We start from the raw sequence: 144,179 nt of genomic DNA, 5'->3' as shown, positions 1-144,179 counted from the left end.
TTTAGAGTAGGCAGGTGCCATGAATACTCCCCAGAGTTAGAAAAACACACAGAACCAGGAGCGGTTAAAAATACTACCATCTTCTGCTCCGAGGGATGGCAAGATGGAGGAAAATGGGGACAGTGATGGTGTTTTGGGGTGTGTGGACATGAGCGAGCCAAAGCTAGGGCAGAAGATTGAATGTACCGATAGGTTAGGAGGTAGTTTGTGGAGAATATGTGCTGTGCACATTATCATCAGGGTTCCACCTCAGGTTATCAGTGTCTCAGTGACAGACGCGAGAATGCAACACAGGCTCCCTGAAACCCATGCCATTTGGGGGAATATGGATGCTAAACCTCTCTTCTGACATTTCCTGGCTAGAGTTTAACTGAAGCAAAGCTATCTTTAGTGCCCAGTGGGAGAAAGTGAATTAAAGTCTCCCCATGCTGTTATTCATCAGTTTCTCTACAATTATCATCGTAAGACCAAGTTATCAAAGAGATTCCAAGACTTTCCTCAGTGGAGTGCCAACATGGGGTGAGGAAAGAGACTCAACGCTTAAGACAAAAGTTGAAGAGGTTAAAGCTTTGGGAGACAGAGACAACTCAGCCCGAGAACTCTGAGGACCTTGCCTTGAAGAAGGACACTGTGTGTGTGTGTGTGTGTGTGTGTGTGTGTGTGTGTGTGTGTTGGGGGGTGTTCAGTCAACAAAAGGAATCCTAAATAGCTTTGCTTTTGCTGTGTATGTGGAATGAAATAGCTTTTCCCCCGTTTTTCTTCTTTTTTGGAAAAATTGATTCTAAAGATGACAAAGAAAATTATAAGCTTCCTAAGGAAGAAGGATTGGAAATTAGTCTCAAAACAACTTTGTAATTATGTCTGTGTATTTTAGGTGTTTTGCCTTAAACTAAAGGTAGCCATCATTATGCTATGATGTCAGCTTAGTTCTATTATCAACACAAATGTGCACACTATATTACAGAAGGTGGGTTCAGTTATGACTTATTTATTAGACTTAAGAAACATGACATAAAGGAATATTCCCGGAGATGATTGAGGTGAAGCACCTGAATTAGTCACCACTTGCAATTCCTCTTCTAGTATGTGATTACGTAGACCAGGGAAAGAGAATTCCTTACAAAGTTCTCATCTAGGACTATTCCTTATACTTCTCATTTTGCAGACATCTGAGAGGAAAACAGAGCAAAAAGAAAGCTCATTGCTCACCTAGTGTAGGAGTATGAACTAAACTCTCTAGTCTACATCATTTGTATGTTACACCCTCTGGGACTATAAATTACTTAAACAAAAAAGTAGGAATGAAAGATGGAGAATTAACCCCCTTTGTTTACTCCCTGTAACAAGCCATCAGATAATTAAAATCACAACAATCTTTGTCCCACTGGCAGCTCCATTTATCCGAGTGTGTAAATCATCCTGTCACCTCTTCACCTTACCTTGCCAGAGCAATAAGAATTTAATTACATCCAAATGTCTCGGATGCATTTGCTTGCTTCGTTCTGCCTTACACTCAGAGCAAAGATAAGGCCTGACAGTTCTTTTTTTCTTTCTTTCTTTTTCCTTTTCTTTCTTTCTTTCTTTCTTTCTTTCTTTCTTTCTTTCTTTCTTTCTTTCTTTCTTTCTTCTTTCTTTCTTTCTTTCTTTCTTTCTTCTCTTTCTTCTCTTTCTTTCTTTCCTTCTTTCTCTTTCTTTCTTTCTTTTTTGAGGGTGGGGGAGAGAGAGAGAGAGAGAGAGAAAACAAATGGGGGGGGGGAAGGGAGAGGGAGAGAGAGAATCCCAAGCAGGCTTCATACCCAGTGCACAGAGCCCGATAAGGTGTCCATCTCGTGACCATGAGATCATGACCTGAGCCGAAATCAAGAGTCAGACGCTTAAGTGACTGAACTACCACCCAGGTGCCCCAGTTCTTTTTTATTTCTTAAACCCAAAGTTGAGCATCCCATAAATGCAAAACACTTCCAAAATATATAGCAAGAAAATGAATGTATGTTACACTTAGATTAAACATGAGATCCTAGGACAATTTTAGAAACATTTTGGAAGTTGAGGAAGTAGAAAGAAGAATGTTTATTTATTCATAGGACTTATGCAGCTTACCTACCAGAAATTTCAAATAATTCTTCTCAAAACAAGAACATGTGCCCAATACATTCCATCACGAGTTATAAATGTGAGTTCGGGAAGGTAGAAAGTCACACAGGGTGAGACTCTTCCTGGCATTCATGAAGAAGAAGGTGTTAAGACAGTCAAATCAGATGAGAGTTCTATAGGGCGTTGACCTTTGTAAATTCTAGTTCTGATGGCAATGGCTGCCTCTCCTTATAATTTGATTGTGTCTGATCGCCACAGTCCTGGGGGTACACAGGCTTCTCTCTGGTCTGACCGAAGTACTTCCCTGAAGACAAGAAGCTGGAGCAGCTCCCAGAACGGGAAGCCCAGCCTGATAGAACTCTTGCATTCCAAGTATGGCCAGATATGTGTTATCCCCCAGAAGACTTTCCCCTACCTGTGGCTAGGTATAATCTTGTGACTAAATTCTAACGAGAGATGTCAGCAAAAAGGTTGTAAGCTTCTGAGTACCTTTCCTGAAAGATAACTACTGTGCACCCTCGAGTTCATTACACTTTTGTAATTACTCTTTGTCCCTTCTTCTATTTGGGACTGGAAGGTAAACCTTGTGGATGACCCCCACTCTAGTAGTGATGTCCAAGAGGAAGACTAGAGGAATTTGAAGTCTTGAGGACTTTGTGAGCCTACTATTACCCTATACCCTCGCCCTATACCTCTTATACCTCCTAATTTCATTTAGGTGAGAGAGAAATACATTTCTATCTCATTTAAGCCACTGCTACCTTGAGTTTTCTGTAACTTGTGGCTAAAGGTAAAAGGTAGGTAAAAGGTGAGATTTAGTTGTTTGTTTTTGCCAGTTTTGAATACATCAGTGGCAATCCCAAGAGACTGACACCTGATAGGCACATGAGAGAGTACAGTTTTGTTGTAGGCCTATTCTTGGGATTCTAGGAGACTCTCCTGATCCATGCTAGTGGGGAGCTTGGAGTCATTCACAAGTTTTCCTTGGGACCAGACTACTCCTGGTAAATGTTAAGAATTTATAACGAAGAGTGGCATGTCAGCAACTCTTGAAATATGTGTGTGTTAAGACTAATTAGGAAGAGATGGGTAAACATTAGAATAGGTTACGCTCTTCGGGGCGGTTATTTCCGAGAAGAGAAGTGAACTGAGAATTAACCACTACTCCAAACGGTAGCTCCTCAAATGGTATCAGCAAACACATGCGAGAGTTCAAGATTCTTTTGTGAGAATTAAACAATTATTATCCAAAATTTAAAAAGAGGGGAAATGCGAAGGGTACCGAACTTATTTAGATAAACTCAACCGCAATTTTTGCAATTATGGCGAAACCACAGTCCATTGCAATTATTGTGCAGCTTCTTGTGCCTAGAACTTCTTTTGTGCTCACGATAGTATGGTGTTTCAGTAGGCCTGGTTCTGTCTTAGTTCTTCTTTTGAGATATTTACTTGCCATTGGAACTCTCAGCCACATTTGACATCTCATCCTTGATTAGGACTCTATCTTATACGTTGCTTCATCTAGCATAGGGGTTGGCAAGCTGTGGTTCATAGGCCCAATTTTAGTTCAGGGGCTAAGAATGTTTTTTATGTTTGTAAATGGTTCAAAAAATTTAAAAAAAGATAACATTTTATGACAAGAAAAGTATATGAAACTTACATGTTGGTGTCTATGAATAAAGTTTTATTTGAATGCAGCCATATTTGTTTATTTACGTGTTGTCTATGGCTGTTTTCACACTATAATGGTGGAGTTAAAAGTTGCACCACAACCTGCGTGGCCTGCAAAGCCTAAAATATTTAGTATCTGGCCCTTTACAGAGAAAGTTGGCTGAGTTCAGATCTAGCATAATGTGACACTTAGTTTTAGAATTCAGAAGTAGAATCATAGAATTCAAGAGTTGAAAGGGTATTCAGAAAGCCTCTTGTCAACAACTCTGACACATCCCTCGCCAAAGTCAACAGTCAGCTATTCCATTCTTAGAAATAGTTACTTAAAAGGCAATTCTCGTGGTCATTAATTTTTCCTAGCTTTACTCTCTGAGCATAGCCAGGGGTTGGCATGTAATAGGTGCTTTGAAATACTCAATTATTCAACAGTTACTTAGCACTTTCTATGTGACAGCATTATTCTCAATACTTTACAAGTAATTCATAGAACACTATAGGGTAGGTGCTGTAATTATCTTTACAGTGGAGGACACTGAGGCACAGGAAGGTTAATTCAGTTTTCCAAGGACACATAGCTTCCCAAGAGCTTAAGTTGGGACTGGAACTTAGTCTGGCTCTGGATTTTGGGTTCTCTGCTGCCATTTACTGAAGCATGAATGGGTAAACATTTGATGGTTGCATTCTATGTGTCAGCCCTTCACTAGGTAGAGGTGGCTACCGAATTCCTAAAATATATGTATATAGTTCCTCCAAAAGCTGAAGCCATATAACGCTGCAATATGAGAAACAAGGGAGTATATATTCTTGCTGTATTTTCTGTTTTTGCTATGTAGTTTTTTTCGCTTCTAGATACACTGAGGATAGTTACAGGATCTGGAAACCATCTACTATAAAGCAATGTTGAAAAATCTAGGGATATTTAACCTGGAGAAGAGAACTCTGGTTGGAAAATGACTGGGGCAGTTCTAAGCTTTCCATGACATTCATGAAATCTAGAGGAAGAAAGAGCATTATCTCCAATGCCTTAAGAAGAGCAAAGAGATTTAGTTCCTGGGAACCTCCAGCAACCCCCCCTGTGTAAACCAGGGTCCTCCAAGAGCTGATATCAAGGTAGTAGCATATGTGTTGAGCTTTTTGTTTTTTAAGTCTATTTATTTTGAAGGAAAGTGTGAGTGGGGGAAGGGCAGAGAGAGAGGAGATCTGAGAATCCCAAGCAGGCTTCATGCTGTCAGCTCAGAGCCCAATGCGAACCACAAGATTGTGACCTGAGCCTAAGTCAAATCCTTAGAAAGCTGAGCCACCCAGGCGCCCCGGTATGTGTCGGGCTTTCTTAAGGGAAAATGTACTGTGAAAGGAAATAGTCAGGGAGTTGGGCAGACAGAAAGAGCAGTGAGCCCCTGATGGAAGTCTCATGTGGGGTGAAAGAAAGAGGGAGAATGTGTTTTATACTGCTGTGCAGTCTAAGCAGAAGCTTCGAAGAATCCTTTAGCTGAAATCAGCTGACAAAAGAGTTCAGAGTCTCCCAGAAACCAGTCTGTCTTAGTACCTTTAGGACCTGAAAACTTGGGGATGAAGTTCAAAGTGCAATACCTGGGCCCCTGGTCAGTTACGAACCTGTGATGGGAAGTGTGTGAGGTGCATTCTCACGGCCACTACATCTCTCCTCACGTCGTGTTGGTCAATTATTAAATCAGTCTTTGTGATGGGATTAAATGCCCTGATTGGCTGAGGGCCTGAAATTCATGAACCAATCACTCCGACCATGGCGATGGGATTTCCCAAAGGCCCATTAAGTCCACTGTCAAGGTGAGCTTCCCCTCCACCTATGGCTTATGGGGAGGAGGGGCTAATACCTACATAAAAGTCTGTGTATCCTTAGGAAGGGGAAAGGGGAATAACGTCTATGATTTTGCAGTTCGTCCCCTGGGAGACGTGATGCCAAAACCTGTGCTTTGCTTGTCTGCACCACAGCATCTCTTACAATCTAGGGTGACCACAGTTTTTAAAAGTCGTGGTGTTTGGGGTAGGAGGGTGGGGATCAAAGTCAATGCCACTGAAAAATCCTTCTGTTATCTATGAAATATGTGTCGCCATGACTAGTTTCAGATCATTTCATAAATTGTTGATGAGCTGGCATCTTGTAGTAGAAATATAACAATCATGGAGAGCCAGTATTTCTGGAGCAATAAATATATCAGAGGGTTAAGAAACTTTCTAGAGAGCACAGCAAATAATTCAGTGACTGATTGATAGCAAACGTGTAACGTTTCCTCCTCCTCCTTCTCAAATTCTTACTATGACTGTCTCTACTCCAGCTGTTGAAGGCTCTCAAGGCTGGCATGATGCCATTTGAGACAGCAAGTTGCCCTTAACATTCAGTCATTGCAGGTAGCCAAATACAAATAGGCGCTACGGAATTGTAGCATTTGGCTGACTTTGTAAAGAGAACTGTTTTACGCCTCCATTGTGGTTGCTTGGCTATGCGCTGATAGGCACCAAGATCATGTGGAGCTGGCGTTTTAGGGAACTAGTGGAGAGATAGACAAGGATCAGAATAAGGAGGGCCATGGAGAGAATTTCAGCGGTCAGCTCAGTGACAAATCATTTGATTGCTGTAATCCCTACCGTGGGCAGGCCCTGCTTTAAAGAACGCAAATTAACAACACAGATAAAAGGGTGATTATCCACTTGAAAAGGCGTCATGAATTTACAGAGGGATTCACTATAAAAGTCCCTTCAATATCAATAAAATGCATTTGAAGTGCAATCCATTACATATCATACTTAATGTTTTTTTCAATAGGATAAGCACTGGATTAAGGGCTATTCACATACATACGTTTTGAAGAAATTTATTCAGGTAGCTTCAGCAAAATCAAATTTCAAGGCACTATATATACTACACTGTGCTAATAACTTGGTCTAGCGGGGAGACCAAGACCCAAGTTCAGTAGGTCTTGGGGGGAGAGGCTCAGACTCTGGATTCCTAGCACGTTTTTAGACTACGCTTTGAGCAGCAAGGGCTTCTAGAAAATCAGGCTGGGAAATTAGGCAGAGACGGAGAGATGTGAGGCCTGAAGACTCCCCCCAGCCCAATACCCTTGATGGGTGAACCTGCGGAGGCTGCTGGTTGGGCCCAGCCAGCTGGGCAGGTCTCCCGGAGCATCACGGCCACCAGCGCTAACAGCTCCTTCGGTTGCTGCTGGACACTGGCTGTTGTAGTCCCTGCAGCTGGAATGAATTCCTAGTTGCAGAAATTGCTTCAGTGTCCAAGACCTGAGTGGGAGCCCCCGGTGGGCCAAGCCTGGGTAGGACACATCTGCGCTCTCTTCCTTGGAGGGAGAAAAGCCGCTATCTGCTTTTTCTGCTTCTGCAGCGGAAGGCAGGCCCTACTTCCCGCCATGACTCACAGCAAAATATTCCCCAAACTTAGAGAAGAGGTTCAGATGCTGGGCAGCCAAAAAGAAAAAAAAAAAAAAAAAAAAAAAAGATGAATATCCCCTGTGAACGACAGGAGTTTATGTGCAAAAAAGAAGTTAGTTCTGCAGCTCAGCTCTAGGCCAGTCATGGCACAGAGCTGAAATTCCCAGGAGCCAGGTGGGATAGCCTTGGGCCCACTGCTCCTCTCCCCAGCCTCAGATGGAAGCTGCAGGATCTCCCGGGTTACCTGCCACGATCCTTGGCCCTTTTGTTACTTGGGGTACAAAACGTTCCGCGGTCCGACTCTCCTTTGCTCTATTTCACTTCTCATTTAACTGCAAATTTGTCTCGTGTCAGGAGTTTTTTTTCTGGATTGGATGTGTGACGGTTGATGAACTCCCAAGCTATCTAGTTTATCTTCCTGATGGGATTTACAGGGTAATTTCTCCAATATTAAAAAAAATAAAGTTAAATCTTATGCTGTGGCTAAGAAGAATGAGAAATGTCAAAGTGTATGCCTGTTTGTTCCCCTTTTAGGCTCACTAGCCCCATCCATGCTGTATGCTGGTTTTCATTAAAATGTGACATTTATCTTCCCAAAGTGAATTTGTCTTGCTCTGATAGGAATAGCAAAATGTCACAATTTACTGCAACAAAAGTAAATACAGGAAAAGACAAATGATCATTTTCAATGAAAACCATAATTTTAAAATAATGGGTTTCTTAAATATACAATACTCTAATAGAGGCAACACTATTGTCATGAGAATTCAAATAAAATAAATTCTGATGTCTGGTGATGGGACTATATTGGACAAAGACGCTTGTTGCCAAAACACCGCAATGGAGACTTATTGCCACATATACTCTCCCATTAAGAGTCATGTAGGGGGGCGCCTGGGTGGCTCAGTCGGTTGAGCGTCCAACTTCAACTCAGGTCATGATCTCGCGGCTTGTGGGTTCGAGCCCCGCGTTGGGCTCTGTGCTGACAGCTCAGAGCCTGGAGCCCGCTTCTGATTCTGTCTCCCTCTCTCTCTACTCCTCCCCTGTTCATTCTCTCTCTTTCTCAAAAATGAATAGACATTAAAGAAAATTTAACAAAAAAAAAAGAAAAAGAAAAAAGTCATGTAGGTCAAGAATCACAGACATTTCTTGCCTTGGAAGTGAAGCTGGTACCTTTTGACTTTGCTGGCTGAGACAGCGAAAAGGATGCCCAGGACAATCAGCCACTTGGTTGAATTCCCCCACTTAAAAAAAAAAAAAAAAATTATTTATTTGAAAGAGAGAGAGGGTGCTTGGGGGAGAGGCAGAGGGAGAGACAGGGAGAGAGAGAATCCCAAGCAGGCCCCATGCTCAGTGCTGGAACCCGACATGGGGCTCGATCTCACAAACTGTGAGATCGTGACCTAAGCCGAAATCAAGAGTCAGACACTTAACCACCTGAGCCTAGGCACCCCTCAATTCCCCCAGTTTTGAATCAGATGTGAATACAGCCATCAGTGAAAGCGACCAGCTGCTGGAGGGGCATGACTCCTCGATGCTGGACGGACTGTCACGGACCACGGGTTCCACACCACAGGGGAGAGAGAAGAGATCTTCACTCTTTTCTTCCCCGGAGAAAAGGAAAACACTGAGCCCACCTAATTTAAAAACTGACCACGGATAATGTAAACATTTGCTTCATAGCTGCAGCAAAACAGAAACGTGTTGGTCTTGAGCTTCGAGGACCCGATTCGTTTCTATTCTGACACTCTTTCCCCATCTGAAGAATAAGAGGGTTGGAGTAAAAGCTCACAAAGATTTTTTCCTCCTTTAAGACCGCATGGTTCTCAAGCTGAGACTCATTTACCTCTACAGCATGCTCTGTTGGAACGAGAGGGGCAAGATTGGGAAGGGACTTCATCCACAGATGGGGGAGAGATAAATAAACTTTCAATAGATAGAAATAGCTGGAGAAAGAGGGACATAAGGAGAGGTCTTCAGGGGGTGGACATTAAGAGGACTTGCGGTCAAAATAAACCGTTGTTGCTTTTTCCGCTCCCTGAGGCTGTGGAATGAGAGACACTTTGACACAACCATTAGCTGACTGTCCCCAGCAGCTTCAACATACGTGTCTGACTGAGATCGTCACATTAATTCAGCTGCAGGTGAAACGATTTTCTGATTACCGGTGGGGACAAGGGAAATCAAGTCCCACATTACAGTTTCTCTTCCATTGATCTTTAAGGCGCTCCTTTTGAGTGAAGGACCAGCAATTCCTATACTTAGAGTTTGAAACAGGATTCAGAACCAGAGTAGGTAGACATAAGAATCAGGAACCAAAAGGTAGCCCCAGCCACTCCTGTTAAGCATCTAAGGGAAGGTGCCTGGCTTTTGTTTTTCAACATTTTTTTTTTCCAGTATGTTTAATAGGTTGAGAAAAAGAAAAGAAGAGCCTGGCCTTTTTTTTTTTTTTTTTTTTTTAATGATTTTATTTATTTTTGAGACAGAGAGAGACAGAGCATGAGCAGGGAAGGGGCAGAGAGAGAGGGAGACACAGAATCGGAAGCAGAGCCTGGCTTTTAACTAAAAAAGTAACAGTTAATTCTCCGCTAGTTGAGACTTACACGGATTAGAATAGATTTATGTACTGGTTTTGGTTCTTCTTTTGGTTTGAGTCGGGAAGGGGAGCAATACCTCCATATAATGCTTTGTAAAGCCCCACGGTGTGCCAGAGGCTTTCACACACATGACTTAGCATTTGCAAAAACTGTGAGATTGGTCCAGGATCCCTCATTTAGAACGTGAAGGTGGCCGCTCTGAGGTGTACATGAGCCTCGAGTTTACACAGGGGTCAGGCTCCGGGCTCCTCACTTCAAGCCAGGTGTGTGCAGAGCTGTTACTCAGCTTCCGAGCTCATCCGGAAGGAGCTTGGCTGTAAAAGGGGAATTACAGTTGGCTCAACCATAGGTCAAGACACCAGCAAAGGTCTGGAGCCATACTTGCCCAGCCTGGAGCCATCAATGTGTATTGGCACTGTGTGCCCTGTGTGGGGCAATGATGCGCATCATAGCTTTACTGGTTGAATAACCGAATGAATGATGGTGCGTGCAGAGTCTTGTCCAAAACAATGAATCTTCCTAAACCCAAGAAACTGAAATGTTAACACAAGGAAAACCTTGGATTGAGACTAACGTGTTCCAGGAGTGTTCTGCAAGACGAGCAAACGTTTCTAATAAATTTTACCTTGATAAACGAGCGATGTCTTGAGATATGAGTAGTATGTGACGTTGAATGTCACATGATCACAACCTGAGCCAATGGTTCTTGAAATTCGCTTTGAGGGGCGCCTGGGTGGCTCAGTCGGCTGAGCGTCCGACTTCGGCTCAGGTCATGATCGCGCAGTTCACGGGTTCGAGCCCCGCATCAGGCTCTGTGCTGATGGCTCAGAGCCTGGAGCCTGCTTTGGATTCTGTGTCTCCCTCTCTCCCTGCCCCTTCCCCACTCATGCTCTGTCTCTCTCTGTCTCTCAAAAATGAATAAATGTTAAAAAAAATAAAAATAAAAAAAAAAAAGAAATTCGCTTTGATATGCACAAGTGCTGCATGTTTCCAGAACAAATTATGCTCGCAAACCGAGGTTTTTCTATATTTTGAATTGGGCTTTTTGTCTTACCTTCTAGAAATGAATTTTGACCTAACCAGTCAGATTAGGTAAACTGCTGAACCTTTTCCTGGTCCTATAACTTAGGTAAACTGCTAAAGTATTTTTTTAATGTTTATTTATTTTTGAAAGTGGGAGAGGAGCAGAGAGAGAGGGAGACAGGGGATCTGAAATGGGCTCTGTGCTGACAGCAGAGAGCCTGACGTGGGGCTCGAACTACAAACCTCACACCCATGAACCATGAGATCATGACCTGAGCCAAACCGAAGTTGAACGCTTAACCGACTGAGCCACTCAGACACCCCACCAGGAGTTTACTTTTGAGGATTGTAGTACAATGGTGAACGACCAGGTGCACTCCACAACTTGAGCCCACTGACTTGTGAAAAAGAGACTTTCTACAGGGGTGAAACTGCATATTCTTGCATAATTTGTCAGAACTGCCAAAACAAACCCAGACCAGCAGTTTTCTGTTAGCAAGTGAATTTTGAACTGTTTGCTAAGTAGCAAAGTCAGTTAAAAACAGTTCTTCGTATTCTAATAAAGATTGTATTTCATGTAGGTAACTTTACCTGTTATCAAGAAATAGGAGACTCACTTAAAAAAAATAAATAAATCACAGGCATCCAGCGACGCATTCAGAACTGAACAGAACTAACACTGTCATAATTTGCTTTCTCAGCTACGAGAGATTTCAGACAAGAGTCCGTCTTAAGATAAAGCAGGGTTTACAAATAGGTTTAAAAAAATAAAGAAATTGTGGGGGAGAAAGAGTTCAGTAAATTTATAATTGTGCAACGTTGGGAATAAACATCAATCGCGAGGGGACAAGTGGCTACTAAGTCATCATGAACTATGATGATGGAGATTCATGTCTCTCCCTCCACCCTTCACCTGTTTCCACACCATCCCGCTTATGCACCATACTCTCATCTGGAAGGGAAAGGAGGACATAATGGGAATCACAAATGTAGAGCTATCTTTATGGGCATGGGAAAATGTCCAAACATATTGCTGACTGGAAAAGCCAGGTTCTAGGACATTATGTAGAATTACATCTTCCTGTACATATTCATAGAGGGATATCGCTAAGGATATTCAGCAAAATGTAAATGGTGTCTATCTTCAGAGAATGGAGTTTCAAGTGATCTCTACTATCACATTTGTAAATTTCTGCACTGTCTGAATTCTTATAATGGGCATATATCATATTCACACTCAAGAAAGAAAGCAGGGAAATGTGTTTTTCAAAAGAGTGATAGTCGTAAGTAGCACTCATCAGCAATTGGTTTTAAAAACTTACCATTTTTTCCTAACAGAGTATAAAACAACAAAATTTTAAGGGCCCCACAACTTGGTGGTCATGTGTTTAATCAGCTTCCTACCATTTGAGTGGCATGTATAAATACATGCTCTGAACAGATTCCACCAAGATGGATGAAAAGCGAGATCTAAAGTCGTGATCTGGGCCAAACATCTGACGCTTTAGTCTGAAATAATACCAAATGTCTGTTTTCTATCATTTGCTAGAAGTATGTAAATAATGCAGTTTTCATTTGTCATGCAGACATCGTTAGAATTATTGAAATGCAGGCTTGAGAGCAGGGGGAGGAGGCAGGGGCATTTGGTTTTACACCTGCTTTCTAGGGGACATTTGTATGCAAGAGAAATCACAACATCAGTAACATCTCAAGCACAAAGGACATCTAGATATACGGGACACACCAGATGTCTATTTTAGACATAGCGACAAATTTCAAACGGCACTCCACTGTTAGATTAACATACCATGGTCAGGTACTAGTTTGGGCTAAGATTTATTAAGTGGCTATCGTTCACTGTCTGTATTCAGAAATTTGGCGGGTCAGAATTTAGCGTTAGGGAGCTCAGCAGACAACTGAGATAAGAGAGAACTAGGTCTGAGATTGAGCAGGAATGACTCTCCTCCCTGCAGACTTGTGATTCTCTGCAGTGAATGGGTGTCGGCATTAGAACGCCAGACCCCATCACGCGCACAGAATCTTCGCATTCGGTAAACGGTTACAACTGCGGTCACCAAGTGCCGAAAGTCTGTCTGCGGCGTGCGTGTTCCCAGCCTCCTTTAAAAGTAGTGCAGCTGTTGCCCTAATGGATGAGAATCGAGGACAATATCGAGGAACGGAAATTGGTCAGTTTGATTAGTTCTAGCGGATGTCATCTTTGAAATGGACTAATTTGATAATACTGGAGCTTTTCCAAGGGAAGAAAGAAAATGAGGTTAATGTGATGTAAATAGATTATTATTTTCATCTCTGGTGACATAAACGATTCTAGAGGCAAAATGAGGGAAATAAGGTAAGAAATGAGGGAAGCAGCCCCTTCTGTCTGTGGATAATTGCACGGTGGGCTGACAGCTCTGGGCCAGGGGATTGAGAGCGACCCTCAAACAGGCTGGCTTCCCCCAGATAATGGGAGCAGTAGCTCACATTCATGGAACGGTTAATGTGTTCCAGACCTCTTGCTAGCCGCTTCACATAGATTAGATGGTTTAATCTTCGCCACCACCCTGCAGAGTAAGTAAGGACTGTTATCACTGTCATTTTACAGATGTGAAAATTGAAGCTTAGGAAAAGTTAGGTAACTTCTCAAGGTCACACAGTAAGGAGTGGAGCTACGTTTGGACTGAGGGAGGCTGATGCCCCCTCAGTTCACCATTGGCTTGTTTCCCAGTGTGTGTGAGCGAAACAACCCGCCAATGCCCTTGTCCTCAATCCCAAATCCACTTTCTCCCTGGGAAATTGGGAATTAAAAAAAAAAAAATTTATGGTTTTAGGGGCACCTGGGTGGCTCAGTCTGTTAAGCGTCTGACTCTTGATTTCGGCTCAGGTCATGATCTTACTTACGGGTTCGTGAGTTCACGAACTGTTGCTGTCAGCGCAGAGCCTGTTTGGGATTTTTTCTCCCTCTCTCTGCCACCCCCATCAAAATAAATAAATAAACTTAAAATAAATGTCTATGCTTTAGAAATGCGTTCCATTAAGTCCCATCAAGACCATTTTCATGCTATTATCTTTGAAATGCCCTCTTTCCACTTGCCTTCCCTCCCCCCACCCCGCCCCGCCCCACCTCCAACCTACCAGTATTTCTTAAAATCTACAGAAGAGTTAAATACATACATAATTAGAAAGCAAGAGGGAAAGGATGGGCCTGGGAGTGCTTAGAACTAACATTTGGGTGTTGAACTGTCTGGCACTGTTCTTCCTTACTCTGTCTAGTGACGTCAATATGTCCAGCAGACGTTAAATATTCCCGGAGATTTGAATCACTGTTAGTGCTCACCTTCTCCGTGGTTCAAGTTCTTTTTAAAAATGAGACCAAAGTTTACTCAAGGTGGTAAACTAGTGGTAATGCATTTTCAGCACTCAGGTCAGGCTTTGATGTCTCCACTAACCTAGAGGAAGGTTGTTGGGAGTGTGTGTATGGAATTTTCTTGCTCCCATCTCCCCCTTGGAGGGGAAATCAGGTGTTTTGTCCATAGACATTCTCCTCTCAACTCTTTCCATTTTTAAATGAAGGGTTTAATTATTTGCTTTCATCCTTTGAAATTTGAATTCATTTTGAAATACAATGTTAACCACTTTTATTACTATTGTTTATGTATCTGAACCAGGACGGTACATTATTCATTAAGGGTAAGCAACAATAATAAACCATCAGAAATACTAGAATTCATTTGTAGAGAAAATTTCAGGTGTACTCAGGATGTCTTCAAAGTGGTCACAATCCTTTTAATAAATTGATAATCAAAATCCATGCTAGATCATTGAGAGTTTAGATACGCCATCATTCTACAAAAATTTGGCTGCTGAACGTGGAACAGTTGTTTTCAAAGATAATAGAGATTTAATGACATAGCGTTGAGCAATGGAACTCTTAAAACTTGCATGCATGATTATTGGATTAGACCTCGAATGCGCTGAAAAACTTATAGTGTGAATGGATAAACCATTGTGATTTACATTAGTAAAACAGAAAAAGTAACTGAAACATCTTTGCACAATCCAAGAGATCTTCCTTCATCTTATTCAGCTTCCATAATGAAACTTGTATTACCACTTCAGTTTTTGTACCTTATCCAGATTCTTACTCAAAATATTAGCCAAATCATGTATTATCAGTGCTTCTCACTATTTAACGAGGTTCAAAATCTAACCATTTTATTAAGCACAGATGGCTTCAAAGGCCGAGAATCGCCAATATGTCTGCATAAAAGACTCTTGGGCAATAATGAGCAAGGGGAGATTTTCATCAGGAAGATGGAAAAATTGAACTAGTGAGCTGGATCTATATGTCTGTTGCTAAGTTTAAAGGTCGCCTGCTTCTCCATGCTGATATTAGAAGTCACTCAATTAAGGGACAGGTTTTTGTGAGCATAAAATATTCTGGGCAAGGTGATATATGAGGCATAGTGTAATGTACACATACTCTAATTTTAAGAATTCAGGGGATTAGAAATATGTATCTAAAATATTATTAAAACTATATGGTAAGTGTGAAATGTCAGTGTGCACAATCAGTGCTGAAGAATTTAGAGAGGGAGGGTTTGCTTCTGGTTACAGTAACGGGGGAGGGGAGGCTTCATGGAGGAAGTAAGATCAATTTGCACTTGAAAGGAAGCTGTGGTGGGCAACATTGGCTGCCTAACCAGGCATCCACTCACCCTTCTTTTCTTGTTTTTCAGAAACCCTCCCCCCGCATAGGACATATGTATCAGGGTAAACAAACTCCATCTTTAGCTCCAAGGGAGAATTTTGATTAGTCCCATGCTAAACCATTATGGTAATCCCACCCACTCTCCCCTGCCCTCCCCCATGATTTATTCAGGGAATTAGGTTTAAGCCAACAAGTGGATGGCATTTCCGTAGCAATTACTATTGGTCTAGGGGTAGGCACAGGAGCTTAGTGGGTCCAATCCGTCTAAAAGGAAAGACTTTTGTTTCATAATTGGGAATAAGATTTTTATTCTCTCCTCTGCCCAGGAAAAGGATGTTGGTTGCCCTAGTTGCTTCTGGCAGTCATTTTGAAATCATGAGAGACCCTGGCATGAAGATAAAGCTGGCACATGGAGAACGGCTAAGGCTGGAGAGAGAATAAGGGAGATCCAGAGTGGGAGCCCCATTTGTACTATGTCCACAGCTTGATCTGCCTCTAGATCTCTTATTATGTGACAGAATACGTTTCTTCAATGTTTAAGCCAGTTAGAGGCAGGTTTTCTGTAACTTCCAGCCAAAAATCATCTAAACTGCTACCAATTGTCGAGTTGGTTCCTTTCCTAGGATATATTTCCCTTTTTTCATGACAAAGGAAGTAAGTACTAGTTTTGGGGGGGGGGGGAATGGGAGGTGGGGCAGGATCTCTCATCCACCATTTGCCTTGTGGTTTAAATGGGAGTGATGATCCCTTAGTCCCAAGTAGGACTGGAGGCAGTGATTGATTCAGACATGGGCACAGAAGATACGAGGAAAAGTTGCTGAGCCTTCTGAAAAGAAGCTTCTCTTTCCCATGGAAACTACCAGGTATATCTTTGTCTACTCCCCTGCATGACAGGGTGGGTAGAGGGGGCCTGTGTTAGTTCCCCAGGGCTGCCATAATAAATGACTACAAACTGGGTGCCTTAAAACAACAGAAATGTATTCTCTCAAAATTCTATAGGCTAGAAATCCAAAATCAAGGTGCTGACAGGCAATGCTCCTTCTGAAGTCTTTAGGACAGAATCTTTCCTTGCATGTTCCTAGTTTCCAGTGGTTGGTGGTGGACCCTGGCATTCCCTGGCTTGTGGCCCCATCACACGAATCTCTGCCATCGTCTTCACAGAGAGCCTCTCCCACTTCTCTCTGTGTCCAAACTTCTTTCTTCTTCCTTTTTTTAAGTTTATTTATTGAGAGAGAGAGAGAGAAGGGCAGAGAGAGAGGGAGAGAGAGAGAGAATCCCAAGCAGACTCTGCACCGTCAGCGAGAGCCTCATGAGGGGCTCGAACTCATGAACCGTGAGATGATGACCTAAGCCAAAATCAACAGTAGGATGCTCAGCCGACTGAGCCACCCAGGCGCCCCATAATTTCTTTCTTCTTATAAAGACACCAGTCATTGGATTAGGGCCCATTCTAAACCCAGTATGACCTCATTTTAACTTGATCACATCTGCAAAAATCACATTTCCAAATAAGGCCACGTTCACAGGTTCCGGGTGGATGTACATGAATTTGGGGAAAACGCCGTTCAACCCCGTACAGGGCCTCGAACTGCTGCAGCCAGCTTTGCCATCGTGGAGGAAGCCAGCTTGAAAATGAAACCAGCACGCGGAGCCATACGGAGGCAAGATGATTTCAAAGTAAATAACTTTGGCCTCTGGATAAAACTCTGCCTAAAGTTGTTTTAAAAGTTCTTTTTATGTAAGCCTCTTTGTGTTGGATTTTCTTTTGCTAGTTACAAAAAGACTTCTGATAGAAATTGATAGGACTTTGTTGAGACGGGGGAGAGAGTCATGCAGGATAACAGGGGATGGCAGGAGAAAAAAATTGAGGTTAAAATAAAGGGAGTGTTGGAGTAAAGGTCTGGCTAAAGAGTATTTCGTAGAGGAGGACAGGGGCTTGAAGCTGTATAGACCGGTTGGCGTAACTTTTTGGAGGTCTGTAAATGTCAAGCTAAATAACTTGACCTTTTTTTCTGTAGGCAGACGATATATAAGATGATTTTTGGACATGAAGGTTCAATTAATTAACATGATATTTTAGGTTAATTAACAGTGAAGTGCAGATTATATTGGAAGGGGACAGAACTCAGATCAGAATATACTGCCTTGATGTTCATCAGTTTAATCAAGGGTACGGTGATGGCTGTGAATTTCTGGACTGGGATTATTCCATGCCTACTCTGGACCCATTCCAATCCATTTACCGTATCTGGCCTTCTTCCTGTTCCTAGAACAGACCACACTCATTCTGCTTTAGGGCCTTTGCATTGGCTCTTCCCTCTGCCCCAAATGCTTTTCCTACTTGATTTTTGCATAGCTGGCTCCTTCTTATCATTCAATACTGAGTTCTACTGTTGTATCTTCAGAGAGGATTTCCCTGATGGGTCAATCTAGAATAGCCTTTTGTTGGGGCGCCTGGGTGGTTCCGTGGTTTAAGCGTCCGACTTCGGCTTAGGTCATGATCTCACAGTTGATGGGCTCAAGGCCTGCATTGGGCTCTGTGCTGGCAGCTCAGAGCCTGGAGCCTGCTTGGGATTCTGTGTCTCCCTCTCTCTCTCTCTGCCTCTCCCCCACTCATGCTCTGTCTCTGTCTCTCAAAAATAAGCAATAAAAAATATTTTAGAATACCCATTTGTCCTTCTCTATCAGAATGCCCTATTTTGATTCTCAGGAAACAACACCATATGCTGTAGCTTTTTGTTTATTTATTTATTCATTTTTGGAAACCCCTCCACCTCCCCAACTTCAAAGGAAGCTTCATAAGAGTAAGAAGCTTGCTGGTCTTTTCGCTGCAGTATCTCGAGTGCCCAGGAGGGGCTCAATACACACATGTGGTATAAATGATTAATAAATAAATGTGGCTATGATGTTTTAAAATTACTGAAATCTTGAATGATTAATTTAAACAACTTTGAGATTACCAAAATTAAATCATTTAGCTAATCAGGAGAGAAAATATTTCAAAAATAAGTTTTGCTCGAAAACCAGGCAGGAGTGGAAGAACTGAAATACATGAGTATTTTTCTCAATGTTCCAAAAAGGCAAGGTTAATTTTCAAAACAACACTCTTGTCTCGTGAAGCTGTCTCCACCAGAAATGCCTTGGGCATAAAGAAAAGCTCTGGGGAGCTTCGAGGGAATATGTTTAAGCTTTTCTGTTTCCATTTTCCCTCATGGCACTTGCATTTTGAGACCAGCATTCTATAACTACCTCTAGGTTTCTAGAGCGATTTCTGTTTCTCAGATGATTCAGACTGAGAATCATTCTCTGTTTTAACCAGAACTGAGCCCTCTGATTTGTTCTCTCGTAACTGGAAACCTCTATGTTATTTGCTTCCACCAGAGTGCCTTTGACCTCGGCATGAAGCTCTCTCACTATTAATAATTGTCATTTTTTTTCTTGAAATATGCCACAGTGCATTTATAGTCCATTATGAGAAATCTTTGTCGCATAGAATGAAGACCAAACAAGCTTCAGAAAAGTAATGAAGGAGCACATTCTATGGTGCAGAGAACTTTCTAAGCCAGCCCTTCTCCGTTACTCTCCCGGGGTGCTATTAGTTATAATATACCCTTGTGACTTTTTCTCAGATTACAATGAATGAGTTTGTGTACATTACCAATCTGCTTCTTTTGACTGAATTGGCTGGTAAATTATTTGAAGTTGCCTATTGAGGCCATGTGAAAAATAGATCAGTGTTCACTTGAAAGAATTGGCCAGTCTGGGTAAATTAGTGACTAAATTCAAACTACAAATATAGTAACAGCTCAAAAGGCATGCACATCTTAATTTACGGTCAATCAGGGTTGGGAATGAAATTCTAAGGGCCTGATAAATACTTCTGATGTACTAAAATTTCTGTAGTGAATGCTATTTGGAATTACTGGGGCATTTGCTGGAATTTGGAAATCTTTGTCACCCAGAAATGTTTTTTTTTCTCCCTTTCCTCTTCCCCCTCCTCCTCCCCCACCCCTCCTCCTCCTCCTTCTCCTCCTTCCTTTCCTCTCTGCCCTTTCCTCCTTCTTGTTAATAGTTTTATTACTTAGGGTATTTAATCAGGAATGTCTTTTGAATAGGTATCCTTTTAAGGAAGGCCTCTTTTTAAAGTAAGAACCTCAAGGAAATTAATGGAGTAAAAGAATAGTAAAGAAATTTTTATAACCGTTTGCATAGTTTAAAATGTTTGGCCAGCACCATACATTTTCAAATTAGGCAATGTTTTTTTTTTCCTGGAAAATATATAGTTCTCTCATAAATAATTTGTAAAAGTTGTAATGAACCACTTTTTAATTAACTGAGAAGCATACTGGAAAACATAATACACCACAAACTAAATACGCATAAATTTATTATAAGGTATGCCTGAATTTAAAATTATCTCAGCAAAATTTGCGCATTTAATTGAGTGGTCACATTGGGAAACCATTCATTTATTTCAGTGATGATGCCTTTCCTAAAACATTTTTGGACTGTCTCTTTGGAATTAATTTAAGGACTCACAGCACATTCTTTTGAATACCGTTAGCAGTGGCAGACCTTCTTCTATTAAAGGCTGATGCAGACTTTGGAAATAGTCAAAAGTCTTTTCTTTTTAAGTCAGTTTCATAATGATCAACTTGTGTTAGACTCTTTGGGATTATGAAACAAGGCAGTACCAGAAGATGGGATTCTAAAGCAATTTGATTGATTTTCTTGTATGGTTCAGTGCATCTGAAGTCACATTTTGCAGTGCAATATACATTTCTGTTTCTAATTTGGTTTATGTCTAATTTACTTCTACTTTGCAGCGGGAAGTGTTTCAGATTCTTCATAATCGTTTGACTTAATTGCTCTCTTGGGGCTTAGGAACTCCCTCCACCACTGCAGGACAGAGAGGAGGTCATCTGTAGGCATTCTGGGGTTCATTTGAAAGGCATCTCACTTCCCATCCCTGCAGAGCCCAGATTTATGTAGCTGCAAGTAAGTGAAGAATACAAAATGAGATAGACATTAGCTGTTAACTCCATGTCCCTGAGATAAATATCTGTCCTTTAAATATGCATCACTGAGTGCTCAACAATGTACACAGACAAACTTATAGGGGACTGAGACAGTTCATTGGTGAAACAAAGAAACAGTGAGACATTTATGGATTGCAGACACAATCCAAAAGAGAGAGAAGACCATACTTGAATGAGAATAGGGACACCTGGTTTCATCGGCTCCCTTGATTCATTTATTCAACAAACATATTGAACATCTCCTAGGTGTCAGGCACTGTTCCGGCAGCTGTGACTCTGGTGGCAAATTGACTAGAACATACATTTCCCTTTCCTCACAGAGCTGACGTTCCAGAGACAAGAACAGATCTGTGTGTGTGTGTGTGTGTAATAAGTCTAAGTAGTTATAAAAGCTATGAGGAATAGTTCAGTGAAGTAAGAGACAGAAGTTGATGAAGGCATTATTTTAAGAGCGGTATTAGAAGTGAAGCCTGTATGACATTAGGGACAGTATCTGGAGGACAAGCATTCCAGGCAGAAGCAATAACACAAAAAGACTCCGAGGTGGGGGGCATGCTTGGGGTGCTTGGGGACAAATAAGGAGACCAGTGTGGATAGAGTGGAAGGAGCAGGCAGGGGTTAGTCTCTGGTGGGAGACAAGGTCAAAGATCCTAGTGGACTCAGATCCTGTGGGGTTTGTGGGTCTTTTATTGACTTGATATTTCTCAGAGTTTGAAGGGGGAGCCATTGCAGGGATTTCAGCCAGCACACAATCTGATTTCACTTTGTAAAACCCTATTCTGTTAACTTTTTGCATATTTAAAGAAATTCCCTGCATAATAATGATACTTGCTGACATTTATTATTTGCCACATGCCAGACATTTCAAGATGGTGCTTAAAAATAAAATCTAAGCTGGGGCACCTGGGTAGCTCAGTCGGTTCGGCGTCCAACTTCAGCTCAGGTCACGATCTCAAGGTTCATGAGTTTGAGCCCTGCATCGGGCTCGCTGCTGTGAGCACAGGGCCCACTTCAGATCCTCTGTCTCCTTCTCTCTCTGCTTCCCCCTCCCCCCCCCTCCACTGCTCACATTCTCTCTCTCAAAAATAATAAAATAAAACATTTAAAAAATAAAATACATTAAAAAATCTCTGAACTCTCTGTGTCCTCTTATGGGTTGAATTGTGTACCCCCCCCCCCCCGCCGCCGCAAGAGATCTGTTGAAGTCCTAACCCCCCCCCCCCACCCCCCACCTCAGACTGTGATCTCATTTGGAAATAGAGTCTCTGCAGAGGTAACCGAGTGAAAATGAGATCATTAGGTACATCCTAATCCAGTAAGACTGGTGTCCTCGAAACAAGGGGAGTTAGGTCAAGAGACACAGGGACCATGCCATGTCGGGGTAGAGGACAAACCAGGAAAGCCCAAGACAGACAGCAAACCACCAGAAGCTAGGAGAGGGCATCAAACAGATTATCCTTCGCAGCCCTCAGGAGGAACTGACCCTGCTGATACCTTCATTTTGGACTCCTAGCCCCGCCCCGCCCCGAGACCTGTGAGACAATCTGTTCTCTTAAGCCACGCACTCGGTGGTACTTTGTTACAGCAAAGCTCTAGGAAATTGATGCAATATCTTTTCCCTTGGTCTGTTATAGCCGGTCCCACTGATCTTTGCTTTTCCTGCTTACAGCCTCATGTTTGCCATCCTTCGCTTAGAGTGAACGCCCCAGGAATTATACATGGCTGGCTCCTTCCTGCTCTTCAGGTCCCGGTCGAACAGCCCCTCCTTATGAAGCCCTCCCTGATCTGATCTAAGTTCGCTTTCACTCTTCTCCCTACCTCTGTCTTGAAGGACTCATAACACATACCTTTGAAACCATTTTTTTCCCATAATCCTTTCTACTCTCTGAAAAAAGTCTTGTTCGTCCCTTTCTTTGTTTGTTTATTGCCTGTCTCTCTTGTCTGTTTTTGCTCTGTGCCCCGCCCGAAAAGTAAGGTCAAGGGGCGCCTGGCTGGTTCAGTCAGTAGAGCATGCATCTCATGATCTCAGGGTCATGGGTTTGAGCCCCATGCTGGGCATAAAGATTACTTAAAAAAGCAAAAGAAAATGAAAAAGAAAGAAAGAAAGGTCAAGGGTAGGAAGCCTGCCTTATTCAACACTGTCACCCCAGTGCCTTTAAAATATCCTGGTACATAGTAGGCACTCCATAAGTGTTAACTGAGTAATCCAGAGACTAGTTACTCTTTGAGATTTAAGTTAAATCAGTTGAGGCCTGTATCTCACAACTTGCAGAAATTCCCAGGTTCTCCTTAGATTTCCATGAAATCTCATTGGATCTCTCAGATTCTATGAATCTGAGAATTCATTCTAAGGGACACTTGTGGCTTCAAATTTCCATCTGATTCTGTCTAACCCACACTAATATGTTGCTGGCGATTTCTCTCTGCTCTGGGTGGGGTGAAGGATAAACTGCCCCCTCCCCAAGTCATTAACTCTTCATACAAAGGCCACCGCTTCGTGACATTGCTCAGCAATAGCATCCCACCTCATGACCCTTGGTCACAGGCAAAGTGCCACCTGGGAATAGAAATCTTACTGAAAAGTGAGTATGTTTTCAGAGTCAGGATTGAAGTTACCCGCAATGGAAGATGCTGAATAAACTATTGGCTGTTTCGGTAGCAAATCCTTGCTTGTTATTTATAGATATATAGGCAAGGCTCAATAATACTTCCGTCTCGGTCGTATGTATTGAAGAGATGGGTGTGAAATTTGTATGCAGTTAATCCTTCTTGCATTAAAAATGCTTATAAATATCTGCCTTATGGGATTAGTATAGATTTTACCTGTCAGTATGATATCCTATACTCGAAACAATTATTTTACCATTTGTGTCCTATGAAACATAAAAAATGCTTGGGAAATGATTTGATAAAAAAAAAAGAGAGGTGGGATTTGAGAGCTAGAGAATTAGTTAGCAAATTCGGATTTGTCCAGAAGACAATTGGATTTAAACCCAAAAAACTACAGTTTTTTTATGTCAGTGGGTATGACGGTAGATAATCCCTAGATTAGCTACAAACTTAAAATGGACCATTACTTAAAATCAGGATTTACAAAAATGACTGATGAACGTTTTTCCCGTCCCCACCACGGAGAAAGTGCCAATGATCAGTAAAGAGAAGGAAAGAGGAAGATTGGAGCCCAAGCCCCACCACCACTGGGGAGGTTACACTGTTCATTCAGTAAGTGGGAAAGCCAGTAAAAAGTCCTCTATAAATCGGAAGGATTTAGCTGTTTCTGCTATTGTTACTGGTGTTGTGTTACCTTCAGTGGTTCTCTATTTCTGAGAGCAGATTAAAAAGAATCAGGCTTAAACTCTAGTGGGTATGAGTTAGGAGAAAACTGAGCAGGGATTTTCTCTCTCTCTCTCTCTCTCTCTCTCTCTCTCTCTCTCTCTCTCTAAATACCAGGGGTAGGGACACCTGGGTGGCTCAGTCAGTTAAGCATCTGACTCAGGTCATTCGGGTCATGACCTCATGGTTCCTGAGATCAAGCCCTGTGTTGGGCTCTGCACTGACTGCGTGAGCCTGCTTGAGATTCTCTGTCTCCCTCTCCCTCTGCCCTTCCCCTGCTTGTTCTCTCTCTCTCGGCAAATAATGAAACATTAAAAAAAAAATCAAATCAAACCTCCGGATTGTTTAAACAACACATGAACTAATGGAAGCCTCGGAAACATATTCCAAGTCTGTGTTTTTCTGAGATGGCTTAACTGCAGGCCTGACTGAAGGACGGAGGCCAACTCTTCAGGGTGTGATGACCTTGATATGCTGAAAATCATCCAACTTACTCAGAATCAAGATACACGCCTCGAATGCTGAAATATTAAAAGAAAACGAAGTATCGTTTTGCCTGTTTTATAGAAGACTACATCTTTTGAAAGACTCTTCCAAAATGTGAATCACCACACTGACCACGACTTCCAGGAGGCCCTCTGAGGCTGTCACCTGCACTCTGCACCGGGTGAGATGAGAAAGACCTTTGATGCTGGAAAGCTCTTCTTGTACGGAGAAGTACAAGTATTGGGCACGGATACCCACACGCTACTGTAAGACCATACTGTGTGTCATCCCTGAGGGCTGTGCCTTTTCTCCCAAAGTTCTTCCTGTTCCATTAAGTCAACAAATATTTCCTTAGCAACGACCATATGCAAGACTGAGTTAGCATCTGCAGAAGCCACATAGGCATAGGTTATGGAACCCTTTCTATAAGAGCTCAGAACTAGTCCAGGGTTTCCCACCCTCACTCTGTTGACATTTCTTTGTTGTAGAGGATTGCTCTGTACATTGTAGGCCATTCAGCAGTCTCTCTGGCCTCTACCCACTACACACCAGCAGTACCTTTCCCCATCCCCCGACTGTGACAATCAAAAATATTTCCTGACACTGCCTCTTGGCTGAGATCACCTGGGGGGGCAAAATCATCTCTGAGAATCACTGGTCTAGTCTACGGCCATACCACCCTGAACGTGCCCGATCTCGTCTGATCTCGGAAGCTAAGCAGGGTCGGGCCTGGTTAGTACTTGGATGGGAGAATCACTGGTCTAGCAAAATAAACATGTATATAAATAACACAGAGATAGCAAATGATGACTGACAAGAAAGAAGTACAGCTAAATGCTATTGGATATTCACAGGAAGTAAAGATTACGTTGAAGGCTTCCCAGAAAAGGGAGCATTTATAAGAAAACCTTGAAGAATTCCCAGAATTTGGAAATACAGTGGAGAGGAAGGCATCCCAGGAGGAGGCAAAAGCAGACGCCAAGGAATGCAGGCAGAGATGGAATCGTTAGCTTTGTAGGAAATCACATCAAGTCAGGATATCAGGGCAGATCCTGGATGGCCACTCACCTCTTGTTAAGGAGCCTTTGTTCTGGAGTGATGGACACACACCCCTGTGCCTCAGTTCTGCTTGGCACGGTCCACTGTGGATACACTGTGGGTCAGGTTGATCGGAGGTCGGAGTGGGATTCTGAGATCTGGATGGGTAGGGCTGGCAGGGGCAGCGGGCTGTCGAGAGGCCAGGAGAGAGGGTAAGTAGCAGCACTGGGAGAATATGGACCTTAGAAAAATGTGGAAGGTACACTCAACAAGGCTTAGGAGAAAAAGAGTGAGAGGAATCCAATCTGACCTAGATGTTTGGAGCGTGGTGGTATTATTAATAGAAATGGAAAGTGTTGGAGCAAAGCAGAGTTAAGATCAGAGGAAGATAAATTAACTTGGGCCATGCTCCACTGGAGTTGCCAGAGGGCTACTCCAGTGGCTAGATTCGATAGAGAGGCGGAAAATCCATTTCTGGAGTTTGGGAGGGACATCAGCGCAGGGGGAGGATTTTGGAATCATTGCGCTCTTGTGGCTTTTTCTTCCTCTCTTTCCTGCTACTTCTCACTTTCCTTTTTTTAGCTCCTCTTTCTCCCTCTGAATCTGTTGTCGACACTTGTTACTTCCCTCTCTCTAGATTCGTTCTCTGAATGATGAACATAGTAACAGCAACAACAACAACAGCTATCATTGAACAAGTGCCTATTCGAGTTCAGACAAGGAGGGATTGCCTCTTGCTGGTCTTTTCCCATCCCCCTACCGACATGTCCCTTCAGCTGATCCCAAGCCCACCAGACTCCCTTATCTTTTAGGAAATCCTTTATGGTACTGCTTCTCACTTGATCCCTACCTCACCGTTGCAAGACCAAAATCATTCCCACTTTCAGCGAAGAAGATAGTGGCCCAAAGATATGAAATTAGTCATTATGGCTCCCAGCTGGTAAGTGACATAGTGTTCACATACTGGTCCTACCCTGAGATTATTCTGTTCTGCTACATTCGGAGTGAACGAATTACCGCCTGCAGGCCACACCCAGCCCCCACCTGTTTTTCGAGAACCTGTCAGCTCACAACGGTTTTTACATTTTTAAGTGGTTGGGAAAAGAATCAAAGAATAGTATCTTATGACATGGGAAAATTATACGAAATTCAAAGTTCGCTGTCCATTGATACCATTTTCCTGTGACTGAGTCATGCTCATTTCTTTATGAAGCGTACACGGCTGCCTTGGCCCTACCTACGGGGCATGTGACCAGATGCACCAGTGACCACATGACCTGCAAGGACAAGAAATATTTACTGTGCGGTCTTTACAGAAAAAGTTTGCCATTTCTTGTGCAGCATGCTGTTTCTGGACACGTCATCTAATCTACGGATTCAACCCTCACCTCTGTGCACAGACTCCCGTGCTGGGATGAAAAAGAAAGAAGGGGCAGTGGCACCTCCATGTTATAATAATCCTATGGTGAAATCCCAACAACCCAGGTTGGAGACACATTACTTCCGTCAAAAAAAAGTGATAGCGTATGAGATGGGAGAGTAAATGAAATCCGCCATAGTAATTGTTCAGCACAGTTCATCAGTGTGTCTGTGTTTTTCCTGAGGTAGTGCAAACATCAGAAGTGTTTTCAAGATGCAAAATAAAAATCTACAAAATCTGTGATTACTGGGGAGAGGAAAACCAATCTCATTTCAAGAAAGGACCTGCATAGTCCTTGTGGCATGGCAGGTCTGGAGTAGGAACTCAGTAAATATTTGGTGAAGAATGAGTAAAAGAATGAACGGATGAATGTGTGCATGCAGAAAGGAGGGGCTACACCAATGCAAAAGTCAGCATAAGGGAGGAGAATGTTTAGGAGGTGACACTCTACATCTGGGACCTTCATTTCCTAAGGGTTGAGGGAAGCCAGTGGGCTGGAGAGAATATGGCAGGACATATTGGTGGGGAGGAGGCAGAACCAGCAGAAGGCAGTAATGAGCTCCAGTATTCCAGGCACAACATTAATATTTCAGTTTCTGACATTGGCCTCCCAGATGCAGAGTTTGCCTCTGAATGAAGCTTTAATTTTCTACTCTCGTTTTCCTCATCTTCCTTCACTGAAGACAATTTGTTCACATTTTTTTTTTTTTTTTTGCAAATGAAATGACAGAATGGGATGCATATTCTAAAGGCACACTTGAAAAACTGCCTCCTCTCTAGTTTTAGGTTTATTCTTAAGCTGTTTTAGAGCCTGTCCCTTCATATTTGCTGCAGAAATGCTGCGGAAATATTAACTGATGTGTTGCGTCCCATTATTGCCCGTAGCTAATTTGCTGCCCACTTTAATAACTGAATTTTTCTAACACATATATTGAAAGATCATATTCCCCATAAACAAAATTTTAATCTTTTGCAGAATTCACTTAAAAAAAATACGATCAATTCTTTTGGTTGGCATTGCCACGTACTTAAAGATAGGTTACCTGGGCAGCTTGTGTGAGGCAGAAAAGACTGGAATCTTTGGCACCCAGAAATCTTGACAAGGTTTTTCTCAAACATGTTTTCTTTCCCTTTCTAATCTATTTCATTTCTTTTTTCAAAAAGAAGTAATTCTTTTTCTTTTTCTGTTTTTTTAAATATTTGTTTTTGAGAGAGGGAGAGCACACGCGAGAGGGGGAGGGACAGAGAGAGAGGGAGACAGAGGATCTGACACAGGCTTTGGCTGACAGCGGAAAGCCCAACGTGGAGCTCAGTCTCACCAACCCTGAGATCATGACCTGAGCTGAAGTCTAATACTTAACTGACCGGGCCACCCAGCGGTCCCTATTTTCTTTCTTTTCCTACACCTTTTCTCTGTTTCCTCTGTCTTCATTTCCTTAACAAGGGTGACGTTATTCATATTTGCATACCACGATGCTCACATAGTAGCTGTTCAGTAAATGCTTGACCTCGTGATAAGTGCTTTCACTCTTCCATTTTGTGGACTTTCATTCTTCTGCTTCCACATACTTCTCCCTTTCTGCTAACAGGGAATAATGTCTGTCTGTCTATCAAGTCACAACTCTAGACCCTTCTAGAATTTTGCATAAGAACTTTGCCCCAGGATCCCTTCTGGTTTGTGTCATCTTTTTGGTCACACCAACCTTCTCCCTGGGACTACCCCATTTTCCTAGCTTCTGTCCCTAAACCAACATTCCCCAATACGTGTTCTGTGGAGCACAGAAGTGAGCTGGTGATGTGTCCAATATAAAAAAAAAAAAAAGAATCCATAGTCAAACTGGTTTGAGAAATACCTGATAAAACAATTAAACGAGTTCTTTGGAATGAGGTTTTCCAAAGCCTTTAGTATGCCAACAAATGATGAGAATTTCAAGGGCAGGTAGAGAATGCGGTACTTTTCAGATGTTTGACCAAAGAATTTCTCTCCCTCTTCTCTTGAGCCAGAATCATTTAAGGGGCATATTTTGCAAAATGCTCCCCACCCAGTTTGGAAAATATCCAGGAGAGGGTACTCTTCACTTAGAATTTAGGCATCTTCTGGATGGGTTCATCCCTTGCGGAGAGAAGGGACACAGGATAATATAGAAATTTGAGAAGAAAATTAATATTTATTGAAGATCTTCTCTGTTGCAGACACCACACTAGGGATAATGCTTGATAATATTAGTGATAAGAAAAATTATAACAACAAAAATATACATTGACATGTTTTATCTTGTTTAATACACATCACTCCATTAATACCGTGAGGTAGATACTATTCACTTCATTTTATAGATGGTGAAACAGTGATTCAGTTGGTTGACTTGGCCATGGCCAACTAGTTAGTAAGCAGCAGACCCAAAATTCCAGCTTATGTCTTGTTTCAAACCAAAGCCAGAACATTTTGCCTCACACTGGCTACTTGAGCAACCATGGCAACCATCAGCTGTTCTATCTCATATATAATAGTGAAAATAGGCACAGATGCATAAAAGAAAAAGCCTTAGGCAAAGAGTGGACAAGGAATTAGAGAACCAGACAGGACGCTGGGTATGGTTATTCAGGTTGTGCGCAGTACCATTTGAGAGAGGTCATGTGAATGGCATTCCCTAAAACAGTGTAGTATTCAAGGTCAACAGATATGTATGCCAGCTCTGGAACAGGTAGAGACTGGAAAAGGTAGCCAGATACCATCGCACTTTGAGTTTTCAGATGTAAATGTAACTTTTGAGCAAGAACTTAGGACAGAATGGTTACTAGTTTTAGGAAAACAATATATCATACACGAAAATCACACACTAGAAACAGATAATAGAAACTTGCATATAGTGCATCATTGACCAGAGAGAACGGATACTTCCAGATAAACCAATAATCTGGGGAGTCATTTTGTCACTTTCATAATAATCATGTTCCTAATACCTATGGATTCCTTCCACTTCCCTTTTCCCTTCCTTCCTTCCTTCCTCTCTCCCTCCCTCTCTTTCTTTCCTTTTCTTTCTTTCTTTCTTTCTTTCTTTCTTTCTTTCTTTCTTTCTTAGCATCTGTCTCTTCTCAGTATTTCCACTTGAGATGCTGTGCTCTCCACTGGTGGCTCAGACAGTCCTGACTAGGGCAGGAAGGGATATCAGTAGCCCCACACATGCCATCTGGTAGAGTCTAAAAGTGATACTTTGGTCTTCCACCCAGCATTCAATGTGTCAGGTATTAGCCTCTTTACATTCATTGCAGCCTCTGCCTTCTCCTCCCACATCAGCCCAGCCATACAAGAGGCTCCCCACACCAGCACACAAATTCCTTGCTGAGATTGGCGTTCTACAGTGAAAACCAAATTTCTTGTTATGCCTTATCCTTGGTGCATCCTTGCTTGACTTCTCCATGGGACTGGAATATGATTGCATACCTTTCATTATTGGCCAAGACTTTCACTGTGCTTATTGGAAAGCACATATTTTGATGTCAGACCCTCCTAGGTCCAAATTCCAGCCTTGTCACTTACTAGCTATGTAACCTATGTATCCCAGGCAAGCCACTTCACTATGTTGGTCTTCACCCTCCCATGTATGAAAGGGGCACATTATGGATTCCTTCACATGAGTGAGATCATCCATGAGGGCTCTGATGACTCTTCCCTTTCTTCTCTGAGGAAGACTCATGAGGTAGGTATTAGTTGAGATGTTTTCCGTTGTAGAGAATGATTACTCGACTCAAAGTTATTTAAACAGGAAGGATGTTTATTGGCTCATATAAAAATGAAACCCAGAGGCAGGTGAGTCTCAATATTTGTTGATCCCTACCATTTAATTATGGCATCAACAACCTGGACCCCTTCTATCTGTCCATACAGCCATCTACAAAGAAGATCTCATCCTAAGGTGAATTCTCTACTTGGTAGTTTGGTGGTTTCATGTAAAAGTTGGTGCCATATGCTTTTCTATTCTCTTTGGGAGAGGGAGAAAAGGGAGGAGAAAGAGAGAGTGAGAGAGGGACAGAGAGAAAGGTCACTTCTCCTTACTCTTTGGAACCCAAGTCCTTCCCATTCATTTGCTTGGGCTGATTTCAGTTGTATGCTTTTTACGGATCCATAATTATTAATGGGAAATGTTAGATGCTGACCAGTCCGAGTCTGAGTTCCTGAACCATCACTGGTCAATGAATTACCATGACTGACTAAGGCCAAGAAGGGCCATTTCTAACTCTAGTGGAGGTATCTACGAGGATACCTAGGACAGGGTCTAGTGAATATTGGAGAATCAGACTCCATAGGATAAAAAACCCTGAGCTGTGGTTCATATCCCAACTCTGGCAATTACCAGTGGGGTTACCATTTAAGAACTTCAGTTTCTCCCTCTAAAAATAGGAGATAAAAATAGTACCTGTCTTACTCGCTGGTTTTAAGGATTCAATGAAATATTCAATGCTGAGTGAAACTCTTAGCAGGGACAGGCAGGTGTATTATTATTATTAACGGTAGTGCCTACAAATTCTAGACGTTACTGTAACTCTACATGCATAAAAATGGGGTGCCACTTTCCTCAAGAGTTAACTGTTATCGGATTCCTGAATCTCCAGCACAGACCCCTCTGTGAATGGGTGAATCACATCTGACGGAATGCTTCATCTCCCCTAGACATTGTATGTCTGACTGTTCAGCTGCTCACGAGGGGTTGGCTGGATTAGTCTCTCTTCCTGCTGTCTCCCATCACTGTCTCATCCGATTTAGATTTATATCCCCTCCCTGGTAACATAGGATACTGAGATGCCAGCTTGCTTTATTTCCAGAGCCCAGTCATATTTTGATAATTTTCTTGTTAACCAAGAAATGATGAATAACAAGTATGGGCAACTGGCTGGAAAACCATGGGCGTGTATCTTGGGCCAGCGCTAGATAGAAAACGTCTCCTCGAGTTGGTGGCCAAGATGCCTACTATCCAGAACTGAGTATTTGTTTGACATCTTCTTTTAAGCTAAACTGCTTTATTAACATCCCAACCAATATAATTACTGGTTTTTAGCATCTCATTTCTTCTTAGAAATAGCGTTTAAATATTACGCATCCTCAGATGTTTTAAAATTCCCGTGGGTTCTACCCCTTCTTAATTAGGTTTCTTCCCTTTCCGCCATGCTATCGTTATCCGCAAATATTTTTAAAATCCCATTTTGTTTTTTCCATTTGTTTTCTTCGATACCATGGAACAATTTCTTTTTCAATTTACCCAGTGGCATCCTGACAGGCATAATGCACTCCGTGTGTTTGCAAAACGTTCATATTTTAATTTCTGGTCCTTACTTTCTCTTTCTTGGTCCTCACCATGGAGGCTTGGATGACACACACAATGCGCAGCCCTTTTAAAAAAAAAAAAAAAAAAAAAAAAAAAAAAGCGGCCTGTGCCTGTAGTGACAGACAGCTCATGATAATAGCGCTTGGTAATTCAAAAAATTCCAAGAGGAAGCTGGAGGTTAGTCTGTCGGGAAAGTCCAAGAGACCCAAAGGCTACAGTAGCGGTTCCAAGCTGGCATATGGGTTGGAGTAAAGGTTACGAACAGATGGTAACTGGAGTTAGAAGCAAATATTTTCATTTTCAAAACAGCAGACACAGCACCAGGGCCCCTAACGGCAGCGTATCCCATTACAGTGGGAGAAACTGGAGCTCGGCGGCAGGCTTTGGCATCAGAGGAGAAGAGGCACAGGGAGCTCCAGGAAGGGAGCGCTTGGAGGGGGGGGGGGGGGGGGGCGGCCCTCCTGCCCGGGGCCCTGAGCGCAGATGTGCGCTGCTGGCGGAGACCCTGCTGGCGGAGACACGCGTCTGGCTGGGAGGGAACCGCGCTGCGTGCAAAGGCTGGGCTCTGCCTTGGGCCACAGATTAAAGCCAGAAACGGCAGCAGACAAAGGTGGCAAAGAAAGCCCCTCCCATCCCCAGAAAGATGTCTTAACGCACGATACCTCCCACTTGTGTCTGTGAAGGAGAACGCACACACTCTAGGTGACAGATAGGCTGGATTATCATCAGAGGACCGGCGGGAGAGGGGGACTTTCCTCCCTTTAACGTACCGGTGTCACTTTCCTCACTGTTGACGGTCTTGTGTGCAGCTGCCCTCGGGAAGGGAGCCGGTGGCCTGGCGTCCAGCACTGTCTGGGAGCATCGCAGCTGGGCGCGCTGATAAAGAAAACAAAAGAGGGAAGGGGAGTCCGGTGACGGTGGTTGGCGTGTGTTTGTGCACGTGCATGTGCACGGGGTGGGGGGCTGGGTGGGGGGGGTGATGCCCTGCTCAAAAGCAGGCCCCTTCACGTGGTTTTCTGTCCGGCTGTGATGTTAGAAGGCTTCCCTCTCCTTACAGATTGGAATCTAGAAGCATTCCTGTACCTCTGTCCCTGGCGTGTCTGCCCCGAGGGTTTTTGCTGAAAGGATTTCGCTGCTTATCTTGCTGACTCCCGATTGTGCACACAGCCTCTCTTTTGCTCCCGTGTGCACTGGGGGCTGAGCTTCTGTGACTCCTGCCCTGGGGCCACCGCAGACTCTATAAGCCCTCAGGAGACACTGAGAGGATTAGGGGTGCGTCTCTGAAGTTGTGAGAATCTGGGGCGCAGGGGAACCAGGCTTGATTTACATTTGTGCTTTGTTGGAATCATTTCCCACTGACACATTCGGGATGCTGTCAGAGGCTTCCTCCCTAATGTAACTATTTCAGAAAGTTAATTAACCTACAGTATTTCCCTCCTTTGGAACTCAGGATAGACTTGGAATTTGCCTTTTCAAAATGACCCACATCCTGGGAAGCAGGGAAGACAAATCCTCATCCATTTTTATTTTGGTACCCTCGTTTTTTGTTTTTTTTTTCCTTCAATTCACTTGATAATTAGTAATTTAACTCTCGGCTTTTAGATTTATTAATGTGCATGTTTTTTAATTGCCTGTTTTGTGCAAATTGCTATGGTAGGCACTTTGAAGAACACAAAGAAGTAGAAAATCCAGTCATTGACCTCAAGGAATTTGCAGTCCTAGTGGGATTATAAAAGCTGACATGAAAACTGGTGCAACATTTTAGATTATGTTAAATCCCAAGTGACCGGAATGAGTGGTAAATGCCCTGAAAACTTCAGAAGCACCTATTTCCCTTTCTGTCAGTTGGGGTGGTTCTGAGTCCTGTTTTCACTCTCACCCACTGTGCGACCTCGGACAAATCACCTGTCCTCTCTAAGCCTCAGCTGCTTCTGTTGCAAAAAGGGGGGGGGGGGAATAATATAAAAATAACAGAAACTTAGGAGCGGAGCAGATATCATATTTTCATGTGTAAGAAGCATTTAACACCGTGTCCGGCACGTGATGAGCTGTTTGAACTGTTAAATACCTGGCAGTTGTTACTGTCCCTTACTGCTGTGGGCAGGCCTGCAGGTAAAAGCTCACAGACACAGGCTTTTCAGAGCCATCTGGTGCAATGGATGGGAGACAATATTTAATGTCGGAGTCTCCTCGCTTCCTACCCCCTCTACGCTTTAATAAACGTGGGGTTAAGGATCCTACGTAGGGCTGATCCAAGGCTTCGCCTCGCGAAGTGCCCCGGTGCCTGGACGGGTGAGAAGGATGGAGTGTGGGGGAGAGGCTCGTTCAAACTCTAGGAGGGAGGTTTCAGGAAACCAGCACCGATCCCTGCTTACAAGGAGTGGGGTGACGCAAGAGAAGGGCCTTACAGGGATTCCTGTGTCTTATTTGTAGCTGTTGCCGTGTACTTTTCCTTTTCTTAATTCAGCAGGGAGCCTTTGATCGCAATTTTAGTGCCAATGCCTCAGGAACAGGGCCCGCGAGGGCAGAAATCTCCAAGACAGGTATCTGTATATGTAAAAAACTCCCCTTTCTCGTGTTTTAAAACTCCCCTAAAACTCATCTCCAGTGTTTTGTTCAGGGCTGGGCTTGGTGAGTAACTGTTCCACGGGACGGTTTCACTTTGCCCTTAACAAGTTCGCCTCCGGTGGGGTCCGCCTCGCTTACCGCGGCCGCTGCGGCCGCGGCAGGTGGGGAGCTAGACAGCTCGGGAAAGCTGATCCCGGTTGAGCTTTCCGTAGTGCTCCCCTGAAGGCTACTGTGGGAAAGAGAGCCCAAAGTTGGAGGCCCCACAACCAGGCAGTTCGTTTCCAAAAGGCATCGGCCTGTGAAATTGTTTCCAGGCCGCAGGGATTTTCCCTTCTCTTCCCAGACTGTGAGCACCAGCGCCAGGCAGGAGGAGGACCAGGCTCACGCGGGGCTCCCACCCCAGACTCTGTGGACGTGCTGTCTTCACTCCCGCTCAGGACCTGTTTACTTGTGCGAATTTTCCGGGCTGTTTTATTAGCGTTCGCCCTGTGGCCTGTCACCGGGAGGCCAGAAGGGCACTTAGCATTGTGGGACACCAGAATCGGCCACCCCAAAATATGCCGCTTGGCATAAAGATTATTTTGAGCTCTTTCTTTTGAGAAACGGCACACAAAAAGCTCTGAAAACAGAATAAAAGTTACCTTTTTGTAAGGAAAATGTATACTTTTAAAGAAAGATTCCATTAGTAAAGGTGTCTCTTTTTCTGTACCAGGAAGAGAAGGAAGAATCTAAATCACAAAAGGCTTACCAGTGAGGTCACCAGCTTAAATCTGCACTGTTACCCATGTTTACCATTTTTATGGACGTGGTCACCTTTCCACACCTCACCTCCCAACACAGTGATTTCTTTGGTTTGGCTGAAGTTTGTATTAAATCTAAATTCCAAGCCAGCTCCTTAACTTACTCAATTTCTTAGGTTTCTCCCACGGACATAGGAGATATCCTTGTTAATAAACTCGGTGTTCTCTCTTGTTAATCTGCTTTTGTTGTGTGGGTCCCAGTCAAAACTTAGAAGGATAGAGGAAAGATTATTTTTTCATCCCCTGTAGTATAAAAATCGTGAAGCACCTTCCATTTACATGTTTACCATAATCTCCAAATGGACATCTAGCCAAAGATAAGGGGCTTCAGGGACAAGACTGATACCCACACCATACATCGTGCAGGGGGTGTGTGTGCGCACAGAATTATATTAATTTCTTGTGAGTAGCACAATTATATTACATTGTTCTGGGAGTGGGGGGGTAAAGGTATTAAAGTGTTAAATGCCTATATTTAAATCAAACTACAACTTTTGTAACCCTGATTTGCCTGTTTAAAAAATATAATATACATGCAGCTTCAAAATTTGAGAGTGACCTAGGACCTCTTCTTATGTCTAAGAAGCTTAGATATATGCACCAAAAATTACAGTGATCTTTAATTATGCTAATTATAAACCAAAACCATGTGGTACCCAGTATGATAAGTATGAGGATATTTATGGAAACGAGGGAAAATTAATAGAAATTGGAACTGTCTTGGAAAATCTGGAAGGAATGTTGTCATCGTATAGATGTTTGGAAACTTCCTCTGCAAAGTGCAGATCACTCTATGACACCCTGGGAGAGTTCTAATCAACCTTTTCCTCAGTGTTGACACGCCATTTTAACCTCTTTAAAATTATGTAATTTTTACATTTATGCATTCCTCGTGTTATGTCGGACACCACGGTCATAAAACTTTGCACATTGTTTCGTTCTATTAAATGTTCATCACCATTAGTACTGACCACACCCAACGGCATAACTGTGGCATCACTTGTTAACCTTTGACTATGCATAGCCAAAAATCTCAGACTGGAACTAGAAGTAACCAGAAATCTGTGATGTTCTGATCTTCTTATGTCAAAGAAGATCTTCTTTGATCTGTCTTCTTCTAGCCAAAACACTACTGGGGGGAAAGCCGTTTCAAAACAGCTCCTTGAGAGAGGACTGGAGCCATTGCCCCTTCAGTGCACAGAGCTGAGCATTTGGCTCTGAGAGGTGTTTCGGAAATATTTGAATTGGCCTGAATTCCCATGTTGGAGGCAGAACTGCGCGCCCTGGATGTGGACTGTTTGTTGTGGTTGCAGTTGCCAACACTGCTTGTCAAACTTTGAGAGACATGTCAGCAGATGACAGGATTCTCATCTTCTGTGCGTGCTGAAGGAAAAGGCCATCCGCAATGGGGAACGGGCTTGAGAGCAACGGGTCTGCATGTCTGGAGTGAAGGGACAATGAAAGGCGGGGTAACATCACCACTCTGAGGAGACCCCTGGTACTTTCCAGAGGGCAGATAAAATGCCCTCTCAGAAAACAACGGGTCAACTTCAATCATGAGCTCTGCAGAGATGCCTTTCACCAAAGGAGGAACTTCTCTTTGTTTAAGGGAGATAAGATTTAATAAAGGTCTTGACTCCACTTGTGGCCCAAGTCAGTCCCTACTTAGGACCTACCATGAACAAAACTCTCCCAGTCTCCTGAAGTGGTCAGCGAGCTGAAGCCAACCTTTGAGGGTGATTAGAGATCTGAAAGATGGCCGATTAAGTGAACTGTAAATTACGTGTTTTGGAAAAAGATGTATTGAGACTGTGGATAAGAAGTAATAATTACTGGGATGCCTGGGTGGCTCAGTCCATTGAACATCTGACTCTTGATTTCAGCTCAGGTCATGGGTCGTGAGTTCGAGCCCCGCATTGGGCTCTGCGCTGACCGCACTGAGCCTGCTTGGGATTCTTTCTCTCCCTCTCTCTCTCTGCCTCTCTCCTACTCATGCTCACTCTCTCTCTCTCAAAATAAATAAATAAACTTTAAAAAAAAAAGATAAAAAAAAATAATCACACAGCTGAAGAACCAAAATGAAAAGAAAAGGAAATTGGTCGATTTATCCCGTTACAGATTTAATGCCTTTTTGCTAATCCAATTTGCTTTCTTCTCTCACTTGGTCTGCCCTGCCCTGCGTACAGTTATACACCAAAGAGTAAATTGTGACATGCATGGGGGTGTCATGAAAATTAGAGATAGGACACAACCTTCTGGAAGCTTCTCAGGAGAGGCAGGGAGCTGTAGTTTTGAGTAGGACGCCAGTGTCACACCCCTTCTCCTTCCCACTCTCTCATTCTCAAATATCTGGGGCAACATTCTCTTAGCAACGATCACATGGTAATAATAATAATAATAATAATGGCAATGATAACAGAAGAAGAAAGAAACAATAATGGCTTGGGGCTAGAAAAAGGTTTAGTACTAAAAAAAATTTAACTTGCACAACAACTTCAGCATTGCCTCTTGCGAGATCTGATCTTGTAGCGGGACTTTTTTTTTTTTTTTTTTTTTTTTTTTTAGGATGCACGGTTACTAATTATGTAACTGGAGAATTAGACACTAGGACATGTATCCAGTGTCTATTACCATCCTTCCGAGAAACAGAACATGGAATTGCAGTCCTGAATGTATCATTTGGAGTGCTCCACCAGCTCTTCAAAGGAAAGCATAATTTCCAGGGCTGAAGAAGAAGCTACTAAAATCACAGCTTACATGGGAACGGTTTGATCACGGTCTAGGTTAAAATGGGTCATTCTCTTGGTTTCGTTGTTGCTGCTATTTCCTTTCTTTCCCATGCTGGTGCCTCACTGACCCTGTGTGTATGTGTGTGTGTGTGTGTGTGTGTGTGTGTGTGTATTTTCAATCGTTTGCACCTTTGTGTCTGTGGCATGCTTGTCTAGTCATGACCTCCTCAAGGCCATCATCTAGAGCTGTATAGGTAGTGCACTGCACAATTCCACTGGATAAGGCGGTGGTGCCGTGAGTAAAAATCATGACGGTTGCCAAGTCTAATACAGGCTCCTAACTTTATAGGAAAGAAGAGCCACCCTCCTGTGAGCAGGATAAATAGGTAAAGTAGGGACAAAGTTCATAGACAAGAGGGAAGGGATTTGGCAGGGGGGAGGGAGGAATCTTTTTATCTTTGCTTGTGGGTATGGGCTTAACAAAGAATCAAAGGTACATGCCTGGGGCCTCGCAGGTAAGTGAGGTGATTTCTCCAGTCTGGTTGCTGCCCGAGAGTTTCCCAAGCTCCCAAGGCAGTTGTGAAATTAAGCTCCAGTCTGACCTCAAGCAAGTTAGAACACTGGGGCGGGAGCAGTGGAGGGCGACTTGTCTAGCTCTGCCTCTTTGGCTGGGAACCCCTGGTTGTGAACCCCCTGTGAGAGTGAGAGTGTGGCCAGGGGAACCCAAGAGACTCATCCTCTGCATTCGCTTTGCATTTCCTGTGCTTACAGCTTCCCCAAACTTTTGATAAACACTCTACTGGGCCTTCCAGTTGATGGCAGAGATTCCAACTTGATTCTCTGATGGTTCTGGGGGTTGCGCCCGGGTATCTGTATTTTTAAAAGGCTCTCAGTTGATCTCAGCATTTATGTAGGGTTGAGAAGCTGGGGGTGGAGTCCAGGCGGCCCGTTCAGGGCTCTCTACTTTCTGTGGTCCCATTCTGTGTTGTGGTGAGCCCCCTCCCACTCTTCAGTCATCCCACACCTTCACAAAACCCCGGCCTGGAGACCTTTCTTGGCAACCAGAAACACACGGATGGAGAAGGCAGCTTGTTTGATGTGCTGACTGCCTTCATGTGACCTAGCGTTCCTTCCAATGGAACACACAAGCCAGTCTTTCCTTTTCCATTTTAGTCGCCGCCTTCAGGCCAATCTCTGCCTTGTAAGGATGTTGTTGAGGTCCGCACCTGGACCTAGAGGATTCTCCTGCTGTCTGGATGACCATCCTAATGACAGCACCTCCTCCGTATAGAATGTTGGACTCATGCTATATATGCATCAAAGCCGTCGAGGAACGGGCTGACGGTGTGCTTCTCCCCCTGCACTTAAGAGGACGTGACCCGAGAATGGAGTTTTGCTAACCCGAGGAGCAAGAGTGGAAGTTATACTAAGGGGACAAGTTAAAGGTTGGGGGAATCCGTGGGTGTTGGTCTTCTGACCACAATGCTGGAGGTTTAATGACTGAGACGTATACGTTAGGTTCAATACTGAGACGCATGGCTATGTGGGAGATCCCAAGAGACTAGAACATGTGTGGGCAGGACGGGGAGGCTCCCGAGGCCTATGCTTCACCCCAGCGCCGCCGATGGCCGTCTCCGGCCTTCTGTGGCTCTGCCCCATCTGTGTGGTGTGTCAGAGATCATGAAATCAGACAGGCCCGCCGAGACCTCTTCTCCCTCCTCACAAATTTTTGATCAACCTCTTTGAACAACAGAGCGGGGCATCTCTGAAGCCTGAAATGAAAGCGGTAACAGGAAGGTTACTCACTCGTCGGCCTGCACCCAACTGCGTCCCCAGTACAAATTCCAGGGGAGCTTTTTCTAAATCTGCCGACAACGTGAGGCTCTCCATCTGGAGCCTTTTCTTTCTTATTTTTCCTAGGGAGATACAGCACCGAGGCAGAGAAAAGGGACACTTCATTCTCTGCCACTAACAACACGTGAAGCGAGCCCTGAATCGGGTCTTTTCACGAAAAGCGATCTGGGGAGAGGATCGCTTTTGAGTCAGTGAGTGTCCTCGATTCAGACTCGCCGAGGCAAAATGTAATCACGGTTGTTCATTCTGTCCCCACCGCTCATCCATCTGCCTTTCGGGAGGAACGGCCGCCTGGGTTCCGGGACAGGCTGGCTTCCCGCGTTCACCTCCGTCTCGCTGCACGCTATCTACCCGGCACGGGGGGTGGACGTGCAGCACGCCCGGCCTCGTGGGGCACACCTGCCAGAGGGCAAGGCCGACAGCACCCAGGCACGTCGGTCCTCGATGGAAGGTCGGGGCCTGCCGCGCGCCCTGTCACGGGGTCCGGGGTATGGAAGGGCTGGGATATTTTAGCGCGTGTGGAAAAGGCCTCTGAGCTCCAGGTTGTAAATTAAGTATCTATGTAGGCTGGCCCCTTTTTCAAAGCAAAAAATCTTGGCATTAATTCTGTAAGTAAAATTGTTCAGTTTTCTTAAAAAGAGACTTTATTTAGCCCTGGCTGAAATTTAAGAAAGAATTAATAGCTCTCTCTTGTTTTCTCCCCTTCTTCCGCTCCACTGCTCTCCCCCTCCCTCCCTTCCCATCTCCCCCTCCTCTGCACCTCTCCTCTCCCCTTCCCTCCCTCTCCTCCTTGCCTTTCTCTCCTCTCCTACCTTTCTCTTTGATGTTTCTTTTATCTTGACTAGTTATTCATAGCCAGAAAGAAGAATAAATGAAAATTGTTTCTATCCCTTTATAAACTGGGGGGCTATTTCTTTTCTTCCCTTTCTTTCTTCCTATTTTAGAGAGAGAGAGAGAAAGAGAGAATCAGTGGGGGAGAGGGGCAAAGGAGAGAGAGAGAGAGAGAGAGAGAGAGAGAGAGAGAGAGAGAGAGAGAGAATCTTAAGCGGGCTCCACACTGAGCATGAAGCCCCATGCAGTGCTCGATCCCACAACCCTGGGATCATGACCTGAGCTGAAATGCAGAGTCAGACACTCAACTGACTGAGCCGGCCAGGAGCCCCAAACCGGGGGCTATTTCTGCATAAGTTCTCTCGGAACCAATAGGAAAGCTTGCTACAGGCTAACTTCTGCCTTCCCTCACCTTCTGGCTGGGTTCCCCCAGAATGTAAATCTCACAGTGGATTTCTGGGGGCTCTGGCCCTGACCTATAACGTACATATTAAAACGCATGGGCCTCGTGCTGAAAATGCCTCAAGAAAATGGTGGCCCGCAATCTCGGGTCTGTAGTAATGTCACATCATTTTCCACATCGAGGCACTGAATCTAAATGAGGGACCCCTGGTATACTGTGACCCTCTGCCTCAGAATAGAGTTGTAGTCTTTTTTGAGAAAATGTATTCAGGACTCTATGGGTCTGTGTTCTGGCAGGAAATACAGTTCCACTCAAGGAGTTTAAGTGAAGAGAATGTAATGAAGGGGCTCCTGTGAGAGGTGGGGGAGGGAGCAAACCGTGGACAAACCACGGGATGGCAAGCATCCAGAGATTAGCCAGACCAGAAAGCCATTATCACTTCCAGGGCTGAAGGCAAGGGAGAGGGGAAATCGGTCGCAGAGCCCAGTGAGAAGAGAGTCCCGGAGCCAGTGACCTGACATGATGCCGTCCGTCAGGGAGGAGTGGAGCAGGGGCGGGCAGGGAGGCCACGAAGCCAACAGCCTCTTCCAACTCTAGTCTCCACCCAACCAGAAGCCGGCAGTCTGGGGGCAGGGACAGTTTGTCCCTGGGATGCAGAATGGGACAGCGCAAGGCAGAGACGGGAGCCTGAGGAGAGCAGGTGCAGAATCCGGAGCAGAGTGGTCTTACCTACCACTCACCTGCTTATTAGATGCATTGTCTGCATGCTTGTCTGCAGCGGCTTCTACAACATTCGATTCTTCCTTCCTTCCCTCGGTTGCAACAGCCAAATAGTAAACAATGTCACACTTGGTAGATGGGCTCCCTGATCAAAGTGCTAAGGTGACCTAATTTAATCCCATCTCTTAACTTAATCCATTTTCAGTGATTGGTCTTGATCTGGTTATGTGTCCAGACCATGGTCCGTTCCCTCCCCACGCCCCTCTTTTGTCTTCTTGTAAGAAAAGAGCATTTCTAAAGAATTTAAGCATTTCCTTTTTAAGTGAACTTCTAAGAATTTCCTCTTCGATTCAGTTTTTAGGGCCTGTCTATAATTTTCTTATTCCTTCCTAATATTTTCTTTCATAAAGAAATTTAGGACTTGAAAGTCATCTTAAGGCCATTTTCCTGCAATAGAAACCATAACGATGAGAGCACGGCTATTGGGGGCCCCTTGTCACAGCCTGGTTCTTTCTGAAGCCTTTCCACTGACCGTATTCACTGGCTCTGGCTACAATTATTTCATGGGTTACATTACAGGCCATAGCAGTTCCTTTCTTAGCTGAAATAGTTTCCTTGGCCTTGGCTGAAAAGTTTCCCCCCCCCATGAAAAAAGACAGCCCTTGAGAACTTGGCCAAAGGCACCTATTCACACAAACCTACCCAATAAATCTGTGTTTAAAAAATGTCATGGTTCAGCTAATGTTTATTGTGAAAACGAGTTGTTGTCTATAACTTCACCCGCTTTGAAGAAACAGATCTCCCCACTGCTTCCTGGGAAGAACCCTTTCCTTTGTTGTGTTCCATGTGTGAACTGAGAAAGACCACCTTTACACTGACATTGATCCACAGGCTTTACCAACTCAAAGCCCTACAAAGAGCATGTCAACTCATCTTAAAGCTGAATAGCATTACTAATTAGACCTGGGATTTATGCTTCTGTTTATTGGATAGTGCTTCCCAAGCACTTCCAATTACCCTTCTTTGTAGCCTAAGAGTAAGGAAGGCATTGTGAAGGAAACCTCATCAATATTAGGTTTCCTTGAGACCCTCATGGCCTTATTATAGCGTGGAAATTATGGCAACTCTGTTTGTAGCTCTGGAAAATTTAGGTGGTCAAACCTGAAGAGAGGAGCTCCACGCACAAAAACCTGTCTTCGGGCCATTCCACATTCAGTATGATTGGTCTCCTGTCTCCGGTCTTCTGCCAACTGAACAGAAGTTAAGTTGGACAGGGGCATGGAAGAATCCAGTGTAAATATTTTCACGTAAGTGCTGACAAGATGGGGTGTCAGAAAGTATACAAAAAAGCCATCAACATGGTAGCCAAAAGCGGAGGGAAGAAAGTCCACCCAAAGCACAGCTGTTGGAATCATTCTGTTCCTTGTGTGCTGTTTTATTATTAGTCTGTTCCCAGGTCTGCGGTCTGAAACAGGGAATGTTCTTGTCTGCCCTGGTCTGGCTTTCTTTGTGCAAACCTAGAACACAGAACCTGGTACCAAGGTCAAGGTAATAGTTTTTTCTCTATAACTTGGTGGCCAGTTCATCTATCTGGGTTGGTAGCAAGAGCTATTTACGCTCTTGAATATAATCAGAGAGGAGGATCCTGCTGATTGCTGACCCAGAGGGGGAAAAAAAAGAAGAGCCTTCCTGCCTGGCATGTTCTGGGATGTGCAGCAACTCCTGAAATGACTCAGTTCCTGGTCGTGCAGAATTTTCAGACTTCAAGAGACTGGAGCCGTAGAGCCTCTTGAGTGGCTAAGAGGATGTGCAGACACACCCAGCAGGTATCTCGGTGCCTGCACGGTCGTCTCTTTGGTGACAAAAGCTGTCGTTATTAATTGTCAGAGCAGTATCTGAACACTGTTGACATTGAACCTGGAAACCAGATCACATTCTTTCCCTGCTAAAAATCCTTCCCGTGCTTCTTCCCTGAAATTAGAATAAAAATCTCAATGTCAAGGTTTTTTCTGAGTCTTCCCTCTTGGCCAAGCTCACTTCTCTTCTTTTTCTCCCTGTTCCACTGGGCTCAAGCCACACGCTGGTTTTGTTTCTGTCCCTCAGACGTCCTCAACTGCTTCTTCTATCAGCACCTTGGCATTTCCAGGCCTGTCTTAACTCCAAATGTTTCCTCGTCAGAGCGGTCTTTTGCCTTGCACCCTGCCTTGTAAATAGTACCCCCACTGCAGACACCCTCACACTCACCAGCTCACTCTGTTTATTTCCTTCAGAACGATGATGACAATCAGCTTTTGTTTGTTTGTTTGTTTGTGTTTGTTTTTTCTTTTGGTCTGCTTCCTCCACCCGAAGCTCCAAAGGTAGAACTTCTGCCTTGGTCACTGTACTATCTCCATTAGCAAGAACAGAGGATGACCACGCAGCAGAACTCAAAATATAATTGTTGAATGAAGCAAGTGAGTCCTTTCAGTTAATATCAAGGTCCAGGATAAGTCATTTGTAAATGGGAGTATGGTAGGTTCCCAGCCCACATTGTTCTTAGGGCCTAAGACGACTGAGATGCACCCCTGGGTGGGGTGGGGCACGTGGGCTAGGGTTAAGTTGTACCTTCAAGTTTATGAATGAGTGAGGTTAACCGTGGCTACTGCAAGAAGAATTCTAGAGAAATGTCCACCTTCCTCTCTCTTTCTCCCACTTTTAAAAAAAATGTTTATTTTTAATTTTGACATACAAAAAGAATGTGGGCATTCTTTTTGCCAGGGAAGGGCAGAGAGAGAGGAGAGAGAGAATCCCAAGCAGGTCCCACACTATCAGCACAGAGCCGGAGTTGGGGCTCGATCCCATGAACTGAGAGACCATGACCTGAGCTGAAATCAAGAGTCAGAAAATTAACTGACTGAGCCACCCAGGCATCCCCGCCCTTTTTTCTTTCTTTTTTTTTTTAAATGCTCTCTCTCTTTTTTTTTTAATTTGTGTTGCAAATATGGGCAGTGATACAAGTTCTGATAAAGAATTTTTAATCTAAGTTTTATTGAAAATGAAGTAATGCTTTTTTAGCGTTCTCTCAGTGTTCCTTTTCTGCCAAATGGATATCATTTATTTCTCTTGTAATAAAGTCTATAGACATTTCAACTGGTATGAGAAAAAAGATCTTATATATTAGTTTTTATACTTTTCTTCCTTCTTCAAATTTCCTGACACTTTTTGTAGTAGCTAGAGGGTCCACATTGATACAAGGAGAGTTAGGATTATTGTATCCAAAACAGTAAAGGAAAGAAATAGTTAATTGCACGTTTGTTTGTTAATTGCACGTTTGTTTGTTTCTGCCCCCCAAACATCCTAAACTGGTTTTTGCGCCAGGAACCAATTACTAATGGGGCTTAATGTGAATCAAAAGCAAAGGTTCTGAGGGGAACTGACCACCCCACTGATGCGCTTATGCAAAAACAAAGCTTGAAGAGAAACCAGGGTGGGGGGATGTGGAGGGCAGCAGGATAGCAGAAGATCCTGCCCACCCTACCCCTCCTTGGAGATGGAAAGATTTATGTGGGATGTGACCTGCAAGGGCCAAACAGGGATTTCAGGGGGAGAGGCTAAAGTGCAGGGTGACAGAGGACAGCTAGTGGCCAGAGACCCATTTGGAAGCCAAGCTAAAGCTATGGGTGGCCATCTTTCTATATTCATTACCCAGGCAAAAAGCCAGTGAGGTGGGTCTCACCTGTGTCAGGAGAGGTCTTACCTACCCCAGGAGGGGTCTTTCCTCCACAGCTGCCTGGAGCTTGGCCCTCAGCAGAAGGACCCCATCTGCAACATGAGACTTTGCAGAGTTGCCATCTAATGATCCCCCTTGGGCACATAGGGTGGGGTCCTTGGCCCCCTCAGAAAGGCGGCAAAAAGTGGAATAACCCATATCTGGGTAGTGCTAGACAGCAGGGAAATTCATGCCTTGCACACAGACATATTTCACTAGGAAATGATAATATATAGCAGCGTATTGGTCCGTGCCTTGTGTCACAAATAAGACTCAACCACTGTGGTCTCATTTCCAATTTAGGGACCTCCTCTAATGTGCTTCTTAGAGGACTCTGGTCTTGAGAAAGTAGAACATGGGAAGCAGTTTTCATAACGTAGGGTTCAAAAGGTAAAGAAGCACGCACCCAAAAGGTAAAGAAGCACGCACCGTTGGCCAGCTGGTGACATCATCACGGCAGCTGAGCAACGGGTGAGCAGCAGATCCAGCCAGTATCTGAGATGGCTCACGTTTGACCCGTCAGGGGATATATACTTTATATTGTTTGTTTGTTTATTTAATGTTTATTTATTTTTGACAGAGAGAGAGAGAGAGAGAGAGAGCATGAGCAGGGGAGGGGCAGAGAGAGAGGGAGACACAGAATCTGAAACAGGCTCCAGGCTCTAAGCGGTCAGCACAGAGCCCAATGCGGGGCTCGAACTCACAAACCATGAGACCGTGACCTGAGCCGAAGTCGGACGCTCAACCGACCGAGCCACCCAGGCGCCCCAATACTTTATATTGTTTCAAAGAGTCCTTACCCTCCCTGGCCTCCTGGAGACCCCCAATCCCACCAAATTATGGAAGCCAGTGGAATACTGAGAAGCGACAGCTATCATTAGCATGATGAAGATCTCTTGAAGCTTAGCTTTGTTTTATTACCCATCATCCCCTCTTGAAAAGGAACCCGCTGGTCCTGATAGCCCTCTTATTGGCAAGTTGCTAAGGTGGTGTTTCTTTCCCCCCTCCCCCCAGGGAAAAAACACAAACACTCTAACATTTTAGCAAGTTATTAGGAGCATTGATTGTCTAAGTGCTGGCTGACTCTTCCTTGTTATTCTGGCAAAGGCCACTGTCCTTTGGCTCTTGGTAGATGCTCTGAAACACTGAATGGCCCCGTCCTTGGGATGGTGGAGTCTGTAGCGTGCTGGGAAGAATATTGAGTGGCCCTGGATCCTACGCCCTGCATTGTCTGCTTGCTTCTTGGGTCTGTTATGAAAAGCCAGCCCCGACAGGCGTTGGCCTCTTCTCCTTGGGCAGCAGCTGCTATGACAGAGCAGACACACACTCTGAGGGGGACGTGGGGGGGCACATACTTGTCAGGCCCTCCGCTGCCCTATTTTCTACACTCTTGCCCACCCTCCTGAAAATGGGTTTTCCTTTTCCTTTATTTCTCCTTTCCTGTTTCATTTCTGTGCCCCATGGGATTTAGGCAGCTCATTTTGCCCTGTTCCCTTGATTTTAATGCTTATTGTCCACAAATACTGCCATCTGGAAGGGGGACTGGATCCTGGTTTCCGAATCGTGGTCACTCGACTCGTGATTATTAGCACCCGGAAAAGCTGCACTGACCGGTGTGGTCAGTCTATCTTCCATTCTGCCTTCCACGAAAGGGTTAACCTTGGGGCACGCGCACGCGTGTGTGTGTGTGTGTGTGTGTGTGTGTGTGTAGCACAGAGCTGGTCTCTCTCCAGGGCGCACAGGCTGATAGGCTGCAGGGCTGACCATATTAGGAGTGTGTGAAGTGAAGATTCAGCTTCTGGTGCACACAGCAGGATCTCTCCTGTCAGTCTGAAATGCAGGCGCTATATTTAGTAACAGGCACTTGGGAATAGCAGCTTCACGTGGGAGTGGGTTGCTGGAATACAGATGCGTGGTGAGTCTCTACTCCAGTCCCCACGGAGGCTTTGAACTGAAGCCTTAGGCGACAGCTGGGCTCTTCCTCCCTCTGCCTCATCCAGAGTGTCTGGATGGCATCTTTTGGAAGTCTGGGAAGAATGATTCAGTCTCTTTCATCTCTGCTGCTTTTTTCACGTGGGTAGAAGGAATCCTGATCCAAAGAGCCATCACTCAAAATGTCATAAACAGGGGCGCCTGGGCGGCTCAGTCGGTTAAGCAACCAGCTCTGGCTCAGGTCATGATCTCACAGTTCCGTGAGTTCGAGCCCCGCATCGGGCTCTGTGCTGACAGCTTGGAGCCTGGACCTGCTTCGGATTCTGTGTCTCTGTCTGTCCCTGTCTGTCCCTGTTCTCTCTCTGTCCCTCCCCCACTCATGCTCTCTCAAAAGCTCTGTCTCTCAAAAACAAAAAAAAAACAAAAAACAAAAAAAACCACACAAACATCTAAAAAATTTTTTTTTAATTAAAAAACCCAAAATGTTGCAAACGGTGACTTCTCTCCCTCCAGTCCTGTCCTCTTCTCCTGTGTCATGTTAACTAACCACTAATAAGATGAGTGGAATAATTTTATTGCCTTATGACTTCTTTCCTTAGGAAATAAAGGAATCACCTCCCTTTGGTTTTGCAGGAAATGCATTTTTGGTTACATTACAGAAACCCTTGGGTCTAAACATATGACTCTTCTTTTATAAAATATAACTGTATACATAGAACATAATCACTATGTAGGAATGGATTTCTTGTAAGTCCACACAAGTCTACACAATATAGTAACATTCTGGAGAGTAAACACCCATAAAAAACAATCTTGTAGATGAAGTTGTTAACTCATTTGGTGATGTGGAAGTAAGTGCCCTGTTTAATCAAGTGATGGTAGCTCTTTTTCAGGGTAATTTGTTGATCCAGGAATAATCCGTTCCAAGGGCATCTTTTTCTCTCTCTCTTCTCAATGTCTCTCTCTTTCTCTCTCTCTCTCTCTCTCTCTCTCTCCCACTCTCTCTCCGCTAAATTTGCCTTTTCAATTGACCGAGACTCTAAGTTAAACAGATTGGCCGAGGTCGTTTCTAATCGTGAGGCTTGGGAAACATTTAGAAACGGGATTCTCCTTATTTCCACATATTTACATATTGACATCTGCTGCCAACCCACTAATCTCCTCAGGTTATTTGGTAGTTAGCTAGAGAGTTCTAATCAAAACATTGCATAAGCCTTAGGTTTCTGGTTGGGAAATTCACTTTAATAAAAATCAAAGCCATAGCATCTTTAGCCACCATCCAGTACAGCCAGAATGCTTTCCCTTCAGAGCTCCACTTAGGATGAAATGATTGGGCTGTTTAGATGGCTTTGGGTGAAACTAACAAATTGTAGTATAATCTAATATGTGTGATCTGGTTAGAACTGCCAGCAATCTGGTATGGGGCGCCTGGGTGGCGCCGTGTGTCAGGAGCCCAACTTTTGCTCAGGTCACCATCTCACAGTTCGTGGGTTTGAGCCCCACGTCAGATTCTGTGCTGACAGCTCAGAGCCCGGAGCCTGCTTCAGATTCTGTGTCTCCCTCCCTCCCTCCCTCTCTCTCTCTCTCTCTCAAAAATAAACATTAAAAAATTAAAAAAAAAAAACCTGCCAACAATCTGATAAAGCGAAGACCTTTTGGATGCTGCAGAAGGATATCTGGGGATCCTTATAGGAAAGTAATGTAACTAGGTCAGCACCCTCTTCTGTGTGCTATCATAGGACTGATCATTACTATTCAGCAGAAGTGTGCACAGCAGGTATAAAACATACATTGTGGCCAGATATGGAGAACAAACAAAACAGACAAACAAACAGGTTAACCATGGCACTTCAGCAGACCCAGAGGCAGCTAGAAAAGCTGAGGTGGGGCAGTTATTGGGGATGGAGGCAGCATCAACGCAGGAGGTAAGGAAGGCTGAGCCTTGCGTACTGACAGCTCCAGAGGGAAGCTCAGGAAGAAGCTGGAGTCGGGATTCCCGCGGGGATGGCCAGTCTGCAGAGGCGCGCAGGTGAAGTGTGGTAGCGGGGAACCTCCGGAAGGCAGTGTTTATAAATCAGTCACTTGGTGCCAGGGATCTGCCCCTGGAAGACCAGACACCTTGGGGCGGGGTAGTCGTCTGGAAGCGGTTGGGAGAGATGCAGGGGCGTGGGACGGATGCAAGGCAGAGATGTACTCCATGAGGAAATAAAATACGATTTCAAGACCAGGGTTCAGGCATAGACAAATCAGCAAGAATCTAGCTTCCAGATAATTACAGTTCATAATAATGACTATGATAACTATTGCTTATTGCTCGTTATGTGCCAAGCCCTGGAAACACTGAGCTAAGCATGTTGCATGCACTGTCTCGTCTATCTTTACAGTAACCCTATGAAGGTGATTCTCTTGTTTTCGCCATTAAACAAACGAGGAAACTGAGGCACAAGGAGGTACTTGGTTAATAAGTGGTAGCCCTGAGGTTCAAATCCAGGTCTCTCTGATTAGAACCCCAAAACCTAACGACTTTATCACACTGACTACCCAAATGCTACAGATCTTGAAACAAGTTTAGGGCTGGGTCTTAGGAAAGAAGTAGAGAAGCTCTGTTTCTAGAGCTGTTATTTTTCGCTGTACGGATCGGATCTGATGCTGTTTATTAAATAAAGTATTTATTCTATGTAAGTCACTGGGCTAAGTGCTAGGCCTATGGAAATAAATTTCACACAGTCCCTCAAGGAATATAGTGGTAGACAAATACATAAATCAAGCACAATGCGGTTAGTGTTTAAAGGGCTAGATATTAAGTGCTGAGGGGAAAGCTAAGGAAACCAGAAAGAGCTTGAGGAGATGATACGGAGGAGCTTTGAGGGAGTAAGAACAGCTTTGCAGGTGGACAAGTCAATGAAGTATATTCTAGGGGGAGAGGGGAAATTACTTGGAAGTATGAATCATCAGGGACCTGTAAGTAGCCTGGCATAGGTGGGTGGAGTGCTGGGAAATGATTCTAGGAAAGTAAGCAGAAAGCCGTATTATAAAAGGCCTAACACGCCAGGGTAAGGAGGTTAGGTTCCACTGAGTTCTAAAATAGTGTTCCTAAAATCTCCTTGTACTAAGGTCAGGGCTGATCTCAGGGATGATTCTGCAGGCCCGTGTTAGAAATGGTAGCTTGTGGGTAAACGAGAGATCCCGAGATAAGCAACCAGGATATCCTGATGAGATTCAGGCAAACAAAGTCCAATAATTTGTCCTGCAGGGTCATAACTGTCTTTTGGAATAAATAGATAAGCCATCCACCTTTGCTCGACAACACCCTTCGCCCATTAGTTCAAGTTTCTAATGAAAACTTGTCTCAGTACTCACAAAGATTTCCAATTTCCTTTTAACCTTCAAGAAGCTGATTAAATTAAGCACTATTGACATCCAGGCTCTTAAAATAGAAACTCATTTAAAGGGATCAGCAGTCAGAATAACACATATAGTGTCACCCTCTCCTTTCCCTTTCGGCCCCCCTCCCTTGGTTCTAGAAATAAGATCTTTTTCCTGGATGAGGCTCTATCAACTTATAGGTTTCCCTGGTGAACCCCACTGTCTACGGTCTGAGTAGCTACTTGCTGAAGAAAATGACTGAACCAGACCGATTCCTGTAACTCTCATTTTGAATTGATTGCTTCCATTTTAAATTCTGGATAAAAACCTCAAATGGGCACTTGACAATGGCCAGTAACCTACTGTGCTTCCATAGGAAATACACTCACCTATTCTTCTAGATATTTCCTCTCCTGGCTTCTCCAACTTCCCACACATGACCTCTTCTCAACTAATGACCTCATCTTATCATCATTAGGATAACAGAGACCCTCAGAGGGGAAAACCTGATCTTCCTTCATTCTTCTCTCCAAATCTGTCACACCTGTGCCCGTCAGAGGTCGGCTCCCGCACTTGGGCTCTACGTTCTACATCCTGCTACCTCCTTAAGGACTTCACCCCCGCCCATCATCCCCTCTACCTTCTGCACCATTTTTTTCTTTTTCTTTTCTACTTGGTCAGTCCATTAGTGTGCAATCATACGCTAGTATCTCCCACCTTTTTTTAAAAAAAAAGAGCTTTACATTTCCCAATCCCACAGTCCTTCCAAATATTGCATCATTTCTGCGCTGTGTTTCACAGCAAGGCTTCCGGAACAAGTTGTCTCTACCTGGGCTCTGTGCTCCTCACCTCCTATTTTCTCTTCGAGTCATCTCAGCCCGGCTTCTTTCCCCAAATCCCTCCACTGAAACTGCTCTTGGGTCTGTTCTGCACCTGCCCTGGCGCGGCTGAAAGGGTTTGGAGAGAAACTCACAATCCTGCTGCCTGACTTCACTTTGAATTTGTGATCACTAACTACTGCCGGGTCCGTCAGCCTGCCCTACATTTTGCTAGTTTATCTACGCACCCAATCTCCTGAGTGTTTTATGCTTTCTCTTCTCTCTTCAGTCCTCCAACACTTTCTCCTTTGCACTCTGGTAAATCACCTTGCTTCCTACTACCTTCCAGTTTTACAGAAAACTGAAGCAGCCTGCAGTGAAATTCCAGAGGTGCCCACAGCTGACTACACCCATTGTTTGCACCAGTGCCCACCCTTCTGCGGTGTTAAATCGGGTCCTGAATGTCGACCTGGTGTCACGAAGGTTGACCCCTCCTCTTGGGCACTAGATCCCTCTTCTCTTTCCTACCCACTCACTGTCCCGGCAACCCTGCCCTGCCCTCTTGCATGATCAGTTTCCCTCTCTACTAGGTTTTTCCTAGCAGCCTACAAACATGCACCACTTCTTCCGTGGAAAGCAACAGCAACCACAGAAACTTCCTTTGCCTCTCCCCTTTCCTCCAGCTACTGCTCCATTTCTCTTCTCCCTTATATAGCCCATTTCTTCAGAAGCGTGGGCTACGCTCCGTATCCCCTGTTTCTCTCCTGTTCTCTTGGATCCACTCCAATCAGGCTTTTATCCCAAGCTAGCTCCTGATCTACTCCGAGAAAATTCTTCTTAATGAGATCAACCGGTGGCCTCTACAGACCTTGCTAAATCCAAAGGTCAAAGCGCTTGTCTGACCTATCAGCATTTGCTCCACCTGGGAACCGGGCCTTTGCCTCGCCGAGTTTCCCACCTACCTCTCTGGTGGCTCCTATCAAACTCCTTTTCAGGTTCTTCTTCATTGCCTTAATGTTGGAGAGGAAGAGAGGAAGCAAGGACCAGTGCATAAACCTTGTCTCTTTCCTTGCTAAGCTTACCGTCTTGCTGGTCTCATCCAGGCTCTTGGTTTTAGATCCCATATATGTGCTCTGATTACTTCCGACTTTATATCTTCCCCTTGTCCTCTTTCCTGAACTCCAGATTCATTCATGTGTCCAAATCCCTGTTCAGTTTCTCCATGGGGATAGTTAATGACCACTTGAAACTTAACAAGCCCCGAACCAGTCTCCATTTCCTCCCCACAAAAACTGCTTCTTCTGTAGCCTCCTTCATCTCCGTAAATGACAACCCCATTCTTCAAGTTCCTCAGACCAGAAGCTTTGACGTCATCCTTGACTCCCTGTATTTCTCACATCTCCTCTCCACTTCATCAGCAAGACCTGTTGGCTCTACCTTCCAAATATTGCCAGAGTTGAACCACAGCCACTGTCATCCTTCATTGCCTAGATTATTGCAGTACTTCCTAGCTGGTCTCTACTTTGTGTTCTTGTTTTAGTATTCTTTTTTGGCCTCTACTTCTCTTCTTTTTTCATATAGTTGATTGTTAACATAGCAGCCAGAGCGATCCATTAAAGATTTTTCCTAATGTTTTTATTTATTTTTGAGACAGTGAGAGACAGAGCGTGAGCAGGGGAGGGGCAGAGAGAGCGGGAGACACAGAATCCGAAGCAGGCTCCATGCTCTGAGTGGTTAGCACAGTGCCTGATGCAGGGCTCGAACTCACGGACTGTGAGATCATGACCTGAGCTGAAAGTCAGCTCGGATGATTAACTGACTGAGCCACCCAGGTGCCCCAGAGGGATCCATTTTAAAAACTCAAGTCAGGTCATATAAACCCTCTGCTCAACATCTCTCCATCTCACTCTGAATATAAGTCCAAGTTCATGTTAAATTTACAAGACCTGCCTATTGTGACCCCCTTGCATTTTTGCTGTCTCCTAATATTCTTCTTGCTTCCTCTACTTGGACCACTCTGACCTTCTGACTGTTCTTTCACAGGCCAGGCACATTCTTGCCTCAGAGCCTTTTCACTTATCCTCCCCTCTGCCTGGAGAGCTGTCCCCTAGATATGTGTAGGGCCCATCCCTCACTTACCAGTCTTACTGAGAAGTCACCTTCCTGTTTAGGTCTTCCCTGACCAGTCTGTCTAAAATTCCCCTCCCACATCCACCCAACGCGCCCTTTCTCCATTCCCAGCTTTATCTTTCACCCGAGCACTTACTATCTTACATATTATGTATTTTATCTTAGGATCTGCCTCTCTCACTGTAAGTTAAGCTCCAAAGGGCAGCACTTTTTCAAATATTTTATTCACCGGGCTATCTTCAGGTCTAGTTTTCTCAACTGTTAACAGGCAAGGGAGATAAGGACACTGAATAGGCAGAGTTGTTTGTTTGTTTGTTTTTGAGAGGGAGGGCTTGAGCGTGTGCACCCATGCATGTGTGCGGGGGAAGGGGCAGAGAGAAGGGGAGGAGAGAGAGAATCCCGAGCAGGCTCAGAGCTGGCAGCACAGAGCTAGTGCGGGACTCGATCTCACAAACTGACATCGTGACCTGAGCCACAATGAAGAGTCAGACACCTAACTGACTGAGCCACCCAGGCGCCTGAGCAGAGTTGGATTTAATCAGTGTTAATTAGCAAGCACTTCACTCTCCCAGCCTCCCACTTAATTATCTGTAAGACTTTGGGAAAGTTAACATCTTCATGTCTCAGTTTTTCTAACCACAAATGGGGAATCGTAAAGTATCTACCTCCATTATTAAGACAAAAGGTTAATACATGTATAGTACTTAGAACAATGCCTAGAACAATACAGTGCTCAGTAAATGCTATCAGTCATTACTCTCATACTCCTATTTGTTACTGAAACACTCTCCCCTCTACTTCCAAAATACCACGTGTTTCTTGTTTCCCCGTACATTTCTATGGAAATCTAGAAGTGTGTGTGTGCAGGTGTGTGCTTCTTAAAATGGATAACACATCTTCACTCAACTTTAGAATAAGCCCCAGCGGGAGCACTGGCATAACTGTAACTTTTAATTCAGAGGGATAGAGAGAGGAATGAGTCCCCACTTAGAAGAAGGCCCACTAATTTTATATAACCAGGTCTTATCAAGCAACCTCTGAACTTCTTGCTTAGGAAACCAGATTTCAAACGTGATCTTGTTTCCTAGTTCCTCAAGCACATGCATATAGTTTGCTTGTATGTATGCAGATAGGGAATACTAGGTTGTCCTAGTGTTGACACTGTAGGTTATCAAAATGCACTTATATATGATTTTTTAATGACATCGAAGTATCAGTATGACAGGAAAAGATAGGATAAAATAGAGAGGGAAGGATTAGGACCTGAAATCCCTGGGTGGGGAAAGACATTTCTGAACAATGTTGGGAGTATCTGACCACAGCAACCACCCTCCCTCCCCAGTGTAAGGTTCCTCTTAAAAATGTAACAGGGGCGCCTGGGTGGCTCAGTCGGTTGAGCAAAGGACTTCGGCTCAGGTCACGATCTCGCAGTCGGTGAGTTCGAGCCCCGCGTCGGGATCTGTGCTGACAGCTCAGAGCCTGGAGCCTGTTTCGGATTCTGTGTCTCCCTCTCTCTCTGACCCTCCGCCGTTCATGCTCTGTCTCTCTCTGTCTCAAAGATAAATAAACGTTAAAAAAAAAAAAAGTAACAGATACCACCAACTCCCCCTCCCCCCCCCCCCTCCAGGTATCCCTCAGGAATTGGACAAAAGACCTAACTAAAAATAAGTAGTAGACCATAAAACCTATGGCCCACAAGAAACAGTTTGGCTGAAGACCACCCCTCATGCAATGGAAATGGACCAATCAGGAATGGACAACGCAGCACCCGGAGTTGTCCAGCCAATAGGGATAGAACCTGAGAAGGAACAAGGAGGAAGGGAAGAGGGGGGTAACCAGAACCTTACAAAACAAGGACCCTTGCGTATAGTCCTCGGGAATTCACTTTCAAGTGTCCCCTCTCTGTAAAGTGGACTTTCCTACTATTCTATCTTTCTAATCTTATACTCTAAAAAACTTTTGCCCGCTGCTCATTTTGTGTCGACTTCTTCATTCTTCGAGGTGGTGAGACAACGAGTCCTGGGCATTGTAGTAAAAAATCCTGCAACATCAGCTTAACTCAAAATCCCAGGACTTACTCAACAGGAAAAACAGACTGGCCTTTGGTAATTCTTTGGCTCAGACATAGATCAATGATGCCTGGGAATAGGAGTCTTTTTTTTTTTTTTTTTTCCTAAATAAAAACTGTCTAACCAACTGTCCTTCACTAAAATATATTGATTTTAATGGAAAAAATAGCAATTAATTCTGATTCCAACTTTGCTGTACATGAGTTTTTTGACAACCATGAAAGTAAAAAAAAAAAATCAATTTATGTGTAAGTAAAAAGAATGATAAAAAATTAACATTAATGAGAAAAATAGAATCCTGCCAACAAAGTTTCATTTGGGCGCAATTCTTTGTAGTCTTTGGTTTAGCAAACTTTTAAAGCTCCTCTGCTTAGAGGCAAAAGAAGAAGTTTTCAGCTTCCTGTCTGTATTATACAAAAGGATGTCCTAGATCCTCTGATCTTCCCCAGGACACGACCCCACCTAAGTCTCCAGGGAAAGGTCTTTTGTCTTTGATTCCAGGCCTTCCCTTTTGCAGTTTCCTTCTGACTTCACCTTAAGACAACTCCTTCCTCTCCCTCAGGCCTTCTGTGTGCTCATGTTTCCTTCCACTCCCTTCCTTGTCCCCCTTCCCGGTCAGACCTGCCCTTGAATAAACATATGCATCCTGAAATATTATTGATTGATTATGCTTATCTTGTTTCTAGATACTTAGCATTGTATCAGAGGCTAAGTCCCCTTTGTGGTTTAAGTCAATGAAATAAAATTTGGGGCAAGTGCTTCTCTGGATGGGAGAGTCTGTCAAAATTTATGACTGTAGGAAGTACCTTGGCTTTGGAGCAAACAAGCTTGGGTTGATCTTCCATACTGCCTGCTAAGTGGCCCTATGGAGATTACTGAATTTCACTGAAACTCAGCTTCGTTGTCTATAAAAATGAAATTGAAATGTCTAGCTCAAGGGTTGCTGAGAGGATTAGGTCAGATAGTACATGGAGCCCTTCTAGCACAGATTCTGACACACAGTTGGTATTCAGAAGATGAATGTCTTTCTCCCCTACTTTCCCCTATGCCATTAGACAGGGATCCATGGCATTTCTTAGGACTCCTGCCAAGCCTTCCATAATTACTTAGAGCTCACTAGAGAGAAGCCGAATTGAAATTAGACTGATTTCTGTAGTAGGCAAGGGTCTAGGTGAACTTCTGTGGCTGTGGTTGCTGAAGGACTTATTTTGAGGGGCAAAGGTGATCCAATCAAAAACTATCGGCAACTGAGAATAAAATATAGAGCAGGAAAAGGTCCCATTGGGTGACTACAATGCAGTAATGAGTAAACTAGATAGAAAGAAGTTCAGGGACCTCATCAACCATATTCATTGCAAATCTTCTGTGTGCTAGGCACTGGGCAAACAAGAAAGAATAAAACATGGTTATTGTGAAGGCAACAATTATAGCACTATACAGCTGTAACTAGGGACAGACTGTGGAAGGTATAGATAACTATTCTAGTATTGGATATTCCAGATAACTAAATGGTATTATAATTGGGTATTTCAGTTATCTGTTGCTGTGCAACAAACTACCCCAAACTTAGTGATGTAAAAAGAAGATCCTGGTATTTGGCTCATTGATTCTGTGGGCCAGAAATTTAGATAAGGCACAGCAGGGATGGTTTATCTCTGCCTCACGACATCTGGGGCCTCAGCTGGGATGGCTGGGGTGACTCAGACAGTTGGGGCCAGAATCACTTGGTAGGTTCTTCATTAATAGGAGTGACACCTGGGCTGGGCTCAGCTGGTACTGCACATCTTTATGTGGCCTCTTCATGTGACTTGAGCTTCTCATGACACGGTTTCAAGGTGGAACAAACTGAAAGTCAACATTCCAAAAGAACCAGACAGAACTGCATGGCTTTCAATAACCTGCACGACAGGATAATACTAGTGAGCAGCCCATTAAGAAAAAGACAAACTGTTTAGTGGGCTGGAGTCCCATGTATGGCTGATAAAGTGTTGGACTAAGAGTCTAGGGAGTGTGGCTAGAAGGAATCAAGAGTGACGTCATATGCCTAATGAGTTTGTACTTTGTTTTGTAGATAAGAGTCATTGGAGAATATTGAATTTGACAATCTTCCATAAACACCAGGATGGAAGCATAAAGGACGGTGATTTGAAGGAGGTTGGACTGGATGCAGAAAAAAACCACTTAAGATACCATTGCAATTGTGAAAGAGAGAAAAGAGTAAAACCTTGAGGCATTGGCAGTGAGAACTGATAGACAGGGGCAGCTTCAAGTGTTAGTGGGATGTAGAATTAATAGAGCACAGTGGCGTAAAATGTGGTGCCAGGAAGTGGAAGGACCTAGAATGGGCTCCCAGGTTTCCTTTTCAGGTGCTAGAGTGAAGAGCAACGCTATATGAAGAAAATGAGAATGTCAGAAATGACCTAGTTTTAACTGAGGGGGAGGGGGAAAATGGGTGATGGGCATTGAGGAGGGCACTTGTTGGGATGAGCAGTGGGTGTTGTATGTAAGCGACGAATCATATATATTATATATATATAAGAAAGAAATAGACTTTTTTTGTGGAAAAGATTAATTCAATTTGGGGTGCTTTTAGTTTGATGCACTTAATGGGTCACCCAGTAGAAAATGTCCAACAGACAGCTGGACTTATGAATCGGGAGCTCAGGAAAGACATAGCCTGGGAAAATAGAATTGAAAGTCATCTCAGTCCATGGTAGTTAATACCCCGAGATTCAATTAAATTGTCTAGGAAGAATGGGAAGAAGACAGAATAGATGGTTCCTTCAAGACCTCTAATATTTTCACAATGGGCAAAATAGAGATGGTTTCAGAAAACATTGAGAAGGGCTTAGAGCGGGAGGTGGGACAAGAGTGGGAAAACACGGAAGTCATAGAAGTCAAAAGAAAAGACAAATTCAAGAAAGAGTGCATGGTCAGCAGTGTTAATGCTTCAGAGAGGGCAAGTGCAATCAGGACCAATAAGCATCCTTTGCCACATCCACAGTTGTCGGGATTAATCTCTAGGGTAGAATATGGATCAAGTCATGGCAGGCAACCTAACTTGGGATAGAATGTGATAGGTATATGTTACCAAAATAGAGACTCAGGAACAGGGACCAAGAAAGATGCCAATGACACAAGTTGGTGGCAGAGACGAGGAGGGTCTTGAGCCAGGTGAGAGCACATTTTTCAAATAGATGCTCAAGGTTGGCAGTAAAGAGCAGGTGAATTGACATTAGGCCTCACAACTGCTTAAATATCTTCTGTCCTGGAAACTATAACAAGGCCAAAACTACAGGTGAGAGTCAAATGACAAGCTTCTTGGGAGCCATCTTTTCTACTTAAATTATGTCTTTGCATCTTGGATTAGTCAGTGCAATTTGCATTGAAAGTGCTATAAACCCAACTCAAACCAGCTAAAGTGAAAAGAGAAAAATATTAGAAGAATATTGGTATATCTCTCGGGGTGCCTGGGTGGCTCAGTCAGTTACGCGTCCGACTTTGGCTCAAGTCATAATCTCATGGCTCATGAGTTCGAGCTCCATGTCAGTCTCTGTGCTGACAGCTCAGAGCCTGAAGCCTGCTTCAGATTCTGTTTCTGGCTCTCCCTGCCCCTCCCCCCTCCCCTCCACCTCTCTCTCTCACACACACACACACACACACACACACACACTCTCTCTCTTTCTCTCTCTCTCTCAAATATAAACATTAAAAAAATTTTTTAGGGGCGCCTGGGTGGCGCAGTCGGTTAAGCGTCCGACTTCAGCCAGGTCACGATCTCGCGGTCCGTGAGTTCGAGCCCCGCGTCAGGCTCTGGGCTGATGGCTCGGAGCCTGGAGCCTGTTTCCGATTCTGTGTCTCCCTCTCTCTCTGCCCCTCCCCCGTTCATGCTCTGTCTCTCTCTGTCCCAAAAATAAATAAAAAACGTTGAAAAAAAAATTTTTTTTAATTTTTTTAAAAGTTAAAAAGAATATTGGTATATCTCTCATAAATAAAAGTTCAAACAACCAAATCACAAGAAGCACTCATATGCAGTGAGTAGAGAGAGCATCAGCAAAACTGAAGCGAGGGAGTCAGGCACTGCTGGGGTTCTTTTTTTGATTGCTCCTTTGAGTTGACTTCATTCTTTCTACATAGACCACTCTCTCACCAATAGCACTTAAGTTTTATATCTTGTAGTTGTCACTCTTCAAGAGGGCCAGTTCTAAAAATATCTCAGGGACAGACTCTGATTGGGTCTGGTGCCCACTTGTGGATGAATCAAGAGTGACTAAGAATCACATTTCTGGAATGGACAAAGTGGGGAGGAGCCGGGTTGACAAACCAATTGATGCCCAGTCTACACATTCAGCTTTGAAGATGATTTATTATTCTCAGAAGGCCTGGGCTTCTTTCTACTCTAGAAGCTTATTAATAGGGTGACCAGATGTCCCAGTTAGTCTGGACAGTCCTTTTTACACCTGTTGTCTTGATGCAATTATTAATAGAATCCTTTTTACTTTCATAAATGTCCTAATTTGGAAAATAGATTATATGATCATCTCATATATTGGTGTTGTGACCCTGAACTGGCCAAAGTACTGGAGGAAATGGGCTTTAAATTTTTTAAATATTTTTATTTTATTTTTGAGAGAGGGAGAGACAGAGTGTGAGCAGGGGAGGGGTAGAGAGAGAGGGAGACACAGAATCTGAAGCAGGCTTCAGGCTGCAAGCGGTCAGCACAGAGCACAACCCGGGGCTTGAACTCGTGACCCGTGAGATCGTGGCCTGAGCCGGAGTCAGACACTTAACTGACTGAGCCACTCAGGCACTCAGGAAATGGGCTTTAAAGCGTGGTTCAAATTACAGATTGTAACCCCCTTTAGGGTAGGTTATTCCGCATAGAGCACCTCAGTAACCAGCACATAATTGGCATTCAGTAAATGTTGAATCAAGGATCAAATGCTGTGAAAAGCTTTTCTCTCCCAAAGTATTTACAAAGTCACATTTGACACATTTTCTCATTTGTGTGTAATACTGTGTATCATAGTGTGTAGACTAATAGCATCATAGACTCTCAGGACTAAAAGAAAATTTGAAGAATTTTTTAGTCCAACCCTCTTCCGGCATGATGATAAACTGTGAGTCCAGCACTTGTATTTGCCTTATTTAATGAAGGCTGGACGCACAGTAACTGGCAAGTAGTAGGCATTCCATAAACATTCGATTCTATGTTTCCAAAGCTTGCTTTCTTCAACCGCGTTTCCATCATAGGAACGTGTGACAGTGCGACAGTGCTTTAGCTCTGCTGATGTTGGGAAACGTCTCATGCTTGATGAAACAACCCTCCTGTCCCTGAGCAGCTTCTGTATCAGCAAGTCCTCTTTTTTTTTTTTTTTTTAAGTTTTTAATGTTTATTTATTTTTGCGAGACAGAGACAGAGGCACGAGCAGGGGAGGGGCAGAGAGAGAAGGAGACACAGGATGCAAAGCAGGTTCCAGGGCTCTGAGCTGTCAGCACAGAGCCCGATGCAGGGCTCGAACTCACAAGCTGTGAGATCATGACCTGAGCTGAAGTCGGATGCTTAACCGACTGAGCCACCCGGGTGCCCCTCAAAGTCCTTTCTTTACAGTGAGCTGAAGTCTGACTGCCTGTAGTTTTCATCTGTGCCCCTGATTCTCTGCTCCTGAGGCCAACTCTTCTTTCACAACACAATCTTTAGTCTTCTTTCTCCAGGTTAACCACAGTTCTCTTTGCATGTCTGATATGATTTCCAGATCCTTTACCATCCTGCTGACTCCTGTCTGGATACACTCTGTTTGCCCAAAGACCCATAAGGCAGAGCTCAAAGATGCATTTTGACTATGATTTAGGAAAAAAAAAAGGTAATAATCTCACTTCCCTCCTTCAAGAAAATTATTTTTCTGTTAATAACAAGCTAAGATTGTTCAGGCATTTTTGGCCACGTCTCACGACTGACATGTAGTTTCTCATTAATTATTTTTAATTAGGTGCAGCCTGAGCATTTGAAGTCTGTGTGGAAAAAAGAAGTTTTTTATACTTTTTTTGTTAAGTCAAGTCTTTTCTACTGTTTTTAACATAATCACAGTTTTTTTTGACTTGTGTTACAGCCTTGCATTTATCCCTGTTAAAGGTCACAGTGTTAGAAGCAACGTGCCTAAGAAAGTCTTCATAAATATCTGGAAGATAACTTTGACTCAGGATCCTCTTTGACTCTTTGATCTTGCTCTGGTCCTCATCTAATGGATGGACAATACTGGAAAGAAAGCGGCATTCACTAGAATTGAGCCTGGGCTCCTTAAGGAACAGTGTCGCCGATATAGTAGCCTTGTGGGCAACCAAGAAGTTACAAGAATGCACATCGCCCCCAAAAGAAAGAATTCTGAGAAAACAGAGAATGCCCCAATGCAGGAGCTGCCTGCTAAGGTATTTCTGAGCTGCTAGTAGGTTGAGACAGAGAGGAGAAACAGCTCGCCAGGATGTTTTGGGTTTTTTGTTTACTTTTCTTTTCACCTTTATTAAAATTTTTTTTTCTTATGTTATTGGGAGATCATTGGCATCCATCACCGTATAAGTTTAAGGCCTATAGCACGATGGTTTGATTTACATGTATTTTCAAATGATTACCGCAATAGGTTCAGCTAACAACCATCATGTCATACAGATACGATAAAAGGAAAACAATGAAAAAAAAAAAAAGAGAGAAAAGGAAAAAAAAAATGTTCTCCTTGTGATAAGAACACATAGGATTTATTCTTTAAACACCTTTCCTATCTAATGCACAGGAGAGTTAGTTGTACATGACATCCCGGTATTTATTTTTCTTATAAGTGGAAGTTTGTACCTTTTGACGACTACCTTCCTCCAATTTCCCATCTTCCCACCCTCTGCTTCTGGTAACAAATCTGTTCTCTTTTTCTATGAGTTCTGTTTTTCCTTTAGAGTCCATGTATAAGTGGGACCATAGTGTATTTGTCTTCCTCTATCTGATTTTTTTTTTTTTTCAGTTAGCAGAATATCTTCAAGGTCCATCCATGTTGTCACAAATGGTAGGATTTCCTTGTTTTGATATGGGTTAATTACATTCCATTGCATGTATATACCACAACTTCTTTTTCCACTCATGTACTGATGGACACTTAAGTTGTCTATGTCTTGCCTATCGTAAATAATGCTATGAACAGGAGGGTGCAGATATCTTTTTAAGTTCATGTTTTTGTTTCCTTGGGATATATTCTCAGAAGAAGAATTACTGGATCATATGGTAGTTCTATTTTTAATTAAAAAAAAATTTTTTTTAGTTTATTTATTTTGAGAGAGAGCATGAGTGGGGGAGGGGCGGAGAGAGAGTGCGAGAGAGAATCCTAAGCAGGCTCTGCACTGTCAATGCAGAGCCCAAAGCGGGGCTCGATCTCACAAACCAGGAGATCATGACCTGAGCTGAAACCAAGAGTCAGATGCTCAACCGACTGAGCCACCCGGGTGCCCACTATTTTTAATTTTTTGAGTATCTCCCATACTGTTTTCCATAGTGGTTGCACCAGTTTATAATCCCACTAACAGTGCATGAGGGTTCCCTTTCTCCACATCCACGCTAGCATTTGTTATTATTATTTTTTTAATGTTGGCCATTCTAATATGCATGAGGGGTTTTATCTTTGTGGTTTTAATTTGCATTTCCCTAATGACTAGTGATATCAAGTATCTTTTCATGTACCCGATGGCCTTTTGTATACCTTCTTTGGAGAAAGGCCTATTCAGGTCCTTTACTCATTTTTTTTTTTTAATTGTCTCTCCCTCTTTTTCCAACACAGCTTCCCAGAGGTTGAGCCCCACAGATACCCCTGTAATCCCCATGGTGTGAGATCAGAGTAGGGGCTCCTACAAAATGATGCATAATAATGGAGGAGGCTGGTTGTCCCCCTAGGTTCTCCTTTTCTGCCAGAGGAACCAGATGCCCAGGGAGACCTCTCCATCCAGCAATTTGATCAATAATACACAGCTGTTTCTCTTATTCTAATATAGTCTGTCTTTTTCACTGTAGTGTGGGGATGCTTCAGCCTCACGCCTTTGTTCTGCAATTCTTTCCATGGTGCCTGTTTCGGGTAGTTGTTAGCTGTCCTTCTTGGTGGGGGGCAACGGAGGAGAGAAGTCAGGGAAAACCTTATGTCACCATCTTACTGACAGCACTCTCCTGTCCACGATGGTCTACTGGGAATTTCTCCATTGGGTGGGACTTTAGACTAGATTATCTCTAAAACTATTTCCAGCTCATAAATTCCATGGACAGTACACATTTACTATTAATAGTCTGCATTGGATTTTTTTTTTTCATTCCATAGCTGAAGGACTTTACATTTTCATTCTCTAAAGATAGAACAATAAAAGAAAGTATGGACTAATTATAATAAAATTATCCATACAATAGTATTTGAGGAATATATTTCTGGAAAATTTTTAAAAATTTTAATATTTATTAATTTTTGAGATAGAGACACAGAGCATGAGTGGGGGAGGGGCAGAAAGCGATGGAGACAGAATCCAAAGCAGGCTCCAGGCTCCAGGCTCTGAGCGGTTAGCACAGAGCCTGATGTGGGGGGGGGGGGGGCGGGGGGGGGGGAGGCGGTGTTGAACTCATGAGCCATGAGATCATGACCTGAGCCAAAATCAGACACTTAACTAACTGAGCCACCCCAGCGCCCCTCTATGTTCAGATATGTTTCATTTAAAGTGAGGATTGAATTTTATCTGAATGAGAAAATGAAGGCTGAGTAGAAGTTTCTTTGTTGCTGAATACACATTAACAGTTGCTATCATTGGTATGTACACAGTGAGTTGACAGGTGTTCATTTTTTGTGAAGTGCACGAACTATCAGGCTTCTTGTGGAATTTGTTCATCTGTCTCTATACTCAACTGTCAATTCATCTATCCATTCATTGGTGTCCTGTAAATTACATCTACAGTGTAAGTTACCACAATGTTATATACTGAACTGAATAATGTAACCTTCTCAACTAGCTGGTAATTGCACAACTAGCCTCCATAATTGCAGCCCCCCAAACTAGATCAACATCTTGAAGTCTAAGAAACTGCCTTGAGGCTAGAATGAAAAAGGAAATTAGAGCAGCAAATCCCCACTAAGTGCCAAATTCTAGCCTGTACTTTATTATGCGCTCTAGTAAGGAACTTAGAACTTTTCCAGATGAGATTACACTTGATTAAATATAACTTTTGAATCCCCTAGTAGGTTATTAGGGTGGTCCAGCTGTCTTTGAGACACATTAATGGATTCCTATGTTATCACTTAGAGAAAGGCATTCAAGACATTTCAGACAGGTGATAAATGAAGCAAAAGTAATATTTGAATTGAGAGAAAGCTTAAATGGCTGTTTCCAACTCTTACCACCGGAAGCAGTATAGCAAAAGCATTTAGATTTTCTTTTTATTAAGTTTTTAAAACTTAAACATGACTTTCATGTCCAGAGAATGCTAATTAGTTAAATTTGGAAGACAATGGGTCATTTCTTTTTTGTAACGTTGGGTTAAAGAATTCTCCATGGTGAATTTTTTGTTCGCAATGTTGGGTTCCGTTTTATACAAACAATTTGAAGCATCTCTAATCCAGCTTTGAACTCTAGTTTGTCATCTTTTCTGTCTTCCCCAGTGCAGTCTTACTAGCTCATTCCATTCTGACATTGAGAAATAGAGTCAGTCTATTGGAACCACTTCTATTCTTCTAGGAACCTCTAATGACTTTCAGAGTACCCTCCACTGTGACGTGTGATAGAGAAGAATCTTAGAATTCTAGCCCTTCCCTGTGGAAAAGTTTCACCTATGTTATGGTGATGGCCAAGGATTTATTAACGTTTCATTTTTCTTAGGGCATATTTTCTTTTCGTGGTAGGCCATGAACATTCAAGCATTTACTCACTCCAAGAATTTGGAGTCTCCTTTCTGTTAACTTTTTGCTTACGAAGGCTACAGGTACTTGCTAGCTGAAAGCTCTCAGAAGAGGCATTTCTTTTCCTTACTAGCAGCCAAAAGAATTTCATAGTATGGTAGCAGGTAAAAGTACTTTCTCCTCGATGAGAGTCTGCCTTCTAATTGTGTTTATGAGGTTAGTAGGTTCTGGTTGGAATTAAATGACAATGAATATAATGCATTTAATCCATTAGCAGCCACGCAAACCAGCAGCCGCAAGTGACACTGATTTCTTTCTGTGTCTTAATACCAAATAGTGTATTAGTACAGCATAATTACCCTAACAATGTGGAGCTCTGCTATTTAATGGCATCTCCAGCTATAGGCTCTTTCTTTCCAGTGTTCATTGCTCGCACTTCTTCTCATATTCCATACTAACAAAATAAAGGTGTTTAAGCAGTGTTTCCTCTGGGCTTGCATGCAATATTTTGTAAATTGATTTTCATCCACATACACCTTCGGGCTAACCCGCAGATACGGGGGAATGTCATATTCCACTAGAAACTATACCTAACTCAAGTATGAGGAATGGGGATTGTTGTGTCTATAGTCTTTGTTCTGAAAGGTCAAGGGGACATTAGTAGACAGCAGGTATGATTTCACTTTGGAAGTGTCTTCTGTTTAGAGCCTGGATAGTTTGGAAGTAATAGGCTAAGGGAGTTCAGCCTTCTGTAGTTTCTTAAAGGAAGTCTTCGTTCTTGAATAGAAAATATTAGTTTGTGGGTGGCTCAGTCGGTTAAGCATCTGACTTCAGCTCAGCTCATGATCTCACAGTTCATGAGTTCAAGCCCTGCATCTGGCTCTATGCTGACAGCGCAGAGCCTGGAGCCTGCTTCAGATTCTGTGTCTCCCCCTATCTCTGTCTCTCCCCTACTTGTGCTCTGTCTCTCGCTCAAAAATAAGTAAACATTAAAAAAAATTAAAAAAAAAAAGAAAATATTAGTTTGTGGATATAAGCTTCTGAAAGGTATGAACCATGAATGTTTAACTTACTGTAAAGAATGAGACTTCTATACCTGGTTTAGAATCAGCAAACTTGCAAAATGCAGACGATCTTGACCTTTTATAGACTAACTCTTCTCTAGCTAGAATTTCTGTGGAGTCTTTGAATGACAGACACATTACTTTTCTGCAGATGAGATTTTGCCCCTGCACAGCTTAATTTAGCCCCCGCAGCCCCTCTATAACATCTACCTGCTCTTGTGAAATCAGGCGGCCCACGACTTCCAGATGTTGTCCCAAATCTGCCCCCTCTAGCCTTTTTGTACCATTCTCCTTCCTTTTGTCCTCACCCCTCCCCCCCTTTAGTCCCATGTGGACATTGTCCAGCCTCAACGGTTTGGATTCCCACGGGATTTGCTTGCACTTCCACTGTGACCGCCACAGCAGGACCCCCACTAGTTTTTGATCTTGTGCTGTTATCACCAAACCTTTTGAGCATTCATCCCTAATATATGTATAGTTATTTATAAATTATGTAAACACCCTACTATAGTGGTACATTTTTATACATCTAAAATGTATGCACATTGAAATGATTATGTTAGGAAGAAACACGATTAGCAACTTTGTTGTTTTCTCCTGTATCCCAACAGATCATTTTGCACATTCTCTGGAGGGTTTTTGGACCTCCCTTCAGAGATCACTGCATCATCCTAGTAGTGTCTGCTGTCCTCAAACTAGGCCACGTACTCTCCATGAAGGTGCAGTGTGTGGTTAGTTCAGTTTTGCATCCGTGAAAGTTAGCAGAGCGTCTTGGATATAAAAATAACATTAGTGATGCTTTTTTTGGAATGCATCCATGAATTTCCATTGAATTTCTTTTTTTAAATATGAAATGTATTGTCAAATTGGTTTCCATACAACGCCCAGTGCTCATCCCAACAGGTGCCCTCCTCAATACCCCTCACCCACCCTCTCCTCTCTCCCATCCCCCATCAACCCTCAGTTTGTTTTCAGTTTTTAGGAGTCTCATGTTTTGGCTCCCTCCCTCTCTAACCTTCCCCCCCACCCCCACCATGGTCTTCTGTTAAGTTTCTCAGGATCCACATAGGAGTGAAAACATATGGTATCTGTCTTTCTCTGTAGGACTTATTTCACTTAGCATAACACTCTCCAGTTCCATCCACGTTGCTACAAAAGGCCATATTTCATTCTTTCTCATTGCCACGTAGTACTCCATTATGTATATAAACCACAATTTCTTTATCCATTCATCAGTTGATGGACATTTAGGCTCTTTCCATAATTTGGCTATTGTTGAGAGTGCTGCTATAAACATTGGGGTACAAGTGCCCCTCTTCATCAGCACTCCTGTATCCCTTGGGTCAATTCCTAGCAGTGCTATTGCTGGATCATAGGGTAGGTCTATTTTTAATTTTTTGAGGAACCTGCACACTGTTTTTCCAGAGCGGCTGCACCAGTGTGCATTCCCACCAACAGTGCAAGAGGATTCCCATTTCTCCACATCCTCTCCAGCATCTATAGTCTCCTGATGTGTTCATTTTGGCCACTCTGACTGGCATGAGGTGATATCTGAGTGTGGTTTTGATTTGTATTTCCCTGATGAGGAGTGACGTTGAGCATCTTTTCATGTGCCTGTTGGCCATCCGGATGTCTTCTTTAGAGAAGTGTCTATTCATGTTTTCTGCCCATTTCTTCACTGGATTATTTGTTTTTCAGGTGTGGAATTTGGTGAGCTCTTTATGGATTTTGGATACTAGCCCTTTGTCCAATATGTCATTTGCAAATATCTTTTTCCATTCTGTCGGTTGCCTTTTAGTTTTGTTGGTTGTTTCCTTTGCAGTGCAGAAGCTTTTTATCTTCATGAGGTACCAATAGTTCATTTTTCCTTTTAATTCCCTTGCCTTTGGGGATGTGTCAAGTAACAAATTGCTGCGGCTGAGGTCAGATAGGTTTTTTCCTGCTTACTCCTCTAGGGTTTTGATCGTTTCCTGCCTCACATTCAGGTCCTTTATCCATTTTGAGTTTATTTTTGTGAATGGTGTAAGAAAGTGGTCTGGTTTCATTCTTCTGCATGTTGCTGTCCAGTTCTCCAAGCACCATTTGTTAAAGAGCCTGTCTTTTTTCCATTGGATATTCTTTCCTGCTTTGTCAAAGATTAGTTGGCCATACTTTTGTGGGTCTAATTCTGGGGTTTCTATTCTATTCCATTGGTCTATGTGTCTGTTTTTGTGCCAATACCACGCTGTCTTGATGATGACAGCTTTGTAGTAGAGGCTAAAGTCTGGGATTGTGATGGCTCCCGCTTTGGTCTTCTTCTTCAATATTACTTTGGCTATTCGGGGTCTTTTGTGGTTCCATACAAATTTTAGGATTGCTTGTTCTAGCTTCGAGAAGAATGCTGGTGCAATTTTGATTGGGATTGCATTGAATGTGTTGATAGCTTTGGGTAGTATTGACATTTTGACAATATTTATTCTTCCAACCCATGGGCATGGAATGTTTTTCCATTTCTTTATATCTTCTTCAATTTCCTTCATAAGCTTTCTATAGTTTTCAGCATACAGATCTTTTACATCTTTGGTTAGGTTGATTCCTAGGTATTTTATGCTTCTTGGTGCAATTGTGAACGGGATCAGTTTCTTTATTTGTCTTTCTGTTGCTTCATTACTAGTGTATAAGAATGCAACTGATTTCTGCACATTGATTTTGTATCTTGCGACTTTGCTGAATTCATGTATCAGTTCTAGCAGACTTTTGGTGGAGTCTACTGGGTTTTCCATGTATAATATCATGTCATCTGCAAAAGGTGAAAGCTTGACTTCATCTTTGCCAATTTTGATGCCTTTGATTTCCTTTTGTTGTCTGACTGCTGATGCTAGAACTTCCAACACTATGTTAAACAACAGCCGTGAGAGTGGACATCCCTGTCGTGTTCCTGAGCTCAGGGGGAAAGCTCTCAGTTTTTCCCCATTGAGGATGATATTAGCCGTGGGCTTTTCATAAATGGCTTTTATGACGTTTAAGTATGTTCCTTCTATCCTGACTTTCTCGAGGGTTTTTATTAAGAAAGGATGCTGAATTTTGTCAAATGCTTTTTCTGCATCAATTAACAGAATCATATGGTTCTTATCTTTTCTTTTATTAATGTGATGTATCACATTGATTGATTTGCAAATGTTGAACCAGCCCTGCATCCCAGGAATGAATCCCACTTGATCATGATGAATAATTCTTTTTATATGCTGTTGAATTTGATTTGCTAGTATGTTATTGAGAATTTTTGCATCCATATTCATCAGGGATATTGGTCTGTAGTTCTCTTTTTTTTTGCTGGGTCTATGTCTGGTTTAGGAATCAAAGTAATGCTGGCTTCATAGAATGAGTCTGGAAGTTTTCCTTCCCTTTCTATTTTTTGGAACAGCTTGAGAAGGATAGGTTATCTCTGCTTTAAATGTCTGATAGAATTCCCCAGGGATTTCCAACGAATATCTCTCATTAATGCTTTTCTCAAAAATGTCTTCCCTTCCCTTCCTTTTCACCTGACCAGTCTACCTGTCACTCAAGGCCAACGCCAAGTCTCTTATCCCCGTGAATCCTTTCTTGTCACTCTACATCCCATGATATCTTTCTTCTCACCTATAGACATGATTGGCTTTGTTGCTCACTTGATACATCTCATTCATTGTCTGATGACATATCTCAGATGACATATTTTCATGCATGTATGTTCCCAGATAGATCCCCAAGCTTCTCCTCTTTCCTTCTTTGTCTCCAACACAACACCTTACTTTTGCTACATTTATACAAATGTCATTTTATAAAATTCACTGTGCAGATGACAAACTTATTAATTCACCCAACTGCATCTTTGGTTCAAAATGATCTTATGTGTACTTGGCATTTGGTTTTCTTATAGACATTTTGAAACATCTATTCTTCCTCCCAAGTTTCCCAACCAGCTCATGTTCTCAGAGGGGCCCCATCTGCAACATGCCTTTGCCGTACATTTACGAAAAAAATGGAAAACCCAACGTGTCTCTTAAATATGTGCACACAACCATGATTTTATAGTTATGGGATCGGGGGGCCTTAGGTTCCTCGAGACACAATCATGCATGTTTTAGACCTTCTTGATAGAGCAAATCAACACTTTGGAGCCTGACCAAAGAGGCAATGTACGTAGGTTGCTGTAGAACAATTCTCATGGCTTCCAATATTGTTTTGTTTGAGATTCAAATTCCTAAGTTCTGAGAACTCCTTTCATTCAGTAGATTCGGACATTTTCTTTCTTTCTTTTTTTTTTTTTTTTTTAACGTTTATTTATTTTTGAGACAGAGAGAGACAGAGCATGAACGGGGGAGGGGCAGAGAGAGAGGGAGACACAGAATAGGAAGCAGGCTCCAGGCCCTGAGCCATCAGCCCAGAGCCCGACACGGGGCTCGAACTCACGGACTGCGAGATCGTGACCTGAGCTGAAGTCGGACGCTTAACCGACTGAGCCACCCAGGTGCCCCGATTCTGACATTTTCTATGGTCACTTCCTTAGAATTGATCTCTCAACACATACGATCTACAGATTAGGAATTCAAGAGCTTTGGATCTTGGTAGCCAAACCAAAAGGGGCAAAGTTCACAGAAACATTACCAGCAAAACCTTCAACAAAAACGATCACTGTCTGGTTATGTGGGTGTAGTAACAAGTTCTGAGTTTAACTCAGCCACACTTTCTGCAACCTTGCCTCATGCCCAAAAAGACAAATAAAAAAGGCGTTTTCAGCTTAACAAAAATATTTCTAGTTGCCTAGAGCCCAGAAATGATTTCCATGTTACCTTCATATTGTAAAACTGCACAATTTCTTTCTAGCAAAAAACTAGTAGCATTTTTAATTCTATGTCAATAGTGCTTAAATAATACTTATCGGATGACTCTGAATAGAAAAATAAATGTATCTGTTGGTGAGGGAGTGAGTTTCATGTTTTACTAAGTATCCCTTTTCCCCCTCAGGATGTATCTTGGCAGAGCTTCTTAATATATTCCATCTGCTTCTAAAAGCATTTAAAGATTTATTCATTTATATTACCCTCACAATCATGCTGAAAGGTAGGTGGGGGCAGGTCTTATCCTTCAGTAAATAGATGACAAAACCAGGCTTACAGATTTCTAGTTTTAATCTTGGAGACTCCCTAAAAGCTAAGTATGTGTGTATTTGGGCAGTGGAAGGGGAGGGAGAAAAGGAGCATGGTGTGAGAATGGCTTTTATAGGGACACATACAGCAAAAGCAGGGTTTCTCAACTCGGCACTTTTGACATTTTGGGCTGGGTAACTCCTTGTTGAAAGAGTCTGTCCTTTGCATCGTAGGATGTTCAGCGTTGTCCTCGGTCTCCAGCTACCAGATGCCAGTAACATCTCCACCCCCCCCCCCCCCAGGTCAGAACATTCAGAAGGTTTCCAGACATGGCCAGATGTCCCCTGGGGAGCAAAATTTCCCTTGCCCCGCCCCTGCCTTGAGAACTTCTAAGCTAAAGGGAGATAGAAATGGCTTAGAATGGTCCAGTAAGGATAAAAGAAGCCAGAGTCAGTCCTCATAATTTGGTCACTCATTTTATTCACCAATATTTACTGAGCTCTTGTCATGTGCACAAGTCATCAGAAGGCACTAAAGGAGGTGCAAAGATAAGCAGGGTGTGACTCATCCCACAAGACATTTACAGTCTGGTATAAAAGGCAAAGGTCACATAAACAACCATGACAGGTGTGTATTGAATGCTGATGACGTGCAAGGCACTGGGCTGGTTATGTTCCATATATTTAAAAAAATTTTTTAATGTTTATTCTTGAGAGAGAGAGACAGAACATGAGCAGGGGTGGGGCAGAGAGAACGAGAGAGGGGACACAGAATCCAAAGCAGGCTCCAGGCTCTGAGCTGTCAGCACAGAGCTCGACGTGGGGCTCGAACTCATGAACCACGAGATCATGACCTGAGCCGAAGTCGGACGCTTAACTGACTGAGCCACCCAGGCGCCCCTGGTTATGTTCCATATTGTGATGATCCCCCCACTCCCCCACCCAAGTAGGGGGATAAGGCCCCAGAAAAAAACAAAAGTATAAGGATATTTCTTAGGCACAAAGGGTCTTCAAAATAGTTGGAGGATAAGAGAGATAAAAGGAAAGAACTAGGGAAAAAAAGCTAACATTGGTACAAAACAAATGTGGCCACCTTAAAAAAGGTATAACAAAATGTTTAATGTGATTTTGAAAATTAGCGCAAAGGGAATTTTCAAAAGCAGGGCTGGAGAAGTCAGAGAAAGCTTCACACACGTGGGAGTAGGAGTGGGCTGTGGAGAGAAAATTCTAGACGAGAGGAGCAAGGACATGGGTTAGCCAGATTCCACACTTTGGATTTTCTCAACTTCACTGTGTATTTATTTCAGTTATCTTTTATTCTATTTTATTTACATTTGTTGATGACCATAAATCTATCGGTTATTTAATATCATGAGTTTCCCATCTCTCTGGGTCAGGATACATTTTTTGTTTTTTATCGTTCACTTCATTTTTTTCCTTATTACCAAAGCACAAAGAAAAGTTAGAAATTATAGATAAACAAACCAAAAGTACATCATGCACACAATCCTACCATCTGTAGACAAGCCCTCTTTCGATTTACACTCATCACTAAACTGCTTTGTAACCTATTATTTCTCACTTAGTAATATATTATGAACATATTTCTTCCATTTCAATAAATTCGCACCTGCAGCATCCTTTAGTGAGCGCTGGGGATTCGCACTCTATACATGTATTGTAATTTATTAACAAATCTTCTGTTACTAGTTTTTCATGTATGTGTCTTTAAATTTCTCTTATCATAGGCAGGGCTAGGATAAATTGTTCTGTGGCTGCATTTTTCTTAATTACTTCGTTAAAATCATTTCTAAGTAGTTTCCAATATTGTCACCCTCAAGGATGCCTTTTATTATTGCCATCTCCTGGGTCCCATGTTTGGAAAGATAAAATCGACCAGGCGACATTTGACTACTACAATGATAAATGTTTTATCGTTCTTTTTCTTTTTCTTTCTTTCTTTCCTTCTTTCTCTTTCTTCTTTCTTTCTTTCTTTCTTCTTTTTCTTTCTTTCTTTTTAAGCTAATCACAGATTTAGATAACTGCTAATCAAAACTTTAGGTCAGCGTTAAGATTTTAAAAAGAATATTTACTCCATTAAGATGATATAATTCCAGCCTACAGCAAAGACGTTGGATAGTTAGCCTCTGCAGTCTTATCTTGGAGAACCACACTCTTTCTGTGAGCTTTCCTGAAATGTTGGAATTCGCTTCTAGGTGCTCTTTTTCTGCATTTGCAGCTGCCCAACGTTGGCACCAAAAGGGATAAATGCTTGGAATCAGTGAGTTGCTTTAGGCTAACAAAACAGAAATACAAGCATGATTGTTTAAATATATTAAATGTTTAACTTTGTGTTCTGTGTCCTGATGGTAGATTTCACATAACTGCCTTTCACTTGGAAATACCTAGTTCTGGGAACAAGCTGCTGAGAAAAAAATGGGTTTCAATCTGATGTTGTTTAAAGGGGGGAAAAAAGTGGCCAAAGTAGACCGTTTCTGATGATCAGTGACCCAGAGCAGCCCAATGTGGGGAGCCCTGAAGTCATCCTCCAAATGTGTGTCGACTGACCCAGCCTGGCTCTGTCTCTTGCCAGTGAGTGACAGCTGCAGGGCAAATCTTTGGGGAAGCTAAGAGCCTTGTTTATTTCCAAAACTGAACTCACTTTGGCCATCGCTGCTTGTCAGTTACGTTGCTTTCTTTAATGGTGTGATGTCCAGAAGAGCTTTTTGGACTCAAATAGGAAGGAAAGAACCTCAGGGCTTACTTGGGCGTTCTATATTTAGTTCATTTTCTGAGCTGTTTGATGCCAGTGGGTTAAACGGTTTGGCTCCTGGACTGAGGTTTGGTTATAGACTTCCTAGGCGGGCTCTAGCAACAGCCTGAACTCAGATTAGGCTTCTCCGAGGCCGTGCATGTGCACGATGGTGGTGGTGGAGTGGTTCCCAGGATTGTTCCACAAGAATTTCAGGCCGGAGTTTTCAGTGTGGGTCTTTTTACGTGGTGGGGAGTCAGGCTGTGCCGTGGCAGAGACAGTCGGTGTGGAGCAGCCTGAACCTGAGTGGGGATTGGTGACTTGCCGTTCTCTCTCATGACACGCAGTAGCTCCCATACAGGGGGTGCTGTACATCGGGGGCAATTTCGAAAGCTTTTGGAAACATTTGAAAGTGCACTGTAATCTGTTTCTTAGAGAGTAGAAGCCCGTATAGCATGGGCCGATTCCTGTTGAAGGGAGCTCAGTCCTTGAGGCACCTCGAGAGCTGCATTCAGGCAGCAGGGCCACCAGAAAGCAGGCTTATCACACGGGCTCTGCGAGTGGCATCGCAGTGGGACCGCCCGTCCCAGGAGTGGTAGGGGGCATAACAAGGGTGGCAGGGGCAGGTTGGAGAGGGATGAGGCCCTAGCATCCAGATTGCTGCCAGCGCTCTCTGGGGTCCCCTAGAGCAGTAGTTGCCTAACACAGTGAACTCTGCATCTGCTTCTACCCAGGGCTTCTGCCTGTGTCTGAATTGCATGTTGGGTATTACACCGTTTGGTTCATTTCTTTGTTCATTTTTTTAAGCCAGAGGAGTTTATTTTTTTTTTTTTTAGTGTTTATTTATTTTTGAGAGAGAGAGAGAGTGCAAGCAGGGGAGGAGCAGAAAGAGAGGGAGACACAGAATTCAAAGCAGGCTCCAGGGTCTGAGCCATTAGTACAGAGCCCAATGCGGGGCTCAAACCCACGCGCCATGAGATCATGACCTGAGCCAAAGTCGGACACTCAACCGACAGAGCCACCCAGGCACCCCTATAACCTTTCGTTTCGTAAGGGGAATCTCACTGCAAAAAAGGGAACAAGAGAACAACTACAACAACAACAGCAAAGCTTTCAAAACCACTGATGGGGACTAGCCCGTAAGTGTGCAAAGAAGGAAACCCAGGCCCACAGAGTGTCAAGCATTCACACTTAAATCCAAAGATTGTAACTTCCAGGGTGACAATTGAAGCTAGAGCTCAGACCCCACCCGATTCTTGTGCACAGCCCTTTTTACTACCCTTCTGCCCCCCACCTCTCCCCCATCTCCTTCCCTTCCCCAGTTTCCTCCCCCTTTTCTTATTCTTTTTCCACTCCTTCCTTCTTCCCCTCCTCCCCCTCCAGCTCCTCTTCTTCATCCTTTTCCCCCCTCATTTCTCCTCAGCCTTCCCCATCTTCGACTTCCATTTTTAATTGTTGGTAAAGGTAGAAACAATTAGCTCGATTGTTGTGTGATGTCTGTGGAAACAAAGATTTGGTCATTGTCCCATCTCCATCCCAGTTTATCTTAGTTTTGGCCGGGGTTTGACTATAAGAATCTTTGGAAGTTAGAAATTTCATCTCAGCTTTTATATTGACTCATTTTAGGTACAATAACTAGGATGGGGATCTTCTTACAATAAAACGTGACTGATTTTCAAGACCTGTTGCTTGTACCCACACACTCACACACCCTTCCCTGGTTTTGGAAGAGTGGGTGGTCTGTTCGCTCAGAGTCACTACCTTCTTCCTACTGTAATTTTATCTAAGGGACATCACCTAGAGATTTTTGCAAATGAAACCCGAAAAAAATGCCCTCGCTAGTGATGAGTGATCAAGCGAAAATGACAAGGCAGTGAGGGGCTGTCTGCGAATGTACTGAACGCTACTACTGATCCTGAAGCAAGAAGGGCCATTGAGTAGTTCCCACGGCGTTTCGAGCCTGACCAGAAACAGTTATATAAGGCGTAAGAAAGTGCCTCTTCTCAGGAGATGCCCCGGCCTGGTTCACATTATCTGAAGCTGTGATTCTCAGATGGAGCATAGCCAGGGTTTTTCCAACAGAGTCTCCACAACACTGTCAACAGCACCCTTGCTTCCCCTGAACTGTTCGTTCTGGTGCACGAGGGCCTCCCCCAGTGACTCCCCTCCCCTGTCTCCTCCTTTCCATGCTGGAAAAGTCTCATTCTCTGGTTGTTTGGTTTCTTATTTTTTCTCTCTGCTTGACAGTTCCTGTGCTCTTTTTTTTTTTTTTTTTACCAATGCTACTGTTATTGGCTGAATTGTGTCCCCCTCATACCCCCCCCAGATTCTTGTGTTGAACTTCTTTAAATTTTTTTTAATGTTTATTTATTTTTGCGAAAGAGAGAGAGAGAGAGCAGAGGAAGGCAGAGGGAGAGGGAGACACAGAATCTGAAGCAGGCTCCAAGCTCCAAGCTGTCAGCACAAAGCCCGATGCAGGGCTCGAACCCACGGACCGCAAGATCATGACCTGAGCCGAAGTCAGACGCCTAACCGACTGAGCCACCCAGGCATCCCACTTGTGTTGAACTTCTAACACTAATGTAACTGTATTTGGAGACAGGGCCTTTGAGGAGATAATTTAAGTTCAATGAGGTCATACGTCTCCACAGAACTAGTGTCCTTATAAGAAAGAGACTCCAGAGATCTTCCTCTGCGCACATAGAAGAAGAGGCTGTGTGAGGACACAGGGAGAAGGCAGCCATCTACCAGGCAGGAAAAGAGGTCTCACCAGAGGTGGAATTTGCTGGCACCTTCCTTGATCTTGGACTTCTAACCTCCAGAACAATGAGAAAGTAAATGTCCGTTGTTTAAGCTGCCGAGTCTGTGGCAGGCCGAATAGACTAACAGAGCTAGGTAGAAAAATTTCATGTGAACCTTCTGAAGCCAGTAGGGGGTCATGAAAACACCATTTCCCTACACATTCCAGTAGCTTCAGATGAGTAGAGGGCTGTCAACGTTTCTTTATGCTACACGTTTGCATAACTATGCATTTGTGTGTCCAGAAACAGTCATGAACTCAAATATACTAATTTTTACAACAATAGCTAACATTACCTAATTAATTGAGCACTTACTGTACATGACAAACTCTCCTAAGTATTTCACATGAATTTTTTCATAATCTGCACAATCATCATTTGAGAAAGATGCTCTTATTTCCTTTATTTAATTCACGAGGAAACCAACCCATAAAGAGATCAAGTAATGTGCTCTTTCAGATCCCCACTAGTGAGTAAAAGAGTCAGGAATTAAAATCAGGCCACCTGACTCCAGAGCTCATGTTCTTAACTAACTCCTTGGATTACTTCCCATTTTTCTTTATATCTCGTATTCCTTTAGGTATCACAATGTTTCAGAGAGGAAAAAAAAAAACAAAAAACAAAACGTGGAGTGGTTTTCAGAGATACATAAAATACAAAATAGCACATAGGTAAGGATAAAGGAGAAATAAGGCTAAGAATGGAACTTGGATCTAGAAATGAAGAGAACGTACTTGTGTACTGAAGGTTCTGGCAGCCAACAAGAAACTGGGAACCTGGTCTTCCTCACAAGGTACTTTGTCCTTAAAGTTAAACATACACTAATTGCTCAGCAGAAACGCAAATTCTCTTGTCATTAAGCCCAGGCAAGAATCTCTCTTAAATGTGCCTGCCTGATGCAACAAAATCAACTTCCAGGGAGCAGACAGAATGACAAGTTTCCTGGGACCGTGACAAAGACCCGCATACACATGTGCCTCCAGGGAGCAGACAGAATGACAAGTTTCCTGGGGCCGTGACAAAGACCCGCATACACATGTGCCTGTGTCCTCATATAGCTGCTTATGTCACTGGTCATTTTTCTCCTCCTTTCAATGTGAGACTGCAAGGATACATTAACGGTGAAGCAGCGATCTCTAAAATTGGTGAAGAAACCAGGATTTAGAGGACACTTTCCAGCCTGGAAGTTTAATCCAAGAGTGAATTATGAGGTCAAGCTGGTGGACCTTAATCAGCATTTTAAAAACCTAAGTAGGATAGAATAGAAAATCCTAGAGCAGATTGCAAATGGCAAAAGTAAGCATTTTTAAACGTTTTATTTATTTTTGAGAGAGAGAGAGAGAGAGAGAGAGCGCACACACATTCACACACACACACACACACACACACGAGCAGGGGAGGGGCAGAGAGAGGGGGACAGAGGATCTGAAGCAGGCTCTGGGCTAACAGCAGACAGCCTGATAATGGGGCTCTAACTCACACGTCATGAGATCATACCTGAGCCAAAGTCAGACACTTAACCAACTGAGCCACTCAGGCTCCCAAAAGGAAGCAATGGGATGTTTCAGTACACGTATATATATGTATGGAATGTATGTACATTTATAACTAAAACAATGTCTTTTGTTTACAAAAATGGACAACTCTGTTGTTCTACATGGTCAGACATAGCCATTTTGATTATAAGATGGATAAAGATGAGATCCTACAGTAGGATCATTTTCAGTAAATACTCTTAGAGGCTACAGAATCTAGGAAAGTTTCTCTGGCAATTTCTGATGAAAGGATTCTAGAGCAAGAAGAAGTTGTTTTTGAGCCGAATGCGGGTGAGACAAATAGGGACCCCGGCCATACGGCTAGGGCACGGCACAAATCATAGCGCAAATGTGACCGCAATCCTCCGCAGTCAGTTACCATGACAACTCAACTTAACTGTGCCATATGAACCACTAGCATTTCAGGGTAAAAGGAAAAGTATCTTTTGAGAACATAAGTATATCACTTTGCTCACTTAGCATACATCCTCTCATACGCACTGTTTTGCATCAGACTTGGGAAATAAAAAAAATGATATCGTATGTCCTCAATCAAAAACAGCCCTTTTTATTAGGTTACATTTTTAATATTTGCATTACGATGTACGCGTCTGACCTAAAAAACCAAATGGCGTTCCACTTCACGTATTTGTTCATGTGTCTTCATTTTTAGGGTCTCTTTTTTCATGTTTATTTATTTTGGGAGATAGAAAGAGTGCCTGCACACGTGCGAGCAGGGGAGGGGCAGAGAGACAGAGAGAGAAAGAGAGCGAGAGAAGAATAGAGAATCCCAGGCAGGGTCCACACCCACAAAAACTGTGAGACCATGACCTGGGTCAAAATCAGGAGTCAGTTGCTTAACCAACTGAGCCACCCAAGCACCCTATTTTGAGGGTCTCTTAACAAGTATCTGTAAAATTTCTGTCCGGAACATTGAAAGCTTTTCATATTCCCAGGAGTTGTAATTCACAGGGTTAATTAACAGCTATGTAGAGACAAGTCTCGGATACAAATCTCCGGTCTAGACCTCTAATCTGAGTTATTAGACTTGTGCATTTGTCTACTGAGAGAACACAAAGACAACTCAGAGCGAATGCTCCCTAAATCAAAATCATGCGCTTTATCCTAGAAATCTAGCTTTCCATTTCCATTTCTTAGCACATAGCATGACTGGAAGCCACGCAAGGAATTACTTTTGACATCTCAATGCCTCACCTCCCTCCCTCTCTTTGTATCAGTTCCAACACTAGCTTCTCTCACTTTTACATTCAAACACCTCTGGCCTCCACCAGCCCCACCTTCAGCAGATACCAACCCCAAACCACTGTCATTTCTCCTCTGGACCAGTACGACAGTCTCCTAAATGACCTACCCCTATGCACTCTCTTTTTCCCATCTACATCCTGAACCGTAGCCAGAGTTACATGTTTGAAATTCAAATTTAATTGTGGCTTTGCCCCCCCACATTCTTCCCTCATTGCTTAAGGCCTTTCAGTGGCTTCCCGATGCGCTTAGGATAAGAATGGCACTCTTTAACCTGGCGCATCCCCCAGAAGGCACACTCAGATTTTAACTGAAAATAATTTACTGAAGAAACGATTGCATAGGTAGGGGGAGACTGAAGGGAGTCAGCAGGAATGGCGGTCCAGCCACAGACAGCCCACTGTGGGATTCCACCACCAGCCCTAGGCCAAAAGAGGGAAGGAAAGGCGAACTGGAGCCTTGGAAAGAGTTGCATTCATAGAAGCCTATGGTCCTTGCCAGGATCACTGCCCGGCTGGGAGGGGCAGGAATAAAGGTGTGACTGCTTTTCACTCCTACCTTTTGATGTCCTGCTAATAGCTCTTCAAGGGGTTAAACAAAGCTGGCAGTTAGAGGGCAGAGGAGCCCAGGTGATGCAGTCACGGGGTGAGCCTTCCAGAACACAGGACATGGAAGAGAGGCGCAGAAAATCGACCTGGGTACAATTATAGGACAGAATTGTTTCCCGGGCAACGCGAAGGACGTAAGAGCAGAGTGAGCCTCTGCCATTTGGAATTGGCTTAAAATGTCTTAAAAGAAACCAACTGGGAAGAGATCACGTTCTCCCACCTAGTTCTTTATTTTTTTATTTAAAAAAAAAATTTTTTTTAACGTTTATTTATTTTTGAGACAGAGAGAGACAGAGCATGAACGGGGGAGGGTCAGAGAGAGGGAGACACAGAATCTGAAACAGGCTCCAGGCTCTGAGCGGTCAGCACAGAGCCCGACGCGGGGCTCGAACTCACAGACTGCGAGATCGTGACCTGAGCCGAAGTCGGATGCTTAGCCGACTGAGCCACCCAGGCACCCCACCACCTAGTTCTTTAGACAACACAGTTGACCAAGTTGCTTTGGAACACCTAGACGTGATTATCTTCTATGTGCACCTGAGAGAGAAACCTAGAATGATCATTGCTTAAAGGAGCGGGAGGCACGGCTAGTCATTGTCCGCGGAAATACAAAGTTTTCAGGCTGGTAGCTCGGTGAGCTGGTTTAACAGTTGAACGGCAAAGACACTTTATTTAGTGACCTGCCACGTTCTCCAGAAATTAATTTATCACACATTTCTGAGCACTTGCCGGGTTCCATGCTCTGTAACAGGTGCCGGGTGGTATGAAGTAGAATGACCCAAACTCCCTGCCTTTTTCATTTTATACAAAGTTGGAAATAAATGTCACAGTTTTTATTATTAAACTGGAAAGGGTCACATGTTTATTTTTTGCTCGTGTCCTTCGGCTATTTTTTTTTTTCTTCTTTCTACAACGACATAAGCCACCCTGTCTGTGCGGGGAATCCGGAAAGTAAAAACACAGGCAGCTGGCGCAACTGTGACAAGTTTCCAGGGCAAACTTGTGCTTTGGGAGGCATCTATCTGTGTTTCAAGTGGGCTGGAGATGGGCTGTTTCTTTCCCATCTGCAGAGGCGGGCAGTGGCAACAATGACAATCTTAGGAATTTGGACAACCCATTAAGTCACTCTCAGACTGTTGAATGGATTTTAATCAGGATGGGTAGGTCCAGCCCAGGCCACCTCCCGACGGGCTGTATCTTTTATTTCCTGTATGCCTTCCCACAAAAGGAGGCAAAGCACCCTTCACATAATGGAATCAGAGTCCATATTTCTTGGTATATTCCTCATAGTCTATCCCCCTCCTCATGTTTGATAGCATGGGCATAAGTTTCAATGTTACGCTCCCTGAATAGACTATTCCTTTATCACACTTACGCAGGAATTGGTGATGGAGGGTGCAGAGTTGAATGACCCCAGATCCCTGAGGAGCCATAGTTTAATGGAAGATTCAGAAAATAAGCAGGAATGGTAAACAAGGCGAGTGTTGTGACAGAGGCGGGTAACAGATACAACAGACAGCAGGAGGAGAGGGTGAGGAATTCTCCCTGAGGGGACTTTTCAGAGGAAGTGACTCTGCATTAAGCTTTACGGAATGGGCTTATAGAAATTCTCGAAGCTTATGGGGCCCCTGGGTGGCTCAGTCAGTTAAGCGGCTGACTTCGGCTCAGGTCATGATCTCGCGGTCCATGAGTTCGAGCCCCGCATCGGGCTCTGTGCTGACAGCTCAGAGCCTGGAGCCTGTTTCAGATTCTGTGTCTCCCTCTCTCTGACCCTCCCCTGTTCATGCTCTGTCTCTCTTTGTCTCAAAAATAAATAAATGTTAAAAGAAAGAAAGAAAGAAAGAAATTCTTGAAGCTTAGAAGGCGGAGGGGTCTTCTGTAAAAGTAAAGCATGGGAAGATGGGAAGATGGGGGGAAACTGGGGTGCACAGGAAACCGTATGTGGTCATATAGAGCAGTATTTCCCAAACTGTGTTCCATGAGGTCTGGTTCATCGTTGTTCCTTACACAACAAAGTTTTCAGACCTGGACTAAACAAACTTTAGCTTCCTAAACAGCTTTCCTTTTTAAATGCACGCTTGGTCCGGTATGTTAGTTATACGGGTCTTCTTAATATGCCAACGTGCTTGGTGATTCTTTACAACAGAGATACAGTGTTGTTAGAGGAATCAAACAAGGAGGCCCTTAGACTGAGGAGGCTCTAATGCCTTGGTAGCTCGCCTAAACCACCCCAAATTTAAGCCAGAGGCAGTTCCTGTAAATGCCTCAGGGGCCAGAAGAACAACAGATCGCCAACAGCCAACTAGCCTTTCCCAAATAATGTAAACTAGAGTCAAACAATGTCCTTGCTTTGCTTCCATATCTTATCTGTAAAAACCTTGCCCCTGGCTCCTGTTGGTAGAGCACTCCTAACGACTTCCTATTTGGCACTCCCTGATTCAAATGGATTTTTGCTCAAATCAACTCACACGATTTAATGTGCCTCCGTTCATCGCTCAACAGTGTGATGAGCCGTCCAGATTTCGCCATCCGCAGGACTATTTGTTCATGGCACATCTACTTGGGAAATGCTGCGTAGACCACAGGATGCTTATGGGAGAGTGGTCAGAAATGAGGCTGGTTGGGATGGTGAATGTAAAGCCAGTACCATGCTAAGTATTTATGGGTATAGGAGGGATTTGAAGGATTTTTTTTAAAACGATCGCCCACATGATGAGATGCGCATTTTAGAATGTTACATTAGAAATTGAGTGGCTGGGGCTGGAAGGACCTGAGATGGGAACCAGAAAATGGTTTGTTCATTATCTTCCTTCCTTCCTTCCTTCCTTCCTTCCTTCCCTTTTTTTTTCTAATGTGCATCAAGTGACCACAGTATGCCAAGCACTGTTCCAAAATGCTGGGGATACAATACAGAACAGAGAAGACAAAAGACAATGCTCTAATAGAACTTACACTCTAATGGAGGTGGACAGACATGGACAGAGAGTGTGTGGGGTGGGATACTGCTATTTTAAAGAGGATGGTCAGGGAAGGCTGTAAGGGAAAGAGCCTGAGATGTCTAGTGAAAGATCACTCTGGGCAGAGAAAGAGCTAGTGTGATGACCTGAGGTGATTGTTGTTCTATAGTCAAGGTGACCTTGGGGCATGGAAGTAGAGATATCCCAAAGGCAGATTAGTATATAGAAAAGGAACGCAGGGGAGAGGTTTTAACTCAAGACCTAGGCTTGAGAAACATTTCCATCTGAAAGGATGGGCAAGGTCAGAGTGGAGAGAGAGGCAGACCAACAATGGACTCCTGGAACAGAAGGTAAAACCAGTAAGAGTGCCAAGAGGTAGGGACAAACCGGAAGATAGGGACTACCCAAGTTAAAGAAAGCATGATTTTATCAGTGGCTGCATGCATTGACCTTGAGTATTCTCCACCAAAGAAGGACAGTCAAGAAGGGATTTAAAAACCTGAAACCAAGTCCACTGGAATGGAGTAGGGCAGTGGTCTCGTGAAACGATAGCTTCCTTTTCTGTGGGGAGAATTCACTCACCTTGTTTAGCCGGAGAGGACAGAAACTAAAAACCCAACAGAACTAGACAAGGGCAAGGATTCTGAGCAGAATAGTTTACATTTCACAAAGCGCTGGAGACTTTATCTTTGGGGCAGATCATCCCTGTGGTTTTCTGTCAGTTATACAAGTGGAGAGCAAAGACTCTGGAAAGGAGAAATTTGAACTCCGATAAACCAAAAGTTGATGTAGCATGTTATTTTAATAATGGATAAAGGCACATCTTTGCAGATTATGTTTACTTCATTAGGAAGTAGAGAGGAAATACAGTATCATCCTGAAGAACCCCATTTTTTCAACCAGATTGCCTGGCCTCAAATCCCAGCTCTACCTCTTACTAAATGTTTAACAAAACATTTTTTAACCTTCTCTGTGCCTCAGTTTGTTCATTTGTGGATTAACGTTAATAAGAGTCCACAATTGGGGTGCCTGAGCGGCTCAGTCGGTTAAGCTTCCAGCTCCAGGCTTCATCTCAGGTCAGGATCTCATGGCTTGTGAGTTTGAGCCCTGCTGTTGGTGCAGAGCCTACTTGGGATCCTCTCTCTCCCTCTCTCTGCCCCTCCCCTACTTGCTCTCTCTTTCTCAAAATAAGTACCTAAACTTAAAAAAAGAAAGAGTACATGAGTCATAGTGTGGTAGCAAGAAGTAAGTTAAATCACTTAGAGCATGGCTCATAAGAAGCACTCTAAACGTTGGCTCGTTTGTTACTGTGTGTAGACATATCTCTTTTCCATCTGGATTCAGACTGCCTCTAGATGTATTATAAATTATTGATTATCCCCGGTCAGATTTTTGTTTTTGTTTTTGTTTTTGTTAGGCAACTGGTAATACAATATTGGAAGGAGAGACCATGGAACCCACCCGCAGAAAGAGATGCGCTAAATGAGCTAAGTCCCTATAAGGAGAAAAGAACTCGGTGGCCCTAAGTCAAACCAAGCTGAATTTTTAGACCATGGGAGCATCCCCTGGAGATTGGCCAGGATGCAGTGGAAAGTTTGTACTTCCCAAGATCAAGCAGGTGGGGTAATGGAGCCTGTGTGATTTAGACTTTATCTGTCACTATGAAATAAGTGAAGAGCCTTGGCAGAGTCAGGGCTGGCATACTAGCTGCATGTCGATGAGACGGACACCTCACCTTGCTCCAGATATTCTGTGGAGGAAAACGCGTCACAGGGTCTAGGGGTGAGAAGGAGACATACTTTGATCTCTGCTTAAAGTACACAGGACGGATTGTTCCACAGCACGATTGCCACCTTTCTTCTGCTTTCGAAAGGATTAAGGCAGAAGTAAGTCAGGTCAGTCAGACCAATCTCTGTCACTGGTGATTAAGCAGATGATGACTAATTATCTCTTCTTCTCTGCTTCCAAAGCAAGTGAAAAGCTTGTGAGATTACCCAGAAGAGCTTTGGGGCTCCATCGCATGTAATGATGTGCATATCTAGACTTTGCTGCTCAGACCAGAAATGATCAACTTGTCTGGTGTTTAAAAACATATTTGTAAGCTCCTGAGGAAACTCTTGAGACCAAATAGGTTCTCAGCTTATTCCCTAATTATTTGGATTGAAAATCTAGCTCACATCCTTTTATTTGACAAAGCATCCATGTCTCTGAGCGTACATTATACTTATGACTTTTTTTTACATTTCCCCATTGAATGTGGTCAATGGCCTTGTATTTGACAAGAATGAAGAGGAAGGAAGGAAGGAAGGGGGGAAGAAAGGAAGGAAGGAAGGAAGGAAGGAAGGAAGGAAGGGAGGGAGGAAGATGGGTAGATTTCTGGAGCTTTTAAAAAGAATCCTTAAAACTTCTGCCATCTGTTTCTGAATCACTCAGAAAACCAAGTGAAGAAATGCAAACTTTTCTCATAAAACTCAGAACACATCAAGCAGCTGTACTTTCAGAGGGGGTGTGGCCTGTTTTGTCACATGGAGGGCTCTAAGAGTTTGTAGAAATCGAGACTTCCAACCTCAGCTCTAACTCGGATCCCTAGGTTAACAGTGAATAAGTGATATGATTTAGTGCCATTTTGTTCCTTGCACGTTGATGCAGTCCCCATAGGTGTGCTCAGGGGCATTTAGAAATATGCTGACATTGCCAGACAGAAAGCCATGGGTAGGTGTAAAGTGTTTTCAAAGAACGCAATCAGTAGGCAGCTTCTGGGTTTGCTTCATTTTGTGACTTCTTGCAGTGTTTTTTCCTTCATTATCTAAGACCTTTTCTATTTTATTAGCAATTCAACATTCAAAGGGCAAAATCTCCCTAAGATCCAGACAGAAAATAATATGCTGCTTTAGATAATCTTATTCTTTGACCTTCCTCTCTATGTGCCTAATGTAGGACAAGATTCCTTTTTTTTATAGTTTCTGAGAACCATCTCTTTATGAGTGAGATTTAGGAAATGATGCTTGACAAATCCTTTCCCATAACTTCTAACTATTAAAACGTCCTTTCTGTGAGTCATGTTTTGTTCTTGGGTTTTGAGTTTTTTTAACTTTACTTTGGGAGTTTTAGATTTATATTCAACATCCTGGAAAAATAAAGATTTTTACAATATAAAAATAAAGCCTACTTCATGCAGAGGACAAAACTCAATACCACAGAGATGCCATCAGATCTGATATATAAACATGTTAGGAAAGGATCTGGATAAAGTCTGCAGTACCATAAAAGACTTATGAAAAATCTGGTCTGTGCCTCACCATAGTCCTTGTCTAGTTGCAAGTAACAGAAATAGACTTTGACAAGCAAAATGGAAACGAGGGAGTTTGGTGGAATAAAATTGGAAAATTACAAAAATATAAAGGAATAGTTAAAAGCAAAAATATAGGAGGAGAAGGTATGAATGCAACTTCAGGATCTCGATATTTAAGCTCATGAACATTTTCTCCAAGGAGCTCTTACATATGCCTGAGCTCCGTGTACCCTTGTCTTCATGTCTCTGTTCTCTACACCCCAAATTCCTGGGACTATTTTATGGCTCCAGTATGGTCAGTTGTCTAGTCCCCTGGTAATCATGGCAGGACCCTAGAACACAGCCTCCGTTCTTGGAAGCTCCCCATAGATGTGATCTTGTACTAGTTTGGGCCCTCTGAGAATCAGATGTCAAGACAGTATTAGACATGCAAGAGATTTACTGGAGAAAACACCTGTGAAGGATAAAGGGGAGGAGCAGAGGACATCGCCAAGCAGGTCCAATCCCTACAAGGGAGGGAAGGACGCAAGGTTGAACTGGCAAAACCTAAGACTACAACAACAAGAAAGTTTTGGCCAAGCCAATGGGAGTCCTTGAGCCAAAGTCAAGAATCAGAAAGTTCTTGCAACCTTGCAAGAAGTAGCCTGATTAGTATCCCTGATATACTCCGTCATTGGTTGAGGGTAGCCCATGGGAAGGTTGGTCTTGCCTATGACTGTTGCTGTGGACTCAGAAGGCAGCAGCTGGGGCCATCCATCAGTTACATCTACACAGCAGGGGATCAGAGTAGTGTCTTTCCATGGTTGCCACGGAGCTGTTCCTCAATAAAAGAGAATCACAGAGAACTGGGAGATCACCCCAAGAGATGTCCTCGGCATTAACCTTCTGAGACTAACTCTTGAGAATTGAGTGATGTCTCAGTTTGGGGCTCTTTTGGTACCAAGTCATGAATCTAAGTATACCTAGCAATTCCTCAGTTTCTACAATATCCATTCGGCTTTGCATTACCCTGTTTTGTCACATTCTATTTTAAGATTCTACGCATGTAAAATAGAGTTTAATCAAATATCCTCTACAGTGTCATGGGAAAGTCATCCCTTGGGTAATGATACCTAAAGTGAATGGCCTTGGGTTGTTTTGCTTATCTAAGTGCACTCACCACTGGTTTTCTCCACTTTCTTGTTTAACAGCCACCACCTCTCTAGAGTTACACCTTGGCTGCTGCTTCAACAGGCAGAGCGTGACTTTAGTGCCAGAAACACCATCACTTGTAGGAAGGGAAACAGAGTTGGGAGTAGGAAGAATCAGAAAAGGGGCATGTCGATGGGAAGAAGAGGCCTCCTTTGGGTCCCCATCCCCTGCCATACATACTCTACCCTGACCCCCAAAAGCCTCAAGGTTCATTTAAATTACAGTCCTAACTTTGTTTTTTCCCTACTAGGTCACTAAAAGAGGCTAGCAAGCTGCATTTATGCAGACTCTATGGATATACAGGCTCTAAGGGTAAGGTGGAGGGGCTAGCTCAAAACTACTCTATAAGTATATCTCTGATACCACACATACCCCATCTCAGGCTCCCTCTGGGTATGCATCCCATCTGCTCTGTTCTGAAACGTTTTCCTCTGCAACTTTCAGTTTCTCTTTTGTGAACACATTGCGGTGAGGCTTAATAAGTGCTACTTAATTAAATAAGTCTCTCTTAAGGCCTTCAAAGCTCCAGTTTCAGAGGTTTGTAGAATCTTGTATAAGAGCAACACAGGTGGGGCACCTTGGTGGGTCAGTCGGTTGAGCGTCCGACTTCGGCTCAGGTCATGATCTCACAGTTCGCGGGTTTGAGCCCCACGCCAGGCTCTGTGCTAACTGCTCGGAGCCTGGAGCCTGCTTCGGATTCTGTGTCTCCCTCTCTCTGCCCCTCCCCCGCTCGTTCTTTCTCTCCCTCTCTCTCTCTCTCTCTCTCTCTCTCTCAAGAATAAACATTTAAAAAAAAACAGCAACACAGATGCACATAGAATTCATATTGGGCTCTATTCATCATGATAAATGACACAAATTCCTATAATAAATAATCTCCAACTCTCAATGATTAACTGCCAGTGTAGCTATTTCTAATTGAATGGCTCTACACTAGCTTTTACTCAAGCGGTGGCTCAGTGACCCAGGCCACTTCCATCTTGTGACTCCGCTGTATGAAGTTTCAAAGTCACCCCAGCATCCCCCAGCAGGAGACAGGAGGAAGACAATGTGAATGAAGGATTACACATGGGAGATTTTTGTTAGCCATGCTGAAAAGCAGCTTACATCATTTCTGCATAGATTCCGGGCACCGTAACTCATCATGTGACCAACCAGACTGCAAGTAAGCCTGGGAAATGAAATTTGGTAAATACTAACTGCAGTCCCTACCAGACTCACTAATAGAAACTTGGAGATAAACTGCATCTCCTAGAAAAAGGAAACCTCCCCTCACCCCAAGTGTTAAATAGATGATCTTTTTCTTATCTCCTTACACATATATGTCATCTAGGAATAGAACTGACATTCGCTTACTCAAAATAATAATTATGAACTTCCTATTATGTTCCAGACACTATGCTGGGTGATATAGTTATAAAATAAGATGTGATCTGTGTCTTCCAAGAGATTCTGGTTGGGCAGAAGAGGATGGAAGTCCAAGCAGCATCTAAAACGAAAAGGACGCTCTGATGAATCCAGAGTTCTACTCTGAGCAAGAACGAGGGACTTTTAGGTTCAGGGGACCAGGGAAGAGTTGCAAAAAGAGGTAACGCTTTCAATTTAATGTTAAACTTAAATTTAATGTTAAAAAATAAAGAAGAGTAATGGGCAGTCCAGGGAGAAAGAATACTGTGTAAGCAAAGAGAGAAGGTGTACCACTGCACGATATATGAATGCTTTAAGTCACTTCGTATCACTGAGGTGAGGTTGGTCAGATAAGTGAATGTAGAAGTGGGGCTAAAGACAAAGATACTGATCAGATTATGAGGAACATTTCGGGCTGAGCTGTGGACTTCGAAACGCATGACAGGCTCGATGAAGACTTTAAGGCACAAAGCAATACGATTAAATTTTTATTTGATGACAATTGCTGCCATGAAGAAATTATAGATTAATAGTCATACAGATTTTAATAGTGTTGTCTTGTGTTTACTGACAATGAGCCTCCTGTTCATCACTGGAAGACATGTTTATCTGGCCACAACCCTCTGTGCACTGTCGACATGAAAATACTTCATTTTCAAATATGGCTTCCAGTTAAAAGAAGTCTGTTATTGTGATTCAGACTTGCCCTCAGCTTCACAGCTGTCTAAAAAATAACCTTATTTTAGGCTGCTGTGTGCCAAGTTGACATGTCATCCATTTATTAAGTCTGTAAAAATGTTCAGCAAGAACCTCTTTTGTGCTAAGCACTGAGTAGGCAGGAAGTTGTGTTATAAAGAGAATCATAGAGGTATGGTGGGTAAAGTTCAGGCTTTGAAGCCTAATTCCGTCATGTACGATGGGGCAAAAGGGACTCTGAATAACTTATGCAAACCCTCAGAAACTCAGGTTTCTCATCTGCAAAATGGAGAAAATAATATCTACTTCAGAGTGTTGTTGTGAAGGTGCAGTAAGAAAATATCTATGAAACACTTGAGAGAACTCAGACAATGGGGGGGTGGCAGGTAGGTGGAGTGGACACGACATAGTCTCCTTGCCTATGGCAGACGTCACTAACTGATCACGGCAAGATTTCCTGCTGAGCCCAAACACAACTTGGGGTAATACTTACATGAAAGTGATTTTATTTTAGGGGTGCCTGGGTGGCTCAGTCAGTTGAGCGCTCAACTCTTTGATGTCAGCTCAGGTCATGATCCCAGGGTCGTGGCTTCAAGCCCCTCTCCCCTGCTTGCACTCTCTAAAAATAAAATTAAAAAGATTGTTTTAAAGAAAGTAATTTTAGGGGCGCCTGGGTGGCTTAGTCGGTTAAGCGTCCGACTTCGGCTCAGGTCATGATCTCGCGGTCCGTGAGTTTGAGCCCCGCGTTGGGCTCTGTGCTGACAGCTCAGAGCCTGGAGCCTGTTTTGGATTCTGTGTCTCCCTCTCTCTCTGCCCCTCCACTGTTCATGCTCTGTCTCTCTCTGTCTCAAAAATAAATAAACGTTAAAAAAAAATTTAAAAAAAAGAAAGTAATTTTATTTTTTATTTTGATTTTTTTAAGTTTATTTAGAGAGAGAGTGTGTGGGACAGGCAGAGGGAGAGAAAGAGAGAGGGAGAGAGAGAGAGAGAGAGAGAGAGAGAGAATCCCATGCAGGCTCCACACCCATCACAGAGCCCAATGTGGGGCTCGATCTCATAACCATTGGATCATGACCTGAGCCTAAGACTGTGTCAGAGTCGTGCTGCGTGAATGATTGGAAATAGCAAGGATTTCAGAGGTGATGTATGACTCTGTACGCAGTAATCAAAAAAGGAAGACTTTATGCAGGAGGAAGAACATGAGTGTGCCCATGAGGTGTAGGATTTATTTGAATTCTACATTTAGATCACATTTCCAAAGTGATTTCCTTGGCTTCAAGGTCAACTTAGAGTGTTGCTTCCATCTTCCTTGCGCTTGGTTTGCTCTACAATAGTTTGTCCTAAAGAAGTTGCTAGTCATTCTCTGTCTTGAGCTAACCTACTAGAACTATCCAGCATTACAATAAGTATTCGTAAATGTTGTTTGTACTAGAACTGAAAGCTCATTTTCTTGTGTAGCCCGTCTAAATCCAGTTTATATCTTCTGTCTGAACGGAGCTGTTTTGAGTCTGTTGTGCTCATGAACGGTTCAAGAGTGACTGAAATTAACAGCAGACAGAAATTGATGAACTCTCTCTGCGCATTTTCCTAACAGGGCTTCCCCTGTCTCTTTGGTGATGAGTTTCCTCATATCTGCTCTTTTGAGTCCCCAGGACAAAAAGACTGCAGGTTTCTACCAGCGCCCCCACTATCACTGAATCCCTACTGATTATACCTGGTCACAGGCTAGGGGACAATGACGGAAACTCATTCTATATACTCCTTTCCTATGAGTATGGAGGCCCTGTAAGAATCTGTTTGCCTCATTTCAGTCGCTAGTGACTTCAGCTAGCTACTTTTTACCTGTGTCCAGAGTTAATAGCTATCGACAGGGGAGGATCTGTATCTTACTCAGCAGTTACTGCGAATTTTCTTTATAATCAGCTTTTAACTGGTAAGTTGGGATTTTGCCTGTGTGTGTGTGGGGGGGGGGGGGTGGGCATCCTGTGGTTGCTCGCAGGAATTTTAACTTCACGGATATTGATTACTTTTGTTTTTATTAAAAAAAAAATGTTTTGGGGCGCCTGGGTGGCGCAGTCGGTTAAGCGTCCGACTTCAGCCAGGTCACGATCTCGCGGTCCGTGAGTTCGAGCCCCGCGTCAGGCTCTGGGCTGATGGCTCGGAGCCTGGAGCCTGTTTCCAATTCTGTGTCTCCCTCTCTCTCTGCCCCTCCCCCGTTCATGCTCTGTCTCTCTCTGTCCCAAAATAAATAAAAAATGTTGAAAAAAAAAAAATTAAAAAAAAAAAATGTTTTGAGAGAGAGAGAGAGAGTAGAGAGGGGCAGAGGGAGAGGGAGAGAAAGCATCTTTAAGCAGGCTCCACACTCAGTACGGAGCCTGATGCAGGGCTCAATCTAAAGACCCTGAGACCATGACCTCATCCAAAAACAACTGACTGAGCCACCCAGGCACCCCAGATCTCGATAACTCTTAATGAAATGACAATGACGATTTCCACTTAAATTCTTATTAAATCCCGTACAGATTGAGGCAGATTGCATGCCCACAGATGAGATAGTGGTATACTAGCTATGACTTACGTGTAGAATGTGAGTAAAATGAATTTATAGTTTATGAAATGAAATAAATTGAGCCTAAGGAATAATTCCATTTGGTGTTGATATCTATTTAATTTTTAAGAGAATAATATTTATACATAAACCGTACCTGAAAATTATTTCGCTTTCATTAAGATTCCAAGAGTGTCATATTATCACTAGGTAAATCAGTGCCTTGGGCCTAGCTTGCCTTATTATTTTTAACAAGAGCAGGGAAAGGACCTGCATGATAATTATCTGTTGCGGTTATTAGCTAAGCCGTTTTGGGGAGGAATTCTAATGATACAGAAAACCTGGGTACTGTAGACACCTACTCCAAGCCTTAGCTGTAGGCCTCATCACTTATAAATAAATCTCATCTGACCTCGGCCAAGTTACTCAAGAGGAATTCTTTTCCTCAGTTTCCTCAACCATGATAGCTAGACTTGTGGGGTTGGGGTGACAATAGATGAAATAAGAGGAATAAAGCCATTGGCACAGTGCTGAGCACACATCTGTTAAGTAAAAATCCATCTGGCTGGTTTTGTAACGTGTCAGCCATTGGCGGGGCTGAAATACATTTCCCAGGATTCCCTTTCCCGTGCACTTCCCTTTGGGGTGGGCTGCAAAAGAGATGTTCATGGGATATTTGGAGGACAAAGTGAAGCAACGAGCGTTCTGTGGTTTACACACAGTGTCATCTATTTGCTAGCTCACCTCGTTGGGGTGGGGTAGTGGATGTCCTATAACCGCCCTCCTGCTTCTAGAGCCTCCTTCAGCTTCTCTGACTCTGGGACCACTTGCATGTTTAGTTCCTTGATTAAGGGTCCCCATTTCTGCGGGACAGCCACATAACTGAGGTCAGAGATAGCGAGAACTGGAATAGGTCTCAGTCCGGCCTTGTGGGCTCCACTTCCTATTTGTGGGTTCTGGTCTGTCCTTGTTCTCCCTAATTCTATGTCCGTCTTCCCTTCCTGACGGCCTGCTCTGCGACTTCAAGCTCCGGGGTTAGATGGGAAGACAACGACCCACGGAGACGGCTGAACCAGACCCCACAGTTGTGTGGAGTCTGATCTCTATGACAAAGCACTCTGTCCCTCTCCCAGACAGGAAACACACAGAGCATTTGTGCTTCTCTAAATGCTGCCAGATTCAAACAATAGTTGGGAGTAATTCAGTTATCAATACTTAAATTTAAGTTTCCACATCCTTCTTTAATGGCCATGACCGTGACTCCCTATCAATATGGTACCTTGGGGCTCTTGTAGATACCACGGTATTATGTTGCTAAAAGCACTGGAAGTGCACCAACCCTCCTAATAATAATAAAAATAAGAGTAATTAATGTTTCTTGAGTATTTACTATGCCACAGGTGAGGTACTACTTCAAAGATTTCATAAGAACTCTATGAGGTAGATGTTATCATCATCCCCATTTCACAGATGAGGAAACTGAGACCACAGGTTAGTAACTTACTGAAGTCATGCATTTAACACAGAGCCTGAACTCACACACCTTGTGCTGGTTCAAATCCAAGTCCATGGCTTCCCGACGCCGAGGTACTGTGAAATCCTACACCCAGTGGAAACCAACTAATGACATCACGAAAGAGGAACTGGGTAATTGCTTAATTAGGAAAACTGCAGGGAGGAGGGGGCGGCAGTCCCATTGAGATTAAGATCAACTACAACATGTGGATGACTTTCCAGCCTTCTCACTTGAAAGATTACGTTCTTTGGGTGCCTGAGTGGCTCAGTGGGTTAAGCATCCGACTTCAGCTCAGGTCACGATCTCGTGATTCATGAGTTCGAGTCCCACGTCAGGCTCGGTGCTGACAGCTCAGCGCCTGGAGCCTGCCTTGGATTCTGTGTCTCCCTCCCTCTCTGCCCCTCCCCTGCTTGTTCTGTCTTTCTCGCAAAAATAAATAAACATTTAAGAAAATTAAAAAAAAAAAAAAAGATTACGTCCTTTCCTCTACAGTGTTTGGGTGTGGTCTGCCCTCCACCTTTCGTTATCCCCTTTCTTTTCCCACTGTTGCCCTCCGCTCTTAGCTTTCTTCTTTTTTGATTTTTTTTTTTTCTTGCCAGCACTCCAGACTGGAAATATTTTAGGAGCAGCTTGCTACATGATATTTCACTAAAAATAATACAAGTCAAGTTATTGGCAAAAGAGTCAGCCTTGGAGGAACACCAATTGTGCAGAGCCTGGAAAGTGGTATGGTAGCTCTGTCATGGTTTTTCAAGGAGAATAAATCCAGGAGACTTTGTATCTGGTGGTGAGGGTGTCCAGGCTAATGGTGATGAATGTCATCTGGGCTCTGCTGACTTCAAAGTGTGGGGCCTTGCTGGGCGAACATGTTAAGACAAATGGGTCTAATGGATTTGTAGAAGTGACTTGTCTCCTTTGCCAATTCTCTCTTCTCTCCTGACCTTTAATGGTGTGAACTCCTCAGGGCTCCCTCTCCTCTTACAACTCGTCGGTCTCACCCACACCCATCCCATTCTTGGGTTCAGCCCCAGCAGCCTAGTGCTTAGAAGTGTGGACTCCGGAGCTGGACGGCCTGGGTTTGAATCCTGACTGCATGTCCTAACTTGGAGACTTTAACAATCCTGGTAAAATAGGTTTAACAGAAGGTTGTTGGGAAGATTAAACAGTTTAGTGTTTATAACATGCTTAGACAGTGACTGGTAACCAGGAAGCATTTGAAAGTGTTTATTATATAAATTTGCAAATATATCCAGTCCAGACTTTTCTGCTATGTTCCAGGCCCAAGCAGCTATTTGTCAACTCCTTGTCTCTGCTTGGATCTGACACAAACATTTCCAGAACTGAAGTTAATCTCTCCTAAAACATCCTCTGCCATTAGAGGTCCCAAATCCAGGGCTCTCCCTCCCTGCCTCCATCCAGTCTAGAAACACAGGAGCCACGGTCACTCATACCCATTATATTCTTGGTTATATATATAATTATATAATATCCATTATATTCTTGGTTCTGGCTCCTAAATACTTTTCAGATCCTTCTATCTCTTTCTGTCAGCTTTGCCATCACTGGTGGAGGAACTCATTATCATTTGCTTTCTGGAACACAACAACAGATGTAAGCAATCTCCTTATCTCTGTGCTCATACTTCTCCAACTGATTCCTGAAACTGTGGAAAAGGGGACCTCTCAAGACAAAAAACAAAAAACAAGAAAAATAGGACAATGACATGCATTAAAAAAAAGAAGCCTTCTCCCATGAATTTCCATTGTTTTTAAAGCATCAGATTCTTATGCCTTTAAGACTCTATGTGCTCTGCCTGTACTTTCCTCTACAGTTTCAACCCTCTTTCACATCCTGCCTTCTTCCTCTGGATCTTCTTTTAGCTCACGGAACACCTCATCTTCCTTTCCATCTCAGAAACCTCAGAGATGTGTGTCCTTTGTCTCTTCTTGCCACTAGTCCTGTCCCTGACCACCTCCACCGACCTAACTCTTCTGATTTGCGACCAGATATCACTCCTTTTCTCCCAGACCACTTTGGTATCCTCGCCGGACACTTCAATCACACTCTCCTTTTGTGGCACTTGCTGCAATCGTAATTTAAATATTCTTATTTAATTTCTGTCTTCCCAGTAGACTTCTCACCGGGCAGTCTTTGTCCTGTTCGGCATTATATTTCAGACACATAGAATGAGTCCCATGAATCAGTGATCATGTCAATGGAGATAGGTAAGGAATAAATTTTAAGCAACTGCCCACTCTGACCCCAAGCCCATTAAAAAAACAAAAAAAGTATCTTGGGTTCATAGATCCCAAACTTCTAGAAATGTAAGGTCCACATGAAAAAAATATTTTTATTTTATTTTGGCATAATTTGGAACCCCACTTGATGTCTCTAAAGACATTTATTTTCTATAAATGCACTTTAACTATGGTTTTGCATAGCATACAACAAGAAGTTCTGTTTCTACACAGTTTCTTTCCCAAGGTGTGCCTTTATTCCTAGCTGTGACAGAACATGAAGAGCAATGAAATCTCATCGTGACCTTTTATTTCAACTTTGTCCCTCAGTGTATATGTAATAGGCCACAAATCACTGAAATAGAGAATTCTTTTCATCATTCCTCTGTGGGTAAATCACCAGGAAAGCACAATAATTCCCCCGGGGCGGGGAATGAAAGCCTGCTGGAAGGACACATTTACATTCTTAAGGATTTGGAGCTTTTTTGATGAAACAAGTGACAGTGTAAGAATCAGGAACTTCTCAGACCTTTGTTTCAGGAGGCAAGAGGAAAAGAAAGCAAAAACGCCCTTGCTTATCCAGCACTCGGTGAGGTGATCACCTCTGAGGCTACTTACGGCAACATATGATATTTTATATTATACATCTTTTAATAATATATTTATCTTATATGTAAGTTATCATTTCAGAACAAATTTAGAAATAGGGAACAAAAAATTGAATATAAAGGTTTAGCTCTAATATACAATAATTTGTTTATTTGGTTTGTTTTTGGTCGCGAGCAAACATGTCTTTTCTGGCTCTTGATTCACTTATGTGGATTAGAGCAGCATTTTCTTCTCTCTGTTGGATATAGAAATGAAGGAGTGGAACACATGTTCTTGTTCTTTATGGTCTGGCTGCATCTTTCTGTTTTGCTTAATCCTTAAACTTTGTCAGGGACTTAAGATTGCAGGTAAAACCATTTCCACTTTGCTTGTTGAGTTGGACTAGATTATTGAGGCTGGTGGACTCTCCAGCCCTCAGGGGAATGCACAGACTGCTCTGGAGGATCATTTCGTTTGCAAAAGGAGTTACAGAAATTTGGGGTGTCTTATCCCCTTCCTGCATTTCTAATTAAGGCTTTGCCCCCCACCGACTCTTTTGAATTGATGATATTTTTCAGAAGTACAGCCTCTTCGTGATAAAGAATCCCATGAAGACATCGCCTACTGCATAAAGTAGCACTTCTCACTCCTAAAGCCACCTTCAAAATTTCAAAAGCAGTATTCTTATTATAACAATTATGGATTTGATGTTCAATTGTAGAAAATGTTCATAGTTTTCAAGGATTTCCATTAGGTTCCATCTTTCCTAAAGACAGGGTCCCAGGCTTAGTATCCTATCATCCCATGGCTAAGAGATTCTCCCCAAAGTAGTAGATATTTGTTAGATCGGAATCCAGTCCATGCCCAGTAGTTACTTGGGGTCCATCCCTTGCCACTCTCACGATTTACGGTCGTGATGGAGTTGTCTTCAACCTCCCCCCAGGGATGGTACCTGAGCCAAGCTTGGCCACACAAAGCCTCATATTCTTCTGTCCATAGTGATTGGCTTAGAGATAGACATGCAACCAAACCAATGCCATTGAGAGGTCACTGAAATATTTCTCACAACATTTGGCAAAGAGAGTCGCATGCTTCTTTGGCTTGCATTTTAACATGAGGAAGTGTGTGTCCTGAGGCTGTCGCAGCCATGTGTCTATCACCAACAGGAAATCTCTCTGAGAATGGGACAATTGTAACTAAACAATAGCCTTTCACAACCTTAGGATAAAGTGGAGCCCGGGACCTTAAAATGTCAGTAATGTCCTATATTAATCAGTTCCTAATCTCTGAGGAGTAATGTGAATTATTTCATAAAATGTCTGAGAGCTCTGGAGCTGAAATATATAATGGGAAAGACTTCAGAGCTTTTGAGGGCTGTGGAGCTAAGTCCCATCACTGGTTGTACAAATGAGTTAACAGTTGAAGGAAGAAAAGTAGATGCATGTTTCAGGGCAGGTTTCATGGGAGTACAAGGAAACACTGGTTCATTCAATAATTAATTAAATTACTTCACATTAAATTGACAAAATCAATACATGGCTATGACACATTATACACCAAAGATGAATCATAGCCAAGCAGAACGCGATAAGATTTTCATGGACTGAAGAACTCAGTGGTGAACTACAGCAAGATATTTCCATTTCTCTAGCTGACAGAGAGTCAGGCTTGATTAATCAGCACCTTGACTTAATTTTTGCAGAGTTGTAAGAGTGGTTTGTAGAGGAATGGGGAAACCTAGCCTGAGCCCCATGCCTATTCACCTGTATGACCCTAGGCAAGTCTTTATTTCAATGCTCTCATCTTCACAATACAAGGGGAAATAAATATCCTGTAAAATCTTTTCTATTTTTTGTTTTTGTTTATTTTAACATTAAAAATTTTTTTATGTTTATTTTATTTTTGAGAGAGAGAGAGAGAGAGAGAGTGAGTGCAAGCAAGGGAGGGGCAGAGAGTGAGAGGGAGACACAGAATCTGAAGCAGGCTCCAGGCTCTGAGCTGTCAGCACAGAGCCTGATGTGGGGCTCGAACTCACGAACTGTGAGATCATGACCTGAGCTGAAGTCAGACGCTTAACCAACTGAACCACCCAGGCACCCCTATTTTAACATTTTAAACAACTTTCCCAACGTTTTCTATTTAAATTCTTGAAAATAAAAACATTAGTGATAATTTCTGAAAAGTAAACTTTATTAATCTTATACATAAGTGATCCTCAAAATTAAAAGGAGTGCATATCCTAACCCAAAGCAAAGATTTTAAAAATTCTTAGGCTTATTTCCATCATCTCTCTAAGATGTATCAAGGTCTTAGGGAAAAAAAGGATCTATATTCTAAGAAAGCTCCAACTGATCCCCAATATACAAACCCCTATCTCCATTTGGAATCACTGTATTTAATTATTTCTTTGGGTTCAAGACTTGAGATTCATCTGATCCTCAAATTGAATCATCAAATGCATCATTAATGAATAAGAATTATCATTCATACTGCTGTGCTACCCGAAATATTCGGAGGTAGAATGTTGGGGAGTGATTTATTATTTTTCTAGATGTTTAAGTTATTTATTATTTTCCCTAGAGAAAAGTACAGACAAAATTAATTAATGAATTATTATTAACAGTGAAGGCAATAACAGGCATTTGTTGAACACATGGAAGAAGCATCTATTGTGCTAAATTCTTTAAGTAGATTATCAAGTTCAGTCCTCTCAAAAGTGCTTTGAGATAGGTGCGATAAGTGTCCAGGTCTTTTGGGAATGGAAAAGCTGAGGCTTAGAGAGATTTAAAAACTTGCTCCAAATTACATAGCTGTAGAGTGGCTGAGCTGGGATTTGAACTCAGGCCTGCCTGACAGATGAACGTATTCTTTACTATATTGTTCCTATCATCACTAAGGACATTGATTTCGCGCCTCCTATCATGGCCCCAGACATGTACTGAGTGATGAATTCATTATTTTACTCACTCTGTACCACAACCCCACACGGTAGTTATTAGCATTCTTACTGAGTTGCCAGACAGAAGCCTTTCATGTATTCAGATTATTGTACATCTTAAATAAGCTTCCTTCCCACATTTAGGAAACCTGTGTATTGCTACATGTATAGGAATGAATGTTACCCATGAAAGGAATGGCAGCCCCGGAGTAAATGTGATGGAATGGACCCATCTACCGAAGGCAGAAGGGTCCCACCTAGACAAGTCAATTTTTGCGTAAATCTTCTTATTGAGTATTTTTCATTGGATCCAGGGAAAGGCTTATGACCCAGAACTGCTGGCCTTTGAAATATTTTTTCAATAGCTTTAAAAACGAAAGTGATACTCTTTGCTTTAAAAGGGCGACACGTGTCTCAAGGATATAGTAGGACCACCTTAAAAATAATTATTATGTTAATATTATTAAGTCTTGATTTTTCTATTTTCTATTTTTCTATTTAAGGTTTGCCTGTGCCAGTTTATATGGAGGTGACAACTGTTATTTCAATCCAGCTTAAGATTTCTAGCCACTACTTGGTGCCTAACACAACCCTGCTCCCTGAGAATCATGAAGGACTAAGACTCAGTCCCTCGCTCACCTAGAAGTTTTGCTCCGGAACCTTCTTTCCGTTTTTAAACACTTCCTATTAGAGACTCAAGTTTCCTCTGTCTCTAGTCACCTTGCAGGTCGATTGGCTGTGTAACAACTATTTTAAACTTAAAAGTCTTTGAAGAGAGATTAACCTTCATTTAGTAGAAGGAGATAGTATATGCTTTCTTTTCCTCTAACTTTGATATATATCTTCCATACTTAGAGTTCTTATTAATGTTTTAGGTTCTGCCTTCCTAGAGTGAAAACAAGGTCCTGTCTTAAAACAGGTTTAAGACCTAATCATAGCCTAAGTGTTTAAAAGAATTCTTTTCTTTAAAAACCTCTGACAAATGAGGCGATGTGAGGGTTCGGTTTAATAACAGGCACGCAAAGGACTCGGCAATGATCTTTAAGTTTAGGAAGAGTTACTGTACAAATGGGATTTGGCCGTAGTGATATTCTTCAACTGATATTCCAACAAGATTAAGTTAGACACTTTTTTTTGTTGTTTTAAGTAAGTAAAAGTCCTTTCATGTCAGCACAATTCCAAAGTCTGTAGACTTTTGAGGCTAGGAAATTTGTAAGATGCTGATCTCCTAAAGGAAACAGATATCTCTTTTAAAAAATAATTATGTGCATATAGCTTTCTGAGGAGAGATGGAACTAATCTCTCCTCTTTGGAGACCTCTTTGAGGTCCTTTTATGTCTCAGACTGTGCAAGGTGCAAAACGCTCTAAAATATTTTCTTATGGTACGTATTTTATAAAAAGGGAACCAGGCTCAAAGATGTTAAATTGTCCAAGGTCATGCAGCCTGTGAGCAGCAGAACAGGAATTCAAACTCAGCTCTGTTGGACTCCAAAGCCTGCACACTTTCCATTATATCATCGTACATCCTTTTATGGGATGATTTAGTTGCCAACTGGGGATAAAATAAATAGCCTTTTGAAATTCTTTCCATTGCCTTGATGCTCTTCTCCTTTATTTGATCCCAATATTGGCCGTTCCACTGTAACAATTTGTAAATGCAGATGGATGGGGTAGGAAACAATGCAACGTGATGAGTTTAACGTAGTTTTTTTTTAATTTTTTAATCTTTATTTATTTTTGAGAGAGAGACAGAGTGTAAGTGGGGAGGAGCAGAGAGACAGGGAGATACACAGACTCCAAAGCAGGCTCCAGGCCCTGAACTGTCAGCACAGAGCCCGACGCGGGGCTCGAACTCACAAACCGTGAGATCATGACCTGAGCCGAAGTCGGACGCTCAACCGACTGAGCCACCCAGGCGCCCCTAACGTAGTTTTTCAAATTTAAGTTCTCACTGTAATTGCGTCCTACAATCTCAGTAAGAAGGGATCTTAGAGTTCATCTGGTGCAAGCCAAGCCAGTGTTTAACTCAACCTCTCCCCTCCTTCCCCTTTCACTCACTCACCACTGTGAGGTAGGTGTTGGAAATGGAGCAGTGAGCAACACAGACGAGTCCCCACTGTCATAAAGTTTTTCCTCATTGCGGTTGCTCTCTTCTGCATCTTTCAGTGGCTCGTTCCAGCAGAGCAGGATAGACGCCCGTTTATAAAGGAAGGAGGAAAGGCCAAACCATTTCAAAGACTCTCTCCCTTACATAACTCATTAAGAGCCCCCTGGTGCATAGTTGACATCTAAGGCGGTAATTGGGTACATAAAAGTCGATCTCAGTGCTTTGCCCTTAGTCTGTGGTCCTATTAACCGGTTTAAATGCATTTCCCCCATGTGGCTGAAAGATTGTTAAAGATCTAGAAATACTTTTGGACTCTTCTGAGCAGACAAGAAGACAGATGGACTAACGAGTAATGGTTGGCAAGAACACATCGTTAGTAGCTTGATTTGAAGGTGGTTCTGAGTAGGAGCTCGGTAATTTCAGTGGGTGTCTGCGAAGGGATTTGGAAGGGGAGGAAGGAAGAGACTGTAGAGAGAGCCCAAGAAAGATAAATAACTTAAGGAACAGATTCAGAAAGCCAGGAAGAATAATATGAAATAGCACCTACCCCAAACACACATTTACTTAAACTGCGTTGACAGAGAGGATGGGCAAAGCCCCCCATATGAATGGTACTTGATGCCTAAAGCCTCTTGGACTTCTGCTACTTGGCCTTCATTTAGCCCTGTTTTGTCTTGTGTGTGAGGAGTTCTACACCTGCCCGTCCCCCTCCAGGAGACTGACACTGATGAAGAGCAAGGAATCCCAACTGAGTCTTCTTTGCATCCCATCTCCTTGTGCTGTGCCTCTTGTCAAGGGTAGGTGTTCCAAATATGACGAACACCATTGGTTGATCAAGCACTTTTTCATTTGGTAAAGGGCTCGATAATACTTTTTGAATAATCATTGAGGTCAGGAAGAAAAAGAGGCAGAAATGGTCCTGTTCCTAAGCAGACTCAGAGGGAAGAAAAAGGAGCATTCCAGAGGTGTTTTCCCTCTCCCAAAAGTTGCAGACTGGAATGACAAGGCATCCAAAGATAAAAAAACAAGGGGACATTTTCCTTGTTTCATTACCAGCCAAATCCTGATTTAGGGGTTTCTTTGCATACCTGTTTTCCTCGTCCTAAACAGCCTAAGGTTAAAAATAGGGTCATAAAACAGTAACAAAACAGAATTTATTTAATTCCGTCACCAGTTTACTCTTCCAGAATTTCAACTGCCTTTGACTCTCCCCCTAATTATTCTGGGAAACTCAGGAGCTATTTCACTTGTGTTCCCAAAAGCGGTCATCCAGGCTAGCATCTGCCAGGAGCCACTCTCCTCCTCCGTTACTCAGCAGCTAAGACGTTGTCAAGAAGCCAACAAGAAGCTTCTGATAGGAGTAGGAAGGCATCAGATACGGACACTGAGTGTACATTAATGCCCATTACTCTCCCACCTTACATGGCACAGGTAGGCTGGCACGCACGACCTCTAGGCCCACAGTTTCTATTCCATGTTCCCACGTGCTCCAGTTGAACTTGGTGGAAAGCAGTATTGCAGTGTGGTGCAGAGGGTAGATTTTAAGATTAGAGAGCTTTGAGTTAGAATCTTGGATCTGCCACTTTTTAGCCGCATGTCCACAGGCAAGTTACATATCCCCTCTGAGCCTCAGTTTCCTCATCTCTGAAATGGAGAAATAATGGTCATATCAGAGGGCCACCGTGATGATTATGATAATGTGTGATTAAGATGATGTATGTTAAATGTTTAGTAATTAGGAAGAGCTCAATAAATGTTAATTATTATTATTACCATCTGTTACCTAGGTTACCAAAAGTGTTTCTTTGTGCTCCCAAGGCCTAAAGATATATTTGGTAAAACAGCTCTTAAAAGTTTTTGTTCAGAGTTCCCACTCCCAAGGGGACTCAATGTTGAATGAATGATCTGAATGATCATGATTTGCCCATATGACCCTCTCCTCTGACCCTTTCTCGTTGTCTTGAAACAAACATATGTCCCTCAACTCTCTCATCTACTGTTAATGAGCTATTTCCTAGAGAGATCTTCAGTGCTTCATGCAAACAGAGCTCCAAAGTGTCCACCACAATGAGCCTCTGGGCAGGGCCAGCCTTGTTTGAATGCTGGCATGAGCACAGCTAACATCTCTAACATATGAGGAAGGACTTGGCAATGTTTAGATGTTAGCTGAGAACGTAAAGGAAACAACGTAAAAAGAGAAAAAAGGAAGAGAGAATTCAAGTCCCCCCAAAAAGAAAGAAAGCCAAATATTCAACATAGACAGTATTTTCTGGGAGTTGAAGATTATTTTTTAAGCTACATTTTCCTGCAGAAAATTACTACATATAAGCCAGAAAACATTCTTCTATTGCATTCAGAGTAACATTCTTCAAAAAAGATTGTGTGTTTGGAAAACACTGGCAGAAAAGCTGAGACCTGCTATGTGCCTAGGTTGGAAATGTGCATTGTGATTCACCAGACACAATTCAGTTTGAAATTATCCCCCTTTTTTGTGGCATTCAATGGAAGAAAAAAAATTAATCTACTCAGTAATGAATGCATAGTCCATTATAGTTATTGTGTTCTTAAAAAAAAAATAACATGACAGCTTTATTCACTCCATGTGGCAAACCAAATTGCTTCAAGTAAAGCACAAATAAGACAAACACTAAAATTGAATTTTTCCTTCCCTTTGTACCCAGAGGCATATGCTGTGGCTATAATGCATAAGTTAAAATGGCAATAATAATAATAACAGTGGAAAACCAAAGGAAAATATTAAACTCGTTTAGACGACTGATTCCAAGGGGCAGTAATTTTCATGCTCCATCTGCTTGGAGAAAATTTCTTGTTAATCAGGTCTATGAAAGGATGTGGGTGTTGGATCCTATGCTCTGTCAAAGCCATAAAAGTTTCTGAATGATGATGTGTCACTTCTCTGTTGAATCTAGTTTGTTGGTTACTTTTTAATTTTCAGAGGATCCCCTAGCCCCCAGGAAGTTTGCTCACTGAAACCCCAAGGGAAACTGGCCAAATGAATTACAGCAAACACCAATGGAGAAATAAATCAGCACCTAATATGCAAATTAGAAAATTTACTTTTTTTTTTTTTAAGTTTATTTATTTATTTTGGGAGAGACAGAGAGAGCATGGGCAAGGGAGGGGTAGAGAGAGGAAAGAGAGAGAATCCCAAGCAGGCTCTGTGCTGTCAGTGCAGATAATAGAAAACTCTCTGGGGACTTTCTTTTCCTTGGTCATATAAACAGCTCTGCAAATACAGTTCTATTTTATTGCCATTGCCTTTATATGATAAGGCTTAATGGAGCATGACTTAGATTAATATACAATTTGTTGAAAAGCAAAAAGAGTATAGAAGCTAAGTTTCCCATTATGTTCTATTATTACTAGTATTATTTTAAAACAGAGGTGGAGAGCCTGGACTTCGGATTCAGATGGACACAACACTGTTTAAAGTCCAGCTGTGCCATGTGCTAGCTCTGTGACCTTGGACAAGCTACTTAACCTCTCCAAACCTCAATGATCTGTTCTGTAAAATGGGTACAAGTATCCCTTTCTCACAAGATTGTAAGGATTAAATCAATTTAGCACAGTACTTGGCTCCTAATGAGTAATTTACAAATGGTAGCTATTAACATTAGTATTTAAAAAAAAATTTTTTTTAACATTTATTTATTTTTGAGACAGAGAGAGACAGCATGAACAGGGGAGGGTCAGAGAGAGAGGGAGACACAGAATCTGAAACAGGCTCCAGGCTCTGAGCTGTCAGCACAGAGCCCGACGCGGGGCTTGAACCCACGGACCGTGAGATCATGACCTGAGCCGAAGTCGGACGTTTAACCGACTGAGCCACCCAGGCGTCCCTTAACATTAGTATTAAGCACATTGTTTTAAGATTGCATTTAGTTTCTTGAGGAAAAGATTAATTGACTTCACGACAGTTATACTCCAAGAGATATAGAGCAGTCATATCAGATATGACTTTATACTTATACTGTGCAGTATACTTTATTCCTTTTTTTAAGGAAAAAAAAAAAACCTTTGCTAAGAGTGAATCTTTCAGTACATTGACTATGATGCACATAATCAGGTGATGGTTTCCACCCTTGGAGAAAGGACCTCAAGCAGGGAGTTTCACCCAGAGCAACTGAAGTAGGTTTATTCCACCACAGGTTAGAATGAATAAAGAACATGTGATATATGTGTGTGTGTGTATGTATGTGTGTGTATATATATGTGCATGTATGTGTATACACACATATATACACATACATATACATACACACACATATATATTATACATATATGATGGACTGTTAGTTATAAAAAAGAATGAAACATTGGCATTTGCCACAACATGGATGGCCTTAGTATAATGAAAAGCGAATAAATCAGAGAAAAACCAATACCATATGATTACACTCATGTGTAGAATTTAAGAAAAAAAAAACAAATGAGCAAAAAGGGGAAAAAGAGAGACAGAGGCAAATCAAGAAACAGACTCTTAACTCTAGAGAATAAACTGACGTTCACCAGAGGGAAGGTGGCTGGAGGAATGGGTTAAACAGGGAGGGCACTTGCTGCGATGAGCACCAGGTGTTGTGTGCAAGTGTTGAATCACCCTAACGTATACCTGAAATGAACATTACACTGTATGTAAACTAACTGAATTTAAATAAAAATGTAAAAAATGAATGTATCTACAGGTTCATCAGAAATTCAGGGGTGCCTGGGTGGCTCGGTCGGTTGAGTGCCCGCTTCGGCTCAGGTCATGATCTCATGGCTCCTGAGTTCGAGCCCCGTGTTGGGCTCTGTGATGACAGTTGGGAGCCTGGAGCCTGCTTTGGATTCTGTGTCTCCCTCTCTCTCTGTTCCTCCCCCGCTCATGCTCTGTCTCTCTCTCTCTCTCTCTCAAAAATAAATCAACATTAAAAATAAAAGAAATTCAGATCATAGGAGCCAAGTAAATATCTACTTTGTGCCTTCTGTGTGCTAGGCATTGTGCTAAGCACTTCATGTATTTAATGACCGTGTAAGTATTATCTCCATTTTAGACATGAAATCCTTACGGCTCAGAAACAACAAAGAACTTGATCAAAGTCTCACAGCTTATAATGGTGGAATGGTGGTTTAAGCTGCTTGTATTTTCCATTAGGCCATGTTTTGCTTTTCTAAACAGACATCATGGCCTATCCTGATAAAAAAGTCTAGAGGGCTGAGGTGGCCCACAGGGAAATACCGACTTGCCACTTAAGAGGGATTCTCGTAGTAAGTAACTCCATCCAAAGCAAGAGAGAGGTGCAGGAGGGACCCTGGCTTCAAGGAGAGTGAGCATGCATGGGGAGCGATTCTGGTACACCTGCTGTTCCCACTATCCTCGGCCCCAGATCCATAACTTAGGGTCCATGCTGCAATACAAGACTGAGAGAGGTAGATAGCAATGGGTGGGGGCCCTGACCCCTGAGGATCTGGGGCTGGAGTTCCACTTTTTTTATGGGCATCCTCACTGGCCTTGGGACAGTTATTTTAACTTGCCCAATCCTCCATTTTTTCATCTGGAAAGTGGGAATAAAATCCTACCTGCCTCCTAGGTTGATATGACAATTAAACGAGTTAATCCACACAAAGTCCTTAGAGGAATGCCTGGCTTCTAGCAGGTTCTCAGTATATGTTATCTGGAGCTACTCTATGAGTTATCAAGGTTGTGGCAGATAACAATTTGGCTTTCCTAAACGTCTTTTTGTGTCTTTCCCCTTCTCTGCATTGTCATCAGGGATGTCACAGCAGAGGAGCCAAAAGCAATGGGCCCTCGAGGGCCTTTGGGAAAAGAGAGTGCACAAGGCTTTTCCTTTCTCCTCTTTTCTCCACAGCAAGATGATGTTCCTCCCAGCATAGAACAAGGAGAAGAACTGGAAAGAGGCAGTGGAAGCAGATGCTGGCCATTACTCGATGGGGATTGCATCTTTCTCCTCTTAATATCCAGTCAGAGTCCTCAAAGGAGGAGAAAGTGGACAGAACGATCCAGACAAGTCCAGGGAATCTGGAGCCAAGTAGAGTGCATCTGGGCCCATTCTCAGAGCTTGAGAAACAAGCAAGAGTCAAGAGACCTGCCTGGGTGGCCAGGTTGTCCGTAGAATGATCTCCCCTGCACCCACTGTGAGGCCAATGATGGCGAAGGGCCAAGAGACAGCCCCAGAAGATTCTCTGTGGCTCTAGGGTGGCATACAAGTAGCTGCCACAAAGCTAGGTCTGAAAGGCCTTTAGGTTCGGTGTCAGAGGAGACAAAGCAGCTAACTTCATCGATGCTCAGGAGGATGCCAGAGGAGCCAAAGTGCACCACAGTGGAGGAACCAAGGACTAGGTGCTGCCTCCTCCCACCCCCAGACAACACGGAGGCGGCGGTGTGTAATCCCCTGGAATCATCCATGCTACCTGGGGAGCAAGAGCAGGGCTCTAAAATCACTGAATTTCTATTACCACTAAGAATGGGTGCTTAAAGGAGAATTTAGGGAAGTCACAAGTCAAGGGAATTATGTTGACTGCTCCCCTGAGAGAAATGTTACCCAAGGCAACAGCAGCTTCTGTTCAAATAGGAGATGGCGGTATATGCCGGCAGCCAGCGTTTTGGGTACGTATACGGGCAGCTATCGGTGGCGCGCCATGGGAGGTTTTGCTCCGTTTTTGCTATATCCTGAAACTTGATCGAACGCTAACTGTGTGTTCAGCGCCATGCTAAGTTCTAACATGGGATGATCTCATGGCATCATCAAAAGCACGGTGGGCTAAATGATTCCCAACTTACAGATGTTAAACTGGAGGCCTAGAGAGGTCAAGGTTATACTTTTTGTACGTGAGGGGGTTGGGATTCAAGCCCAGGGAGGCTGTTGATAGTAGTAGCCTGGGCAACAAAGTGCCACGACGGCCTGCATCGCCGTCATGGACGTCATTGACGATTGTCAATGGCAGACCCTCAGCAGACATTGGTGTTGGCAGTAGTGAGACCTCACCAGAAGTGCCTGTGCAGGGGGTGGGGGGGAGGGTGGAATGCGTGGCTGCCTTTTTGGAGCCAAGATGATTGATTTACAGGTCACACTGGGGAAACCCTAAAATATCTCAGAGGGATTTGAAGGCTAGCGAGAGTCCTTACTTAAGAGGGCCAAACTAGAAGAGAATTATAATTTTGTCATTACCATCATGATCTTGTTTGTGTGTCTGAGCTGGCGTGGCTTGGGCACAAAGGCAACACAATCAGCACCCCTACCTATTACGAAGAAAGCGAAAGGATGATACCTGGCTGCCTTGTCTTTTAGCTTCCATATTGATGACTCCAATTTGGTTCTCATTACCTTGCTGTTCACATAATTATTCTCAATGGGTTTTTATTTTCGGATCTTCTCTTAGGTATTACTTAGTATCCTGAAATTCCCTGATGATGTGAGCAGTGTGGACTTCATTGCCTCTGTTTGGCATTCACACACCATTTCAATCTGAATCATTAAATCCTTCCTCAGCCATGGGACATATTGCCCAATATAATCCTTGGGAACCCATGTGCCATCCATTTCGACTTCTTTTTTTCTAGAATCCATTACTTTATGTGGAACCCTCATGAACTAGCTCTCTAAGGCTTTTGTTTGTTTCTCTTTCAATTTTCCATCTTGTTGTTATGATGCTTTAAATCCTGGGAAATCTCCTTAATTTTACATGAGCACTTTCTTTTGAAATTTTCTTAATTTCAGAAAATACGTTTTTAACATCAAAGAGCTCTTTTTTATTGTTGTCCTGGTTTCTTTTTTAATGGCATATATACATATATTGATATATTCAAGTCCAAGGAGACTGTTGATAGTAGCCTGTGCAACAAAGTGCCACGTCAGCCTGCATTGCTTTGACAATTGTCAATGGCAGACCCTCAGCAGACATCGGTGTTGGCAGTGATGAGATCTCACCAAAAGGGCACGTTCAGGAGGGGTGGAATGCATGGCTGCCTTTTTTTTCTAGAATTCTAGAAATGAATTCTTTTGACTCCTATACATACATATATACATACATACACACATACATACGTCAAAGATGCTGGTAATTTCTGCCTAGTGATCCTCGGTTTGCTATTTATATTTAAAACAAATGACTGGGTAGTTGGGGTAGGTTTCTTTTCTTTTCTATTATATTGGTAGATCTATTTCCTGACATACTTCCCTTCTCTTTTAGTGGGAAGCCTGACTAAAAGCCCTCTGTAGCCGGGGTGGAGCGGTTCACGGCCAAGACTGTTTTGGGTTAAGCGGGTAAGGAGCCAGCAGCTGGTGCTAGTCTCCCAAATTCCAGACAAAAGAGGGCTTTGCTTTAAGACTCCCATTCCCAAACCGTAAGCCGCAGATGTTCTGTGGTTTATTCGAGAGATTTGTTCTGAGATAATGAGATGCTGCTGCGGATAAAGATGATAGCTAATATTGATACATCTATTGATCCAGTGCCAGCCCTCTCTTAAGAACATCATGTATAGAAATGCACTGACTACTGACAACACTCCTTTAAGTTAGGTACTAATACTGTCTTCCTTTCAGACACAAGGAAATGGAGACACAGAGAGGTTAAATAACCCGTCCAAAGTCACCGGGTTAGTCAATGGCAGAAACAGACTTTGAACCAAGGTAACCTTGCTTCACAATCCATTTCTTTTTTCTTTTAAAAAAAATTTTTTTAACGTTTATTTATTTTTGAGACAGAGAGAGACAGAGCATGAACGGGGGAGGGTCAGAGAGAGGGAGACACAGAATCTGAAACAGGCTCCAGGCTCCGAGCTGTCAGCACAGAGCCTGACGCGGGGCTCTAACTCACGGACCGCGAGATCGTGACCTGAGCCGAAGTCGGCCGCCCAACCAACTGAGCCACCCAGGCGCCCCTCCATTTCTTTTTTTTTTTTTTTTTTTTCAATTTTTTTTTTTCAACGTTTATTTATTTTTGGGACAGAGAGAGACAGAGCATGAACGGGGGAGGGACAGAGAGAGAGGGAGACACAGAATCGGAAACAGGATCCAGGCTCTGAGCCATCAGCCCAGAGCCTGACGCGGGGCTCGAACTCACAGACCGTAAGATCATGACCTGGCTAAAGTCGGACGCTTAACCGACTGCGCCACCCAGGCGCCCCACCTCCATTTCTTTTTTAAATCTCTAGGTTATATTTCTGGGCTGATTGCCCTCTCTGGGGGGTCAAGTTGGAGATTGAGGGGTAAGTAAAACAGGTTTTCCTTATATAGACCTTAGTCTCCATGTAAAGACCTAAAGAACATGTCACCAGCTCCATGTTTGCCTCATCCCTACCCGGTCTGAGCTTGAGGCTGTCCCAACTTTGGTGCTGCTGGAAGAGCTCCTGCCTTACCTCACTGCCACCGCTTCTGGACGGAACTCTGTGCTATTTCATTTCCTTAGAGGCTCCCATCTGCTCCCTGTCAGCCAGACATTTGTTTAGATTTCTCATTCAGTAATGACCACTGTTCTTCACAGCCCCATCTGAAGTGCTTTGCTGTGACTCTCTATCCTTTTTTGTGCGTCTGGATTTCTATTTCTGCGGACTTGCAGAGAGAGGCCCGGGTTGTAAATATGTGCTCAGGCTGCCATCTTGAAGGGACTTTGAAAGTATGTTTCTTGGGGTGTTTTTGCCATTTTGAAATGACATCGTGTGAAAAAGTACAGATTCAAGCTGTGCTATTAATTTCCAAATTTATATATAAAATTCATATTTACATTTATTTAAGAAAGATAGACATTATCACTTGGATGTAGAATTTAACAAGCGTGGATTCCAAACATGTTATGATTCCAAACATGTTATATAATTTTCACGAGAACTCAAGTAAATCTTTAATAGGTTGGAGAAAGGTCTTATTTAAGCTAAAATCAGTTTGAATACTCGGTATTGTAGGGCAGCCACTCTTTAGAGGACAATGAAGGATGACAGTTTGTACTTCAGAACTGAGTGGGTTCCTGAAAAATCATCTGAAGTAGTTTATGAGATGCTTATCCTATGCTGGCCGAACGTTCAATAACGAAGCAAAAGAGGCTTTTCTTTTTTCTCACAAAATGTTCAATACTTTTTTCCTATGGTTGTTGCAAGGATAAATCACCTAATGAATATATAGAAAAGCACAAAGACAGGCATGTTATGGGTGCTTGATAAATATTTTCTCTGGAGTTGTGGAATCTCAGACTAAAACGAACCATTAATGTTTGACACTGAAAACTTGACTTGATGTGCAGAAGATAAGGCAGGATAGCACTGTAGTTAAATACCAGACTATGGAGTCATACAAATAGGTTCAAATCAAAGTTGTATCTCAATTGTGTGTCTTCCCGTGACTCAGTTTCCTCATCTGTAAAATGGAAATCATAAGATCTATTCTGAATCACTATTTGTAGGATTAAATAGGATAATATGTGCAAACCACTCAGGGCATTATAAAATGGATATAAAATACTTAGAACATTATGTGGCACATAGTAAATGCTCAATAAATGCCATTGGCTATTATCATAATTGTTGTAATTACCATGCTTTAGAGATCTATTTTACACTCATATTTTTCAAAATCATGGAGCATAAAGATGCTGGGTAGTAATATGATCTTCACAGCACATGATTCTTTAGAAAATCACTTTCTCATAGAGTATTTGAACTTTAGTCCCTGAGGTTTTAATTTTTTTAAAATTTTTTTTAATGTTTTTATTTACTTTTTGAGACAGAGACAGAACATGAGCAGGGGAAGGGCAGAGAGAGAGGGAGACACAGAATCTGAAGCAGGCTCCAGGCTCCCAGCTGTCAGCACAGAGCCCGATGTGGGGCTCGAACCCATGGACCATGAGATCATGACCTGAGCTGAAGTCGGATGCTCAACCGACTGAGCCACCCAGGCGCCCCGAGTTCCTGACGTTTTTAGACAAAAAAGTTTCATGTTCAAGTAAGGAAACAAAACACATTCAATCCTGCTTTGCGTATTAAAGGTCTAACAAATTTTGTCTTAAAAAAAAAAAATCTCCTTAAGTTTGTTTAACCTAAGTATTTCCTCCAAACTCCTTGCCCACACATTCAACCTGTAGCACCAAAATGTTATGGAACGTTCTTTGGGAAACTCTGCTTTATGCCTCTAGGCTTAAGAGTGTATAGTTCGGGGGGTGCCTGTGTGGCTCAGTTGGTTAACTGTCCAATTTCAGCTCAGGTCATGATCTCGCAATTCGGGAGTTCCAGCCCTGTGTCGGGCTGCTGACAGCTTAGAGCCTGGAGCCTGTTTCCGAATTCTGTGTCTCCCTCTCTCTCTGCCCCTCCCCCACTCACACTCCGTCTCTCTGTATCTCTCAAAACTGAATAAATGTTAACCAAAAAGAATTAAAAAAATAAAAAGAGACATTAAATTTTCCAGCAAATCGTTGTGTATGTTGGAAGCAAATAGGCTCCAAAGACAGTTCCTAATGAACCACATCTCCTAGTTTTCACTGTCTTCCATGTGAAGTCTGGGCTGGCCCTGTCTATTGCTTTACCCAGTAGATGGTACAAGTTCCATACCTAAGTCTGAAGAAAACCTGACAGCTTCTACTGTTGTGCTTTTGGGGGCTCTGAATCTTCATGGAAGTTCCACTGCCGAAGCCACATGGAGAGTAGGAGAGACCCTGAGACTAAGTAGAGAGAGAAGGAGAGAAAGGCCCAGCTACCCGAGCATCCCAACTCAGATAGAGAAAACATAGATGAAAGTCTTCAGCTTTTGAACCATGCCTCTTGAGGCATCATACATACCCATGAGCAAGCTTGGACCTTGCAGACCAGCCGAGGCCCCAGGTGACTGTAACCCTGACCCTAAATCACCCGAAGCAAAAGAACTGCCAAGCTGAGCCCAGTCAACCCCCAAAATCATGAGAGGTAATAAAATGGCGGTTATTTCAAGCCAATAAATTTTGCAGTGGTTTTTACACAGCAAGAGATGATCATAGCAAGTGGACAGAGAATGTGAGGGAGTGTGCAGAAAAGTATCCAGATGGAATGCTCTTCACTTCATTTCGTTTTTCTAAACACTAGTTGAGTGTAGTGTTTAAAATTCGTTCTCAGTTTCCCTCTGACAATTCTATGCTGATTGAATTCACAAGAACTTAAAAGGGCAAAGATATCACAACAATAACTTTTTTTTTTTTTTGGTCAAAATACTACAGAAAAATATTTTCGGGCCACTCATATTTTATGTCAGAACTTTTCTTCTTTTGAGAAATTTCTAACAGCAGCTACAAATAGATTTTTTAGTACCAACATTGCTTTTACGTTTTAAAAGTCATAAATAGGTAAAAACAAGGAGGCTATATGTTGTACATGGGAAAACTATTACTGTATCATTATCATAGACTTATTTCCAAGTCAGCTCTTGAACTATCCTTTTTCCCTCTAGGTTGAGGATTCTCATTTAAAAAGCGACCAAACGGAGAAATTTTGAATGATACTTAACTGTTTGTCCACAGTGAGAGACTGGAGAAATGCTTACAGAGAATGAGGTATCACAAGTTGGGACTGTGGCACCCCAGGGATAGATGGGAAAAGAAACAGATAAGAGAGAGTAGGAAAAGGTTTGTTTTGTTTGCTTAATTTTTGTAATTGCTGTGGGTGTGTAACTTTGATGAGAAGGAATGATCACCAAGATAAGACTTCTGGGAAAATTCTGGCGAATGCATGATACAAAACTCTAATACTTTACCAATAGTGAAGACATGAATTTTTTTTCTCAAGTGATGCAGACTGACTTGTGTTTTCTTTGAATGTGACTGTGAATGTGACCGTCATATCCCTTGGTATTTACTAGGATTACACATGAGAGGTCATTATCAGTCCAATTAAATAATGATATTGAAGACATTATTTTAGGTAGCATTTGGGAAAGAGTATAAAATTGACAAGTTCTTAAGCTATTGTTAATTTAGTAGGGAATCCAAGAAATATATTTAAGTGTGTTAACAGAGTATCATCGCAGAATGTCATAACTAAATCAAGGCTAGGCTTGAGAGTTCAGCTATTCATGAAACTGGTAGGTTTCTGACCCCTGACAGTTTGCATGAATTAATATGCATTGACTTGCAATTTCTAGGAAAACAGTAAGAAAAATGTTTGTTTTTCCTTATTGGTCCCCTTGGAAGAGCTCCTGATGGAGAAGAAAGGGATAAGACCTGTTGAGTACATGCGTTTCAAACTCTGCCTTCACTACTGGGCTGGTTTTGAATCTCTGCTTAGTGAGTGATAGGTTAAAATGAAAGAAACTGGTTTCAGGAAGTCCTCTCTAAAATTCTTGGCTCACATAGTGCCACTTGGGGGCCCCAGTGTATGGCACAGGGATGGGCAGAGTACCCTAATGCCTGCACAGTGTCTGGAAAGCAGTGGGCACTCGGTAAATACCTGATGAATAAACTCTGAATATTTGGATTGTTGGCTTTAGGAACTGCAGGAATTCATGCCCTTGGCCTGGATGTTGCTGGTCATAATAGGCACCATTAACATTGGCAAAAAATAAAAAGTTCTTTTTTTTTCTTTTTTAATGTTTATTCAAGAGAGAGAGAGAGAGAGAGAGAGAGAGAAAGAGAGAGAACGAGTGGGGGAGGGGCAGAGAGAGGGAGACACAGAATCCGAAGCAGGCTCCAGGCTCTGAGCTGTCAGCACACAGCCTGATGTTGGGCTTGAACTCACAAACCGCGAGATCATGACCTGAGCTGAGATCATGACCTGAGCCGAAGTTGGACTCTTAACCGACTCTTAAGCCACCCAGGCGCCCCCAAAATGAAAAGTTCTTAAGTGGCTTTATGGGAAGAAGTCAAGAGGGATCCAGAAAACAAACAAACAAAAAGGAAGGAAAAACATGCCACATAAGGATCAGAGATGCCCATTTGTTCAGGGGCATATGAGACACTTGGGAACCGAAAGAATGTGTGGCGATGGTGGGAGGGAAAATAGCAGAGCGGGAGTTGATTAGCATAGATGAGCAACTGTGGGCAAAAGCAGGAAACGTATTTCATAAATATTAAAATAACCTCGGTTATACCCACTCTTTGGTGGAGCCTGAAAATGTTTGGGTTACACAAGGTACAGTGTCTTAAATCTAAAAGTTTTCTGCAAAGAACAAAGGTAGAGTCATCCAAACGGGAAGAAATGTTACCTCTGGCTGTGGTATGGTTGTGCTTTATAATGTACAGGTCAGAATGTGGAAAAGTTAATGCCAGAGCGAATGGGTCAGCCTTCGTGTTAGTGACTTTCAGTTTTAATAAGTGACCTCTTATGATAGTGTTTGAAAAAATGCTCAGTCTGGGGTGGGGTGGGCGGGACTATCTTCATCGTGCTGGATAGCTCCTCTAGTGAGACGAGGCTCTGATTTATTGTCTAGCCTTAAACACTTGTCAGTGCACCCCATGAAAATCTAAGCCAATTTAGCTTGAAGCAGAGCCCAGAAAAGTTCTTGCACAATATACATTTAAGGGGATTTCTTTGGGAAAAAAGAGTCACATGGTGAATTCTGTTCTCAAAGACGTCCTTTTCTTCCAAGGTTTTGTGGTGGTGACTCCACTTGTCAGTTCCTCTATACTCCGGAACAAAATCTAAAGTGCTATTACAAAAGCCCAGGCAAAGAGGTCATATCACTTTCTTAGAAAAGTTAGACGCGCAAATATCCTTAGGGCATCAATTAAAGAGAAGCTACACTCTCAAAATAAGAAATATCTCAACCAATGGAAACTTACTGCTGTGTGCACGGTCATATTAAAACTTATATGGTAAAGTGTATTAAGATGGCCACACAATAAAACCACGCGATATACTCATAACACTCCAAGTGCTTGAATATGTGGATAGGTAGGTGAGAACCTTATTTGGCTTCTTTTTCTACAAATGTCGGTCTCCTTTGCCATTTCACACGCTTCATTTCGCTTTATTTCCCTCTTCATATTTTCCCTGGATCCCTCTGAGTTATCTGACTCATGGCTCTTTGTCTCCCAGAGCCACATAGCTGAAAAGCCACTGTAAATGCCTTCTGTGTTAGGACGCCCAAGTTACACCTTCAGCTGTTGGCCGACTCAGCATGTCTTGCCCCCTCAGAGATCTCCCTTCCCCCTGCTACCTTTGCTTCTGCACTATCATTCTTTTTTGATATAGCTTTAAACATTGCCTTTACTTTCCCATGTCTGGTTGTGAAAGTTCCCGGCCTGACAAGGGTAACTATCTTTACCTCTAGAGTCCTTAGGATGTGATGTGTTTTATTCATAGCTGCAACCTAGACGGTAGATAGTTCTTTCTTGATTCTTATGCTCAGCAAGTGTTTAAATGGCTGTCTTGAAATAGGGTTCGTGGGGAAAAGAACTGGGATATACTTTATTGTATCACATCTGTGCCATTGTGTTCATGTGTCTTATCCCAGGCTATACTCTCTTTCCCTGTTACATCCTCCTGGTTGAGAGTGAAAGAATATCATGGATTAAAATGCTATTTTGGGAAATTTATTTCTGACTGGCATTAAGCAAGCCAAGAACATGACATCTTAAAAGATTGTTAATGAGTAATAGACACAGTATTTATGTTGCCAGTAATACAGCAGTTGGTCTGCATTCATCGACAATCAGCAAATTCGTGGATTATGTTTCTGAATTGTCTGGAAGAAGCCTTCTGAATCTTAACAATCGGTTTCTTTTTTTTTTATTTATTTATATTTTTATCTAAGTGTAATTGACATACACTATCCTATTCGTCCACTTTATGCCCAAAATGATTTCTACAAATAATTTTTTCAAATACATGGGAAGAAACATTGGTAGAAAAGATATCACGAGTAAAAGCCAAGTCAAAAATAACAGAAAACAGAAACAGAGTCAGGGACCTCAGATACTGCAGTTATCAGTCATAGATTATAAAACAATGCTTGGTATATTTAAGGAGATAAAAGATAGGCATAAAAGTGGGGGGGGGGAACAGAAACTATAAATTTTGGTAAAGCAGTAAAAGAAATTCTGGAATGAAAAAATATAACAATAGGGGCACCTGAGTGGCTCAGTTGGTTAAGCGCCTGACTCTTTCAGCTCAGGTCATGATCATGGTTTGTGAGTTCGAGTCCCGAGTCATGCTCTGTGCTGACAGCACGGAACCTCCTTGGGATTCTCTCTCTTTCCCTCTCTCTCTGTCCCTTCCATGCTTACTCTCTGTATCTCTATCTCTCAAAAATAAGTAATATATATATACTTATTACTTATTATATAATATATTATTATATATTATATATTATTATATATATATAATATTTAAACCTAGTGGACAGGTTTAGAAGCAAATTAAGCAGCTGAAGAAGACAGGATAAAAGAAATTATCTGTGAAGTGACCAAAAAAAAAAAAAAAAAAGGAAAATGGAGAATAGACAGTGAGAGATAAAGGACATGTGAGAAGGTGTTTTAACATATTTTTAATTGGAAGAGAGAAGACAGAAACACAGCAGAGGCAATGTAGGGATAATGACTTAAAATTGTCTAGAACTGATGAACAACATCAATTCACAATAAGTCTAATGAATGCCAAGTAGGATAAATAAAAAATCCAAATCTAGATAGTGAAATTGCAGAAAACCAAAGCTAACAACAGCAAACATGGAAGCTGGAAGAAAGTAAAATAACTTTAATATTGTGGGGAAACATAGTTACCAACTCAGAACTTCTGTCCCTTGAAACTATCCTACAGAAAGAAGGTAAAGTAATCTTCAGACAAACAGAAACTCAGAGAATGTGCCCCAAACCAATCTAAACTGAAGCACATTTTAAAGGTCTTTGGGGGGACAGAATAAAAATGGTAAAATTGATAACACTAAAAATTGCATAATTTAAAATCTAATAATTGCATTACGCATAAATTGACTAAATGCTCTCGTCAAAAGAAAAGGATCCTCGGAATGGATTATAAATAACATCATACTAAAAAATAGGCAGCATACAAGAAACATACCTAAAACATGAGGATATTGAAGAGCTGAAAGTAACTGAAGGAAAAGGTCTGTCATGCAAGCATTAACTAAAAGAAAGCTGGTATAGCTATATTAAAAGAGAACATATTAGTAAATAAAAGCTAGTCACTTTAAAATGATTGGAAGTTCAATTTGCGAGAGAGATATGATGATTTCTATTTGTACATATTTGTATCACATCTAAAATGAACACAACTAGAGAAAAAATACACCACTTCGCCATCACAGTGAGAATTTTTTGAACATGTTTTCCCTATAATATCTATAACAAGCAGAAAAAATTAGTGAAATATTGAAAATTCTAAAACACGGTTGGCAAAAACTTAACCTACTGGACATATTTGGAATCCTGATCTCAAAACTGTGTAGAACATTTTCTTTTTAATGACACATAAAACATCACACAAAATGGATTATATACTTGGCATTGGAAGATTGAAATTATGCAGTTTGTGCTATGGCCTCAATGTAGTTATGCTGAAAAATCAGTTTGCTGAAAAAGATAAACACAAAATCCTCATATATTTAACGATTAAAAATGTATTTATAAATAGCCTAGGAGTCAAAGAATAAATTATAATAAAATCAGAAAATATCTTGAACCAAATGATAACAAAATTATTATATGTTGCCACTTGTGCAATGCACTTAAAGCAGGAATTCACAAAAGCAAATGGCCTAACATGCATTTATTGGGAATAAAAAATAAAGCCCAACAAGAAAGGAGGTAACCATGCATCTCAAACAGTTAGTAAAAAGAACAGCAAAATAAATTCAAAGAAAGCAAGACAAGGGTAAATTAAATAGAAAATAAATTTAGAGTAGAAACAACAATAAGGCAGGAAGCTGGTTCTCTGGGAGGACTAATCCAAGGAAAAAAGTAAAAGTTCAAAAAAAGTACATTCTTGACACCAAGAATGACAAACCAAATATTGCTACAGAGCCTGCAGTTGTTGAAAAGGTAGTAAGGATGTTATAAATAATATAATGCAAAAAAGTCGAAAATTTGGATAAAATGGACATATTTCTTTAAGAATACAACTTACCAAAACTAACACAAGAATAATTAGAAATCCCCAATACTCCTATTACTATTAAAAATAATCAGTAATTCTTGGGGTGCCTGGGTGGCTCAGTCGGTTAAGCATCCGACTTTGGCTCAGGTCATGATCTCACGGTTCGTGGGTTTGAGCCCCGTGTCGGGTTCTGTGCTGACAGCTCAGCGCCTGGAACCTGCTTCGGATTCTGCATCTCCCTCTCTCTCTGCCCCTCCCCCACTCGCGCTCTGTCTCTTCTCTTAAAAATGAATAAATGTTAAAAAAAATATTTTTAGGGGCGCCTGGGTGGCTCGGTCGGTTAAGTGTCTGACTTCGGCTCAGGTCATGATCTCGCGGTCCGTGAGGTCGAGCCCCGCGTCGGGCTCTGTGCTGACAGCTCAGAGCCTGGAGCCTGTTTCGGATTCTCTGTCTCCCTCTCTCTCTGTCCCTCCCCTGTTCACGCGCTGTCTCTCTCTGTCTCAAAGATAAATAAACGTTAAAAAAAATTAAAAAAAATTTTTTTTTAAATAATCAGTAATTCTAAAACTTCCCACAAAGATAATTCCAGTTCTAGTTAACTTTACCAATTAAAAACACACAAATAAACCAATGAAGAGAAATACTATTGTCAAGATCGTCTACTAGACATCTCCAAGGAATGCAAATGGTGTTCTAAAAGACTACAAAACTATCGAAGGAACACGACAGTAAAAATAAGTGACCCTAGCCACCAGGTGTCTACTCTAAGTTTGTTCCTTTAAAATATGACATCAGACAGATTCCCTCATCTGCCTGTTGACAACCCAGTCTCTCAGAACACATGTTCGTGGGGAGAGAGGAAGCAAAAAGGAAAATTGCTGCTTTGGCCTTAACTCTATCAGAGGAACACCTTTATGAAATGGAAATGAAAGACCCCTTGTCTTTGAGGGTAGAACCTGGCCTGGAGGTGGTGGGTGGGGATCCCCAGGTGGGCAGGGTTCCCCCAGTCATGAACGACCTCAGGTTTAGACTTTGGATGTTCTGTCCGCATGAGGTTATCCACAGGCATGGTAAAGGGTGTGCACATAAGGGCACTTGTGTGCTCAAAGTGCTAATTTGTAAAATGTTAACATATAAAAAGTACTAACATTTTCACGGCCCTATTTTGGCATGGATTCCTTTTTAAAACATGCTTCCAAAAAAAATAATAAATGAGGAAACCAGGGCTTAAAGGGTGGGGGAGGTGGGTCTCCAGGTATTTTACTCATCTAAGTGAGCCATAATCAAAAGGGCTTGGAAACCCGTGATTATCCTGCAGAAGTTTTCCTGTTTTGCTGTCTTGGTGAGGACGGTCATCTACCAGATGCCCAAGAGAGAAGTCTGGGAATAGTGCAGACTATTCTCTGATTCCTGGGCTTCCCCATATTCATTCTCTAACATGCACTCTTCTTCCTTGTCCTAGAAGAGACCACTTCTTCACCTTTACCCACAAAACTCACCCCCCCTCCCCGTCCTGCACCACCCCCAGACCCTGGATGGTAATATCGCCTCCTACTTAGCTCAGAAATCATCCCCCTGGGAGGCCCTGCTGCATCACCCCCAGCAGGCTGAATCCACAGGCCACACTCTTAGCCTCTAGTTTTCATGTTACTGACTCAGAAATGCCATGCATTCATTTAGGATCTGGATACATCTTGCCACAAAGCTTTCCAGTAAAGTAAAACCAATATTCACTTCCTCCGAGATTCTGTGGGAAGGCCCAGTTCCCCCACATGGTTGACAGCACTGGCTGTGGTTCAAAACAGTAATGGCAATTAGAAGAGATCAATTAATAAACTGTGTCTTGTTTTAATCTCCAGATCTTACACAACTAGCGGTACTGAACCTTTTTTTTTTCCTCTCCAATTTTTATTGAAAACGGTTTCTCTGAAATGTTCAGCTTTTCCTTACTGACTTGTGTACTCCTCCTCATAGAGTAAGGTCATTAAAATGATGTTTATCGGGCGCCTGGGTGGCTCAGTCGGTTGAGCGGCAGACTTCGGCTCAGGTCATGATCTCGCTCTCCGTGAGTTCGAGCCCCGCGTCGGGCTCTGTGCTGACAGCTCAGAGCCTGGAGCCTGTTTCGGATTCTGTGTCTCCCTCTCTCTGATCCTCCCCTGTTCATGCTCTGTCTCTCGCTGTCTCAAAAATAAATAAGTGTTAAAAAAATTTTTTTTTTAAATTATAAAAAAAAAGATGTTTATCGTATAGATTGCAAATACTTTTTTCCAGTTTTATGTATTGCTAATCTCCATCTGTGTGACGGTATCTCACCCCTTTATTGGTTTGCTTGTTTATTGTCTATCTTCTCCCATTAGAATGTAAGTTCCATGATATTGAAAATCTTCATTTATCTTGGTTGTTGCCATATTCCTAGCACCTACTATAGGGCACGGTGCATAGTAGATGGCCAATAAATATTTGTCAAATGAATGAAATACCTGAATTCCCAGTGTGGACCAGGCCCTGTCATGGTGCTGAAGATATAGAGGTACAAGAAACAGCCCCTGTCTTCAGAACACTCAGTGCAGGGGCTGACTCAAAGCACATTCTTAGAACCATGAAATTACAGGCTTCCAGAGAGCTGGGAGGATGCTACACAAAGGAGGTTGGAGACAGAGGGAAGCAACTTCTAAGATGGTGCCCCACGATCCCTACCCCTGCAATTCATGTTCTTGTGAAATTCCCCGCTGTGGAGTATAAGCTAGACCCAGTGACTGGCTTCTAAGATAGAACACAATAGAAATGATGGGATCCCACTTCCAAGATTGGGTTACAGAAAGACTGTAACTTCTATCCTGTTCACTCTCTTTCACTTGTACTCTCTCTCAGAACCTTAGCTCCGAGGGGAACCAAGCTACCATGTTGTGAACTATTGTATGGAAACGGCCACCAGGCAAGGACCTGAGGGAGTGAAGCCTGGGGAGAACTGGGACCAGTTCTCAGGCCAACAGGCCAAGGAACTGAATCCTGCCATCCACCACATGAATGAGTTTGGAAGCAGATCACTCCCCAGTCAAGCCTTCAGAGACAGCACAACTCTGGCCAATAAGTAGATGCAACCTCATTGCAGATCTGGAGCCAGAGGCACCCAGTTGTGGAAGGCTTCACCTTCATTCTTGAGCCACTGAGACTGTAAGATTGTAGATATTTGTGGTTTTAAGCCTACAAGTTTGGGTTAATTTTGTTAATCAGCAATAGCTAATAGAGACCTAGATAGAGAGGTCATGCAGAATTTCCCTGAGCTTACACCCACAGTAAGGCAGTGGTGACCTGTATCCAGAATTCACATTCCTTCCTTCCACGATTTCCCATGCAGTTGTGTCCCTTGCAAAAGGAATGGAAAAAGAAGCAAAGCGATAAAAGTAGAAAGACCCTTAAGAATGGATGCTCTCTTACCTTCTCTCCCCTTTTCGAGCACATTAAAGAGAGAGCATCCGCCCCATTGAGCAATGATGGCCATCTTGCTACAACTTCAAGATAGAAATCTGCAACATTTTTAGAGATTTTCAGCAATGACTGAAGAAGAAAGTACAATTTTTTTCCCACTGCTCCCCCCTTATCTGTCCCCATGTCACACCTCTGACATTTTCCAAGAGGTTGTTATCCCTGCTGTCTTTTGTTTCTTTTTATGTATCAATATAGCTCCTAGTACAGCACCAACTAGCTAGGCACCTTGTAAAAGATTAAGAGCTGATTATTCGGGCTCATGGAAGCACACAGAAGGACTCGTTCAGAGTCTATTTTAGAATTACCAGGGAAACAAAACGAATATTGCATCTCTGTGATTTCTGGCTCTCAACCATATGGGAACACGCATTGCTAGAAGGGGCCTGACCAATGCTACCACCAAAAATGTACATGCAGACGAAAATGTCTCATTAGGACCAAGTGAGATAATGCTGGCAGAGGCACCTAGCAAAGCTCAGGTGTCTCACAGGTACCATGAGCACCCAAGAGTGCTCAACATAAGCTACACATAAGCACCACAGAAGGTTGTGACCATCGAAGAGAGGTCTGAACAATCACAGCCTTCTGTCAGTCCAGAATGGGACTTTCTATTGAGTACCAATATTTTGTGGTGGCAGCCATGTTTCTAGCTTAAAGGAAAACTAAAAAACCTTGATCTTACTTTTTTTTAGGTTACTCTCCAGACAGTGGTGGCTATATAACACAGTGCTAACCAATGAGATAAAAGATGGAATCTATGGTAGGGTTTTTAAGAAAAATATAATGTTGAAAGGAATAAACTTGATTGGCATTTGCCTTTGCTCTTCACTCTCTCCCCTTTCCTTTTTGCTCACCTGGAACGCAGCTGCAATGTCTGCAAAAGCAGCAGCCATCTTGTGACCATAGGAAAAAATCTATTTGCCAAGGGTAGTGGAGACGGACGAGAGAAGAAACCAGATTCCCTGATAAAATCCTTATGCTACTACACTGGCACCAGGCTGCTGCTTCTAGACTTCTTGTTACATAAGCAAAAATGACTATTTTACTTAGTCCGTGATTATAAGGGCTTTCTGCTGCTTACTGTTGAATGTAATCATAGCTTATTTATCTACCCCTTAAAATACATAATCAGATATATGTAAAATTAATAACAGTGAAAAGTATGTGCTGAGTTGCAGGTGTCTGGCAGTCGCTGGGTCTCACCTTCTAGTTAAGTGATTTGCATCCTCATAGCTCATGAAGTTCAACTTTGTGTTGTAGCAAAATGGGACATTTCCTCGTGCAGTTGGTCTTCGTGGTCACTTTTGGATGTTAAATCTTCTGATGTAAAGAGGCTGATTTTACTTGAGTAGATGTGATATGCTCTACCACTCAGCAAACAGAGGAGGAACTTAACTCCACGGTCAGAATTTCTCGAAATGGTTTATTAACGCTATCAGACACGAAACTCTAGAACACACGTATTTCACCAAATAACTCCTCTAACTCAGGATAGATGGTGTGTTTTTGCAGAGTTAGTTGACTATCATTCATTATATCCATAAGGGGAAAATGGGCAAAATCTTTTCTGAAAGGGATCTTGACTAAGGGCTGTTGGAGCATCCTTTTGAACCCTGGGAGACCCTCACATAGCTCTTAGCCTGTATGCTGGCTGTGGCACGCCAAGAAACTGACATCTTAATCTATTATAGCCTTCTGGAGAAAATATTTCAGTGTTCCTCAAAGCTTTTTCTGTCATATGCCAGACCTGAGAAATTCTTTTGAACAAAGGGTACATAGTTGGGAAATACCTCCTTGCCTATCCTTAAAATATTCACAGTAAATGTTAGCTTATTAAAGGCACTGAGAAGTCTCATAAAGACACCTGCTACATTTTTTAGCTCAACATAAGCTCATAGAGCCCCTTTCTTGTATAATGCTTACTTCTGTAAATCATTTCGAAATGCTGTCTTAGAATACCATTGGAATTACAGTTTTCACAATCTAAATTTTCCTCCTTGATTTTTTTTTTGAGAGATTTTATAGCCTTAAGTTGTTTTGCTCATTATCAGGAGAACTTACAGACAACGCAAGAACAGCACTAACCTGCTCTGCAAATTTGGTCACATAAAATAACTTCATTTCCTCTTCCTTAATTGAGATTGTTCACTGAGAATCTCCAAGACCCCTTCCGTTGCATAAAATCTTGTGACTGTTCTGAGTAGAAGTGTTTTGTCTATTTAGCGATATCTTTTTGAGTGTTATCTTCCAATTAGTTGGACAAACATCACTCTTGCCTATCTCTGCCTCAAAGTGGGAATGCATGAGAACAATAAATCATCTCTCCATCTCTGCATAAGTATTTGGCTCTCCTTTTGTCCAGGGCTGATGAAAGTTATGGTTAACACATGCGAGCTCTTTATTAGCATGGTCTGTAGGACTCTGGAAAATGTTTGGGGACATGGGTTAGGCTAGTAGAGATCAGCTTATTCTCGACTTCTACTGTGAACAGATCAAGCAGAAAAGGACACAGTCTCCTCGACAAATAATGTAAATAATACTACCCAGAGCCAGCCCAAAGAGATGGTTGTTAACATGGCAGATTGGAGTTAGTGATATCTTAAAGCTTTTGAAATTGCATGAGTACCTGTGTCATAGAGTGGTCAGGGTATGCCGTAGAGCCTTTTAAACTAAAATTTTTGGGTTGGTCTTTCACTTAAACCACATTTTTAGGCAGACTCCTTTTATTTTATTAATTTTCCAAACATTTACTGAGCACCCACCTTTTGCAAAGCACCATGCCAAAAAGTGTCTGATAGTGTGGGAGATGGGTTTTCCAACTTGACCACTGAATTAACCTCCATCCCATATACCCTTCTTAAAATGTGATTTTAGCAGCCCTATTGAGAAATGTGGTCTCTATTCCCTCCTCCATGAAATTGGGTGCACTTTTGTGACTAACACAGAATGGTGGAAGCCTATAATCAACCTTCCCAAACTAGGAAACCTTTCTTACTGGAATTCTCTCTCTTAAAACTTTTAACTGCTATGAAAGCAGTTTTACTGGCCTGTGGTTGCCAGCATGGCTCTGTCGGTTAAGCATCTGACTCTTGATTTCGGCTCAGGTCGTGATCTCACTCTTCGTGAGTTCAAGCCCCATGTTGGGCTCTGTGTTGACAGAGCAGAGCCTGCTTGGGATTCTTTCTCTCCCTCTCTGTCTCTGCGCCTCCCCGGCTGTCTCTTTCTCTCTCTCTAAATAAATAAACTTAAAAAAAATCTCCAATATTGGACCTGTTGCTTGTTTTTGTTGAGAGTGTCACCAGGGCATGGAGACCAATGAGTTGTCAAAGAATGGACAATTTTTAAATCCAACTTCTGATTTATACTTGGTGGTAGAGATTCTTACAAGTTTGAAGTAACATGAATTTATGTTAACATTTTTATGAGAAAAATAATAATAAGCATTTGTATGTATTATCTTAGTTGATCATCATAAAACCCCAATGGGTTGTCAACTGGTCCAACTTTACACTTCTACTAGATCATTTATTTTTAAAAATTAAGAAATGTCATAACAGAAGACCATGCGGGATGGGAACAGGAAAAATAGTTTCAAACAGAGAGGGAGACAAACCATAAGAGACTCTTAAACACAAAGAAAAAACTGAGGGAGGGAGAGGGAGAGGGGAAAATGGTGATGGGCACTGAGGAGGGCACTTGTTGGGATGAGCACTGGGTGTTGTATGTAAGTGATGAATCATGGGAATCTACTCCCCAAACTAAGAGCACACTCTATACACTGTATGTTAGCTAACTCGACAATAAATTATATGTAAATTAATTAATTAAAAAAATGTCTGGCTCAAATTAATCAATTAAATATATGCATGCTTTTTCTGGGCAGAAAAGCAATACAGTAAACAGAATGGCAAAGAAGAAAAAACATAGGATATAATTCATGACACAAAGTAGTTTAAAACCTCATTAGGCGTTTGTAACATTGAAGCACACACACACACACACACACACACACACACACACAAATAGTTAACAACAGTAAGGAATAAATGTTAAGTGTATAATGTTAGGTACAAACTAAAATTTTTTTTTAATATGTATTCAGTTTTGAGACAGAGAGAGACAGAGCATGAATGGGGGAGGGGCAGAGAGAGAGGGAGACACAGAATCTGAAATAGGCTCTGGGCTCTGAGCTGTCAACACAGAGCCCGATGCCGGGCTCAAACCCATGAACCGTGAGATCATAACCTGAGCCAAAGTCGGACGCTCAACCAACTGAGCCACCCAGGTGCCCCAGGTACAAATTAAATACAGAGTTTGATACATTTGTCTACCTTAAAGTAGTCTTTTGCTTCAGGTTACCATTGCATTCAATGCTATTTATGATTCTGACCCAGTCCTAATAATAAAAATCCAAGCTCAGGTAGATTGGATCTACCATTCTGGATGCCATGACCTTTGCCCTAAAGATGATAATGAAACAGAAGCACTTCCTAGATCACATATTTTGCCTAGGTCTTCAAATCACTAGAGTAGTATTTCTCAAAATATACTTCACAGAACTTTGTTCCCATAAGATGTCTCCACATGCACGCACACGCACACACACACACACACACAATTTTAGAATGAAATAAGTTCTTCATACTATACCCTATCAGTGCACATTAATGTATTAACATTTCTGAGAAGCCCTGCATGTAAGAAACCTACATAATTTTGATTAATCAAAGGTTTCCCAAACTTTTGTGAACATAGAAACTTCCTTCCCTTCCTCTCTTCTTCCTTCCTCCATTCCTCCCTCCTTTCTTTCCTTTCTTCCTTCCTTTCTTCCTTCCTTTCTTCCTTCCTTTCTTCCTTCCTTTCTTCCTTCCTTTCTTCCTTCCTTTCTTCCTTCCTTTCTTCCTTCCTTCCTTCCTTCCTTCCTTCCTTCCTTCCTTCTTCTTTCTTTTTGTTACTGTTTTATGTAATACTTATTAAAACATTTTAGGTACTGCTACTTCAGGGACAAAGAGTGATAAAGGGGAACGAGTTTTATCCCCTCTTTTGTGTCTTCCTAACTATATGGTCTTATGTAACTTACTAGCTTTTCTGGGTTGTTTATCAATAAAAGAGGAATAGCTATAATAAGTTCTACCTCACATAGTTGTTGTGAGGTGATAGATAAATAGTGGTTTTTGTGGGGCCCCTGGGTGGCTCAGTAGGTTGAGCACCTGACTTGATTTCAGCTCAGGTCATGATCTCACAGTTCTCACTGACAGTTCTAGAGCCTGCTTGGAATTCTCTCTCTCTCTGTCCCTCAAAAATAAATAAACATTAGCAAATAATGGTTTTTGTTTCCCTTTCCTTGGAGAATTAATTTTTTCCTGAAAGGTGAGACCAGAACAGACCTCTCAGATTCGCTGCAGTACAGATCCTTGCCCTGATGTTGGATCAGTCACAAACTCTGCTCTTACACATGTACATGGAACCCAAAGAGAAGTAAAACTTAGCCAACTCTCCTTGTTAGAGTCGTCTCTTAGACCCTGGCAATCATGCACTAGGTTAGATATGCAGAAGCATGTAGTGATTATACCCTTAGCATCTACATCACACTGCCTGGGTTCCCATTCCATTTCCACCATTAATTAGCTACATAGCCTGGGGCAGTTACTTAACTCTATGCCCCAGTTTCTCTATCTGCAGAATGGGGACAACAGTAGCACTTGCCTTCTAGGATTGTTGTGAATATTAAATAATTAATACCTTGAACAGCATCTAGAATATGACATGATGTTAGCTATTTTTGCCGGTTTATAAATATAGAGGTGGATATAAAATTGAATACCTGGTCCCACTTTAGATCTAAAATAGCCAAATAGTTTAGGCAAAATTTTTTTGGTACTGCACCGTTTTTGGTTTTGTTTTTGTTTTTGGAATTGTAACCGTTTTCCACTTTGCTAGCTTGAACCCAGCCTCAGAAATCTTTGTCATGTTCTTCAGGCTCTCAAGCCTTAGGAGGTTCAAAGGAATCAGATACATTTTTCTATATTACTTTAACAGACTCTATTAACCCTAATGGAACAAGGTGATGTCTTTTTAATGCATAATGATTGGGTTTAATAAGAGGAAATTTGGCTCAGTGTGGTGATCACCATGGATATGCCGGCATAAAAAGTTGGGAGGGTACAGAATGGGCGCCATGAAAATTTGACGAGGTTGAAATCAGGGCAAAGCTCAGCATGTGGGGTGAGCTGGAAGAAAGCTCTTAGCACAGTGGTTATTAATATCTGCTAAAGAACCTGACCTTTGTTGCTGTAAACAAGACCAGATAATTACATGTTTATTCTAAGAGCAACTTTGAGATGAAAATTGAGGCATTTGTCAAAGGGAACAGGAAAGTAATTTGTACTAAAATGAAACAAGGAGCTTTAGTGCTAATATCTGACAGCTTTGGCCCTTGTCATGAAAGATTTGTTACTTTAGGTAATGATTATAATTAGCATTCTTGTCCATGAGGGCTCTTATTCTCTCATTTTCTGGAAGAGAAGGCTGAAAGCAATGTGATATGTCCAAACAGTCTTTGGGAAGGACATATTCCATCCCCCCACCCCCTTTTTGGATGAGTTGCTGTTCTCCTTACCTCGATTATTTATCCAAGATGAAGAGAACTTTGGGGTCACAGAGTCACAGGCAAATAAGGTGACCACCTCCTAGCACTGGACTTGCTTTTTTCACCACTGACTCACAAGCAGGTGAACAAACAAACAAACAAAACCTTAAAAGAAGCATCAAGCCCAGTTTGTTTATAGTTACAGTCTCCCTGTGGTGCCTGGTTGCCCCGTCTGCTCCTGAAGGTAAGATATTTTTTCAGGGACACAGTGTATCAGAATTCCCAAAGTTGAAAGGAATTCTTTTCATCCAAAGTTTGATCTTTTCCCCCCATCCCTTGAGTTGCACACCCAAAGACTTAGATACCGATGAGAAAATGTGATGTAAATAAAGGAAACATGCAAAAAATGTTTACTCATTTCCAAGTCAAATTTCATTTTCATTCTTCAGGGTGATATCCTGTCTCTTTTCACCTTTCTTTCCATTCTCACCCTTTCAGGTTAAATGCAAGTTGGCACCATATCAATGACATAACTGTGACTTTCATCCAGGTCACACAGTCAGCAGGGGGTTATCTTTGCTAATACCACTGACATGATTATACAAACATGCCTCAGTGGCTCCAGCTCGAATCCAGTGCTGTTAAAGAACCCCCGCCCCAGACCTTCCCTGACTGCTATCTGCCAGGCGAGACATTCTGTGCTGAGCAGGTGACATGAAGGGGCATAGGAGGAAATTCCTCTCGAACTGGGATGAAATGAACAAGTTAAAAAACACGCCAAGTTTTAAATAGTGTACCAAGGCCCTGAAGCACAAGCCTCGCAGTCATACACATTAATTGGCAAATGAACTATCCTGAAAATAATTACTATCAGAGTGCATGGTTGAGAGTAAATACTTCAGACTGAATGTTCCAGATGATTTAGGAAGTGGAATTCGAGCTTAGATCAATAGGAAGGTAAGTGGCAGCTTTCAGGACAGGCGGAACTGTGTAAAATCCAGGCAGCGGGCAAGCATCTGGTGTTGCATAGAGAAAGTGAAACTATTCCACCCGACAGAGGTTTGGTGAAAAGGTGGTCAGGGGTAAGACAGAAAAGTGGGCTGTCAGATTGTGGAGGCCGTCATATCTGCAACAAAAGCATTTGGATGTCTTGTTTCTGGGTAACATGGAGCCACTGAAACTTACCAATATGCAATAATAAGGGCAAGATAGTTTGCAACCATGCCTAGTGTAAGAACGAAACAGGATTTTCAATTATTCAATTTAATCACAGATGGGAATTTGATTGGTGCCAGGCATGGACGCTCAAGGCAAATTTGCCAGGTTTTCTTCCAACCTGGCAGGCACAGGAAAGGACAGCTGCGACAGAGTGGCCAGGCTGTGATTTGGGTGCACACACACCTGACTTTTAGTTACTTCTTTGCTAGATTCTTGCCGTTTTAAAATTTTTTTTTTTCATGTTTGTTTATTTTTGAGAGAGACGGACTGAGTGTGAACAGGGGAGGGGCAGAGAGTGAGGGAGACACAGAATCGGAAGCAGGCTCCAGGCTCCAAGCTGTCAGCACAGAGCCCGACGTAGGGCTCAAACTCACGAACTGCGAGACCATGACCTGAGCCAAAGTCGCACGCTTAACTGACTGAGCCACCCAGGTGCCCTCATTCTTGCTGTTTGACTTTGATCAGTTCTTTAACTCCTGGGAGCCTCAGTTTTCACATCTGTAAAATGGATATACAATATCTACTTCAGAGTGGTAACAGTAAGGGGAAGTGATACGAGCTCCCTGATCACAGTTTATACCTGATGAAAGGTAGCCCTTTTATCTTTATTATCGTTATTACCATCATCAAGCCATCTCATAGACGAGCTTGAATATGCAGCTGGGGGTGCCTGGGTGGCTCAGTCGGTTAAGCATCCGACTTCAGCTCTGGTCATGATCCCCCAGTTCATGGGTTGGAGCCCCGCATCGGGCTCTGCGCTGACAGCTTGGAGCCTGGAGCCTGCTTCGGATTCTCTGTCTCCCTGGCTCTCTGCCCCTCCCCCACTGGCACTCTGTCTCTCTCAAAAATAAACATTGAAAAAATAAACATTAAAAAAATGTAAAAGAAAATTGCAGCTGGATCAATTTATTAACCATGTCTTTTGCTCAAAAATGCTTACTAAAAACATCTGGTTGGCAGGAAGCAACAAAGCCATCTTCATATCTGAAAGTCAACACCTTCCAGGTAGAAGAGTGCCCTGTTTGGCAGTGCTTGCTTCCCCAGAAGAAAGTAGCAGCTGGGAGCCCATCATTTTCACTGATAACCTGGCTCCCAGTTGGTTGAATCCACCTCAACCCCTGAGACTGTAGGGAGGAGAGCAGGGGTGAGGGCGGGGCAGGAGCCAAATTCACACCTTACTCTCACCAGCAAGGAATGGTGGGAAGCAACTGAGGGTTGAGTCACACAGAGCTGGTTTCAAACTCTGACCCTGCAACACACGAGGTCAGCGTCTCAACACAAGTTGCGTAGACCCTTGGAGCCTCATGAGTTCCATCTTTAAAATAAAAATGGTTGGCCTCTGCAGAGTTGTTGTGGCATTAAATGAGCTAATGTGTATGCAGATCCTGATTTCTTTTTTTTTTTTTAACATTTTTATTTATTTTTGAGACAGAGAGAGACAGAGCATGAATGGGGGAGGGGCAGAGAGAGAAGGAGACACAGAATCGGAAGCAGGCTCCAGGCTCTGAGCCATCAGCCCAGAGCCCGATGAGGGGCTCGAACCCACAGACCGTGAGATCATGACCTGAGCTGAAGTCGGACGCTTAACCGACTGAGCCACCCAGGTGCCCCCAGATCCTGATTTCAAGTAGACCCTCGAAACATGATAGCCATGATTAATCTTCTTCTTTCTCCCACTTCTTTTTTCCTTCCATCCCTTCTTCTCCCCCTCAGTCTTTCTTTTGGAAAAGACCATGACGCAACGTAGCCCATGAGAGCTGCAAACGAAGGGAGAAATTCTTTCTTCCTTCTTGCCCCTTCCTAGGGCCTTAGTTGTAATCTGCTGACTAAAACAGTTTCTCCCCTTCTATCAAAAGGGAGACAGTCAAACCAGGCACTGTGTTGGTCACCCTGGATAAAGCATTTCAGTGAGAGCCCTCTTGATATGGGACTAAGCAGAGTAAAATATTTGATAATGAGGTAAGTCTCCTTTGGAACCCGAAGAAAGGTAAGGAGAAGTGAGTGGGTGTTAGTGAGAGGTTAAGAGAAGAAAGATTCCCAAAAATGGAAGGAGAAAGTAGGCAAGAACAAATGTAGGGCAATGTTTTAAATATTTATTCATTTATTAACTAGAGAATAACTTTTTTTTCCCCTCAGCCAATTGCTCTTAGAAAATCACCATATTATGAGGCACCTGGGTGGGTCAGTTGGTTAAGCATCCAACTTCAGCTCAGGTCATGATCTCATGGTCCATGAGTTCAAGCCCTGCATTGGGCTCTGCTGACAGCACTGAGCCTGCTTGGGATTCTCTCTCCCTCTGTCTCTGCCCCTCCCCCACTTGCATGCTCTCTATCTCAAAATAAATTTAAAAACTTAAAAAAAAAGATAAGAAAGTACCCATATTATGAGTAATAGACTAGCCATATTCTTTATTCAGTTCCACTATGACAGGGAAAATTTGAAAGCTATCTATTCTGGGGGCTTGCAAGGAAAACTCATTTTGTTACCAAGAGTCAGTTGGTGGGGAAGAAAAAAAAAGTATATATATATATATATATATATATATATATATATATGTGTGTGTGTGTGTGTGTGTGTGTGTGTGTGTGTGCGTGTGTATGGCAGGACCTTTCCCTTCTGTTGTTATTCAAATACAGCCCCATTCTCTGGGCTGACTGAGGAAGAAGTTATAAGTAGGCAGTGAGCACAGACTAATGCCTTAATTGGTTATTAATACATGGTTGCTGCTATTCTTAGAGATTACTGGTGTTTGAATAACCACCTCAAAAATAGAGTTGGGATTTCATGGCTGTGTTCTATCAAACATAAAACCAGGGACAGTTGACAGGTAATAAGTTGGACCACAATGCCATTTCTGGAAAGCCGCAGTTACATTTGTTATTGCTTTTAAAAGTCATGCTGGAAAGTCTCCTGGTAACCCAATTCATTTTGAATATTAATAATTCATCCATTAAGAAACTGCCTTGACTGTAACTCAGTGTCAAAATGGAACACCTCATTGATCATGCGGTTCACAAAATAATGGTGGTAGGGTTGGAAATTAATTTTCTTTTTTTTTTTTTAATTTTTTTTTCAACGTTTTTTATTTATTTTTGGGACAGAGAGAGACAGAGCATGAACGGGGGAGGGGCAGAGAGAGAGGGAGACACAGAATCGGAAACAGGCTCCAGGCTCCGAGCCATCAGCCCAGAGCCCGACGCGGGGCTCCAACTCACGGACCGCAAGATCCTGACCTGGCTGAAGTCGGACGCTTAACCGACTGCGCCACCCAGGCGCCCCTGGAAATTAATTTTCTAACCACGTTTAATTACTTTATCTGAACATGTGTTTATCAAATTTGGGAGGATTTTAGGTGTTGTTAAAGGACGGAAAGTGTATAGTTTTAAAGAACTGAAATGGGCAATCCTTTGTTCATTCTATATAATATTTGGTAATTGATAAACTCTGATGAAATCTCAGACTGCAAGTTCACTAACCACATAAAATTAATAGCAGTGTTTATTATTGATGAACTAAGACCACTGGGGAGCTATTCAGTTCCATTTACAGAAGAATAAAATAGTCACCATGCATGAGATCAATAAATGATGAGTTGTGAGTGTATTTACAACCTGAGAACCAAGTAACTCCTTGCCGCTGTATATTCTCCCACTCTGAACTAGAAACAACCTGTTTCACGTTTGTTGAGTACTCATGTGGAAAGAATTCTAAGCAACGGAAACCACTTGCTTCTGTGAAATTTCACTAGTGATACCTGGTTGAGCTTCCTCCCTTATGTGGATGCTTTGGGGATATAATCGAGGTAGCCAGGACCAAAGACCATTGAAGTTTCGGGGTTAAAAGCAAACACCTTGGGTTGAATCTAGCCACCCTTTCCCAAATGCAGCTGCGTCTGAATTAACACCTGAAAAGAATTTCTCCTCAATTTGGCCTCAACCCTGCCCAGAGGGAGGACCCCTCTGTTTCCACTAGAAAGAGCCAGGAACAAAAACTCCATCCATCTGAAAATGCTTGGAACACTTTTAGTGTTGGAGAAGACGAAAAGAAAGAAACCTCATGGTCTCACTGAAAATGTTTTAAGTGTAAGGATGGAAAATGGCATCCATCAGAGATCACCGCCTCTACATGTCCCACAGGGTACCAGATACTTGCTAAGAAACAATCCATACCCCACCCTGACCCCTCAAATGTCATCAACGTTAGAACATTTGCCCCAGGGGAAAATTTCTCTATTAATCTAAAGAAAACCACCATGCCCCAATTCTAATGATGAAGGCCCTCGGGCTTTAAATGCAATCGGGCTTTAAATGACATAATTGATCACGTTTGCATTATTATTTAGAAAATAAACCGCTTGTTTATTTACTTGCCACAAACCGCATGGCGTTTAGTAATCTGGTTGAGGATATAAAGTAATCTGTGCTAATTTATTATCTATTTTATTAAGACATTATGTTCAAGATGTGTGATGTATCTGTTCACGTATCCAGAAGCGATCTCAGCGATGAGGAGCTGAACCAAGGAAACAAGCAAAGAAGCCATCTAAGTGATAGGTGAACAGAGGAAATGCATGTCACAAATCCCACACTCTCCCATGCTCTGAGCTCATGGGAGAAGGCCTGAGGGCCCCCCTCCAGAGCTGTTTACTTTTATATTGGATACAATTCTAATAGCAAACTGGAAGCAGGTGACTGCAAAAAGAGAAAATGGATCTTATTAGAGTCAAGCAACTAGAAGCAGCAAGAAGTGACAGAGAGCCAACAATGATAAAGGAAACTGATAAATCAGAATGGCAGGGAAAATAACTCATCAACCCTTCATCAGTATGGGGTCATTCTGTTAGGGGAAAAAATAGTCGAGCAAAATACAAGATTCGGTGTTTACATTAATAATCCTCTGCTACCAGGAAATAGGATATCTGTGCAAGGAAAACAAGCGATCCATTTTAGCAATAGCTCCAACTGGAAAGGAGAAATTATTTTTAATTCAGTCATTTTGCAAATTCATGTGCAATGCTAATTTCTCAGACTGGTCTGCATAGATAACAAAGGAACAGTGGAACACCATAGTTAAAAGAGTGGATAAAAGAGAGCCAAACTGCCCGGGTTCAAATCCCAGCCATAACGTGTACTATCCGTGTAACCTTGGGCAACCTCTCTGAATCTCAGTTCCTAAACTGTAAAATGGGTGGCAGTAAGGATGTAACGAGCTCATGTGTGGAAATCACTGGAAGAGGGCCCGTCACGTAGTAAGCGCTAGCTAAGTGTTCTCTGGAAAGAAATTCACGTTTACCAAGCACCTACCGTGTGCCAGGTACTAGGTGTGAGCTGTCATCTTTTTTTTTTTTTTAATGTTTGTTTATTTATTTTGAGAGAAAGACAGAATGAGAGAGAGAGAGAGAGAGCACGCAGGGAAAGGGCACAGAGAGAATCCCAAGCAGGCTCCCTGCTGTCAGCACAGAGCCCGATGCAGGCCTCGGTCTCACTAAATGTGAAATCATGACCTGAGCCGAAATCAAGAGTCGTATGGTTAACCGACTCAGCCACCCAGGCACCGCTGGCCTGTCATCTTCATCATTTTATTTTATAAGCTGTTACTACAGGAAGTGAAACCAGAATCTAGCCTTCAATATTTCTCAAGCTCAAGGTAATTGATGACAAAGAAGGATATACTCTGAGACAAGTCGTTGTGGTCGATTACATCTAACACTCACTTAACTCGACTTCTGCTATAGTAAACTTTTGTTTCTTAAAATTTTATATCCGTCTAGTTTAGCTACTATTCTCTCTCTGTAAATTGGCCTCTTAATTTTGCATGTATATTCATCTTCTTTTCTACAATGATTTCAGCACCATTTTAGACCTCAAGGATCTAATTATCTGGGAATAGGAGGATAGCATTACATCCACCTGAGGGTACACATTGCGACTATTTGCAAGGTTAATAACAGTGTTGGAAAAAGTTCTGGGTCCCTGATAGTGTCAAGAAGAAATGGGCAATCATTTCCAGGCAAAAGCACAGGAAATCTGCCTCTTGAAATAGACCTATAAAAATCAAATAAGCAGAGAATAAAGTGCTGTCAGCAGAAATACGACATGTATGAGTGTCAAAAAAAATTATTTTCAACATGTCCGACCAGTCAGTACTCTAGAACGGTCAAGGAACGACTGAGAAAATGTCACTAAGCAGAGGAGGAAAAGGAAACATGATGACCGAGTGTAATGTAATGTCCTGGACTGGATCCTGGACCAGAAAAAGTCATTGATAAAACAGGTGCAATTCCAACCAGGACTGGAGTTTCATTAATACTCATGTACAAATGATAATTTCTTGGCCTTGACAATTATATTTTTATAAGATGTTTGGATTGGGGAAAATGGGTGAAGGGTACTCAGGAACTCTCTGTACTATCTTTGCAACTTTTCTACAAATTGAAAGTTATTCCAAAATAGGATGTTTATTTAAAAAATATCTGCAGATCGGGGCGCCTGGGTGGCTCGGTCGGTTAAGCGTCCGACTTCGGCTCAGGTCATGATCTCACGGTCCGTGGGTTCGAGCCCTGCGTCGGGCTCTGTGCTGACAGCTCAGAGCCTGGAGCCTATTTCAGATTCTGTGTCTCCCTCTCTCTCTGCCCCTCCTCTGTTCATGCTCTGTCTCTCTGTCTCAAAAATAAATAAACGTTAAAAAAAATAAAAAAAAAAATATCTGCAGATCTCTGAGAAAGCTGGGCAGTGGGACTAGCTTGGGTCTTAAGATCTGAAGGTTGGATTTGAAACTTGTTTCCATCACCATCCCACGGGGTGACTGGAGGCAAGTTGGTTGAATATTTTGAGAGCCTCAGTATACATGCTCATAAACTAAGGAGGAAAATTCCTACGTCACACAGTATTATTGAAAGAGCAAATGAAAACTCATAACCCATGTAAAAGGTGACCACAAATACAAATATTTCACAAAGCCTCTTTGACTTGCAACTCTAGTCCCACCTAAAATTATTTAGTGAATCAACACATGCATTTTTCTTATTTTACTTTTAAAAAATGACTAATGACCTGCGATGCCTTCAATACAAAAAAAAAAAAAGAAGCATCAGATAACTAATCTCATTAGAGAATTTATATTTTCCCCTATTTTTCTTTTCAAAAATAGCATTGAAGCTGTTGGATGGGTGGGAAATCTGTCGCACTGATGCTGGCGTAAGTTTTCCTGAGTGTGGACAGACTTGGATGGAAAAGAGTTCAATAAGACCCAGTGGATTTGATGTGCTGTTTTGTGGTTATCTGATTCTAGCTGATGAGGAGCCAAACTCAGGTACAAGGAAAGCATCACTGCCAAAGCTCTGAGGAAGTCCTTGGCAGAGAAAGCAGACAGTAAGGAGAAGGCTGGCGGACTTGCCCTTCCATTCTCAGGGAGGCGTGGCTGACCAGCCGTTAAGAGTGAAGGTATTTGATCCAGACTCCCGGGACTTGAAGTCAAGCTCTGACCCTTACCTTTTAGAACGTGGGTAGATGATTTCACTGCCCTGTGTCTCGTCTGGAGAGAATTAATAAGGACATAATCCTGTTTGTGTTTTGAAAGCTCCTCTGGAAGCAGGTAAAAGGGTCAGTGAGAGCAGAGCCAACCCAAGGTAGAAACAGTAATCAGGAAACCAGTACAACAGTAAGGAGAGGTGATGAGGACGTGAGCTGTACAAACAGGGCCATGAGGTTTGCGGCGAGGAGTCTGACATGGGAAACACGAGGAAGGCAGACTACAGGGGAGCTGCATATTGGGAGGAGCAGGGATCAGGGAGAGAAAGTAATGTAGGTGGATTTTTAGGGTTCTGGAAAGGGGATTTTGTCCACTCACCAACACTGGGAAACGCAGAAGAGGGAGGGGATGTAATGCATATGGTTTGGGACATACTACAGGTTTGCACTGGGGACCTTCGCGAAGACATGGCTAACTGGTATAGGAGCTTGTATTTTATCTTGAACAACTCTGGGGAACCAGGAGCTTGGAGACAGGAAGTATGAGACGGTGCCTGGGAATGCTATTTCTACTTCTTTCTAGCTGTGTGACTAAAGCAGTAAATGGCTTAACTTCTTTCTCTCTGCCTCCATTTCTTCATTCATTACATCATCATCACCATCATCACTCTCTTATAGAGTTACTATAAGCATTAATACGTAGAAAGAACTCGCCCTGTCCCACTCATTGTGAATCCTCAATCCAGGTTAGCTATTTGTAACTTTAATAGCAAATAGCTGTAATAATAGCTAAAGTAATTGTAAGTAACTTCCCTAAAGATATGGGGCCAAAGTCTGAGTCGGTATTTGAACCCAGAACTGCCTCTTTTTATAGCACGTGGATTTGAAGAGTGAGCTGTACTCACACTGATCTCAGTGGGCTGCAGTTTCAAAAGCTGTACAAGATAAAGGAAAGTGACAGCCTTCCACCCCACCCCCAATTCTTTCCACTTGGGAATTCCAAGGCCAATGATGACCTTTGCCAAAGAGTCTTAGGAAAGTAAAAAACACAGTGAAGGATTTCAAAAGTACTTGGAAGGGGGCACATGGGTGGCTGAGTCCGTTAAACGTCCGACTTCGGCTCAGGTCATAATCTCACAGTTTGTGAGTTCGAGCCCCGCATCGGGCTCTGTGCTGACAGCTCAGAGCCTGGAGCCTCCTTCAGATTCTGTCTCTCTCTCTCTCTCTCTCTGTCTCAAAAATAAATAAACAATAACAAAAAATCAAAAGCACTTGGGAGTTGTGGGAGTTTCAACAGCAAGTGTAAGCCTTCATTTTTATCCGTGAGGATTGTTTTTTTCCTTTTTTACTCTTGCAGGGAAGAAGGCAGTGACGTGGGTACAAGTGAGGGGTGGACGTGTAAGTCGGGAAGAGTAGAACACCAGCAAAAAAGTGTGACTGAAGAGAGAGGAGATAACAGATAGAGGCGCCAGGCCTGAAGGAAGCAGGCTGGGATGTGAGAAGAGTAGAGAAAGGTCACCTCTTCCACTGAGGGCTGGAAAGGAAGTGAGGACAAGGCCACAGACACTTGGAGGCCAGAACAGGGCTTTGAAGGGGATCATGTCTGCACACTTCTCATTTCTCAGCAAAGTCAAAGGTGAGGTTAAATGGTTCAGTGGAGAGGAGAAAGGGCAGAGCGGAAATTTTGAGTGCGGTCCTCAGGGTCTCAAATAACCACTGGGAGGGACCCGAGGGGAAGTAAACCAGAACTTGCACAGGACGTAAAGGCTGAGATTCAAAGACCACATTTTTAGAGGCCTCAGTCTGCTCTGTTATAAGGGTTGCTCCAGTGTTGCTGAACACCTATCTGAGAAATCAGCAGGGAAGGTTAAGTTCTCATTGTATTTTGTGACATTTCTAAAATATATCCACGATTTTAAAAGCTTTAAGATCCTCAAACAAAAATCCACCCATTTTTGGGGGACGATTCCCCACGTAGACAGTCTGGAGCAGTTCTCTCATGAAAGGGCAACATTTGCACAAATTCTTTCCAGGAATGAAATCTCAAAGATTCTCTATCGGTATCTTTGGGCTTTAACAATCATCCTTCTTCTTCCAAATTAAAACGCAATGGAATCCATAATTATATCCCTGTCCAAAACGTGTGTTCCTTTATTAAGAGAATTAATTGAGTTATCTCAGAAGAGAATATTGATTACATTGAGATTTGACTAATAAAAATTTCTCGCCAGAATTTGTCTAAAGTGAGGTCCAGAACTAGGTCACTGTCACTCATGAGAACGCCCTCAGAAACCACGATAAAGAGAGGGAAAAAAGTGAGTTCAGCATGAGGGTCAAGAAGCCAGGGTCAGGGGCATCCTTCAGGGGAGGAGATTAGTGATTGACAGCTGCCTCTAGAGAAAGTGGAAAACGTGCCGGGCATATCGGGTAGGTTAAGGGGAAACGATCTGTGAGGGGAGAAAACGTGATAGAAAGTCTGTGCAACTGACTGAGGTGTTAAAACAGATGACGGACTGAAAAAAATTAGGAGGTTGGGGGCCAGAGTAGGTGCTTTTCGCTTCCATTTGCTCTCTGTGCCTCTAAGTGGTTCCCTGCATGGACCTAGCAACTACTCACCAGCATGTTGAGCGTCTTGCTTTGATTCTCCATTCATGCCAATTTTTCTCATTGCCATTGCGTTTCAGCCAGAATCCACGACATCTCCATGCCTGCTCGTTAATCCGCACAGCACTGCAAAGGCTGGCAGCATGTTTGAGGGGTTTGCATTTCAATAGGCTGTATGCAGGCAGGGTTCCCCTGCGTCTGATCCCAGAGGACTGAAAGAAGAAGAGGCTGGATCAGGTTTTCCCCTTCTTTTTTAATTTAGCAAACCTGCTTGGCTACCAGCAAGGAGCTGACAGATTGCATACTGTCATCATTTAATCTTAAGACTAAAATTCAATTTTCCTTTCCCAGGATCAGAATTGGGAACGGGGGGTGGGAGTAAACCACCCCAAAGACACAAGGTGACCTGTCTCAGTGGGGTGACCTGGTGCACAAGCCAGCTAATGATGCCCGTCTGTCAGCTGGGCCCCGGGAGCCAGAGCCCGAGGGAGAGGAGACCAGCCCTGACAGATGGCGGCGGCTTTGCTGATTATAAAGCTCAGTTGGACCAAGGCTCTATTTCATTCCCAGCACCAAGGTCCCGTCTGAACACGGGCTGTGTACTTAAAACATATCCATTCCTGTTTCTGTTCATCAGATTCCTAGGATAAAAATGAACACGAGCGGCTGTTGGATTTTTGCTACTAACTATTCAGTTCTGCTTTGTGTTAAGGAAACTCATAATCCCTTTTACCCCATAATTATTCTTCACCAGTGAGAAATCACATCGGAAGTGGCAAAAGAGAGTGGACGCTAGGGGAAAACAATTCAAATAGGCGCTGCCTTTGGGTAATGCTACTTCCCTGCATGGGAAATTCAGACTTTTGTATTATCCCACTAAAAAAAGATGCAGCACCAAATTTAGCAAGCTGATGTTTTCAAGCACAAAAGAATGTCAAGCCAGGAGCTCGGTTCTTGCTTTGCCTTCTGCTTGAGAAATCTGGGCTTTCCTTCTAGGAGTGATGAAGAAGTTCCTTCAGGATATTATGCCTCCGAAGTCACTGAACCTCACAGCCAGTCACATGAAAACATTTAAGACCAGAGGGAGCAAATGCCCAGTGGCACCATGACAGAAGGGTCACAAGGAAGAAAAGCAGCACTTGAAAAGGATCACAACCCTCTGCCACCCAAAACCTCAGGGAGGAAAAATGTTACTCCAGGCAGCAGCTGTGAATTACAGCATGCCCCAGAAACTTCCACGGGCCCCTTCAGGCCAGGTCTCATGCTATTTGGAAAAGTGACAGGGGTTATATTTTCACACCCAGCTGTTGCTTTATGACTTCGTAGGCAAGAAGTTGTGGAGGTTTCTCTAGCTCCCCAACACTGACTTATTTAGAACTCCTGTGGGAAGGAGATCAGGGCCACTGCACACAGTGGCTGATGGAGGAAGGGCCATGTAGCAGGTGTTCTTTGCAGACACATATTCTGGAACAAGTTGTGTGAGGTATGGTATGAGACATAGTCTCATTATCCAAGGCGAGGCTATGTAATCCTGTTGGCCAGCTGTCTGGGGAGCCTCATAAGGCTGCTCCTTTTTGGCATAGCCTTAGAAAAACAGCACCTCCATTTTTAATGATTGTAGCAAGAAAGGCATGGGTAGAGATAGGAGGCGGTTGCTCTCTGACTTCCTTTCCTAATTATTATCTAGGATAGGCTTTGGTAGATTACAAATGCTGAATAAAATAGTGTGGTTGAGAGAAGAGAGCCTGGATAGGGAATCTGGAAATTCATCTTGTATTCTTGAGTCGGCCACCAGCTGGGTGACTTTGAAAGAGTGACTTTATCATTTGGACTTCAATTTTTTGCAATGAGCGAATTGCAACAGATATTGTCCACTCTGCCCTGAGGTCAGGTCACCTCTCCCGATCATTGGATTTATAATAAACAAGGTCTGCAACTGGCAGATCAGGAGTTAGTAATCCATCTCTGAGCGCTATGGATTCATTCAAGAATTAATAGTTCAGGAATCTGTAATCCTGATGATCTGTCCAGTTTGGGGAACCACAAACTAGATGTCCATTCTGACAAGATGGTTTCATATCTCCGGGGAGTAAGTGCACACCATTCCCCAGGGCAAGTGCAGGTAGAAAGCCAGGATAGTGCAAATTCTTC

This window comes from Neofelis nebulosa, chromosome 8 (genome assembly GCF_028018385.1).
Source record: "Neofelis nebulosa isolate mNeoNeb1 chromosome 8, mNeoNeb1.pri, whole genome shotgun sequence".
NCBI lineage: Eukaryota > Metazoa > Chordata > Mammalia > Carnivora > Felidae > Neofelis > Neofelis nebulosa.
The sequence above is the reverse complement of the archived record's forward strand: the minus strand, read 5'-3'. Positions refer to the sequence as shown.